The sequence below is a fragment of the Ascaphus truei genome, chromosome 19 (assembly GCF_040206685.1).
Source record: "Ascaphus truei isolate aAscTru1 chromosome 19, aAscTru1.hap1, whole genome shotgun sequence".
NCBI lineage: Eukaryota > Metazoa > Chordata > Amphibia > Anura > Ascaphidae > Ascaphus > Ascaphus truei.
Window position 1 is genome coordinate 14,882,990 of NC_134501.1, and position 144,179 is coordinate 15,027,168.

The 144,179-nt window shown below is 45.3% G+C and overlaps 2 protein-coding genes and 1 long non-coding RNA gene across 4 annotated transcripts; 2 read left to right on the forward strand and 1 right to left on the reverse strand.

Moving 5' to 3' along the window:
- The first annotated feature begins 5,014 nt into the window (after positions 1-5,014).
- Positions 5,015-42,118, forward strand: LOC142470277 (uncharacterized). The gene is made up of 3 exons (XM_075577217.1): positions 5,015-5,081; positions 5,447-6,327; positions 42,056-42,118. The coding sequence occupies exons 1-3, from the start codon at positions 5,033-5,035 to the stop codon at positions 42,116-42,118; spliced, it is 993 nt and encodes a 330-aa protein (XP_075433332.1). The 5' UTR covers positions 5,015-5,032.
- Positions 42,119-59,996: 17,878 nt separating this feature from the next.
- LOC142469927 (uncharacterized) lies at positions 59,997-103,440 on the reverse strand. Of its 2 annotated transcripts, XR_012789126.1 has the most exons (4): positions 102,857-103,440; positions 70,792-72,272; positions 70,602-70,687; positions 59,997-60,501 (listed from the first exon to the last, which is right to left on the reverse strand). It is a non-coding gene; the product is annotated as an uncharacterized LOC142469927 (long non-coding RNA). The 2 variants fall into 2 exon arrangements; XR_012789125.1 differs by having other exon boundaries at positions 70,602-72,272.
- Positions 102,908-110,768, forward strand: MPHOSPH6 (M-phase phosphoprotein 6). The gene is made up of 5 exons (XM_075576711.1): positions 102,908-103,415; positions 106,780-106,892; positions 108,876-108,966; positions 109,379-109,476; positions 110,359-110,768. The coding sequence occupies exons 1-5, from the start codon at positions 103,368-103,370 to the stop codon at positions 110,489-110,491; spliced, it is 483 nt and encodes a 160-aa protein (XP_075432826.1). The 5' UTR covers positions 102,908-103,367; the 3' UTR covers positions 110,492-110,768.
- The last annotated feature ends 33,411 nt before the right edge of the window (positions 110,769-144,179 follow it).

Below are 144,179 nucleotides of genomic sequence, written 5' to 3' on the forward strand. Positions count from 1 at the left end.
ACCGTTTATTGCAGATTCAAATGGCTTAAGTCGGAAATAAAGAAATTCATATGTCTCCAGCAGTGGGAAACCTCTTAGTGTCACATTGCTTAATAGATGTGTATTTCGTACATACGTCTGTATACTGTACATTCCCTCACTAATTCTTTCGTGTTCTGCTTCCCCTACGACAGCCCAAACTGTCCCTTTTTCACTGAAGAAGCAGAATAAAAATGAAATAAAGAGGATTCTCAATAGGGTGCAGCCTCTGTCATTTTGCGTGAGACCACTTAGATCAAACCAGACTCTTTTATATTTCACTTTGTATTGTTTTAGGTATATATTTGCATTCTATTTAATAGACCTTATGAAAGGTTGTTTTTAAAGAGTTAAAGATAATTGTAGGAAAAACATGACAACTTTAGAACATTCTTGATTTGCTCTAGATATTTTAATAACATTACAGTATTAGTGTGTTTTTATGGGTTCTGCTGAAGGTCTGTTACTTTTTTTTAATTATAATTAAACATTTTATTGAGATCTGACATAAATTAACGTACTATAACATAATAATATATGGGGGGGGGGGAGGGTATACAGAAATAAATAGCCAAAGGTAACTGTGTCACCTCTACGTTTCATACATATCAAATCCATTGGTAACAACATATTTTTACCTTTACACATACAATAGAAATTTGTATTGGTCAATTTAGAACTTAGTATAAGAATTTCTATATTTTCTATTTTATTATATTCTTATGGCAGCAAGCAAATTGTAGTAACATCAGCACGGTCAGGTGCGTGAATGGAGGAACATCAGCACGGTCAGGTGCGTCAAAGGAGGATGATCAGCACGGTCAGGTGTGCGTCAAAGGAGGATAATCAGCACGGTCAGGTGTGCGTCAAAGGAGGATGATCCGCACGGTCAGGTGTGCGTCAAAGGAGGATAATCAGCACGGTCAGGTGTACGTCAAAGGAGGATAATCAGCACGGTCAGGTGTGCGTCAAAGGAGGATGATCAGCACGGTCAGGTGTGCGGCAAAGGAGGATAATCAGCACGGTCAGGTGTGCGTCAAAGGAGGATAATCAGCACGGTCAGTTGCGTCAAAGGAGGAACATCAGCACGGTCAGGTGCGTGAAAGGAGGAACATCAGCACGGTCAGGTGCGTCAAAGGAGGAACATCAGCACGGTCAGGTGCGTCAAAGGAGGAACATCAGCACGGTCAGGTGCGTTAAAGGAGGAACATCAGCACGGTCAGGTGCGTCAAAGGAGGATGATCAGCACGGTCAGGTGTGCGTCAAAGGAGGATGATCAGCACGGTCAGGTGTGCGTCAAAGGAGGATAATCAGCACGGTCGGGTGTGCATCAAAGGAGGATAATCAGCACGGTCAGGTGCGTCAAAGGAGGAGCATCAGCACGGTCAGGTGTGCGTCAAAGGAGGAACATCAGCACGGTCAGGTGCGTCAAAGATACAGTACAGAGCATCTGATGTTGGGTAGAAGACAACTAATAGGTCTCAAAGCCTTAGCACCTCCTCTTAGCACCTGGGTTCACAGGACACATCTGCTAACCTACACTCAAGACCTCGTGAGAGTTAAGATTAGGGCTTCCTTCTATATGTAGGATTACCTCATAATCTTTCATCTAAAAAAAAATTTTTACGTTTACTTTATTAGTATGTCAGTGGAAGAAATAAAGGACTATGTTTTGGGCCCAAGGGGACCGACTACAAGACTGGGCAAAGGGCTCCCTAGGCCTGAAATGGTGTTCGTTATTTCTTCATTCTTGGACATTGATGTAATAATAGAGTAAATTGTTAATTATTCTTGTAAATTGCATTACGTTGATAGAGAAGTTTGGCAGAGAAGGTTTTAAGGTGTTCACAGCCAGAATGAGATTAAAGATTATGGGCCTCATGCAGTAAGCGACGATTATGTGAAATCGGCAAGCTTATCGATTAGTCATGTTATTGGCGTTTTTCCCTCTCCGTATGCAGTAAGTGCCGAATACATTCAAAATCAAGCCGAAAACAAATCCGACCACTCTCACGATGATGAGCCGATCACACACAGGTGTATCGGCGTGCGTGGCGGGGTGCTGTTAGGTTGCACAATCACAAATCTTGCTGAATCAGGCAAAACAAGCATGTTTTTGATTGCGCGCCATATTTAAAGGCAACGTGTACTGCTAATCATTCTCTGTGTTGTTGGGAGTGAGAGAGAGAGAGACGCACAGAGCTGGACGATTGAAGATTTGCATATTGACTGAGAGACTTGTTGTGTATTGGGTGAGCTTTGTCCTTTGTTGTTTTGTTTACATCTTTGTCTTGTTTTATATGTGGAAGTGGTTCGTGTGATTGCCTGTACATTTCTTGTCTGTTTTTTGTGAGTGCTGGAAGTATGCCCGCAAAGCGTGGGAAGAGTGATGCTGGTGGGAGTGGGACTGCTACTCGTGCGAGTACGCGTCGGAGTGAACGTTCTGTTCAGGGGAGTGATGTTGCTGGTGCACCGAGTGGTGTTGCTGAGAGTGGGAGTGCTGTTGCTGGGAGTGGGAGTGCTGGTGCTGGGAGTGGGAGTGCTGTTGTTGGGAGTGGGAGTGCTGGTGCTGCGAGTGGTGTTGCTGGGAGTGGGAGTGCTGTTGTTGGGAGTGGGAGTGCTGTTGCTGTGAGTGGGAGTGCTGGTGCTGGGAGTGCTGGTGCTAGGAGTGGGAGTGCTGGTGCTGGGAGTGCTGCTGGTGGCGCAGTTGCTGATGGGGTGGATGGTGGTGGCGTGCTTGCTGGTGGCCAGCTTTTGGAGGCTCTTCCATTGGAAGAAGGAGAGTCCAGTCAGCACCAGCCAAGCTCTGACCCTAAACCTGCTCGGAAGAAACGTGTGGAGAAGCCACGTAATCCTCGCTTCAATGACCAGGAAAATACAGCTCTTGTCACTGGCATTCTGGAGCACTATGACAGTATCTATGGACATTTAGTAGGTAAGTGTACCTTTACATTTATTATTCAAATACATGTGATCCTAGGTCATCTGAGTTTTGTTCATATGCAAATATGGGTACACAATATCTTTCTATGTTCATTAGTGTGGAAACACAGCTTTTTATCATGCCTTACAAGGACAAATAAACACAGCCGGTCAATTTGCCAGAACTGCATACAATATGAATGCAACCTTGCTTACATGTATAGGTTTAGTAGTGAATGCTCATGTGCTTCACATATTACACATAAAACAGCATGTTTGCTATCTCTTGGAACAGCTAGCAGTGTAGGAAACTGGTGCTTATATTATTATTAATTCACCTCATATCTTTTATATGTTTTTCAAGGGCGGACAAGTGCAGCAAGCAAAAAAGAAATGTGGGACACAATAGTCATTGGTGTCAATGCCTGTGGGAATCGTGTCAGGGACAAGTATCATTGTCGGAAAAGATTTGATGATATTAGGTCCAAATTGAAAAAGAAAATACAAGACCAACGCGTGCATGCTACTGGCACTGGAGGTGGGCCCACACCACAACGTCTCATATTGACTCCATTGGAGGAGCTGCTTCGGCCAAAATTACTTACCGTCGTCGTGGAAGGCTTGGCTGGTGACCGTGACATTGGAATTTATCCGTCACAATTTCCAGCAGGTGATAAATATTACTGTACTAGGCGTGTCGTTGCTTACACTTATTTTGCATATTTACACTGCTTTTTATACTGTCTTCACAATATAAGCATACCTGCATCTATATATGTATATGTCTGATTCTGTATATATATATATCTCAAAATAGACATATATGTAGTAGTCCTACTAAAAGCAGTAACTAATATAGCACGTGCCATTGCGTGCTCATTTACATGTGAATTCCCAAAATGCATAGCTGCAGTGGAAGCAATTGATGGTGGGCGAAGATGGGGAACAACAGGGTAGTACACATGTGTAACACATGTTAATCAGAAATTATTACTAGCTACAGGTACAGAACAGAAATATGTAGAATATTATTGTGTATTTTATTTATTTTACTCCGACAAACATGACATTACTGCCTATTTTAAGCATGCATCAAATATATTGCATGCAACGGCCTACAAACATCACTTGCACTAACACATCTATAGTTGTTTATGAAAAGGTCCATTTTTGCTTTAACTCATATACAGACAGCATAATGAGGCACACGTATCATATTTTATGTCATTGTTTTCATAACTTAAAAACTGCACACGACTATTTAGCTCATCTACCATTGTGTTAAAGCAGCTGCAATTAATATCTCATCACAGCATACACTTCAACAGAGGGGGTGGGGTTCAGCACACACACTAATTGCAGCCTCATTTTAGGGTCAACTTAGTTCACACCATTTTCACCTGTTTCAAGTAATTGAAAGGTGTGGCTGATCAGGCTTTTTGGGGAAGGGAATACCGTTATTACAACCTGACTAGCACAACTGAAGTTAATCACACTCATTTGAAAGCTTCACTTTAGCTACTAAATGCCCCAACAACTCATTACTTATCAAAGCGTACGTCACACATTAGTTCACTCATATCTATAGTTGAACTACTATCAAAGACACATTATCACACACTGCATGTGTTGTCTTGTTGAGTCACAGCCACATTCAGGTGTGCCACATCTTCGATTAATGTACCACACATATCCTCTACCAAAAACAACACTTTTTGCAATATGACCACCTTCATGATAACCATTGTGAATGGTCATCTCATGATAGTTATGTACATTATGATACTGATATCACTACACAACATATGATTTTAAGGTACAAATTTAATCTATTTATCCTCACGCATTACTGCAGAAACATAGTATGTTGTATGTTAGGGAACTCAAAACTTCTAAGTACACAGGCATGTACAGTGTTATTACAACTATTTATGTTCACTTTCACACACATTTTCGGTTAAGCAACTGATGTTGTTAGTTAATCATAAATACAGAACATACAATAAGTGTTTGTTCAATATTTACACATGTAAATGTCAAACTTATGTTATTGTTATATATAGTTGCCCCTGGAGGACATGTGTCACCTGAGATGGAACAAGTGTCTTCACCTGGGTCAGCCAGCTCAACACAACTACAAGGTGAGTGTATCAGTTGGTGGCCATATAATATGTGCTCTTCTATATGTTATGTTGTCATGTTCATTATTTGTTTTGCACATCTTCTTTAAATAGGATTACTTAGTGTCAGTGAAAATTAAGTGTAAGGCAACATGTATTGTGTTAGTGATGTGAACTATCATGTAGGACTTCTGAGTTTAGAGCAACTTTTCATTCATTCATATTTCATACTGAGTCCAAACATTATTCGTAAGTCAAGGTAGTTTTTAATGTGAGGTTATAAAACGTATGCTAACATGTTAGGTGTTACTTAGGACACAGTACAATTACATAGTAACACAGCATACATTAACATGCCATTTAATAATGTGTACATTTCTTTTTAGAACATCATGGTGATGAGGATGATGAGGATGATGAGGATGACGCCGCAGAAGAGACTGAAATACAATCAAGTGACCATGAAGAGGTGCCAATAGAAACTGTTGTACCGCCAAATCGTCCATCAACTTCCACATACGATGCAATTGTAGCTTCAGAGGGAAAAATAGTGGACGCAGAAAATCGTCGCCATTCAGACATGATGACAGTGCTGGAAAGGATGATTGGACTGCAGGAAGAAACAGTATCACAATTGGCACATCTCCACAGAGTCTTCATTGAAGTGCCTAAACAGTTGCAAAAAATCAACACCTCATTCGAAGCATTAGTTGTTCAGCAAACCCAAGCTAATTACTGGAGAATGACTAATGTACCCCAATTCAACACCTCACAGGCTGGATCATTACATGCTGGCCACTTCTCACCACATTCATCTGATCTTCAGTCACCAGGTCCCAATGTTACCGGTCAAGTAGCACACATTGGTGTGCAGGTTCCTGACGACATCCTACCGCTGCCATCTGTACTACATCACCAGCTGACACCTACAAAGGAGGCCACAAAAACACAACAGCACAAGCAGTTAGTACTGACCAGGAAAGATGAAACGGACCAACCATGTGTTGTGCACGGTGTACCAACTTGCTCACATGTGTCACTGCCCACAAGCCCTGTTGGTGAACAGTCACTGCCCAAAAGCCCTGTAGGTGAGTCACTGCCCAAAAGCCCTGTAGGTGAGTCACTGCCCACAAGCCCTGTAGGTGAGTCACTGCCCAAAAGCCCTGTAGGTGAGTCACTGCCCACAAGCCCTGTAGGTGAGTCACTGCCCATAAGCCCTGCCCGTGAAGTGCCAGAGGCCACTCAAAGTGGCTCTGTTGTTGCGAAAGTTGGTGGCAAACGAAAAAAAAAATGCAAGAGACAACAAGCAGGCCTGTTACTCGCTCACAAAAGGAACAAAAAAAATAAATGTTATAATTCACTCAATATGTCTCTGCCCTTGTTTTGTTGACTTCACATTATCTAATTAATATTGTATGTATGCTGAAGACTGTGTTGTTTCCAAACTTTCAACTATGTTCTTGTACACGTGAAGTTTTGGAAATGTTAACACTCAATTAATGAATAGTGTTATAAATATTTATGTATTAATCGTCTGTTCAGTAATGGTCCACCTGGAACCAGTTGCAAAGTTTAGAGAAGCTGCCATTGACTTTGCAGCAAAACATTGCATTTGGGTGTGTTAATTGATGTAAGAATTGCATATGCATATTAGTCACATGCATTTATAAAAACACCTAAGTAACTGCAAACATCTTTCTTGTACGTGTACAGCAGGATTATGTGTAAATTATTACTTACCTTTGCCTTGCTTGGCCATTCTAATTTTGTCCTTTAATCATTTGTGTGTTCTTGTTTCAATAACATCTCAGAATGTATAATAATATATATACACACACACACACACACACACACACACACACTGAGTGTGTGTGTGTGTGTGTGTGTGTGTGTGTGTGTGTGTGTGTGTGTGTGTGTGTGTGTGTGTGTGTGTGTGTGTGTGTGTGTGTGTGTGTGTGTGTGTGTGTGTGTGTGTGTGTGTGTGTGTGTGTGTGTGTGTATGTATATATATATATATATATATATATATAGTACTATATAAACTGGTATACATGTATTTTACAAACTAATACACTTCATGCTTCCTTGTGAAAGCACACTATTTTAATAATACAGGCCTAATGTTTGAGAAATATCCTAAGTATGAGACTCTATGTGTGTGTGTGTGTGTGTGTGTGTGTGTGTGTGTGTGTGTGTGTGTGTGTGTGTGTGTGTGTGTGTGTGTGTGTGTGTGTGTGTGTGTGTGTGTGTGTGTGTGTGTGTGTGTATATATATATATATATATATATATATATATATATATATAGTACTATATAAACTGGTATACATGTATTTTACAAACTAATACACTTCATGCTTCCTTGTGAAAGCACACTATTTTAATAATACAGGCATAATGTTTGAGAAATATCCTAAGTATGAGACTCTAACAGTATTGTGCTTAAACAAATGTTTATTACTTCATTCAATCATGTTTCTCACCATTTAAATAGGTTTCATACAAGGTATACTTACTGCCATCAATGTTGTGTGTACTCCTGCAATATTAAAAAAAATAAAATATAATATATAAATATATATATATTTTTATAAGAGAGATATATTTATATATATATATATACACACGTATTTAAACTCATGCAGACAGGGAGTTAACCAGACTTTCACATACACACAGAAATGTAAGCGGGGAAAAAACATTTCTTTTTGCAGGTGTGTGTTTTTACTGATATGCCTGGCTAAGAACTATTTTCACACAGTGGTCTTTGTTAGTTTTCAAAAAAACACTATGTGAACGAATTCAAAGTCTAGGGATGTTTTTCAGAAACGAGATAAAAGAAGGAGAAATGTTTCTCCCACAGTCCCATATCACTAACCACAACTGTTAACCCAATTAGATTTACAAAGCCAATTGGCGTTTGAAATAAGGAGTCAAAGTAGTTAGTTTTGATGACCTTGAGAAGGAAAAACAGGAGTTTGTTAGCCATTCAGCACATTCATTTTGATGAGCAAATAACACAGACCTGCACACAGCTTTTGTGCTACTCAGACATGGCTGATGAATTCGTTACCAATATTAATCCCCTTTTAGGGTATAAGTACATGATCTGTGAAGCCATCTTGAACAGTCGCGGACAGAAAGCAAGCACACGCCAAATCGATGATTTCATTCGAGCAAAATATCCTTATTACCAAGACCGTAAGCATGCACGGAATTTTAATTCCTCAATAAGATTCACTTTATCAAGTAATGACTTTTTTGAACGTGACCAGGATAAGCTACAACACACCTATGGTTTCTGGAAGATTGCCCAGGAAAAACAATTTCTCCTGAAAGACGGCACTTATATTGTCGTGAAAGGCATATTTATTCCTAATGGCAATAGCAATGTATCCGCTACTACTGATCCGTTTGAATCGATACGTGCTGCAATATCTGCAGCCTCCATTCCTGAAACCCACATTGTACAAGAACAAAAGTACTATGATTATGTACCAAGCCTTTCAGCTGAAAATGCATTGGAATGGGAACCCGAAGAAATGAACCTACCTCCCGACCAATTATTTGAAGAAAGCAGTGGCGATTCCTATGAGCGCTTCCTGGAGGAGATATGTGTCATACTGGATTCAGCGGTTGGGTCAAGCGTGGATGAAAATGCCTTGCATTTCTGGAGCGACCAGTTGCAGCCAGGCGAAGAGTTAATTCTAGAAGAATGGTAAATATAACAATCGTTATGCGTTGACTCTGCGTTTAATTTTTTTTTTTTTTTGTAACCACCATTTTCACTTTCAATGCGTGGATACAGCGTAACATTGCAGACTGCATAACATGTAGCGATCACAAACAAATTGTTTCCTAATACAATATAGTAGAACCTGAAAGAGTAGTACACATTGCTGACGGTATACATATACGTACTTTCCTATCCCTTTAAACATATTAGCAACATTTTTCCATAACTCTAACACATACCTGTTTTGTTATCATGCAACATCTACAACATTGAAAACCGGGTCCACCACGTATGACGTGGGACCCTTGTCATGGGCTAAGGCGTCCTTAAAAAGGATTACGGATGTAAGTCCCGCCCCCAAGCGACGTGCGCGCCTCAAAGCCTATTGGCTGTCATGTTTTGTTATAGTAACGGTAACTGCAGTGTGTGATGCGTGCGGCTCAGTGTTTGTAGGCGTACCCTGGGCGTTAGCCGAATGTTAATTGAGTGGGAGGAGTGTTAGCGTGCGTTTCACGCTGGCTTAACATGACGTCACACGTATTGCATTTGCGCATTGTGTTATCGGCCGTCCTTTCTGTCCAAACACGTCTGGTTTAAAAGAATACAGATGTACTCGTTTAGAATGATTTTAGTTTCATCTTCATTGTATTTGAAATAAAGATGTGATGTTTACTGGTATTTTCTACATGTATTGAACGCAAAACGTTCGCTTTGTTTTGCGCATGCGCTAACAGTTAGTGGAGCCAAGCGTGAAGTGCGTGCGTGCGCACACTAAGATGTGCGCGCACATTTTTCAGTATACAGGCAACGTTCACTTCATATACATAGTTATGGCTGCTACAAATGATAATAAAAATTACATACTGATGTACACTTGTAGTTGTAACATATAAATGAGTGACGTGTGTATGTACACAATCATATAGAGCTGTGTAACGCGTTGTCACGGATACATATATAGTAAGGTGCCATATTTGACCATCATGTGTTTGCTGTATTTCAGAGATGTCGGGGAAGATACAATCGGATCAATGTATGATTTCAGAAGAGTCTACCTTTATATGAGATGATTGTGAGGAGGAGCCACCGACTACTATACTACATATGGAACTAATTTTATATTGCTTGCAGCGCTTATTAACAAACAATTAAAAAAGTGATACCCTTATGCCTATATTGCATAAGCACTTAATTAACATAATGATGTTGCAAAATAGTGCCTCTTGAATTTTTCTTGAGTGTTCTTTAATGACTACTAACATTTTATGACATGGTGTGTTTTTTATATAACAACCATTCCCACTCTGCTAACACATTTGTGTATTCTATTGTGTAATGGAACGTATGACTGTCGAAACTATGTAACAATAATAATAATAATAATATGAGCATGTTCATGTATAGGGCTGCTAGTTGTACGCAGCGATTTACAGACACATGTTTCAGCCTGAGGTCCCTGGCCCGTGGAACGTACAAATGTTTTTTTGCCGCATGAGGCACAGGGAGATAAAGTGACTTGGCCAAGGTCACAAGGAGCCCACACCGGGAATTGAACCAGACTCCCCTGCTTCAAACTATCAGTGCCAGTGTGTGTCTTTACTCACTGAGCCACTCCTTCTCCCAATGTAAAGGACACTTACAACCAAGTAGCCATTTAAATTTAAAATCTCTTGTTACATGGGTATGTAGATAAAATGGTTTGGGACTGTAGCAAATAATGTTACTGGCCAGATGTTATGGTCCCCTCCAATGCATGATGTTCTGAATATGACATCACCATCATGTTATGAAGTACGTTTCTGTGTATATTTCATTAACCTAACTAACTATAGTTTACGGTGTTTATTAATCGTTTAAAAATACATAGTATAGTCAATATGATGATATAAGCTACCATAATAAAGCTGGTGTTATCATTTGTCGGTGTTATACATGGATCCTACACCAATTGATAGAGACACAAACAGTTGTCTTAAAAAGTGTGTCTATGCTAGTGATGAATGTGCTCCCGTAAGTAAACAAATAAGTACAGTTATCCCCTTTTCTCCAAACACCTCTATATTACATTAATGGAAATTATAAGGAAACATACATAAAATGTGATGAAATGTGAGTAATCATTTTGTAATACAATGCACATGAAACCTCAAGAGTAGCTACATGCATATACATGATACAGAAAGTACATATATGTAACATTTGTGTTTAAACCAATATGTTGTGTTTTTAGTTCAAATAATTATAGGAAGATTGAGGTAGCCACATCTTATGAGAGATGTCAGCAAATATACATACCATGATCAGTCATACTGCAAATATACCTATAATGCAAAGGAACAATATATAAATTGCAAACATTGACATGCCATCTTCAGTACCGTAAACAACACATCAAAGTGTGTATTTGGTGTTAAATGTGCAACACCATGTATATTTAATGACATTCAAAATGTAAATCAGCCTGGTGTACACATCATCTGGATGTACATGTTACACTGCACCAATAACATTGTATGTAAGCATACTAGAAGCATGAATGAGTATGGGCATAATATGTGTTTTGTCTTAGCATAAGGAATAACACAATGCTAAAATATTATTGCTTTGTTACCCAAGTTGTATTGACATACACACAACTAAAGTACAATTGAAGAGGGATTCTATAACCTGTGCAACAATAACATACCGGTGCAAAATCCCTTTGTGCACACAGCAGAGAAAAGAAAGGTGTGCAACCCATATTCATCTGTGTCCTACCAGAAGGGTATATAAAAAAACATTGTTGTTAAGATAACATAATGTAAGTATAAAAGTATAACTTGGAACATATCTGTTTGTACTTACAAGAAAAAAATGAATTGATGAGATTCTGGCGTGTCTGGCCACCACTGGCTGTTTGTTCATTTTCAGCAGCTACATGGGTGGGATGCTCGTCTACCAAAGCCTCAGCTAGGTCTGACTGTACATTGTGCCTGAGTGCAACATTGTGCAAAATGCAACAGGCAAGGATAATATCAGACACTTTTTGAGGCTTGTATAGAAGAGCCCCACCAGTTCTGTCCAGACACCTAAACCTGGTCTTGAGTAGGCCAAATGTCCTCTCTATAACAGATCTTGTAGATATATGGGCTGCATTGTACCTCTCCTCTGCTTCAGTTTGAGGGTTTAGCACCGGAGTCAAGAGCCACGGCCTAATTCCGTATCCTGAGTCACCTATAATGAATGGAGCACACATAAGCTGACATTAGTGATGAAATTGTACAATGCCAACATTCCTAAATACAAATGTGTTTTGTGTTAGAACATGTAAATGTGTACTCACCCAGCAGCCAACCAGGTTCAAAATGTCCCTCTTCGAACGCATGGAAGACTGAAGAGCTCCTCAGGATAGAGGAATCGTGACTGGAACCAGGGAACTTGGGTACCACATGCATAATCCTCATCGTGGCATCACATACCACCTGTACATTGAGTGAATGGTAGTGCTTACAATTGCGGTACACATGCTCACTCTGACTAGGTGCAATCAAAGCAACATGTGTGCAATCGATTGCACCCAGCACACATGGTATCCCTGCTATATTATAAAAGCCAGTCCTGACTTCCAGCCACTCTGTTGCCTCTGTAGGAAAATGAATATAATTCCTAGCGCGTCTATTGAGTGCATAGAGAAACTGGGTTAAGGCCCGCGAGAATGTAGATTGCGAGACCCCGCCCACTATGCCCACAGTTGTCTGGTATGACGCGGAAGCAAGATAATGTAATGAGCACAGCATTTTAACAAGCCCAGGGACTGCACGACCTCTGGCTGTGAAAAAATCTAAATCTCCCCTTATCTCCTGATAAAGAGATAAGATTGCTGCTGAACTCAAACGATAGCGACTAACAATCTCCTCCTCACTCATCCCATCTAACAGGGTTCTCTCCCTGTACAGACGCGGACGAGGCACAACTTGTCTCCTCTGTCTTCTCCTCTGATCTCCTGTCCCTCTACCTGTCCCTCGGCCTGTCCCTCTCCCTGTCCCTGTCGTATCCGCGTCACTGTCCCTGTCACTGTCCCTCGGTGTGTCCCTTCCTTGCCCTATATCATTCTCTTGATCATCAAGCATGTCATAGAAAAGAATGTTCCTGCGTCTCCTAAACATTCGCAACATTTTGAAATGAGTAGCTGTGAATGAGCAGGTAATGGGCGTCCTTTAAATAGGTATGTGATGATGTCAGGTGACATAGTAAAATGCAAGGTGTTACATTAACATAATAAAGTACTTGTGTGGCAAGCTGTGTGTAGTTGTTGTTATAAGTATTTGTTGTGTGTATTCTGCAGGGAATGATGATATTTGGCAATGATGTGACGTGAAGCTTTGTACAAAGATTGCTTGCAAATAAATAGTTGCATGTGCAATGCATGTTAAACTTCTGAACGCAAGAGTCAGTCATGTAATGAGACAAAAAGGCTGAGATTGACATGGGAAAAGTTTTGTGTAACATGTGTAATTATCCATGTTATTGTCACATGTTGGCAACAATGAATAGTCGTGTGCATATGCATGCATTTCTGTAATGAGGATAGTTGGTATAGAATGAGTTTACAAGGTGTCCAAATGATGAATTACTGTACATGTGTGTATAAGTTAGGTTGAAGTGCTTGTAATGCTACGGTTACAATGTAAACATGCAATGTGATTGAGCATCCAATAAGTGACGTCATGAAAATAGGGAGGACCCAAACCTAGATGTAAACATGAGAAGACAGATGTACATGAAGGTTTAAAGATGCGTGACACATTACAAGCATTGTGTAATGTAAAGGAACATGAATATACGGTGAATGTGTGACATCTGTGACATGTGTAACATCATGTAAATAATTGTCGCTCAGTTCAGTAAAATGTGTGATATGATGTGAGGTTCTCCTTTAAGAGTGTAGTATAGTATTTTCCCTTGACACATCATCACATGATGAGTAATGTGAGCCGCAAATGCTGAAAACATGTAAAAGTCGAATGTTATGCAAATAAGACACGTCAGCTGTGACACAATGCAGGGAATGCCCCCACACTGTAATGCAAATCCCCTTTGTATTGTGAGCAATGAAACGTAAACAGTACTATAATGTTATACGTCCCCGCTCCATTGACTTCCATTGATGTACAGAAGATGTTTTTTTTCTAAGTGCCGTTCCGGCAGCCTTAGCGATCGTTCTCCCGTCCAAACTGCCAACTTTAGTTGGCGGGAGAAATCGGCCATAACATCTCAATTTCGTAGTGCCGATCAGCCCCGATAAGCTGTTTTTTTTTGTTGAATCCAGCCGATTTAAAAAAGTGGCGATCAGTGTCGAAAACAGGCTTATCGGCAGCCGACTGGCCATAACCAAATTATCGGCTCCGAAACCTGGCGATATGAAACACTTATCGGCGCTTACTGAATCTCAAACCCAATTTTGGCTATAAAATGGCCATATTTCCCTTATCAACGCTTACTGCATGAGGCCCTATGAGATAATCCTACATATAAACGGAAACCAAGGGTGTTATTGGGTTTCAAAGCAGACAGGATCATTATCATATTAGATGGACAAATTGGTCCTTACATGCCGTCCATTTCTGATTTCTATGCAGTCCAGTTTAGTTCTGCTAGTTTCTATTTTCCATGTGTATGGGGGTCCCCTCACTTTCCTGTTAGTGTCCCTTTACCAGCAGACATAACGGCAAAACATATTATGCATGGAGATCCAATTTCCGATTAAATCGTAATGAAAGGGTTAACTGTCCGAACTCATGCAGATTAACGCCACCAGCAGATGAAACAAGACGCACTGGCGACAAATCGGTACTCTCCCTGTTGGCATGGAGATATGATGTCACCACTGAAGGAGTTAGTCTGCAGACGTTTTCTAGGGGAGACAGATCTCCCTTCAGTTGGAGAAAGCTGTTGGCAAAGTAAGGTAAGAGTCTCTCTGAGAGCTGTTAGAGAAACAAGCTGCACTGTTTGCCATGTTTGCCACGTGTCCATGGTGGGTGCGCGCGCCCGGGCACCTCTAGCTGGAGCGATTTGTGCCCTCTATGTGGATGCGATGGGGGGGAACATGTCGGAGGTGTGGCTGTGACATCACGGAGCTGGTCTGCTCTCATTGGGCAAACCGCTCACGTGACCCGGCCGTCGGGCGACAGAAACAAATATATGTATTTGTTTCCTCGCGCATCGCGAGCGTCGGCGCTCTGCTTCGTGCGCTTTATGGCCGGCCTCATAGTGGCACGGCATTTTGATCACGCCACCTGCGGCGTCGCGCTCACCATGGACGCGGCCTAAGATTACCATTCACACCAATTTTAAAAAGCCGCGGTACATAGAAGAATGGGACAATTGAAAACCAGTATGCATTGGGAACAAATCTGATAACTACAGAGCGTTAACATTGCATTAGATTGAGAGTACTGAAAACATTCCTAAAACACCACGGGACATGTGCTTCAGGAAGGAACCTAAATGGCTCTGCCACAAACCCATGGATTATATATTTGCCCGAGATGTATTACATTTTCCAGAGTCCGTGAAGAGCGACCCCTCTTTGCTTGAGCCCTTGCGCTGTCTGCAATGTATGGAGCTGTGTGACCGTGAGGAGGGTGGCTGATCGAGTTTGGGGAGAGGCAAAGCTGGCGAAGATCAGAGCAAAACAGGGCTGTGCGATATATTTAGTAAGCTATCTGCGCTCGCGTGTTGGCCGCAGAGCCAAGCACTGGCTCATCTTACACACCTAAAGAGTTCCGCCTTGCCCGGTTCTAGTATTATTTATATGTAGACACACGTGTCCCCACCCTTTGCTAGCAGATGCCTTTCTTAAATTCTGCCGACATTTTCCAAACTATTCCACAGACATTACAACAGCTGAGAACTGTTGCTGGCCTCTCACGTGTGTAGTTGGAGAGCTTGGCCTTAGGACTGTACAGTGAATATTAAAATAGAATGGTCAGATTGCAAACCGGGATATCTGTTGATTGATTCTCATCTGACAGCTCCTACTCTGCACTGCAAGTCGTTGTGCTGGGGACTGAGTTAATAGGTTTCTCATGTGTAATTGCTGCCGAATTATACCAATATATGGCTCTGTATGTGGTCCAAATGTGCTCCAGAAACAATGCAAGAAAATAATAGGAAGCTCAGATTTGCTGTTCAGTTACACATTTAGCTTCTTCTCAAACACTAATAAATCAGGACACTGCCCCATGTAACCAATTCAATGCAAACAGAGCATGCAACCGGGGCACAGGAGCGGAGCAGGAATTGTCTTTTCTGCTCGGGTAAAGTGCTTGAAATGTATTTATTCACTTTCTAACATCTGATGCTGATCTCATAGGTGGAGAATTAGTGATGTTAATGTGTTCCCCAGACTGATGCAGTGATGAGCCAGATACATATATTGGTACATTTTATGCTATGATTGTGCTGAATAACTCCCCCCCTAATTAATAGCACAAAGCTGACGCAAAGCACAATGTGATACAGGCATACCCCGCATTAACGCACGCAATGGGTCCAGACCATGTATGTAAAGCGAAAATGTACTTAAAGTGAAGCACTACCTTTTTCCCACTTATCGAAGCATTTACTGTACTGCAATCATCATATACGTGCATAACTGATGTAAATAACGCATGTGTAACAGGCTCTATAGTCTCCCGCTTGCGCACAGCTTCGGTGCAGGTAGGGAGCCGGTATTGCTGTTCAGGACGTGCTGACAGGCGCATGCGTGAGCTGCCGTTTGCCCATTGGGTGATATGTCCTTACTTGCAAGTGTACTTAAAGTGAGTGTCCGTAAACCGGGGTATGCCTGTACACCGCACACAGATGAGCCTCCTGCAGCAGCAGGATCCTGCAGCACTGAGAAGTTCCACATGGAAAGCGCATCCCAGAACCATATCCATAATGCTAAATAAATCTCCTACGTCCCTCCTTATTTTACATTTCTAGTTACTTCAACATATTTGTTTTTGCTACATTGCAAGACAAATAATGTTATTTTAATTGCATATTACTGTTTACTACAAGCTGCTTGTCCTTTTTCTTTTGTTTCTGTATTTACCATATGAAATAAATAACAAGCTCGGTAATCAATAGCTACATTTCTCCTACATTCAGTTTATTATTAATATGCATTCGCTAAATGAGACAGTAATGGAGACCTAGATACCAAATCAATTCCTCTGTTCGGATTGTTTATGCTCTTCCATCTGATTCTGATGAGACATGTGCTATGAATAAACCTTCGCCAGTGCTTCAAGGTCTTAACAGAGCTCTACTGAGCGAAATAAATTGCTTGTTAATATTTCTGTCATTAGTGGCAAAGTGCACCATGCAAAGGATGTTTCAAATGTAAAAGGCTATTTTGAAAAAGGTGACAAAAGAAAAAGGCCATTGGAAAAGCACATATAGAAATGCATTTAGGACATGGACTTTCAAGCACAAATTAAACACATACACTATTTGCTACTGTACGTTTATCAAGTTAAAGTATTCCAATATAAAGGAGTTTTGTGTCATCCTCTAAATATTATTGCAAAGTGCTTATTTTGTCACAAATCGCGCCGCAGTGTATCTGTCACCGGAAGTGTCTGTATTATTCTTCTGTGCGCCATTTTTTTTTTATTTATTTATTTTTTTTTTAAATATATATACAGTGTATATATGTACTTCAGTATTAGGTGATACCTTTTTTTTTTGGACTAAGAATTTATGTCAAAGGACAAGCTTTCGAGAGTTCTCCTCTCTTCCTCAGGTCAGCAATACTGATTAACACAGGAATCTATGGCTAGAACAGAGGGTTGGAAAGCAGATAAAAAAAGAAAACAAAACTGAGATGTAGATAAGGTAGGGTGAGATAGGGATGTCTGTAGACATTGGAAGGGTAATAAAACAGTGACAAGAACAGCATGGAGGGGGAAGGGGATTCTGTGGGGGGGAGGAAGGTGTGGATTAGGCCTCGGGCATGGTCAGCGCTTAGGCGCTGACCCGTGCTGAGGCGCGCTGCTGCTCGGCAGTGAGCAGCTTTAGCAGGAGCTCGCACACGCTTCCGCAAGCGTGCGTAAGCGTGTGTCTTATTAAATTTTTAGATTTGGCGCTCACGGGAGTGCAGGGCCGTTCACGTGAGCGGTTCACCCAATGAGGGTGAACCAGCTCCGTGACGTCACAGCCCCCCCCCACCCCCCGACATGCCCCCGGACGGCGCGCGGACCAAGACCAGGGAAAGCACCCTTTCCCTCAGCCTCCACGCGCCTCCGCGCGGCTGCAGTCCTATGGACGCAGCCTAAGAAGAGAGGCAGAGAGGAAGACAGGATAATTGCAAACAATTGTGATAGGGTGTGAGAAACCCCATATCCGCATTAAGTCCTCTTGTTTTGGTGTCCAAGTCTTATCATTCTGAGATCAAATGTTTTCCGTTATTGGGGGCGTTTAAACATTCCATTGAGGATTTTGATTTTTAAATAATTTATGGAATGCTCTGGTTGTGAGAAATCGTGTCCCACTGGTGAGCAGTATCTTCCTTCTTCGTGGTGGAGTATAGAGCGTCTGTGCATATTCATTCTGCCTTGAAGTTTTTGACTGGTTTCCCCAATGTAGCATCCTTGGTCACATTTGTTACATTGAATCATATAAACCACATTCCTGGATGTGCAGCAGTATGATCCTTTAACATTGAGTGTTCCATGGTTGTGACTGGCTGTGGGATCTTGGCATATATTTTTGCAGAGTTTGCAGCGTTTGTTGTTGCACGGTTTTGTGCCATTATCAGTGTCTTTAAGTTCGTTTGGAAGTTTTCAGACTAATTTCTGTTTAAGGTTTGGTGTTTGCGCAAGAATGGGAGGTTTAGGAAAGATTTATTTTAGTGTCGCATCCTCTGCCAGCATTAGTTGCAGATCTTTGATTATTTTTCATATTACCTCTAAGGTAGGGTTTTTTTACACAATTGTAGCGCTAAAATGTGCCAAATTCTACAACAATACTAACACATACTGTACATACTGTATGACAAGAGTCACGCAAAGAAAATGCTAACATTTTAGATACAAACGCTTCAGCGCAGAAACACTGCTACATACACAGCTCCTGAAATTTTCAGTGCAGTTAAAACATTAACATGAGTGTATTATGTTTCAGAGAGTCTGCAATGTACAGTATTTGCAGTAGAAAACAATTAATGAAAGCGATAAAGTGATAGTGTGGGTCCCCCGAAAATACTCTATTCCCTGGCTAATTAAGAGAACAATGGGACTAGTAATTATGCTGTTAATCTTGTAAAGTCAACAAACACACATTAGTTTAATGACCTTTAAATCACCTTCAACTGTGGTGTCTGCTAAAAACAGGGAAGCTACAAAATAGAGTTCAGCACATTATTTGCAGAAGTTTGCAAATCCAAAAAAGGAAAACTTGCCATTTTTGGGGGGTGGGGGGAGGGGTTGAAAAATGTAGAAAATACTGCACGATTTGCCTTTAATTCGCCCGGCACTGGAAGTCAATGTGTAAGGATTAATAACATGAGTATTTACATAACGCAATTTCTGGCAAAAGTGGCAACATTTGGAGCAATGCAAACTTTCACAGAAAACATGACATTTGAGTGAAAACCACATTAGGAAAATTTTAAGACATTCCTCTTATCTTTAGTATAAAATATTTCAGTTTTTGCTTAACAAAAAATTGTTGTTCAGTAATAACTTACTGATGTTCTAAGTGTGCGTGGAGGTTTCACATTGAAATTAAAAAAGAGAAAAATGTAAGGTAAAGATGATACATTTTAGTTGCTATCTTATTTACATGAATTGTATGATTTTGAGGATCACTAACATCCCCCAGGTGTTCTATACAAATTCTGAACAGAACAAATACTTAATAAAAAAGTGTGTGTGTGTGTGTGTGTGTGTGTGTGTGTGTGTGTGTGTGTGTGTGTGTGTGTGTGTGTGTGTGTGTGTGTGTGTGTGTGTGTGTGTGTGTGTGTGTGTGTGTGTGTGTGTGTGTTAATGAGCTACTCTGGGTTAAAAAAAAATCTAATTTTGTTATTTTGAATCCGAGAAATTGATTTTCCTCTGTACTTGTTGTACAGCTGAAGTACCCTTATAACATGGCACAGATGCAATTATAATCACTGATTCAATACACATCTGCAGAAACCTACATGGCCTTGAAGTCACATGAAATACAACGTTTGTGTATTTTCATGTGTGCCCAATAAATAGTGCTAGAAAAGAGTGAAAAAACAGGCGCTACTTCGTGAATGAAATTATTGTAGAATGTAATAGAAAAGTGGTACAGATAGGATTAATAATCCAACCCCTTGCTCAAACCTCACTGGTGGGACCTGTGTCACGGGTTCCAAGGGTTAAGTATTGCTCAAAACATCCAGGGGGAGCATGTGGGGAGATAAGAGAACAATATATACAATTTAAGTGCAGACGTCAGGTGTTATATGGTTATAAAAGCTATGTCTTGGCTCTTATGGTTGATCTACTCACAGGAGCAAGGTGATATAATGAGCAGTTGGCAAAAGTTAAAAGCATATATCACAATATGTGAATGGAGTACTCCTGACGAAGCCGAGACACAGTTTGGTAACTGAGGCGAAACGCGTAGAGTTATACCAGTGGACCAATTTTGGTCTTGGAGACGATCCGTAGAAGCAGCTCTGAATGCAGTGACGTCACATCTTGCAGACGGGCGCGCAGAAGGAAGCTCCGGTCCAGGACGCAGAGCAGTAGAAGCCAGCAGACTGACCTGAAGGAGGCGGTGAGCTGTTTCGGGAGATCCTCCATTCACATATTGTGATATATGCTTTTAACTTTTGTTCAAATTGTAAGTGCGCATTTTTATTGTGTTTTTCAAATATAAAATATCATTTTGATCGCACTATGTAGTCTTTTCCCTCTCTCTATATATACTCTGCTGACGGAGAATCGTTAGGGGGGTACCATCCACAGATATCTTCAAGGGTGGCAACCCAATTTGCCAACTGCTCATTATATCACCTTGCTCCTGTGAGTAGATCAACCATAAGAGCCAAGACATAGCTTTTATAACCATATAACACCTGACGTCTGCACTTAAATTGTATATATTGTTCTCTTATCTCCCCACATGCTCCCCCTGGATGTTTTGAGCAATGCCCAATAAATAGTGTCATATCCTGCAAAGATTTGTAGTGACCTGGGACGGGCGAATCCGTCCAAATCCGTTTCCCGGATTTTCTCGCATTTACCCCCCCCCCCCCTACCCCCCAATCCGTTTCACGGTGTAAAATCCGCACACGGATTTGGTCGGTTTTAATCCGCGCGGATGCATCAAAAACTGCCATTGGATACAACCCATTGCCGGATTTGTAGAATCCAATCCGCGGGTTCAGAAACTCGTTGGCGGATTCTTAAAAATCCGCCAACGGATCGCTGAATCTACGGATTGGATCCAACAAATCCGTCAACGGATTGCGGAACCCACAGAGTATACTGGCAATAATAACTTCAAAATACGCCAATCGTCCTTTTTGAGATTGATCCGCTGAAACTCGCGGACCAAAGGAACGGCCGATCCGCCGCGGACTGAAATCCGCCCCCCAAAAATCGCCCATCTATACGTGAAACATTTTGCCTTTATCACGTTAAAGGGACTTTTCGCGATAAAGTACTATTATTTGCCTTAGGAAAAAACTAGGGGGTTTATGGGGTCTACTTTCAAGCCAATTTTGGAGCAAAATCGAGGCATTTTCACCCTGTCCCTATGTATGAAATTTAAAACCAGAGACAGAACATAAAAGACAGACAGGGCTCAGTTTTAGCACATCCAGTGAAACTCATACACGGTACAGTGCCTAAATATATATGTATAAATATCTAATAAGTAAAATGGTCTTTTAGTTTGACATTTTTGGCCAAAATTGTTGTAAGCCCCTGAGCCAACGGCACGGCAGACCACATTTCAGGGGTCCCTAACGCTAATATAAATTCTTAATAACCTGTGTAATAACAGGAAGATGATTTATAGTAAATCTGTCAATATTAGTTGCAAAGTTCTAAGTCTGATTGAAGCTTTTATTAACCTGTACATTACCAGGAAAAGCACTCTGTATTAGAGTTGTCACAACCATCCTGCAAGCAAGCAAGTTCCCCTGAGTGGAAGATGCTATGGAGTGAGCCCTTAACCATTTAAATGTGGGAGGGGGTGAGCTTCAAATAGGTAGGAGGTTGCCACCCTCCAAACAGCCAAGACTAGCTGAACAAGAATTGTAAAACATACTGGACACCTAACAAGCTCATATTGAACCCCCAAAATAACCACAACATATATATAAGCATATGAGTGTCACAGAGGAGTGCTACTGAGCATGGCAATATATATTTAAAACCAGAGACAGAACATAAAACACAGACAGGGCTCAGTTTTAGCACATCCAGTGAAACTCATACACGGTACAGTGCCTAAATATATATGTATAAATATCTAATAAGTAAAATGGTCTTTTAGTTTGACATTTTTGGCCAAAATTGTTGTAAGCCCCTGAGCCAACGGCACGGCAGACCACATTTCAGGGGTCCCTAACGCTAATATAAATTCTTAATAACCTGTGTAATAACAGGAAGAATGATTTATAGTAAATCTGTCAATATTAGTTGCAAAGTTCTAAGTCTGCCCCAGCTTGCACCTTGGGGAGAGTCCATAGGAGCATTTGGGGAGGAGCAACATGGTGCACAGATTATAATGTATATCTTTATTTATATAGCACCATCTATGTACATAGCGCTTCACAGCAGTCATACACATACCGTAGTTACATAGTAGACGAGTATGAAAAACGACATACAACCATCAAGTTCAGCCTATGCTAAATTTAGGCGACAGATACTTTATCCTATATCCGTACTTATTGATCCACAGGAAGGCAAACAAAAAAACCCCAGTGAAATATCATCCAATGATATCTCATAAGGGGGGAAATAAATTCCTTTACAACGCCACAGCAAATCTAACATAGCTTTCATTGAAAGGTTGTATTTCTTCCACTGGGCTTACAAAATATGATTGTTTCCGGTGGATCTTGGCTTTTCTTGAAGGAATATATATGGAAACTGTCAGAAGCCGGCGTCGAGTGTTGAAAGAGAAAATATGTGTCTGAAGGCACTCAGGGGGCCCTGCCAATGATCGAGAGGACCCAATAACACGTTGCCAAGGATGCTGCCAGGGAAAGAATTGGAAAGTGTGTGCCTGGAGATATCTCCAGATGGAATATCTTGGCCTCCTATAACTCACGAGCGTTGATGAAAGGAGGACGACTGGATATACAATGTAAATTTTAGACCTTTGGCGAGTCATTTTCAGCACACACCAAACAGAGAGTTTGCCCAGAAATCCCCCAAGCGTTCCACATTGGCACCAGATTTCTCGGGTGGCGGGTGGTTTGATTTTTTGCTCAATAGTTTTCATGCTGTGCACATTCAACAGCTGAATCTCGTTTTATGCTTACATAAAATATGCCACTCTATTCTATCATCGTGGATTAAACAATCCCAAATAATTCTAATTGTCCATTCACGTCTCTATGTGGGTGATTCGTAAAACTGTGATAGTGCTGACTGGTGTATAATGAAGTCAATGGGAGTTTTCATTCTGCACTTACGCAATTTATTGAATATTGTCCTTTGTCTAGAACGGGGGTTCTAAAGCTATCACCCAAACATTATGCTGTGCATTGTTTAACCCGCAGGTATTATGGGCCTACCGTTGTTTCCCATTTTTAGCTTCCTCCGTTTATGGAGAGTGTCCAAACCCCTTTATCGGCACTAGGCCGTTTTTACAGCCAAACCATGAGGGGGGGGGAAAAAACAACCTTATAGTGCTCACCAAACGTGCTCGGGGGTTTCATATATTACATTCCTAAAGCAGCTGCAATGTTCTTCAGGATGTGAAAATGTTTGTTCCACATTTACTGAATTATTTGAAGGACGAAGACCAAAAAAAAGACACAAAAACTCACTTGCAGCTTAGCCTGAACTAATATATGAAGCTTATTTTGACGTGTGCCTGGATTTTATCAGCTGGAAACAAAGTCTGATAATCTCTTTCTGTTTAATTAGAGCAATCCTCTTAGAAGTGAAATCCACACATTAAATAATTCTTTGAATCTCATGACGTTCTCAGTATTAATATCACATTGTTGCTGCTAAGATAACTGCTCGTGCATTTCAGATATTGTTGGTTTTCCTTTGCAACCTCATCCTTTTTACTGATGATAATAATAAGACTTTTTTCTGATACAGGCATACCCCGCATTAACGCACGCAATGGGTCCAGAGCATGTATGTAAAGCGAAAATGTACTTAAAGTGAAGCACTACCTTTTCCCACTTATCGATGCATGTACTGTACTGCAATCGTCATATACGTGCATAACTGATGTAAATAACACATTTGTAACAGGTTCTATAGTCTCCCGCTTGCGCACAGCTTCGGTACAGGTAGGGAGCCGGTATTGCTGTTCAGGAAGTGCTGACAGGCGCATGCGTGAGCTGCCGTTTGCCTATTGGGCGATATGTCCTTACTCGCGAGTGTACTTAAAGTGAGTGTCCTTAAACCGGGGTATGCCTGTACTGCATTACTGGTAAATGTAACCTGGACGTGGTGGAATAACACACTGCGCAGAAGCTCACGTGGCATATATGGACAAAGACCCACAAAAGGGTGCTAAGATTTAGCACGCTTCAGCATCCGTGCATATGAATAGGAGTAAAGGCGTACTAAAGCTTAGCACCATATTGCGAGCCGTAATGCTTTTACATTTTACATGTCACACGTCCCATGTTACTGACTTTCTTCTTATGAGCAGAAAACATATATAAATCAACTAAATTATTAATGACTGAGTTAACACACCTGTCCAGGCTTAAGTGTTGTGGTGCCTGGAAGGCGTTGCAGATTGCAGGTCCTCCTGGCAAGTGAAGGGGTTTCCTTTAAATAATAGCAGCATGTTCTTGTATATCGCTGCTAGTTTTACGTAGCGCTTTACAGGGACATTTTGCAGGCACAGGTCCCTGCCCCGTGGAGCTTACAATCTATGTTTTTTTTGGTGCCTGAGGCACAGGGAGACAAAGTGACTTACCCAAGGTCACAAGGAACCGACACTGAGAATTGAACCAGGCTCCCCTGCTTCAAACTCAGTGCCACTCAGTGTCTTTACTCACTGAGCCGCCCTTCTCCCTTTCAAGTCACATTCTAACCAGTTGTTACGTTACCTTTTATATAAGAGCTGCTGGGTGTTTGGCTCTGCTACCTAATTGATAGTCTGGTCTGCAGTGCCCTGTAATCCCCTCTGTCTCGCTACAGGTTAAATGCCATTGTGAAGTTATTGTAAAAGTGACTTGATATCATCATCATAATTTTTTTTGGAGTAAAAACACGCCTGCTTTTGCTTCTGTCCTGTACCTTCCTAGATACCCTTGATATATTTGAACATATCCCCCTTTTCCCTATCAATGATTGCAGTGGGATTCAGTTCAGAGGTGCGCAATCTTTCTCCCCTGCCCCTCGCCAGCTCACCCCACCTGTTCGCGCCCCCCCCCCACTCCTTACTTTGGCTCCGAAGTTCTAACGTGACATTGCAATGGCAACGCAGCATCACGTGATGCCGCGTAGCCATGGCGACACGTCGCCAGAAGCCGTCTGAGCCAAGGTAAGGGACCTTACAGAGGCCTTTGCCACTCCCCCGGCATTTCATTTAAATGCCTTTGGGAAGAGCCTCTGGATGTGCTGCACCAACCCCCCCCCCCCCCCCCCAAAAAAAATCTCGCGCCCCACCATTATGCGCACCTCTGGTCTAGTTCAATATGGTCTCTAAATTTTTATTTTATTTATAAAAATGTGTTACCAAGAGTAATACATTGAGAGTTACCTCTCGTTTTCAAGTATGTCCTGGGCACAGAGTTATAAATCTCAGGGCCCTCCTCGACTTTGTCTCTTAAATGCCTTTTCGGGTCGGGTCCTGGGACACTCCCGGCTTGTGTTAAAAACGCGCTGCTGGAAATGGATGTTCTTCAGTATTTTCCAGGCAAAAGCAAGAGGTCCAGAACCATTAGCAGGCCACACTCGTTACTATTTTACAACACATACAAATTATTACGCACTCAATTTCCTAAATCCCCCCTCCCCCCATCCCTCACGTCCCGTCCCGTCCCCCCCCACCCCCCGTCGGATTTGCAGCACCGGTGACATGTTTCCATAAAGCAACCTGCACAAAGTCCTGGGGAAACGGTGAGCTAACTGCAGTAAGATAAAGGTTAGCAAACTCCACATCAACTCCTTTTAATCATTTAAAACATCGTACATGTTAAATGCCAACTGTGTACTGCCCAGTGACGTGGAAACAAACTGAAAGCACAATTAGGAAGGACTTCTGCTTTATTATTTATTTCAATGCCCTAAATAGTATTTGCTGGGAGCTGGAATGGAACGTGGGGTGACCTTGCGTCTGTAGCGAATATAAACATGTACTGAAATTGCACTAACAAAGCAGATATTTGCTGTTTGTAGAGACTAACGTCTGTATGTATTGTGGGCGGAATGAGTCCTTGTTAGAACATAAACCAGATTCCCTGCAGAAGATTCTGTGAGTTAAAACGCTGATCCCCCTACTGGGTTTTTTTTTTTGTTGCCACGTTCATTTCAGCAACGGGAAGCCTATGCTTCCTGAGATACTTGCTAGGGAAGGTGCCACTGTAGAGGGAGAGGGGGTTGGCCCGGTATTAAAGGGGTTGCACCCCATATGGCCACCCCCTGACCTCACCAGGGAGGCAAGGGGTTAACTGGACTGCGGTCCAGGAATGTGGTTTACACCTTGTCATGTCATGAAAATGTATGTTCCCCTGTTCCCATTATAATCCTGTATTTTAATGTTTTAAAGTGCATTTCTGTATCTCCAGTTCTGGAGGTCGCAGAGAGTTGATATTTGGCCAATGTGTTTAGTCACTGTAGGCATTAAGAACTGGCAAATTTCGACCCACTGAGCCCACCAGAATGGAACTTATTAATATGTGTAGATATTAAAGTACAGGTAAACCCCGTTATAGCGCGGTCCTCGGGGTCCACCCCGAGACCACCGCGTTAGTAACGGGGTTGCGCTAATTTTAAAAAAAATGGCCGCCGCGCGCCTGTTCGGGAGGGAGTGAGGAGGGAAGGAAGGAAGAGGCCTGCACAACATGTGGCCCGTCTGGCCACTCTGTGGGGCCCGCGATGACTCTGGCCGAGCACCAGTTAATTAAATAAATTAAAAAAAAAAACGTTTAAAAAAACGGCAGCGATTCATCCCTCCTCCCAGCCCCCTCCAAGCCCCCTCCCTCTCCCTCTCCCAGCCCCCTCCCTCTCCCTCCCTCTCCCTCCCAGCCCCCTCCCTCTCCCTCCCAGCCCCCGGCAGCCATGTGTTTTTTTTCTTCCGGAGAGGTCAGAGCATGAGGGGCGGGGCTTAGGCTGATCTAAGGTAGGGTGTGTGTGTGTGTGTGTGTGTGTGTGTGTGTGTGTGTGTGTGTGTGTGTGTGTGTGTGTGTGTGTGTGTGTGTGTGTGTGTGTGTGTGTGTGTGTGTGTGTGTGTGTGTGTGTGTGTGTGTGTGTGTGTGTAAAACGGGCTGGTTGGGGGGGGGGGTGAAAAACGGGCTGGTGGGGTGTGTGTGTGTGTGTGTGTGTGTGAAAAACGGGCTGGTGGGGGGTGGGCTGCTGACATGTGAGGGGGGTGGGCTGCTGACGTGAGGGGGGGTGGGCTGCTGACATGTGAGGGGGGTGGGCTGCTGACATGTGAGGGGGTGGGCTGCTGACATGTGAGGGGGGTGGGCTGCTGACATGTGAGGGGGGGTGGGCTGCTGACATGTGAGGGGGGGTGGGCTGCTGACATGTGAGGGGGGGCTGCTGACATGTGAGGGGGGGTGGGCTGCTGACATGTGAGGGGGTGTGGGCTGCTGACATGTGAGGGGGGGGTGGGCTGCTGACGTGTGAGGGGGGTGGGCTGCTGACGTGTGAGGGGGGGTGGGCTGCTGACATGTGAGGGGGGTGGGCTGCTGACGTGTGAGGGGGGGTGGGCTGCTGACATGTGAGGGGGGGTGGGCTGCTGACATGTGAGGGGCGGTGGGCTGCTGACATGTGAGGGGAGGGGTGGGCTGCTGACATGTGAGGGGAGGGGTGGGCTGCTGACATGTGAGTGTATTGTGAGAGCTGAGTGCTGTGAGAGCTGTGTGCTGTGAGAGTGTGCAGTGAGAGTGTGTGCAGTGAGTGTGTGTGCAGTGAGTGCTGGGAGTGTCTGGTGTGTGCAGTGTGCAGTGGGAGTGTGCAGTGGGAGTGTGCAGTGGGAGTGTGCAGTGGGACTGTGTGCGTGCAGTGGGAGTGTGTGCGTGCAGTGTAGAGTGTGTGCAGTGTATGCAGTGTAGAGTGTGTGCAGTGTAGAGTGTGTGCAGTGTGTGTTTTTTTTCTTCCAGAGAGGTCAGAGCATGAGGGGCGGGGCTTAGGCTGATCTAAGGTAGGGTGTGTGTGTGTGTGTGTGTGTGTGTGTGTGTGTGTGTGTGTGTGTGTGTGTGTGTGTGTGTGTGTGTGTGTGTGTGTGTGTGTGTGTGTGTGTGTGTGTGTGTGTGTGTGTGTGTGTGTGTGTGTGTGTGTGTAAAACGGGCTGGTTGGGGGGGGGGTGAAAAACGGGCTGGTGGGGTGTGTGTGTGAAAAACAGACTGGTGGGGGGTGGGCTGCTGACATGTGAGGGGGGTGGGCTGCTGACATGTGAGGGGGGTGGGCTGCTTACATGTGAGGGGGGTGGGCTGCTGACATGTGAGGGGGTGGGCTGCTGACATGTGAGGGGGGTGGGCTGCTGACATGTGAGGGGGGGTGGGCTGCTGACATGTGAGGGGGGGGTGGGCTGCTGACATGTGAGGGGGCTGGGCTGCTGACATGTGAGGGGGGGGGCTGCTGACATGTGAGGGGGGGTGGGCTGCTGACATGTGAGGGGGTGTGGGCTGCTGACATGTGAGGGGGGGGTGGGCTGCTGACGTGTGAGGGGGGTGGGCTGCTGACATGTGAGGGGGGGTGGGCTGCTGACATGTGAGGGGGGGTGGGCTGCTGACATGTGAGGTGAGGGGTGGGCTGCTGACATGTGAGGGGAGGGGTGGGCTGCTGACATGTGAGGGGAGGGGTGGGCTGCTGACATGTGAGTGTATTGTGAGAGCTGAGTGCTGTGAGAGCTGTGTGCTGTGAGAGTGTGCTGTGAGCCGTGTGCAGTGAGAGTGTGTGCAGTGAGTGCTGGGAGTGTCTGGTGTGTGCAGTGTGCAGTGGGAGTGTGCAGTGGGAGTGTGCAGTGGGACTGTGTGCGTGCAGTGGGAGTGTGTGCGTGCAGTGGGAGTGTGTGCGTGCAGTGGGAGTGTGTGCGTGCAGTGTAGAGTGTGTGTGTGTGCAGTGTAGAGTGTGTGCAGTGTGTGCAGTGTAGAGTGTGTGCAGTGTGTGCAGTGTAGAGTGTGTGCTGGCAGTGTGTGCAGTGAGTGCTGGGAGTGTGTGCAGTGTGCTGTGAGCAGTGTGTGTGCAGTGAGCAGTGTGTGTGCAGTGTGTATTGTGTGCAGTGAGAGTGTGTGCAGTGAGAGTGTGTGCAGTGAGAGTGTGTGCAGTGAGAGTGTGTGCAGTGAGAGTGTGTGCAGTGTGCAGTGAGCAGTATGAGCAGTGTGTGCAGTGAGCAGTGTGTGCAGTGTAGAGTGTGTGCAGTGTGTGCAGTGTAGAGTGTGTGCTGGGAGTGTGTGCAGTGAGTGCTGGGAGTGTGTGCAGTGTGCTGTGAGCAGTGTGTGTGCAGTGAGCAGTGTGTGCAGTGTGTAGTGTGTGCAGTGTGTAGTGTGTGCAGTGAGAGTGTGTGCAGTGAGAGTGTGTGCAGTGAGAGTGTGTGCAGTGAGAGTGTGTGCAGTGAGTGTGTGCAGTGAGTGTGTGTGCAGTGAGTGTGTGCAGTGAGTGTGTGCAGTGTGCAGTGAGCAGTGTGTGCAGTGTGTGCAGTGTGTGCAGTGAGCAATTTTTTTAAAAACGGGAGCCACGTGAAAACCGCGTTATAACCGATTCGCGTTATAACGGGTCGCGTTATAACGGGGTTTACCTGTATATATGTATGGTATTTTGGATCTGCTCTGAAAATGCAGACCATCTGCTATGCTAATAGGTCATGAAGGGCAGCCGGCTGATTGAGCCTAATCACTGTGATCAAAAGTTAACTGCCCGGATTGTTTACACTAAGTACTAATCAACAGACCAGTATTAATCAACAGACTCTGCCACTCTAATTGTTACCTGAGGGTGGAGAATCATCAAACTGGAGTGGTTTGTAAGTGTTATGTCTACACCTACAAACAATGCAGATACTTCATTTGATAGACTGGTCGTCGCCCCTGATTTAATTATGGGGCTACCCATAGAGTCCCAGTACACGTGGGCTAATTAGCTGGGGGGCATGGGTTAATCTGTGTCTCCACGTTAGGGATTGGATACAGATAATTGTTCACCAATAGTCTGTATTCAATGTTAAGAATAGGGTTACACAGGTATATAAACTGTGTCAACCCTACAGTTTTGAGTTCTTCTTCTGATACCATCTTGAATGTCACCAGATTGCTGGAGAATTGCTAGCTGATACTTCTCCATCCCCCAACCCTAAGTAAGTGTTACCTTCTTGTCTGTTAATTGTACTATATTGCTGTGTTCACCTTTTTAAGGAATAAATTATATTTTATTATATCTAAGCCTCGTTCAGTTCAACCCAGATATTTGGTGTTCATTATATCTTGTCATAAGCTACCGTGACAGCCACCCATACAGTCCCCTCCAGGGGAAACAAAATGGAGGTCGAAATCTCCCGCATCACACGCCTAATAGGAATCCTTGACATCATCCGTCGCAGCTTCCTATTGGTCCACGTGACACGGAGGGTTTAAACGTCCCATGCAGTATCTATTTCCTAATTACAAACCAGTTTCTACGAAGAAGCTGAAAGGTCAAATCAGTTCCTCCCTATGACCAGTTTATTAAGAGCATTGTTAAATGTGATCATGTGTCACTTTCTGTGTTAAAGGATTATCCATTTCTTTGCCTCTTTGGTTAAATCGTTCACTATAGAAAGGAGTTTCTGTAGAGGAACCGGGTAAGAAAAACCTTATTGTCGGTGCTGCTGCCATATCAAATTATTGAAACATTTCTCCCCCTGCAATTCAGCCGGAAACATTCTGCAGGCGCTCGTGTAAACCTGATCTGCAATGTTTCGGGTATATTCATAGTAGAGATTGTGATACTTACAGTATCTTACAGTCCTGTTGCATTGGTCGCTTGAAGAAGCTCTTCATTAAGTCACTGTTATGAGAACTGCAATAGGACACCATACTGTACGTAGCTGAGGAAAACTATATCCTATAGGAAGCCATAAAAGATCTCATAAATCGGGTAGATATATATCGTAATAAAAAAAAACATTTATTTACGCATATTAAAAAACAAACACAGCCTTAAGAAACCCAGTCAATTTCGGCGGGTGCCAGTCCCGTATAATCTTACACTAGACAGTAGGCAGATGGCAAATCGCATGGTTAGAAGGGTAATTCAGTGGGGGGATATTCATTAAACTATGATAGTGCCGATCGGGCACTATCACATGAAAACTCCCATAAACTGCAATGTGAATTTCCGTGTGATAGTGCGTCGATTGCCAATATATTAAAGAGGCTAATGTTTAGGCTTAAATAGCAATTTAAAGGCTCATAGGAGAACAAAGTACAGTATGCAAAAAATACGTCCCATTCCCGGGTCCAAAAAGCATGGCTGTAAATGTCCAAGGTCACGCAAAGCTATCACTGTCTCAAATCCAGTGTAGCATTAGGCTGAGTCCCCGGTGGTCACGGCGGAGCGCGCTACGCATGCGCACCGCACACCAGGCACCTCTATCAGGCAGGCCCCAGGGGTTAATGTTCTGGGCACTCACGAAGCGCGATGGCGCGTCAGCCAGCAGGGAAGATGGCAGCGAAGGGAAGGGGGGGGGGGTGGTAGGAGACACAATTGTATCAAAAAAAGCCTGAGTGTTTGTATCTGCTGCTAGCTGCAGTTTTTACCCAGTCACATGTCCACGGCAGCGCCTCGCATGGAAAGGAATAGGCCGGGTGCCCACACCCCTCCCATTACACCGTACAGACCGTGGCTTTAAGCTGTGCACGCGATGCCAGGCGCACGTGCAGCAGCTACTGTAACACTGGGGCCGTATCCTTAGCATGGAGTGGAAGGAGCAGTCTTACAAATGCACATCACATCCAGACATCGTGGCAGGAAACAGAGGTTTGTCACAATTCAGCACACAAATATTTCGCCCTTTTTTGGTAATATTCGATGGTGGACAGGAGAGGGGGAGAGAAAAAGAGAGGGAGGGAAGAGAGAGAAAGGGAGAGAGGGAGGGAACAACACGTGGAGAGACACCTGTGCACAAAATTAGGCACCCCTGAGATACCTGGGAAAAATGCTGGCCGGATATGCAAACGACTCGTATTAGCATATTTCCCAGGTATCTCAGCAGTTGGGCATTTTTTTGTGCCCAGGTGTCTGTATATTGCTTGAAGGGATATGTTACATGGCCGCTTGTAAAATATAACTCCGCTGCATTAGAGGAGACAGATCGAGGCAGGTTATGCAGTGAAGGAGTTAATACAAATATATATTTTTAGGCTTTTTTTAAATGTTGTCTCTTCTTTTTACACAATTGTATTATCACAGAAGAAGAGTTTCAGAATAAATATTGATTGAAAGGGAGGTTATTACTTGCGCTTAGAAACATGGCGTGTTTGTCTGTTTGGTAATACATTATATGTCTGATTTCTTTAGTTCAACAAAGTTCCCAAACAATCTTTAATGATCGCAGAGCTATAAATAAGTAGCCTGTGCCCCGGCCCATGCTGACCCCAGGCAAGTAATATTGATGCCCTTTGATAAAATAATATCAACAATGTGGTTCCAATGGCCCCGAGAATCAATACTGTGTAATGAACTATTTACTAATTGATCTGTTGACAAAGAAAGGGTTAATATGGAGGGTCAATGTGGAATTCATTACCCATGGAGACTGTGATGGCAGATACAATAGATTTGTTAAAAAAAAAAAGGTTGGACATCTTTTTAGAAAGGAAAGGTATACAGGGATATACCAAATAAGTAAACATGGGAAGGATGTTGATCTAGGGAGTAATCTGGTTGCCAATATTTGGAGTCAGGAAGGAATTTATTTTTCCCTTTATGAGATATAATTGGATGATATGTCATTTGGAGTTTTGTTTGCCTTCCTCTGGATCAATATGCTGTATATACGGATATAGGATAACGTATCTGTTGTCTAAATTTAGCATAGGTTGAACTTGATTGATTGTACAGTATGTCTTTTTTCAACCTCAGTCTATGATGTAAATATGTAACTCTATAGAGTAACATCTTGTCACAGAAAGGCTGTCTACAACCCAACAACTTTCACACACAATATCTTTGCTAAAGCTACTGTGTGTATCAAGGCAAACGCTGACCCATGTAACATGCTGTGACGCCATCTTTTCATTGGTTGTGGTAGATTTAAGCTCCATTTAATGGAATATTAGCAAAATCTTCCAGGACACGGGGAAGATTCCTTCACAACGTATTGAATGGAAGCTCCAGAGACACATTGGCACACATTTACCAAGTGGTGCTATTCCATCAGACACCTTCAGATGCCAGATGACACCTTACAGCTAACTCAAGTGAACCGGCCATAAGGTATCTTCCAGTCCCAGAAGGTGTCTTACCGAAAATACCACTTTAGCCCAATATGCACACGTTTCTTAGCTATATGTTAAACCTCTCTGCCAATTTGCAGTTTTTAGCGTGAATATATATTATAATGGGATATACTGTATCAAATGTTGTAAGTTTTATCTGTGACAAAACTTCGGGTTGGTGGAAACCTCGTTGCCCACACAGATCTGCGACACAGGTAAGAACCTTGCTAACAAATTATTAAATACACATTAAATAGTGGAAGCTTCCTTTTCTATCCCTGCTTTCTTCTGAAAGCTGTCATGCACAGAAGTTTTCACCCCAGACCCAGAGGTGGCTTCATGGTTCCTCTTTTGTATTAATGTGAAGCAGTTGCATATCCCGTTCTAGGATATATGTACAACATCATAATGATCACATTCCAGGTCTACATGTCTATAATGTTGCCTCTATTGTCCACTAGTCATTGTTTTCAAAACAGCTAAGGTTCTTACAATGTCATTTAATTTTCCAATATTAGTCATCCTGGAGGTTCACGCATATTCTAGTATTGAAGCTTGTTGACATTTGTGTGTCTAATTAGAGTAACCTCACCTTGGGATTCCTTTCTACCAATACCTGCGCTCCGAACTCACAAAGTAGGTGCTTGGTTCATTAAATCTAAAGAGGACCCTTTTTACAATATTCTTTTTTTTGTTTTTTTCTCCGAAGTTAAAAGAACAAAATAAATAAAATTCCCTCTCCAATTTTCAAGCACTAACTGCACATGGAACATACTCCATTTAGATGGCGTTGTAGAAAGGACGCCATTTTGTCTTTTGACACCTCTAAGCTACACTTGGTGCCCTGCCAATATAGAGCTAAAGCTTTGAATAGTTTATTCGCAGTGCTCCATTTACTTCTATTACGACTAGAAATGGCAAAGCACTACAAATCTCATCAGGTTTATGTTTGATAAGATATATTCTACACACTAATCTAGTGGACACAAAGAAAATAAAATAATCTAACGTCACTGGTTGAGGTCAAGCTGGCGACTACAAGTGACATTTGAATTATATTGGGTTTATTGCAGGACAGATGTCATAATATTATGTATTTATACATTTCCGAAAAATAGAGAATATTAGCGAGTGAAAATAAAATGACTGATATTTCAAATAGCCCATTAGGAATAGCAGTGATTCTCCGGCAAAGAAGGTGTTAAATTCTGAACTTTGTCACGGAATAAAAGGATTTATTACAGTTTCAGCACAGTTTAACTAGTCGTATAATTGTGTCTAATGCTCATTTTAACCCCTTATGAGCCCTTGAAGGAAAAAAAAGTTAAATGCAAGATGTATGTTTATCTATTTGTCAGGCATCTCTAAAGATGACATCCTCAAACTGCAATAAAACAGCATAATGTGTAGCTGTGGGTTTGTGTGTACAAATAGGGAAGATTCATGAAATGTAGCATAAGACATCCGAAATAGTATGCTTTCTAGAGCCACCATGACTGGACGAGAAAGAGAGGGGGGTGGAGGGGAGGGGGGGAGGGAGAGAAGGAGAGGGGGTGGAGGGGAGAGGGGGGAGAGAAGGAGAGGGGAGGGAGAGAAGGAGAGGGGAGGGAGAGAAGGAGAGGGGAGGGAGAGAATGAGGAGGGAGGGGAGGGAGAGATGGGAGGGGGGAGGGAGGGGGAGAGATGGGAGATGGGAGGGGGGAGAGATGGGAGATGGGAGGGGGGAGAGGGGAGGGAGTGGGAGGTGTGAGAGGGGGGGCGGGGGGGAGAGATGAGAGGGGGCGGAGGGAGGGAGAGAAGGGGAGAGGGGAGGGAGTGGGAGGTGTGAGAGGGGGGTGGTGGGGGAGAGATGAGAGGGGGCGGGAGGAGGGAGAGAAGGGGAGGGAGGGGAGGAGAGGGCAGGAAGAGAAGGGGAGGGAGGGAGAGATGAGAGGGGGAGGAGAAAGAGGGGAGGGGGGAGAGATGGGAGGGGGGGAGAAATGTAATGCAATCTGTATTTTTGATAATCTCCTGGCCCTTCAGACGGAAAAAAAATTATTTTCCAGACACTTTGAGCATGCTGCTACAGGAATAAAACTAACAGCACACAAATTATTTTTTTTACAATCTCCTGTTAAGGAAGTTTCTGTGTCACAAGAGGTGATGAGTCAATGCATAGAACATCAAGCCAGCTGTCTCCTGCCTGCTACTCATGTGATTTTGGTCTCCGGCAGTGCATTGCTGCCCCCTTTTGTGCAACCGCATTAACCACGAACTAAATGATTTTGATAATTACCTCGTGGTTCTGAATTTTTGGTCATTTGAAATGTATGAATGTATGGCTTTATTTATATAGGACCATTAATGAATAACAAATAATACAAATAGCACATAATGGGGAGAAGTGCTTCAGGCATAAAAGTAGCATTGAGGAAAATTAGTCCCTGTCCTGAAGAGCTTACAATCTAATTGCATGTTAACACTGAATTGTATAAACAGGTATTTTGGGTTCTGCATGAGAAACAGTATACTGTGAATCTTGCACTCAATTAAAACCAAGTAGTAAATAGAAGCCGTCACAAGAGTGGTTTCACATAAAAATTATTGTTATTATTCCTAGAATTTAATGCAGAAGCATCTTCTAATCTATAAAACAAAAGCAGCATTTTATGGCCCAATTACATCAACATAAATAAGCTATGAAATAAAGCTGAGTTGTTTGGAAAAAACCCTACCACGTGTTGCAAAGAGACGGCAAAGATTGTAGTGACAAATAATTCCCATATGTACTATGCTAGGCGGTGGAAAACTGATTGAATACTGCAAGATTTCCATGATATTTGTATTTTATTTAGCAGAATTTTGAGTTTTTGTAAAGAATCACAAAATGGCCCCCAATTCACTACAGGGTTCCACGGTTTAGCATGTCTGAACTCCCATTTTAATTGAATGGGAGTTAAGGAGGGCGAAAGTTTAACACTCTTTAGTGAATCTGGGCCAATGTTTTGTGACACAAAGATTTAGGAATTGATATGTTTAGAGCGAAGGGGTTTTATACATGGTGTAAGGTACCAGCTTATGGACCTCAAGACGAGAACCTGACCATTGCTGAGGATCAAGGCGGGTTATGCCAAGGATCGATGCGGGTTATGGCGAGAATCGAGGCGGGTTATGGCGAGGATTGAGGCGGGTTATGCCAAGGATCGATGCGGGATATGCCGAGGATTGAGATGGGTTATGCCGAGGATCGATGCGGGTTATGGCGAGAATCGAGGCGGGTTATGGCGAGGATTGAGGCGGGTTATGCCAAGGATCGATGCGGGATATGCCGAGGATTGAGGCGGGTTATGCCGAGGATCGAGGCGGGTTATGCCGAGGATCGAGGCAGGTTATGGCGAGGATCGAGGTGGGTTATGGCGAGGATCGAGGCGGGTTATGGGGAGGATCGAGGTGGGTTATGGCGAGAATCGAGGCGGGTTATGGCGAGGATCGAGGCGGGTTATGCCGAGGATCGAGGCGGGTTATGAGGATCGAGGTGGGTTATGGCGAGGATCGAGGCGGGTTATGGTGAGGATCGAGGTGGGTTATGGTAAGGATCGAGGCGGGTTATGCCGAGGATATGAAGCGGGTTATGCCGAGGATATGAAGCGGGTTATGCATTCCTAGAAATTCTGGATCTGCATGTGACAGACAGGATATAATACTGTACAACGCCTGACTTAATGATCACAGTTAGTATGGATGGCTCGAATGGCAGAAATGTATATACAGGGGATACGTTTTAACAAGAAAAAGGAAATAGTGGCGTCTTTCTAATGCCATTGTCTTTGAACCAGGACATCCCAATGTCAGCTCCTTGTGACCTCAGACATTATGAACCTTAATTACGAAGTGGTGCTATTCCATAAGAGACCTTCTAGCGCCCGCAGACACCCTCTGGCTCATTCACTTCAATGGTGTGAAATGTGTCTTGTCCGTGATGCAAAATATCCTATGAAATAACACCACATAGTTAGTATAGGCTTAAGTGTCATATTTACTAAGCAGTTTTCTGGAAGCCCTATCAAGTCAATGGGCTGTATGGATTAGTACAACTCTAGAAGGCAGAAAATGGCTTGGTAAATATGGTCCTACTGAATGGGGTTGTGGGGCAAGTGGCATTTCCTCCCTTACAAAGGGGCTGGAATGGTAACAAAATTCAAGCCATACATGTGTGGAGCACAAGGGGAACCACCACCGAGACAAGGAAAGATAATCACGTCTTTATTCTAAGTAATACAAGACTAGTGGAAATACTACTGTGAAATGAGTCTTCCCTTGAGAGTGAAGACAGTTGTTATACTTAGCAAAGCACATCATAGAGAACCAGTTTCTTTTGATGCATACATAGGATACAGTAGCATGTTCAGAGAAATATAAATGTGTGGATAAGAGGTGGTGCTGTACTGAACCTGGGGTATGAAAGACTCAGGCAAGTGGGAAGTAATCCAATAAAAAGGCAGTCGGACATTCAAGTACAGAAGTGAGACATATTTGGCAACCCTAGAAAGTACAAAACATAAAACAGATCAAATTTGGTGCAAAGTTGTACAGTGGATATGGAATATGGGCTAATGGTCTCAATTTGCATAAGAAGTGTGCTCTCTGTACTATTACCAAGGGGTGTTAAAATGAAAATCATATATTCCGTTTCTTCATTAAATCTATTCTTGCAACACTTAAAAGCATTTCTGGGTAAAATAGGAACACCCTAAATTCAAGTGTTGGCTTGTCACACCAACAGCCCTTTTTCCCATGGATCTGTGGGCTAGAAACAGTCCCACAATTTCATGTCCGTATAACAGAAAAGTAATCCTGAAGATCTGGGGTAAATCATTTAGCAATAGAAATGAAATCGTTGGCAGCACAAACTGAAAATATGTAGGGTTCGGAAAACATTATTGTGCAGAAACAAAGTTGCAAAGTCGTCCTTCAAATCCACAAAGCTTCTTCCAGGCTCATTCCATCTGCTCCTCGGATAACTTACAGAAGCAGTGCCTTCTAGGGCAAACCTGAACCAACGACAGGGGGATGTTTAATAGGTTATATGCAGCTCACTGACACCTCACTAATGTAGTTTGAAGATAAGACTGTTTGTCAGTCCTCAAACCGTGAGGAGGATTGTTGGTTATACTGTAGTAATTATGAAGCTATCAGTTTACAAACAGATAAACATTAGTAGCTGATGAAGCAGGGAAAAGAGAAACATATAAAAACTATTTTACCAGGACGCAATGAAATAAAACTGCTACTTCAAACTTTGTAAAAAAATAAATTAAAAAAAAAAGAGGATTACTATGAGTTGTTCTTATATTTCTTTCATTCTTTTTTTTTTATTTTAAGAGCTGAAGGAGTGGCTCAGTGAATAAAGGCTAGGCAAGTAAGGGCTCAGTGAGTAAGGGCTCAGTGAGTAAGGGCTCAGTGAATAAAGGCTAGGCAAGTAGGGGCTCAGTGAGTAAGGGCTCAGTGAGTAAGGGCTCAGTGAATAAAGGCTAGGCAAGTAGGGGCTCAGTGAGTAAGGGCTCAGTGAGTAAGGGTTCAGTGAGTAAGGGCTAGGCAAGTAAGAGCTTAGTGAGTAAGGGCTAGGCAAGTAAGGGCTCAGTGAGTAAGGGCTAGGCAAGTAAGGGCTCAGTAAGTAAGGGCTAGGCAAGTAAGGGCACAGTGAGTAAGGGCTAGGCAAGTAAGGGCTCAGTGAGTAAAGACACTTACTGAAACATGACACTGTTTGTTTGAATCAGGGACCGTGGTTCAATTCCCGGTGTCGGCTCCTTGTGACCTTGGGCAAGTAATTTTATCTCCCTTTGCCATATAAAGCCAACACTCCCTGTGCAGGGTTTTATTCTTACTTTGTATGCCTGGCAAACGGCAATCTTTCTTTTTGTTTATTAGATTTAATTAGGCAAATTAAAATAAAAAAATGTAGCCCATGCAATTAAACTAAAAAGTGTCCATTCAAAGCATCTAAAAGCATTGGGGGGTCATAGAAAACATTTACTCACTGAGCAGGCGTGGCAGTGAGACATGATGCCCTGCGTGGCAGTGTGACATTATGCGTTGCGTGGCAGTGTGACATTATGCTCTGCGTGGCAGTGTGACATTATGCACTGCGTGGCAGTGTGACATTATGCACTGCATGGTAGTGAGACATGATGCCCTGCGTGGCAGTGTGACATTATGCGCTGCGTGGTAGTGTGACATTATGCGCTGCGTGGCAGTGTGACATTATGCGCTGCGTGGTAGTGAGACATGATGCCCTGCGTGGCAGTGTGACATTATGCGCTGCGTGGTAGTGTGACATTATGCGTTGCGTGGCAGTGTGACATTATGCGTTGCGTGGCAGTGTGACATTATGCGCTGCGTGGTAGTGAGACATGATGCCCTGCGTGGCAGTGTGACATTATGCGCTGCGTGGCAGTGTGACATTATGCGCTGCGTGGTAGTGTGACGTGATGCCCTGCGTGGTAGTGTGACGTGATGCCCTGCGTGGTAGTGTGACATTATGCGTTGCGTGGCAGTGTGACATTATGCGCTGCGTGGCAGTGTGACATTATGCGCTGCGTGGTAGTGTGACGTGATGCCCTGCGTGGTAGTGTGACGTGATGCCCTGCGTGGCAGTGTGACATTATGCGCTGCGTGGTAGTGTGATGCGATGCCCTGCGTGGCAGTGTGACATTATGCGCTGCGTGGTAGTGTGACATTATGCGCTGCGTGGCAGTGTGACATTATGCGCTGCGTGGCAGTGTGACATTATGCGCTGCGTGGCAGTGTGACATTATGCGCTGCGTGGTAGTTTGACGTGATGCCCTGCGTGGCAGTGTGACATTATGCGCTGCGTGGTAGTGTGACATTATGCGTTGCGTGGCAGTGTGACATTATGCGCTGCGTGGTAGTGTGACATTATGCGCTGCGTGGCAGTGTGACATTATGCGCTGCGTGGTAGTGTGACGTGATGCCCTGCGTGGTAGTGTGACGTGATGCCCTGCGTGGCAGTGTGACATTATGCGCTGCGTGGTAGTGTGATGCGATGCCCTGCGTGGCAGTGTGACATTATGCGCTGCGTGGTAGTGTGACGTGATGCCCTGCGTGGCAGTGTGACTTTATGCACTGCGTGGCAGTGTGACATGATGCCCTGCGTGGCAGTGTGACATTATGCGCTCCATGGCAGTGACATGATGCCCTGCGTGGCAGTGTGACATTATGCGCTGCGTGGTAGTGTGACGTAATGCCCTGCATGGCAATGTGACTTTATGCACTGCGTGGCAGTGTGACATGATGCTCTGCACACAGGGTGACATGCCCTACGTGGCAGTGTGACATGATGCCCTGCATGGCAGTGTGACATTATGCGCTGCGTGGTAGTGTGACATTATGCGTTGCGTGGCAGTGTGACATTATGCGCTGCGTGGCAGTGTGACATTATGCGCTGCGTGGTAGTGTGACATTATGCGCTGCGTGGCAGTGTGACATTATGCGCTGCGTGGTAGTGTGACGTGATGCCCTGCGTGGCAGTGTGACATTATGCGCTGCGTGGTAGTGTGACGTGATGCCCTGCGTGGTAGTGTGACGTGTTGCCCTGCGTGGCAGTGTGACATTATGCGCTGCGTGGTAGTGTGATGCGATGCCCTGCGTGGCAGTGTGACATTATGCGCTGCGTGGTAGTGTGACGTGATGCCCTGCGTGGCAGTGTGACTTTATGCACTGCGTGGCAGTGTGACATGATGCCCTGCGTGGCAGTGTGACATTATGCGCTCCATGGCAGTGACATGATGCCCTGCGTGGCAGTGTGACATTATGCGCTGCGTGGTAGTGTGACGTAATGCCCTGCATGGCAATGTGACTTTATGCACTGCGTGGCAGTGTGACATGATTCTCTGCACACAGGGTGACATGCCCTACGTGGCAGTGTGACCATTCAAAGCATCTAAAAGCATTGGGGGGTCATAGAAAACATTTACTCACTGAGCAGGTGTGGCAGTGAGACATGATGCCCTGCGTGGCAGTGTGACATTATGCGCTGCGTGGTAGTGTGACGTGATGCCCTGCATGGCAGTGTGACTTTATGCACTGCGTGGCAGTGTGACATGGTGCGCTCCATGGCAGTGACATGATGCCCTGCGTGGCAGTGTGACATTATGCGCTGCGTGGTAGTGTGACGTAATGCCCTGCATGGCAATGTGACTTTATGCACTGCGTGGCAGTGTGACATGATTCTCTGTACACAGGGTGACATACCCTACGTAGCAGTGTGACATGATGCCCTGCATGGCAGTGTGACTTTATGCACTGCGTGGCAGTGTGACATGATTCTCTGCACACAGGGTGACATGCCCTACGTGGCAGTGTGACATTATGCGCTCCGTTACAGTGTGACATGGCTACGTGGCAGATGGGAGTTTCTACCATCATCTGCACAATCGTAGTTTAACCCCTTTGGTTTTGTAGTGCCTTGGGTTCAGCCGCACCAGGGTACCACCGGACCCGCTTGACTTCCACTTCACGTGGTGAATCCAGGAGCGATCACGTGACTGGTCCCTGGATACAGGAAGCACGTGGGAGCTTCTCTTCCGAGCAGCCAGACTGATCACCTCCCCAAAATACCCCATTTGCCCAGGTATGTTATAAGGGCAGTGACACCTTGAATGGTCCCTCACTCAGCCCCTCATCCTGCAGGTCCCTTCAGCACTAAGAAAAGAAACCTCTGGCCTATAACAAACAGCTCATGTGAAGCCAACTACTTCATAGAAAAACAGGAAACCAGCATAAGCAAATTCCCATTAAGATGGTGATTTGGGCCACTGCTTTGTCCTGGGAGAAGCAATGTTTAGATATGCATTCCAGTCCTGCTAGGGAGTCAGACATTAATAAGAGTGAATTATATTTGTTCATGCTAAATTATACGTTATGCTCATGCAATTCCGGTTAGTGCGGCCACAACTCCCAGGGACACACTGTACAAATGCATTCGCCGAGGATAGGCATCTCATTACAGGCAGAGAAATGGACTTCTGTAAATGGTTCATCCACGATTATGATGAGATCAGATGCTAGCCGGTGAATACTGGGAGGTCAGTGTAAATGGGAAATGGAATTACTGCCATACTTCAAGTAGACTTTGTGATCACTGCTTTTGTAATATTTAATAACATATTGTACTACTAATGTCGGAGTGTAAAGAATGTAGAAAAGGTATTTATAACCCTGTTTCAAATCGGTCCTTGAAAGAATGTGAAAGGAAATTGCTACCTTATTCTACGTAACATCGAAAGGTGGCTTATACTGTATGTAATGACCACGGGTTGGATTCTTTTTGGCTTGGCCACTGGGAGAGTCTGCTTAGAAAAGCAACACAATGTCAGTTCTTCTTTCTTCTGCGCCTCCCTCCTCTTTCATCAATGTATTCTTACTTGAAGGCAGATAAGGGCTGTTATATAGTGGCCGCGTGCGCTACGCCGTGTGCGCGCGCGGCACTTATAGTTGGCTGAGGTTAGTCAGCCCTTCTATACAAGGGCCTCGCGCGCGCACGGCAGTGAGCGTGCATCCGGCCGACAGCGGGGAATAGAATGATTTTGCGCCACTACCGACGCTGAAATGTATGTATGTATATGTGTGTGTATATATAAATATGTATGCGTGTGTGTGTGTGTGTGTGTGTGTGTGTGTGTGTGTGTGTGTGTGTGTGTGTGTGTGTGTGTGTGTGTGTGTGTGTGTGTGTGTGTGTGTGTGTGTGTGTGTGTGTGTGTGTGTGTGTGTGTGTGTGTCTGCACAATGTAAATATTTTATTTTTACCAATGTGTTTTTTTTTTTTAAATAAATAATAAATTACACATAAACACACACACACATATACATACACACATACAGCACCTCACTCCCCCACAGTATACATACTAAACGTGTGCGGCACGTGCACGCACCTTCGCACAGGCACGCGCGCGCACGGCCGCACACAGTATATAACAGCCCTAAGAAAACAATAGTAACAGACATTTTCAGGTTGACTCCCTCTACTATTCTATCCCTTGTAAAGCATTAACATTTTTGCGCCAGCACAAAAACAGCATAAAACTCTAGATACTGTAAATGTTCACTTGTAAATGACTTCTACATTACAACGCTACTAATTAGGCTGCCTCCTGTCAAGTGGGTGTAATGCCAACACTTTGTGTTATTAGAACTTTCATAAGACACTTGAGTGCAGATGCCAAGTTGATGGCAGAATAGATGCCCAATGGAAAAATAACGTCCTGATATCTAGTACTTAAAAAGGGTCAAGAATCAGCCACTATAAACCCCATATAGTCCGTTAAAGACCTTGAATGACCAGAAAATACGGACGTCTGACCTGGGAATTACCTTCCCACTATGCAGCGGCTGAGAGCACAAAGACTGACTTCTAAACAATAAAGTGTGTCACTTGCTGTGACTTAAGAGTCACAGAACAAATTGACTTAGCAACATGGAGACATTTAAAGGAGCATTATCATAAGGTTTTATTTGGGGTGGGGTAAACATATTTTTTTATTGAGTTTCATTTTGTTTCATGAGAAGGCAGAGGGGGATTTGGGGGGAGTAGGGGGTACAGAAAATAAAATTGGGTCGGGAAGGGTGAGTAAACTGTAAGCATTTACTCAGGTAAATACAGTACGCTCACAGTCAGGGCTTCAAACATTATCACATGGGGTTTTAATGTCTACGAAAACAATATGATACTATTATGGATGATTGTCTGAAAATTATCATAATGTCCCCAAAGCAGTTTCCAAAACAATGGCTCTCCTTACTGCCAGATACTTTTCATCATACGCTGGACAATGTGCAATCAGAATTAACTGCTCGCCTAAAATCACACGTAGCCTAAAAAAAAAAAATCACTTTTAGAAGTTCTTCCCTTTTTATAAATACTTCATCTTTCCCATCACTTAACTGTCTAAAAATAAATAAAGCAGTTTGCTCCTTTCTAACTTTTTAGGTCCCTTTATATGCAGGCAATCCCCACTCTTTCGAACCTTGTTTTCCATTTCTAATATGTCAGAATTTTTTTTATTTTGGTCATTGTCACGGAAGTTACAGATGAAAAGCAAAACAGAAGATATTAATAACTAATTTCCCTTTTGGAAAAGGCAAAAAAACAATGCTCATTATCTTAGGGAGCCGACAGTATTGCACTGGTTAACATGGCGGTCTGTGTGAAAGCTGGCATCTCCTGGCTTACGTTCCCACGTGGCTGGAGACTGCCGGGAACATCTGACCGTGGCCACGAAGAAGTGTGGTTTACTAACTGGCTTACAACTCCCATCTTCCTTAGAGCCACAGGGAAATGTTTCTCCCGCAGCTCTGGGGAACCTGGCAGCTTCTACACCATGTAACTCTATCATCTACGGGTAGCAGCATACAGGCATACCCCGGGGTAAGGACACTCACTTTAAGTACACTCGTGAGTAAGGACGTATCGCCCAATAGGCAAACGGCAGCTCACGCATGCGCCTGTCTGCACGTCCTGAACAGTAATACCGGCTCCCTACCTGTACCAAAGCTGTGCGCAAGCGGGGAGACTATAGAGCCTGTTACACATGCGTTATTTACATCAGTTATGCACGTATGTGACGATTGCCGTACAGTACATGCATCGATAAGTGGGGGAAAGGTAGTGCTTCACTTTAAGTACATTTTCGCTTTACATACATGCTCCGGTCCTATTGCGTACGTTAATGCGGGGTATGCCTGTGTTACATACATGCTCCGGTCCCATTGCGTACGTTAATGTGGGGTATGCCTGTGTTACATACATGCTCCGGTCCTATTGCGTACGTTAATGCGGGGTATGCCTGTGTTACATACATGCTCCGGTCCCATTGCGTACGTTAATGCTGGGTATGCCTGTGTTACATACATGCTCCGGTCCCATTGCGTACGTTAATGCGGGGTATGCCTGTAGATCATTTTTACGCTTGTAACGGTGTTTCTCCCCACCCAATCGCAGATAGGGGCCATTACAGGGTGTGTGGTGCATATACCTGCTGGCAACAGGGGGGCTGAGTCGCCCGCAGATGGTAGTGGGGACACAGGAACAGGCTTCTGGGGTTTATACCCCTCTGCTGTCACTCAAGTGCAGTACCAAAGGTGAAGGGAAAACCCCCATACCAAATGCTGGCAACCTGATAGTACCAGAGTTTACTGCCAGCCCATTGGGTAGAATAGTAGCCAGGGGTGGCCCTGCTACACACTATTGATACCTCATTATTAAAATTAACTCAGCCATACTTAATATTAAAATCCCCCCTTTTCAAACACCCCTCCTGCTCTTACAAATAGTCCCTGCACGATTAAGGCATTAATTGTAATGTTTTCCAGTCTAACCCCATTCCTTTCTGCGTGTCCCACCTTGAGTCGGTCTTGTAACTTATGACAGGTACACATACACAAGACACAGTTTTGAAGGTTTGCATTGCTTTTTAGCGCAGAAATTTAGACACCCAAAGAAATGAAAATCAAATCGTAGTACATAGGACTTTAAGTCTTTGGAGACAGCCATTGCTTTCTACAACAGCTTGGGGTTATTAACAGCATCACACTTATTAATATCAACATATAACACGATCTTCTAACTGTGCAGCTGTTTGACTGACATGATCGCAGATAATGCTGGCGTTCTCAGCACGCAAACGCATCAAGCAGCATCTGCATCACATCGCGCTTCTTCTGTGTTTGCAACTTTTACATGTTTCTGGTCAATTTCCTCCCCCCATCAACACACACTGGCAGCTTATCGCAGACAAGATGCACTGTAGTTTTAGTTCATGCATATAGGGTGATTGAAGCAAAACACATATTAGACTAAGCATAAAAAAACATTTGCTGGAAATACAAGGTACATTGTTAGAGCTATACAGTAACATTATTTTGCTGCTCATAACATGCTTATGAGAAGGAACATTCTTTGTGGATGTTATGCTTTGAAAGCTTTCCATGTGTTGCGGGCACCTGTGGCACGGTAGGTGTTAACAGACCTGTTGGAATCCATGGACCTTAACCCCTCCAGTGTTCTAATGGCGTAGTTGGTACAGCGCAGCCCTGGCATGTCAGAGGCAAATCATTCGTTTCCTCGGGGGCAATCGAGCGCAGCGGCTAACCAGATCCAAACACAAATTGAGAGATGTGTTTCCAGTTGTACTTGGATACCGTACTGACATTGGAAAAGCAAAAACAAGGGATGCTAATAATAAACCCACGTTATAGTTACCCGGTGCATTGCATAGAACCTTTTCAATTTACTTATTTTGTGTCTTCCTAAAATCCCTTCTTTGGAATATACATATATATATTTAAAAAATAAATTAAAAAAAACACACACTTTTAGTCAGTTGGGAATGCATTTGCAGTTTAAAGAAAATGATCAAGTATGTGAATAATTGGTGCTCTCCAGGGACTTCCTAGATAAGCCTATTTCACAGTGCCATAGATTTCCGTGCTGGAGGAGCAGGGGGAGAATAGGTCTGTGATGGTGGTAATTGTAACTTGACTTTCATTTTACAGAAATGAGCAGGAAATGTCAAGAAAATCATCCATAGAAGCATAAGGCACTACTCCCCAGAGAGAAAGTGTCTTGAGCTGTGAGGGGCTTCTAGGAGCCTTTGAGGTTGGGATGTCATGGTAATAAGGCACTTAAGAATGTGGAATGCCAACAAATTAATTACATTTAAAGCACAAGGGGAAGAATCTAATGGTAACTCGGCTCCTGAAGTGTAGAAAGGTTTGTAAGGATTGTTATGAAGAGCTGCTTTACTCTTTTGTCAATAAGAACAAATCATCAAATGTATTACACAGTCTAATATTATACAGTCTAATATTACATAGTAGGATAGAAGAAAAAAACACAGCAAAAAGGTTGGGGAACTGGAGACAAATGAAAAAATAACAAAAAACTTTATTGAAACATAACCTAATTAAAAAGAGAAATCCTGCTTGCTTACCTGTGGATGCACGCTGCTGTATACCGGATGTCTTCAAGTCACCTGAAAATGAATTTGTGAGTACCACATTCATTGAACTGTTTGCTGCTACATTGTTCATCACTAGGGGATTTGTCCGGCATTTCGGGGGGTCTGCTGGTTCCCGTCAGGGCACAAAACACAGAACCCCAGCAAGCTCTTTTTGGGAACCCCTGAGCCCCCACAAAATATATATATGTATTTAAGAGTCAAAATGGAGTGCTATTGAGCGTGGCATATGTATACGACAGAGAAGCCCAATGCTACATCTAACATGACAGAAATACACAGTAAAATACTTATATATTCTCTTGAAATAGGGTCATTTAGTTTAACCCTTTGGCCAAAGCGTCCCGTCAGGGGACCTCATGATCGCCGTGGTCAGCCTATCCCTGTTCTATGTGATTGCCTTAGGGACATTACTCATTACAGCTACAGCTTGCTTGGTGCTTAAGGTTCTGGACTCCGGTATGGATAGGGTTAATATCGACGCCTCTGCGTGATGCACGCGTGTCTATTAGGCTACCAGCGCTGAACATTGAGGTTCATTCTGCTATCTGCTACTGTAGTATTACATAGTATTTGTTATGTGTATCTATATTTTCCAACTGATATGGTGTGGACCCAGTTCACAATAACTATCTAATTCAAATGATCTTACTTAAACTTATGCAGAGGAATTCTGATACATTTCAAAAAGTGCGTCCTGATTCGTCATTTATTCAATTATATTATTCTGTCATGCCAAAATGGATATAAAATAGTTTAACATTGTAATTTTTCTTCCATGGCCCACATCTGCTTAACTTGTTTCTTCTTATTTTTGTTTATAATAAAGTCTTCTCCTTTTTTTCGCACTATAGCGGGTATGGGGGGGTGAGGTTAAATGTTCAAACTCATCCACTCTGGATTGTTTATTTTTGTGTCTTGACAAGGCTCTCCAAAGTAACAGGTTAGAAGAATATATACCCTAGTACAGGCATACCCTGCATTAACGTACACAATGGGTCCAGAGCATGTATGTAAAGCGAAAATGTACTTAATGCACTACCTTTTTCCACTTACCGATGCAAGTACTGTACGGCAATCGTCATATACGTGTATAACTGATGTAAATAACGCATGTGTAACAGGCTCTATAGTCTCCCCGCTTGTGCACAGCTTCGGTACAGGTAGGGAGCCGGTATTGCTATTCAGGACGTGCTGACAGGCGCATGCGTGAGCTGCCGTTTGCCTACCGGGCGATATGTCCTTACTCACGAGTGTACTTAAAGTGAGTGTCCTTAAACTGGGGTATGCCTGTACTGGACATGTGTAAAGTTTCCATGAACCCGTCATCGTTTTCCATTAGAACAAGTTTGCGTTTGGTAAATGATACTGCCGTAGGATTGATTATGGTTTCCTTTATCAAAATATATTAAGTCGATCAGATCCAGAATAGACAGAATCATACCTTTTTAAATTAATCTGCTTCTGGTATCAGTTTGTGTTGACAGAAGGTTCATTTAAATTTGAATCTGTGATAACTTTTACATGCACCATACAACCGCAAGTACAAAAAGGTAATTGACGATTCCAACCGCTTTTGAGTATAATTGTGTTTGCAGCACTGTCAGACATTATAAAATTAAGAGTGAAATAAGATCCCTCAGCTCTGTTCATCAGCATCAGGGTATACATAACAAAAAATGATTAACATTCATTGTCACAGAATATCTTTTGATGGGACCAGTGTGTATCCTTGTGTTCCCGGCTTCTGAATTACTGTACAAAGGGGGGAGGGGGGGAGGCATACACAGTGACATACAAAAAAGAGACATGTGTTGTAAATCACTTGAAATATATCTCTGCTACTAATTAATTTGTACAAATAGACGACTGTCTCGCTGTTAAGTATTCGCCGGGGGCATTGGCCAACGAGTTAAAACTTCCCAAAGGCAAAATATCTGACTTGGCAAAATGTAATGCAGCAAAACCAAATAGGATGTTGAATGCTAAATGTAGGACATGTTATTAACCCCATCTTAGTTAGTGTCTCGCAGTAAAGTCAAGTCTGTCATAGTGATGTTCATGGAAATGTATAACCTGATGTAGAGTTATGTCATGTGATACATATTACAATGCATTTTCATTATATAACTTCTTTGTTTGTGGTTATGTGTTACATTCTTCACCAAGCGGGGTCGTTGGTCTTTCACCAGGGGGAGAGTATAGCCTATATCCCCGGTTCCTCCCCGGTTCCCCGCTTACCTCCGCTACAGCGGGGGAATCAACGGAGCGATGCGGTAGTGTCAGGGAGGCGACTGAGTTGCCGGAGGCTCCCTTTGCAGGGCTCCGCCATCTTGAGAGTGCATGCGCATGCGCAGTGGATTGCGCATGCGCAGAGGACCTCCTAGAGGTCGCAAATACATAATAGGCTCTGCGGGGACTACAAACCCCATCATGCACCGGGGCTGATAGATCACATGCAGCCAGACAACTAATAGGGCTGCAGAGATTATGGAGCAGCTGGATTGATACATTTGGTATGCTGAGGAGACCACGCCAGTAGGAGCTGGGACAAGGAAAGGGTATAGGGTGTGTGTGCAGGGAGTCTGTGGCCCCTGCACTAGACCAGAGACCCCCATAGGCCCCAGCTAGGTCCCGACTCCCCGAAGCTTGTGGTTGCTGCAGGGACAGGCCCATTAGATAGGGATACTACCCCTGTAGTGCCAAGTGTGAGGGACACAGCGGCAAACAGGCAATCCGGTGGTCTGGGACCAGATCACCCCACAGATAAGAGTCTCTCTTCAGGGTGGGACCCTCCAGCTGGACACCACCCCATGTGGAGGAGGACTCATCGCTGATCACGACGGCGTGGGACCGGACAGCCCTTTATCTTCAGTCGCGCTACCGGGTGCTGGAGTACCCGGCAGGTATCCTTTAACACAGGTTGTGGGCAGCGCTGTCGCACACATTGGGTGTTGACTCTTGTGGACACCAGGGTGATTGGGTTCCCAGGGGCACATCAGGACTTTGGCGGGATATCCCATCCGAGTGTGGACTTTGTGTTGGAGGACACTGTGGGGTTACGGCCGTGCGTGGCCTATTTGGTGGGGGTGTTATATTGTTGTTCCTTTTTTACATACATGCAGTAAACCGTTATCTTTTTCAGTGTGTGTATTATTGCATTGGGTCCTGTGACGGGGTTATCCAACATAGTACGATCCCACACAGGTGGAGGCGCTGTCACCAGATGGATCAGGTACACCCCAGACTCCAAGCAGCGGAGGCTCAGGCCTCCTGTGAGCCACAGGTAAACCACTACACACACAGTAGCCGCCATATCTCCCATAGGGTGGGGGAGACTGTGCTACATTAGGATTACCCAAAGAGTTTCCAAGCACACACATTGTCAGGCCCTGAAGAATCTGAGCCCACGACCTCAGCATTCCAAGTCAGTGGCTCCTGCCTTGAGCTAAATCAGCTGCTGGACAGCACCACTGCTGCTCCAGTATATTCCTGAGCTCGCAGTCTGCTACAGCTGCACCTGCTACCAATGAGCCTATTTGATATTCCCCTTGGGTTCCTTTAAAAGCTGGGCGTTTCCTGCTCCCTGTTGCCAGATCAAGTTGGTTGTACCATCTTGTTCCAGCCTTGCTACCTTGTTTGTGACCTGCAACCTACTGACCACGGCTTGTCGGACATTGCTCTTGTTCGCAGCCTGTCCTGCTCTGACCTTGCACCTCCCTCATCCTACTACGCTCTGCCTGTTTCCTGATCCAGGCCTATGTTGCACAGCTCATCTCAACTGCTACGCCCTGTGCTTGGCAAAGACTCCAGCCACCGGGATCCGCTCTCCCACTCAGAGCCTACTGTGTTCCTGTGCCTAACACACATTAATGCACGTGTGGGACTGAGCTTCAATCTCCTACAATTGCAAGCAGTATATTGAATAAGGGGCATTGAGATTAATAGCCTTGATAACTAAGGGCTGCTAAGAAAATGGGCAATAAGGTGCCTTTCGGCTCAGCACCATTTAGGAAATATGGCACTTAATGTTTAACGGAATGGCACCAATGTTTCATATTATGAACCCAATGCAAAATGTACACATGTATATCTACAGGAGCTCACGTTATATCTGGGAAGAATGTTGATTTGGATACAGTATCATAGAAATGGAGTTCTCCTAGACCGGTGTCTTCTAAAACTAAAATGGCCAGATGACTTCCCATCAGAGGGAGAAGAAAGTCCTGTTCTAGCTTTTCAGACTTTTTGCTAAACCTCTGACATGCCAAGGCCCTCTGATGTACAGGACCAAGTACTCCATGGGCAAATACTCATTTTTGGGGGAGGAGCGGGATGAACACTCCGACGGAGCAGCAAGCACGATCAAACAGAGGTGCAGTGGGTTCGGGTGGCACTCAGTACATCAGTATGCTTAGCGTGAAGACTCAAGAACCATTTCTCCTATACATGGAATGATTGTGCACGGCAACATAAGCAAGATTTCTAGCTGCCTCCAGTGATTACACCTACAGTATTGACATATTGTGGAACATCTGTCACCCTAGGGCAGGGGCGGGCTACTCCAGTCCTCAAGGAGCCAGCAACAGGTCTTCAGGATATCGCTGCTTCAGCACAGGTGAAATTGAAGACTGAGCTAGATAGATATAGTTTAAAGTAATCTGTAGATGTAAAACCCTTTGCTGCTTGAGAGGCCAGTAACCTGCAACTTTTACAGTCAAGATCCACAATCCAAATACATCCTGTACTTATACAGTAAGAATAATACATATATTTCATAGTGTTTTTCTCCCCTTGATACTCACATGGTACAGCAGCACTGTACAGCACCTACAATGTTACAGATACAGCCCCTGTTCTGCTGAGCTTGCAATCTGTTTGGTGTCTGGATAATAAGTGTCTTGCCCAAGTTCACAAAGAGCTGATGCAGGATTTGAACCAGGCTCCATTTGGTTTTCAGAGTCAGCGCCTTTACTCACTGAGCCGCTCGTTCAGTAGAAACGGTGTAATGTAGGAGAGACTGCAGCCTTCAATTATATAGCAAAGGCACTATGCAGAAGCAATTAATGGAGCTACCTTTCGCTTGGAAATTCAATTGCATTGCAACTGCTGCTCTGGGAAACATGTAATGCAAAGTGTGCAGAAGTAAATCAGGCTGTGCTAATGATCCTGTTAATGAAAGTTTTATTCCACTAAATCTGGAGAGAAGTGACAGAGTATGCTGTCAGAATGAAATCTTCACTAAACTAATCATCAAATATTAGGCAATCACTTGTCTTTATGGATTTGATGGCGGCGCAAGAGAAAGTGGAAAAAATGTATCTCTTCGTCGCCAACCGTGAGCAAATGTTGCTGCGTTGCTGGCCTCTTAGATTGTAAGCTCTTCAGGGCAGGGACTTCTTTTTATAATGTTTATTTGTATGTCTGAAGCACATATTCCTATTATTATGTCACGTGTATTACTGCTGTAACATGGGTGCCTTATATAAATAAAGATATACATAGAAACGCAAGAGGATACGGTTTAGTCAGAGAAAGAGGGAGAGTTTTTGCTAAGAGTTTGTGATAAATGCAAATTCAGTAACCTGATGGTTCCTTGTAGCAAGTACAACGGGCTTGGGAGCTGTTTAATGCAGCGTCTCTCAACTTGGATCTTCAAGGGCTACACACAGGCCCATTTCCTAGAACATGCAAATCATATGCAAAGTGTCTCCTCTCCAATTAAAAGTAATTACGGCTGTGCATATGCAAATTGGGATATGCTGGAAGGCTGACCTATTTGCAGCCCTTGGGTACTTGAAAGATACTGATAAAGGGCACAGTGAGGAGAGGGTTAGCACAATCCAATACAGGATAAAGACTTGGGAATCTTAACCCCTGTGCAGCCAAAGAGCGGAGTAATGCATTGCTGGCCTCTCAGGCAGCATAGGGGTTAATCCCTTTCTGACGAATGGGGACACGTGGGAGGAAATTCTCATTAGATTACAGTCATTGGATGGCAACTCCGATAACACGGCGATGTTACACACCGCTGGCTTTATGTCTCCCATTGTAATAGATTCTTCCCTAATTAGCTACACTGAGCTACACATATTGCGTTTGACGGATTCTGACTCAGTGGGTTTGTTTTAAGACAACAGTTTTCAGTATAGGGGTTTTTTCTAAAGTGAATTCTGACAATTGGGATAAACCCTACAATTATATGATAGCTACCTCTTATTCTATACATCAGCAGTGCACAAACTGGGGGGCGCGAGACTGAGTGCGGGGGAGTGCATGGTTTACAGAGGCCCCACACGCTAACCCGAAGGCACTTAAATTAAGTGTCGGGGGAGCTGCAGGGCCTCTGTAAACCTAACTTACCTTGCCTCCGGCGGCTTCATGGCAACGCGGCATCAAATGACGCCGCGAGATCATGTGACGTCACGTTGCTATGGAAACGTGATGACATGACGCCATAGCGGGGGAGAGGGAGGGTGCAGAGGTGAGGGGACCGCCGGCAGGGGAGCGCAGGGAAGAAAGTTTGCGCCCCCCTGCTATACATATTCCTCCTCCCTCTCTATGTGGTCTGCGTATCAAGAAAGAGATCTGTGTATCAAGAGAGGTCTATGTCAGAAAAGTCGATTTTTTTTCTGTCTGAAATGAAACATATTTATTAAGCGTATTCCCACTGTTGCAGAATTTGGTGCGCGCTGCGCTAGTATCTTGCGCTAAACAAAAGATGACCTATGCCACAAAGAGAATCAAGAAAAGTAACGCAAACCGCACATTTCATAATACATAGACCTGCACCAATCAACATCCGCCCCATTGGATTATAACTAAAAAAGACAGAAGGAAAGCTGAAAAGAATGAAGAACTCACCAGGGAGACGTCTCTTCAATAAAGATTTGATCACAAACTTCTGTGCATCGGCTGTTGAGGAGCATTGCGTTGAGGGTCAAGAGTTGGTGCTCGCGTAGGAGGGGGTGAAGACATCAGTGGTAAGATTGATTGTATGTTATTTAATTGTGCATTTTTTTTAGGGTGCCCATTGACTGCCAATGTGCTTATCTATGCCCCTTTAGGGCTGTAGATAAGCACAGTGACAAGCAACACATTTTTTGGCAAATGCTTCTTTTTATTTAATTGGTATGTATTGTATTTTGTGTTATTTTTTTTTGTAGGTTGCTGTAAGAGATGTGTGCAGAGGTATGCAATGGAGACCGTTTTTAAGGTGAAATTAAAATAAGGCTTTATTGCGCCTGTCCCTTTTAACACAGCAAAACATATGAAAACAACAAACGCCTATCCCTGTTTAAGGGCTAACTTACTTCCCCGGTCCCTTTCTCCAGGGCTGGAGGGATAATCCCATTACCACCCTATTCCCCAAAGTCTCAAGAGATACCTTAAAGCAGGTGTCCCTTCATGTTAGTCTCTGGTAGGTTCCTGGGTCCCCTGTGTCCAGGAATTTAGGTCTTTGGGTGTCTTGATTTCAGCAGAGCCTTTCTGCTCAAGACCTCTTTCCTCTTGTCAGCACCCTTGTGTACTGAGGAAAATCTCCTTCCTGTTTCTGGGAACACGTTTTTTCACAGAGCTGTGATTAGGCAGGTGAAGTGGTTGATTGCACACCTGCAATCAACCAGCACACTGCTGGATTAGAGGCAAGATTCTTCATAGGATAAGTCCCTGTTACAGTTGCCCATTCATTGTCAGTGTGGCAATCCATGCCCATATAGTGTGGGCATGGTTTACCACAGTCGCAATCAATGGCTTTATTGTGAAATGCTTGTTTTATTTAAATGGCATGTGTTTTATTTTGTGCCTGGTTTTTTTTGCTTGCCTATTCATTGCCATTGTGGCAAACCATGCCCATATTATATGGGCATGGTGTACCACTGTGCCAATCAATTTGTTTATCTGCATTTTTTTGTAATGCAATGTAATTAATTTTATTGAGTGCATTTTTTTTTATTGGTAGATTGCCCATTCATTGCTATCGTGGCAAACTATGGCCATGGTTTAACATTGCACCAATAAATGGGTAGCGGTGGGCAGGGATAGTTGCCCCGGGAATGGTGGTTAGGCGTCCCAGGTGGGTAGCGGGGCAGGGTGGTTAACCCCTTAATTACTATAGCGGTTACTAACCGCTAATGTGATTAAGGGGTTAGTGGCCATTAGTTAGTTTTTTTATTGTAATGTTGTGCCCACGGAGGACAATGACGTGGAGGACGGCGATGAGGACGGCCTTCATCCTAGCAGGGGTAAGTAGCGCTTTTATTTACTTTATGCTGGCTGAATAATGTTTTATTTTTAATGGGTAAATGCGCTATTATCTATATCTGAATAATAGTTATTTTGTCCATTACTGTACTGTATGTGTTGGGGAGGGGTATGGGGGGTTGGAGTAGAGAGGGTGGGTAGTAGGGTGCCCATTCACTGCTATTGGGGTTATCTTTGTTCCCATTGAGGGCATAGGTAGCCGCACTGGCAATCAATGGGTATATTGGCTAATATTGTGTTTTAATGTTTATTGTGGGTAGCGGGGGTGGGTTAAGGTGGTATTTGGCTCGCGGTGGGTGTTTACGCCTACCGGGTGGGTAGCGGGAGGGGTTAACCCCTTCATTACTATAGCGGTAGTAACCACCAAAGCAATGAAGGTGTTAACTCCTCCCGCAAGGCCTAGACACTCACCACGAGCCAAATACCACTTTCACCCACCCCCGCTACCTACAATAAACCGGGCACTGGTATTTAACCCCTTCATTACTTTAGCGGTTAGCCGCTATGGTAATGAAGCTGCCTGTACATGTATTTTTATTGCATTGGCTTGAAGCAGGGGGTCTCCAGATCTGGTTTTAATGTGTATCAGCTCCGGAGTCTCCCGGCATCTATCCGATGCAAGAAAAATACTTTTTTTTTCTATGTCCTACCGCAAATCCCATCTCGCCAACCTTGGGGTGGCTAGATGAAACTGGTGAGCAGCTCACTAGGTGAGAACCTCGATGTTCTCATCAAAAATGCGAGTAGGACCTGTTTTTGAGCTCCAGCTCGGTGTGTTTGAGCCGCAGCGCTGCTGCTCGGGGAGATGCACTTCCCGTACGAGTTTGGCAGGTCATCTGAGCTTTCTGAATAGCAACCTTGCCAAGTCGTATGGGAAGTGCTCAAAGAGCTCGATGAGTTAGTTATCAAAGCTACTAGAATAGGCTCCATAGAATGCTATGTGCACTGCTGGCCTTTCAGTCGCCTCCCCTCCTCTTTGTGTGACACTTTCCTTTGTATGGGCTTTCATTATAAAGAGGCTGTAAGCAACAAACAGGGATGAGAAGGGCAAAACGCTCTTTCCAAATAAATGTGATCCCCTGTCCCATTGTTTTATGCTGTTTGAGCATCAGTGACAATTAATCACAGCTCATATCTCCACTGGAGCCCATGAAGGCTACGCACTTTGTCCTTCTTTGAGTGGCCGTGTGAGCACCACTAAATACAGCGTTTGGGTAGATTTGTTCTGCATGGTCTGTCTAACTTTCCCTATTCCTTGCAGGCTGCTACATTAGTTCTCGAACATGAATAAAAAATGACTTCTACATCTTCACTCAGAAAAGAAGAACATTATGATAAATACAGAGTGGGGAGTTTCAAAGAGCAGGGCTCTGAATATTTAAGGATGATTTTATGCATTCTAATGTTCACTAACTCTGATACGATTCTGTTTGAATAGATGTAAGACTGTATTTATCGGTTTGCATTGTCACAAAACTACTCGGCAAAATACATTATGAATATTATTAATTTATAGAGTACCAACATAATCTGCAGAGCAGTACAATATGGTGGTAAAATGATAACATTAGCATACACTGGCATATTCGGTACGCAGGGCTCTGCTCCAAGGAGCTTACAATCTATAAGGAAGGAGAGAGTGGAAACGTAGAATGTAGTGGAAGAGGTTGGTGTGTTTCGTGGGGCTATTCTACTGCATTAATAACAAATCCTAGAGGTGGACAATGTGCAAAATGTGTCTGTAAATAAGGGGTAAATATCTCTGGGTAATTAGTGAATGATCGGCCGTTACGCTGGATATAGAATAAACCTCTAAGTGACAGCATTAGTCTTCCATCTTTCATTTCCTAACCTTGTGACTTCTACAGGGACATTGGTCTGGATCCCATCTTCATAATATTTCTCTCTTTTTCCAGGGATTGATCTTTTCCAGGAATTGTCCTAATCACGTATGGTCATGGACATGTCAGAAGCCACTTCATACCGATAGTCATGCAAGGTTGGTTGGAACTGCGGAGAGGTATCCACCAATGATCTTTCAGTGGACTATGTTTGTCTACAGTTAAGTTCTCGCTGAAAGAAAATACTAAGAAGCAACAACACAGCTGTTACACAACTAAAAACGCCACTATCTAAAGTCTCTAATGAATAAGATTGTAGCAAATGACATCAGCGAAAACTTGGCTTCACTATAGAGTAAACTGATGGTCCCCAAGGTGACATTTCAGCTGTTCAACAGATGTTTCCCATTCTTAACCTAGTGTTCTACATTCAACAAAAAACATTCTGCAGCGGAAGCTGGTCTTATTGTTTAGTAGGGAAGAGCTACAAGCATTCATGTGGTAATGAACAACTCAAAAAGTGTCTGAGATAATGCCAACAAGAACAACAATGCAGGCAGCTGGGAAATACTATATATGTACACTGTAGAAACCAGCTGGATTGAAGGGCCACTTTTGGGTTCCTAGAATGCATGAGAAATGCTGCAAAAACCCATGGATACAATTGATAAGTTGTTAGATAATTGCACATGAAGTTCTTCACTCTCTGTGACATTGAAACACTTTGCTAAATATTTCCCTTTCTAATTATCACCCTTGTCTGCCAGAGTCTTCAGTTTTCTGGTGTCAAACTAAAAGCCACGTCTCCTGGCCAACAAAGGTGACTTCTGAAACCCTTGAACCCAATGGCTTATATGTGTTAAGTCATGTCGGTACTGCCGGTTACCCTAATTTTAGCATCATTTCAATCATCGGAATAAACTTTCTGGGTATTCATTGGAAGAAAATAAAATGTTTGCACGAGGATAATAAAACGTGTGATTTGCTAAAACCTGTGTTGTACTGAAACACAGCCCTGATCTCTAACTATAAAAATGCTTTGCTTTGATCAGCCTCTAACTAGCATCTAAACACAATAACAATGTTAGGTGTATTTCATTATATCTGTTATTATGGTTTTATGCTGTTGGGAGAATCTTAGACCTAAATTTGCTTTACATATCTTATATTACGCAGGAACCATTCAAATGACAGAACGTCTGTTGCATGGCGGACTGCTTTTATTTTATTCCAACTACAGTACATGTTGCAGAATAGAATTTCAGGTTGTACACAGCTGGGGAGTGAAAGAGTCCGGTATTGATAATTAACAGCCTCACTGGTCCTATGGCAAGTTTCCCAGTGTGACTTTTCTTACTCATACACAAAATGTCAACGCATTGTCTGCAGGAAAACTCCAAATGTAGCTGAAGAATGTGAATGTGCTTTGCATGGTTAATTCCCCTGCATTGTTGCATGGAATCTCATGGCTTCATACCAGCTGATGTTGTGTTTTATAAACAGGAACAGGCCAACTCCCTTTGTATGAAATCACCGAACCAAACTAATTCCAAAGCGATGTTTGGTGCTGGTCTCGACTAAACATAACAGAATGAAATCCAGCATCTTTTCTGTACGGATATGTTGGCAGTTACGGAATAGTTTTCTCTGGACTCAGCCTTTCATTCCCACATTGGAATTAATCTCCCCTGATGCTAATCACAAACAAGACTGGACAAGATGAGATGGCCAACAGATCACCTTTGTTTGGCTGATGCCACAGATAATTTATTCACGGTCTGTCTGCGCCAAGTATTAACATCCAAACAGGTTCTAAATATAAAGCAATGGTTCCCAACGCCTATCCGCACAGCGCCACCGCAGCCATTATAGAGAAGGAATAATTAGTTAACGTCACCAAAATGGCAAATCACTAATACAGTACAACATTAACTTCTATTGTAGTGAATGGGAGTCAATGATCATTAAATATGCATTAGCAAATTGACAGTTTACTGTATAAAAGACCGAATTGTAAAGTCCCCTATAGCATCACAATTAACAAAAGGCATTAACTAAATAAAGAGGTTACATATTGGTGAATGTTTAAGTCAGATACAAAATACACATTATAATAGTCTACACACGGTTACATTTTGTAAATTAAATTGCTTCTATGGTAAAGGTGTTTTACTTCATTTAGCGCCTCAGTTTTAGATAAATAAGATTTCCCCTCCACATTCACAGGCATGGTGCCCAATCCCCCTCAACCCTCCCCCCCCCCCCCCCCACCCCCCACCACCACTTCTCCTGTCCTTTGTCAGAGACACACATATAATTATAATGATGCCGGAACAGCCACGTCAAGATTGGAGGACATAGAAGTCTCACAAGCGTCTGAATCTCAGACTCTCCCCCCTCCTAGCCTGGAAAGATAAGACATGTAATTTCCAAGGAAATACAAAAAAAAGTCAAACTCTTGCTTAAAGGAGGTAATGTTTACAACATGTTTTTTTTTGAGATGCTAAGAGTGACTCCCCCCTTTCATCAGCAATAAGTGGAATATTTATTTATTACCCCAACCATGGACTGACCAGAGTATTAGAGGGGTAGAAACATTGTTATAATATCAATGAAGGCAAGTGAAAGTGAAAACATCAGGACATTCAAGTGTTGCGTTTTCGTTTCCATATATATCATGTATTCTTTTTCTTTTAGTTCCTTATATTCTTCTTGATTGGTTTGGTTTTCTCCCAATGGATCTCGGTGATATAGAAAATGTTGAGTCCCAAACCTTCCTAAGAGAACGCTGAGAAATAAACAGCACTTAGGGGAGAGGCACATGGATTTATACATAAAAGATGCCACATCTGTGAGAATGCAACGGCCATCATAACCATATGCTACTGTAAAATATACTGTTTTCATGATTTAAAGGAATAATCCACGACATAAAAAATGAGTCTAGAAAGCACAAAGTGCACAAAGTATTCCTCTCATACCGTGCCCTGTTCTCACAATATCCCAAATGATTCATGTACTTAATTTTAGTGGAAAATGAGATTAAATATTTCAAACTTCCAACAATTTTAATGCTTCATCTTCCATTTTCGGGTGGAATTAATCTTGGCTTAGTCAAACTTGATCTATTGTAATAGGACTTCTTCGTACAGCTCTATACAATTAAGATTGTTTTGGCTGGGAATAAGAGTTTCTATTACCACTCACATCACTCATGCCCCAAAATAGCCCTGTACTGATTCCATTTTAGCAGTCCCATTAATCTGGGGCAGATTTGTCACGCTATCTCATAATAAAATGGGTTCATATCTCTCGGTTTTATGAAGTATGGTGGTACAGTACTAGTAGTTACAACGCATACAGTGTGTTACAGAGTGATGTTAACTCCTTCATTGCTGGAGTGTTCCCTGTCTACCCAGCAGAGAAGAGTTTAACTAACGCTGAGCTCCCCTCCCCCATTGAACCCCCTCTCATTAAACCCCATAATTTGCCACAAAGGCCACAAACACATTGTGGTATAAAAGGGGTTAAAATGGTTCCTGTAAATAAATCTCTCAATTTGTCCGATTTCATTTAAAAAAAATATTAATAAGTGAGAAAATATTCGATACCAACGAACAATAGAACAGCTTTCAGATTTGACTCTTAATTATGTAAACCCAACAATTTCCACGTATATATTCATTTTTGTGAACATGAATGTGTTTCTTTAGCACAATACCATGTGAATCATATTCTGCAAATGAATTAAAAGCCAAATATGAAGCCATTTCTGATAACAAAACTAAGACATACAATAATTGCCTGGATAGCTTGCATTATAAAGATAGTAATTACATGTAATTATATATTCTTTAGACCATTTAACACTGATGTGCCCGTCTTACCGTTTTATAAATTAGATCACCGTTTTTAAATGCATAATATATTAATAATATCAAGTGTATTGGTATTTATCCAATGGAAATGTAGTGGTTGATTTAACGTTACATTTGCCCATTGCATAACTGTAGCAGTAATGCACAATAGAGAAGATATCCACAGGGAACAAAGCGGAGCACAGCTATAAAAAAAAAGTGGGGCTAGACACCAGCAAAAATGATGTTAAAAATAATCTTTAATCCATGGCAGGCACTGTGGGGAACAATCAGGCAAAAAACTCTGACGCGTTTCGGGCTTCTTTGCTGACCGTTCAGCGTGATGCACCCAATTGGATGAACTGCCTACTGACCGAGTACTCTTTTCTTCCTACTTATGCGGATTTGAGGATATTGACCACTACATGAGTGCTACTCCAGGGTGACTTTTTTCCTAGTGGTATATCATACAGGACTGTCCTTCTACCAGACGGCAGTCTGATACCCAATCATGGAACGCTACATTTCATGTCCCCATATAGGAGATTACATTGCACACTAGGTCCATGAGTCTCACTAGGCTTTATTATAGTCCATCTACTATCTAACTCAGTGTATCGTTCAGGACTCTATTGAGATATATGTACCCTCTGTATACTGAGCACCGATTTTTGGAACGTGTTCCTGTTTGCTTATTGTTATGCACAATAGCATTAACAAGCCGTGGCATTGGGGACCAATAAAGCTTATAAACGCAGCTACATTGTTCCACGTTCATGTCTGGCTTCTATATGGCCTATGTACAAAGCGTTGCAAACAAAATCGGCCCATGTCAAACTCTATTTCAGTGTCTCATGTGCACCTATGTATCAAGCTCACATTTCTCCAGGTACACCCATTTATTTTGGTGCGCAGAAATAAACTGCGCTTGGCGTACAGAGGTTATTGCTACTTACTAAAAAAAGAGTATTTCTGTGCGCCCCCAAAACAATTACAAGTGTGTCAGAAACGGCTGCTAAGATCATCTTGGCGTAAACCTGAGAAAGAGTTAATAGTGTTACTGCTGAATGAAGTTACGTTTTTAACGCAACACGGATGTTTCATTATATAGGTTAAAATTGTTATTATTTTCACATTATGGCTATTATAAATCATATTACACTAATGAAACCCCCCTTTGGGATTACAAGGGCCTTAAGGGGTTAACTGTGTGGGCTCACACAGAGTAACGCCCCTTTCCTATCACATGGTGCTCACGGTGAATCGATTATATATAGTTCCTATGTTTAGGATAGAGTAAGGATTCCCTTATATTGTTTTATAATTAGGGAATGTACCCTGTTTATATAGAGTCCCACCAACATGGTTTTATACTAATACCAAGGTATACAGAGAGACAGACTATGCCCAGAGGGGGCTCCACACACCGCAACCCATAGGCATAGACAAGCCCCACCAGAGAGTCCTTCGCTGGTTCTCACCCAGAAGGCCACATAGTGGCAGGCCGCCCTGAAGTGAGGAGGCTGATCACAGAGGGAGTAGTACTAGGCCCGTCAGGGGCCCTGTGGATATGGAGCGCTGCTGAGCAGAGAGACTCTGTAGAGGTTGCCGAGCAGACTCTACTCTATAGAGTAGTTACAAAGCCTCAGCAGCTTCCTAGCGGGCCGAGATGGGAGCTGCTAGGGAAGCCAAGCACAGAGTATAGGCCAAGGACACTCAACTGGAAATACAAGATGGCCTCTGTATACTAAATGTGAGACTGTACCAACAAGATAATAAAGCTGCTGCTTACCAACGCCCATCCTGCACTCAGCCTGCACACTGAATAAGGTAATGTATCCTGAGTAGCTTTACCACAGACACTGATGTAACCCCACTAAGGGCCGAGCAGGGAAGGGTACACTAATAATTCATATTTACCAATAATAGTTCTGAATAAAAAATACACATAAATCTGTTTCAATTTAAATGGTATAAATCAGGCATTCAGCACAAGATATACATCAAAACTGCCTTTTTATGCATATTATGACAATTACATGGGACGCACGTTTTTTAATGTTCGTGTTCCTTTTCATCACTGAAATTTTGATGCACAAATGTAAAAAAAAAAAAAAAGAGTAGTACATGGAAAAAACGTAGTACATGTTCTTTTCGTGTCTGATGCGTGGATTGCATCAGTTGTATGTTATATGCTATAGGCCAGGGGTGTGCAAACTGCTGATGGGCGTGACATTTTCTGGGGGGGGGAGTGCGGCGCTTACAGAGGAACAGTGCTATTCCCCACAACATTTAAATAAATTGACGGGGGAGCGCGCGACGCCTCTGTATGTCTCTTACCTTTTCTCCGGCGGCTTCTGGCGACGCGTCGCCACGACAACACGCAGTCAAACAGCAACACGTTGCCATGGCAACATGCCGTCAAATGACGCTGCCGATGCCAGAGAAAAGGTAACGGGCGGGGGGTTGGGGGCGAGCATGGGGGGATAAACAAAACAGTTTGTGCCCCCCTGCTTTAGAGCTTTCCAAGGGACTGACAATACATTTATACATCAGCTTAATAACACCCTTGCAATGCCAGAGTAATGTGTGAGCATTAAAAAGTGTCACACAATCCCTCAGACTGCTCGCCTTGTGCTGAAGTTTTCCCAGTAAGGCTCACTAATGAGATGAGTATAATTTCCGCCTCAATTAGTGTTCTCTGTGCTGGCAACTTCTTCATTGTATGAAAATGACCATGAAGGGAGTTTTATGCAGATTTGGAGGTGCAGCAATTAATAGCAATTTCTAGTACATTTTGGGCATGATCTTTTGCTTGTGCAGATAGCCGTGTGGGGTCCTTATAAGCGTCAGATAGTAGCTGGTTATAAAGCAGTACAGGGTAAGGAGATAGAGAAGCACACAAAGCCACTTCTACTGCAGACACCTGTAATAATTTAAGCAATAAAACAAATGTAAAGATAATGCACTCGCGCCTATAGTTATTTAAACTAAGCACATATAGAAGCGTCTCTCTCGGCAGAGATCGCTGACAGGTGCAGAGACAGCTTACCTCATGTTTGGGGAGACTCAGAGTACTCTCCAGTTGCTGGATTCGTCCCTACACGTTTCACAACCGTACAGACGTATTTCTTTTGCTGCTAATTGTGCTCCCTGTGTATCAGCTTGTGATTTGGAGATTGTTAATGAGAGGAGATAAGGATGATTTATATTGCACACATAATACCATGTGATGTATCTCTGCATTACCAAAATCTGCTAGTTTTGAGGTTTTGTAAACTTTCATGACAATCTGCATCAAAAGAAGAAAACGCTTACATTGGATGCATATGCAAAATTACAGAGCCTCAAAACAAATCTATAATTTTTTACATCACTACTTTTAATACTAAAACGTTCTCATACAGTATGTATGGGTCCCCTATAGGAGATGCTTAGTGCTGGGTAGGATTGCTTTTTAACACAGACAGACGTATGGACAGAAGTGTGCCTTTATTTATGCACTGACAGTCCTTAAAGCACGGTTTTTCCATATCAGCAGTATATCACAGTATGTGAGAATGTAGGAACAGATGTAACCAGCCTTAGGGTTCCAGCAGTCCGAATTTCTCTCCACTTCCCTCCCCCCACAGTGAGAAATTCTTTGTGGGGGGGGGGCAACCGATTCGGCAGAACGGTTTAACTGTCCCCGAAACCCCCCACGTTTACCTCTTATTCCCGAGTCCCCCCCGGGGACAGTAAGTCTCTCCATCTGGGAGAAGGAGCGGCTCAGTGAGTAAAGACACTGACCGCCACTGAGTTTGAAGGGGAACCTGGTTCAATTCCCGGTGACGGCTCCTTGTGACCGTGGGCAAGTCACTTTATCTCCCTGTGCCTCAGGCACCAAAAACATAGATTGTAAGCTCCACGGGGCAGGGACTGTCTGCCAAATGTCTCTGTAAAGCGTTGCATAAAACTAGCAGCGCTATACAAGAACATGCTATTGTTATTATTATCTGTATCTTTGTACGTTTGAGTGTGCATGTGCAAATCTGTGTGTATATATATATATATATATATATATATATATATATATATATATATATATATATAATGTATCAAAATATCAATGCATCTGTTTTCAGACTATAGGTCATATTTACTTAGCAGTACTAAGGCATATCACAGCCCATTCGGCAGAGCATCAGCAGCTGGCATTGGTGGTCAGCAGATTTAAATAGCAGAGACCACCATTAAAACATGTGGTTTGCCCTGTGTGGCTGTTCCATTATTTCAGAAAGACATTCTGCAGAATTCCAGCTTTACATTGATCTGAGCAGCACTGCATCAGTAATTTTCCATCTGTATTTCCCCCGAAACAAAAGAAACATCCAAGGTTTTTCACAATTAAATATATAACTACCGTGTATGATGAAAACAAGATAGTAAAGGAGATTGATAGAGATATTTGGATAACAAATATGTGAACAATAGACTGCACACGTGTAATCATCTGAGTTTCTAATTGCATTTTTCCTTCCAAATTTGATAGCTCCGGAAGGTTTCCGAATGTATAAATCTTTTTCCGCACACTACACGAAGTTCAGAAATGATTACAAAATCTTTAGCAGAGTGACTTCAACCAAGTAGATTAAAATCTATTAAATACAAGCAAGGTGCTAGGAGTACAGCTGGGCAGTGTCACTTTTTTAGACATTTGTTGTCGTTTTGTGCAGATTGGCCTTTCAAATCTCACACACAGCATCATGCCATCATTTTGGTCTGTTACCTTTCTGCACGCAGGTTCCCTCCGATGATCTCCTGTCACTTCCTATTGCCAAATGAAGAAATGTATTGGCTAGTTTGGGAAGTCATGACATCTGTAGGGATAATCAGCTTTCACGCTGAGTTCCCAGCAGAGTCCTCAATTTTCTAAATGGAGGGCACTGTTCTCGCTCCTGATAGATGGAATATATATGTTTCAACTCAGTGGTCACAGCTTCGGAGGTATAAAATATCCTGCTTCCAGAAGTTACCATAGAGACAAGATATTCATAACTCCATCCTGATGTATTGAATGGGCCCGCTAAGCCAGCGTCGGTGTATTATACAGTGTTTAAACCATGGCTACCAACCTCCTTCCGGTGGCCTGCCCCTTCCCGTTGACACAACACACCCGCCGGCTAACCCCCCCTCCCCTCGACAACTCTGCCGGCAAAACTGGAGTTAAAGAAAGCACCACCTGAATTAAAAGGATTGTTAGATTGTAAGTTCTCCGGGCAGGAATTTTACTTAGCAAGAAACCCGGTACATAGGGAGGACGCCCATCCCAGACCTACAGCCCGGGACATACCGAAAACATATAGGGGAACGACAAGGAAGACCAACAAATGGTGGGAAACATGAACGAGAGCAGGAAAGATGGCTGCCATGGTATTAGGGTCTGTTTGCCATAGTTTGTTTAAAAAGGGCGGATTTTAATTCATTTCTGAATGGAAGTAACGCTTCCTGATCTCTTAAAGCTGCAGGGAGTTTATTCCACAGTTGGGGCGGTTCTTGGTAACGCTCTCCCTCCCACCTGCTTTATTGACCTTAAACCGTGGCTCAAGCAGTTGAGGGGCGATGGCCGATCTGAGAGCCCGATTAGGGGTGTTACCGATTTAGGTAATTCTGAAGGTAAGGGGGGGGGGGATACTCCATGGATAGCCTTAAAAGGTAGGGGTCAAGGTCTTAAAATGAACCCTTTGCGCCACCGGAACCAGTGCAGATCATGTAATGCAGGTGAGATGTGGTCTCTCGTTGCCTCGCTTGCTATAAGGCGGGCAGTGGCATTTTGCACCAGCTGCACGGCTTTGATATTATATTTTTGGAGACCCATGGCAGAGAATTTGGTAAATTCAGTCTGGAGAGGACCAAACCCGGTGCTAATACCTGTAGATTATTGTTTTATATTGTTAGAGGAAGGAAGTACCAAATGTGCACAAGCTCATCAAAATGGGAAATATATAGAGAAAAAAAGGGAAGAAAAAAAAACACAATACAGGCATACCCCGGTTTAAGGACACTCACTTTAAGTACACTCGCGAGTAAGTACAAATCGCCCAATAGTCAAACGGCAGCTCACGCATGCGCCTGTCAGCACGTCCTGAACAGAAATACCAGCACCCTACCTGTACCGAAGCTGTGTGCAAGCGGGGAGTCTATAGAGCATGTTACACATGGGTTATTTACATCAGTTATGCACGTATATGACGATTGCAGTACAGTACATGCATCGATAAGTGGTGAAAAAGGGATTGCTTCAATTTAAGTACATTTTCGCTTTACATACATGCTCCGGTACCATTGCGTACGTTAATGCGGGGTATGCCTGTAGTATAATACTGTATAAAACAGTCAAGGTAAAAAAGTAATGCACTCACATTGGACGAGGTTAAGCGAGCATTTTGGTTGCTATGTATAACCACACTGATGTTCAGGAATCTCCGCTGGCAGGATATATCTGGTGGTGTAGACCTTCTCCAATGGCCGGACTCGCAGTGTTAGTGCAGGCTCCTCAGCAGCAGGAAATTCCCAATAAAGAGATATTACACAAGATAGTGTAATACTGTATATAAAAAAATATTCAAATGCTCAAAGCCAAATGAACACTCACATTATAGTGAAAATAAGAAGACTTATGGTTGTTAAAGTGACCAACTTATACAGGTTGTACTGGAATCGCAGGAAAATTCCAAAAAACAGTAAAGGACGCAGGAAAAAAGGAAATAAATCTTTATAATATAAAAACAAAAACCAGGAGGCCACAGAAGAAGTCTTTTCAAGACGAAATGCGTTGGGACTTTATTTCACCCCCCTACAGATAGCAGGAGACCCTTGGGAGCTGTCTGGAGCACTGTCACCTTCTCTTTCCTTAGTCCCTGGTGTATGGCCATCACTGGGGTTTATTGGGAGTTGGGATCCAGTTGTTTTCTGCACAGCTTTTGTGGCCTTCTGGTTTTTGTTTTTATATTCTAAAGATTTATTTCCTTTTTTCCCTGCGTCCTTTTCCTGTGTTTTGGCATTTTCCTGCGATTCCAGTACAACCTGTATAAGTTGGCCACTTTAACAACCATAAGTCTTCTTATTTTCACTATAATGTGAGTGTTCATTTGGCTTTGAGCATTTGAATATTTTTTTATATACAGTATTACACTATCTTGTGTAATATCTCTTTATTGGGAATTTCCTGCTGCTGAGGAGCCTGCACTAACGATGTGAGTCCTGCCATTGGAGAAGGTCTACACCACCAGATATATCCTGCCAGCGGAGATTCCCGAGTATCAGTGTGGTTATACATAGCAACCAAAATGCTCGCTTAACCTCGCCCAATGTGAGTGCATTACTTTTTTACCTTGACTGTTTTATACAGTATTATACTATTGTGTTTTTTTTTTCTCCCTTTTTTTCTCTATATATTTCCCATTTTGATGAGCTTGTGCATTTGGAACTTCCTTCCTCTAACAATACAAGTGGCTCAGAGCGAACCCATTTGCGGTCCGGTGCGGCACCCATCAAGGAAATCTACATAGTTGGACTAGTACGTATCCTTCCAGTTCACAGCTTTTTTTGCGCTTATTCTTTTCCCTTTACATTATTTTTTTATATTGTTTTATATTCCCTGTATTGTTCCCTTTGTAAAGTGCGGTGTAAATGTCGGCACAATAAAACTAAAATATACAAATACACCAACAAATGAAATCCAATTAAATAGGATATGTTCCTTCAATAGAACTGGTGCAGTTTTTGTTCACAGTTTTGCACCCAAGCCTCTTTCATAAATAGGCTCAGCCTTCCAGCATCAACAGCTAAGGAAAAATTGGTGCAATCAGTTTTATGAAAGAAAAAAAGATCCAGTGTAGGGTAACAGTCCTAAAAACGATGGGCGCCAGTCGACAAGGTAACATATATAAAAATATAATAGAAGATCAGGAACAGGTTCCAAATATCAGTGCTCAAAGTCCATAAGGCAAGTACAATAATGTAAATCACTTGAAGTATAATATAAACTTGCTTGAAGATAGATCATGGAAGCCTCTGTGAGTCCCTATGACTAAGGCCCCGTCCATGGATAGTGCTTGCAGGCGGAGGCGCGCTTACGCTCGACACTGAGCCCCTACAGCCGCAATGAGAGCGGCTTTAGTAGGGGCTCGCCTACGCTTCCGCAAGCGCGCAGAAGTGTAGGTCTTAGGAAAATTTTACATTTTCGCGCTTGCCGGAGCGCAGGGCCGGTCACGTGAGCAGTTCGCCCAATGAGGGCGAACCAGCTCCGTGACGTCAATGGCCCGCCCGCCGACACGCCCTCGGACGGCGCGCTGTCTAAGGCCAGGGAAAGCACCCGCTTTCCCTCAGCCTCAGCGCGCTTCCGCCCGCAAGCATTATCCACGGACGAAGCCTTAGTGTGCACATAAGCTTATATATGGGGACATATGTGGTCAGGATCCTATGGTGTGAAGATGGGGCCAACAGTCTATAAGCAGATGGTCCACTATGAACACCAGGGATTGCAGTTACCCTGGAGCAGCACCCATATAAATAGTCAAATCTCCTTGAATATAAAAGGAGAAAAAAGGAGTACTCACAGTATGCAGGCAGCCCATCTTGATGTGTGCATCACGCTTGAGGTTAGGCAGAGAGAATTTTCACAACGAAAAAACGTAGCACAGCTGCAGAACAGACTGGGGCTAAACACCCAAAAATCTATAATAAAATCACCTTTATTGCATGGTCGACACCGTGGAGCACAGGTACAAATACTCTAACGCGTTTCGCGCAGAGACTGACAAAACGCTATGCGCGAAACGCGTTAGAGTATTTCTACCTGTGCTCCACGGTGTCGACCTTGCAATAAAGGTGATTTCATTATAGATTTTTGGGTGTTTAGCCCCACTCTGTGCTGCAGCTGTGCTCCGTTTTTTCGCAGTGAAAATTCTCTCTGAGAAAAAATATAATGTTGTAAAGTAATTTTGCTGTATGGTGAAGGAATCCCAAATGGAAAATGGATTACACTTACAAGACTAAAACTTTCATTGCAAACACTTGGCAATGGATGGAGCCTTTGAATTGTCCCCGGGGTACTTCTTTCCTTCAGCAAATCCTCTGTAAACAAAAACACACACACAGGAGAGAACATAGTGCAGTATGTTCTTGGCACCATAACATGTTATGTTCTTAAAAATTGGCCACAAGAGTAATCCACTCACATAGTATAGATTCTTTATGACTTCTTAGAGGTTGAGATAGGGGTATTGTGGTAAATTTATTGTCTGTGTTATGCCGGCGTCCTGGCCGCTCGGAGAATGCGTTGTTACTTCCGGGTCCCCTTCTAGCCTCTGGAAATTTCAAATCTTCTGTCTGACGCATTTCGCAGCTGGAGGTTACTGCTTAATCAGTGACATTTTGATAAATGAGCACAAGAAACGCTTCTTACCTTTGAAGCATCGGTCTGCGTTACAGATATACGCTGGTGTGCACACGTGAGCGTGACACACGCAATAATAGTTACATACAGTAATACATTACATAGGGTCTGCTATGGTTTGCAACCCCTGGGGCAGAATGAGTTAAAAACTGGCTATGCAAACTACAAGATTTCAGAGACAGAGGTGAACTAATCTTGGGTATTTCCAACATGTCACAATCTGCAAATGCAGAATCTCTCCCTGAAAGCCTTCCCTCTACAAAAATGGGACAAAAACAAAACCACATTTATGAAAGGAAAAGATGGCTGCTTTGTGTGACCGCAGTACAGAATTCACTTGTTAGTGGTCAGCAGATGTATGTTAAAGGATTTCCCTATTGACGTCTTCACAATCAATATCAGTATACGAGTGAGCTCCATCTCCAAAAAGATAAACAAGCAACGTATTCCTTATTATTGATTGTGTTACAAACAATCAATACAACATCATCTGGAGTCACAACACCTTTCCCCACCTCATGTACAGTACCTCTAGTGTCTACTCTAGACTATAGCAAATAAAGATATCACTTGTGAGCACATTCACGTGTCTTGGACAGGTCTGCAACCCTGCCTTTCACCATTATCATCACCTAGCATATAGTGCTTCCACTCCCGCAAGGGATTCTGGGAAATGACATGCACACCGTGTCATATATAGATTATATAGAGAACTTCAGCCACCATTTTGGATGAGTGAATGTTTAAATGAAGGTTTCATCCTTTTTTTTTAAACTAAACCTCCTAATGTTAAAAAATGCACATGAATCAAACAAAAACGTGTGAGACCTTCTACTTCTGTGCGCAGGAATCATTAGGCAGCCTGATGGGGCTGTGGACGTCACTGGAGCTATCGGTTTATTGAGAGGACCTGCAGTGTGTTGCAACCCCCATTGACAGCAAATTCTTTAGGGATACAGGGTATGACTTTGAACCAGCTGTCTGTGAGAGCCGCAGCTGGTTCAAGTTACGTTTTTACCGTAGAGAATGGGTTTTGGTAACGGAGATGGAGAATGCACGCCATCATTATATACTGCAACATCTTCATTTCGTGAGGCGAAAGCTGCCGCTTTTTTCTGTGGGTTCCATCCGTCTGTAAAGACGAGCTGAGCTCAGCACTTCTCAGTGCCTTTCCCTTCAGATATTAGCCTTTAGCAGGACTCCCATGGCACCGGATCTCATCTTCCCTTTGATCGCAGCTCTGTGAACACCAAGGAAATTATCCTAAAGAAAAAAAGCATTTGAAAAGATTTCCCATTACTCATTTGTTTATCGCTTACAGTAAAAGGGAACGGGTTTCTGTTGGGATGTGGAGAACTTCTTGAGGTCTGCGTCAGCTGTTATCGCGGACCATTGATCCCTACCCACTCTTACGGGCTGATTTATTTCATTTCTTATTCCTTCGCTTCCCAGACACGTGTTTAGAGAGCGCTTTTAGGCTGTAACCCCTTCACTGCCAGAAAGACCTATAGTCTATATCAGGGTTGAGCAAACTATTCCCGCTGCGCCCCCACTGCCTACTCCCCCCCTCTACCATTCATTCCAGCGTGCGGGGGTCATGTGACGTGACGCCATGACCCTGTGGCATCATTTGAAGACCCGGCTGGCAGCAGGGAAGTAAGTTACAGAGGCCTCACGCCTCCCCCGGCATTTAATTTAAATGCAGTGGGGAAGAGCGCGGGGCCTCTGTAACCCCCCCCCCCCCCCCCCCACTGCCCAGCAATTCTCGCGCCCCCCAGTTTGCGGACAGCTGGTCTATATATTGCATTTCTGCTTCATCCTTGTTTTATGCCAAGACTCATACCCTTTTGGTTACAGTAAATATCAAACTACAGGTAAAATGAGATATATTGGCCTTTGTGCCATAATGTGAGTGCTACGAGGTTGAGTGCGTTCTCTGTACTTTGCCGTCCTGCTTTAAGCATAATAAATAAACCGTCGATTTCTTAGCTTGCACAAGACTAAAGCTTATTCCTGTAAAATCAGCGACTGTGAACAGGGTATATCTATTCTGTCAGAATAATTATTGGATGTAGTGTCTGGATACACACTGCACAAACGAGAGGCCGGAGCGGGAGTCTGCCGGCGTCAAAGTAATCTATAGGTGTTCGTTTACTGCAGGCGTTCAAAATGTTAATGCTCAATATCTTCCCATTTGTGACATCAGAAAATGTGAATCTGTAAGCTCTCCCTGCCTGCGGAACATTTTTTATTCAGCATGCAACTTCAGCGAGTTTAATGAGCACTAAATTCTAGCGACGCTTTGAAGAGGCGGGGAACTTTCCTCTCCCATCTGCAGTCCTTCAGACACTCGGAAGCAGCGGCGGCGGCGGCGGGATGATTTGCGAAAGTCATTGACTCTTTCAGCTCTGTGTATTATTGATAGAGGTAGAATTATTGGAACCGTCAGATACTTAGCACCTGCTGTATTGGGCAATAATGATAATTGTGTTGCATTCTCTCCTGGTACCTTCATCATCCATGTCGTGGAGGCAGGAGAACCAAGTCTGAGGTTTTAACTCCACCCCAGAGGTGGCTGCAGGGTTACCGCTGAATTGTACAGCATGTTGGAACCAAACTTATCATTACTTGGAACGGAAACTGAGAGAGGCCTGCAATGTGTCGCTCGTATGAAAGCAAAGGAGGCAAACTTATATAAAGTAGTGAACACTTTCCCTTTTTTTCTAGACTCGAGATACATACTGGTGAAGTTAAATCTCCCACAGGGGAAACAAAATGGCTGCCAATTCGCAGGCCAATAGGAGAAGTGCGACATAATCAGTTGTGGTTTTTCTATTAAATGAAATCCCCTTTCCTATTCCTATTAAATCCTCTTTTAATGCCAGGAAGTAATACCTGTAACTTCCCCGGTGAGTATCTCTGGGACCAGGCATCTTCAGAGTTGAAAATACTGTGGGTCAGTTCTGAAGAACCCCCAGGTCCAATCCGGTACAAAATAAAGGTTAGGGGGATTGCTTCTTTAATGGAGAAATTGCCTAACACCGTGAGAAATTCAAATAGGACAAAATAGGCAGTTTTATTACAAGCATCACATTGAATACAATTCTTATTTCTTGTTTACTGAGTGTAAGGCTGCGCTTATAGCCCTGGCCTCGGCGACACCGCGTCAAAACAAGTTAAAGCAATCCGTCGTGTGCGCGACCGCAACGGAGCGACACAGCGACCAAAATCGCCGAAGTCAATGAAAATTGATTTTTTTTCGGCCACTGCCGCGTGACGTCAGAGGGCACGTGAGCGGTTCAGCCAATGAGGGTGAACCGCTCACGGCCACGCCCCCTGGTCGCCGTCTCTTGTCTCCTACACTATAGGCAAAAATGGCAATGGCAACGGAGGACGTCACGCGGTCGCGTCGCGTTAGCCGGGACTATAAGCTTAGCCTAATTCAATGCATCATAACCATGGTAAGAGCCGAGCTGCGGCAGAGAGGCAGAAACCTGACCTGCTTCAACACAAATCTCATAGACAAGGTAAGGCTGTGTATGTAGGTACAGTATATATACAGATAATAATTACCAGAGGGATGTCCGATAATAAGAGACAGCACACTGAGGGTTAAATCCAAAACAAAGTATTGCAACCAACGTTTCGGTCACCGTAACGGGACCTTCCTCAGGGTCATGTATATATATATATCTGTATATGTAGGTATGTTTTGCTGTATATACCTATTGCCATTACACCCATACTGGGAGAGAAGTTAGCTCCATTTAAATGGGAATACAAGGGTTATACACAGCGCTGTAATATATATATATATACACTGTTAGTACAGCGCTGTGTATAACCCTTGAACTCCGTATTATTTTTTGCCTATGCTTATGTAACGGTGTTTCCTCCTCTCGTGGGAGATTTTGTCCATTACTACGGTGTATGGTGACTCCCAGTTGTGTGACCTGTCTTCCTCAAGTGGGGGTAGGACACTCCTAAATGTAGGGCGCTCCTACCTTTAAGTACGGCCAGGAGGAGGGCATCATGTGTGGCTCATGAATGGTCAAGCCCAGGCCTGATGTCACCACCTCCCGCAGTCACTCAAGTGCAGCTCCTTTGAGGGGGAAAACCCCATAGCAACTACTGGCAACCTGATTGTATCAGGATATACAGCCCGCCCAAGGGCAGAATAGTAGCCATCAGGTGACCTGGCTACACTTACAATACAATATAACTTGATTTTGTCATTTATGGTGCAAGATATTTTTTCCTTTGATCAGCATCTGACTCACTAACTGGCTGATTTATTTTATGTCTGTAACAGGAAGAAATTTAGGGAACAGAAACTGAGCCGAACAGGTGTCTATTTGCTGAGATGAGGAAAAGGCCTAGTTGCTATGTAGAAATAAGTTCTACAAGATAGGAATAGGAATTAGTGATTTACTTTTTATAAAACTCTCGAGGCAACACAAGTCAGAAAAAGATCCCAATGCCTGTACAAATTATGACACCCCTCTATAATTACAGCACCTTTCCACCTCAAAGCTCCAAATAAGATACAGGCGGTCCTCGGTTATCCAATGGAATCCGTTCTGGAAGTAGCGTTGGATAGTGAAACCGTTGTAAAGTGAGTCCCATGTTAATCAGGACGGTGAGTGTTGGATAACGCATTCCGGCGTAGAACAACGGCCCGTAGGGTTGCATTGTAAAGCGTTGGATATGCCATTCGTTGTAAAGTGAAACGTTGGATAACGAGGACTACCTGTACACAAGTTTCTTACTAATAACTAGTGAGGCAACATAATGCTAATTGATGTGTGCGTTTAATTACTCGGCGTCAATTTTATTATAATGTTTTGTGTAGGAACAAAAAAAAAACATTTGCTGAAACCCTAAGCAAAAAAAAAATATTTTATATTTAAATTATTATAATTAATTCAGCTTCAAAATCTGGAAAATTGTCACAAAAACAGTGAGACCATCTCGGTCAGTATAATAGCCCCCATCACAGCTAATTTAATATTCAGTATATGGACTTTTTTTTGTTTATTTAGAAGAAAAAAATAATAATAAAATAAAGGTGATGGACCTGGGATTCCTTGCGATCTTCTGCCCCAAGACGAACCCAGCCAGTAATGCCGTGTCCCTGCGCTGAAATGCATTGGACAAGCTTAAAGCTGCAGTTCAGTCTTTTTTTTTTTTTTTTTTTTTTTACTTCAATAGTTTCATGTGGGCAATCTCTAATTACCTAAAGAACTGTTTAGCTGCAGGTCAATTCGTTCTCCATGTATTCATAGGCGAAATTTGGTGACATAATTAGAGCTGGCATATGTTTTTATTTGCTTCTGTCAGTCAGTGGAAGCTCATGAATATTGATGAGCACTCCTGCACTGACATGTGCTAGAGGGAGGGCAGGGCTGACAAAGGGGTGTGCCAGGGCTTGTGACAGGACATGAAGGGGCAGTGCCTTAGCAAATGCTTGTTAAAATAGAATACAAGAAAATTGGTCTTTCAAAGTTGTTTTTTTTAAAACAGAAAATGCTAAAAGTATTTTTTCTTACTACAGAACTGATTTATTAAAAAAAAACACACATGCAGGATATTGACTGAACTGCAGCTTTAACGAGTTAAAAGTAAACCCATTTACTGTATTCCTATATGATAAAAACACGAGAGCGGGATATTCAAATCTATCAGCTACAAAACTGTAAATAATATTATACAAATGAAAACTATTGCGTTTTCAAGTTGAAAACTCCACAGGCGCTAATTTAAAAAATAAAAAAACGCTTTACTATCTTCCCCCCCCTTTCACAACCAAATACATATTTTCTTTGTAATTTAAACTTAATTGATTGTGGGTGTACTCCCTTAATTCCACCGACAGCATGTTTTGTTTAGCAAATGCTCCCTGCTGTAGAAAGGGTGCACAAAAGCAGGCTCAAACCTATAAAAGCAGAAATGACATTGAAATGAATGGGATTTTTGTCTTTGGTTAATCAGTGCAGCTTTTTCTACTGGAAATCTTGTTTTCTCCCCGTTGTGATGCCACATGCAGTACTGACACAATACTTTTGCCTTAGCAAGTGACACACTGCATGGAATCGTGCGGCCGATAATTTGGGTCACTGTCTGACACGATGTGCTATTTCATGCAATGACCAACTTTGTACAAGTATGTGCTGTACAAAAATAGGTGTATGACAGTAAAAACCATTAAAACAGTGATTGGAAAATGGACCTCATGCTAAATGAGTTATTTCTCCGCTGCCATTATCTTTAAATCACCATAGGTTATTCAGATAGAGGGCTTTCAGAATAATAAATGCTTGAGATCATTTTTCATCTCATCATCCCATTATCTGTAATGAGAAAATACTTTTAAATGTGAAGATTGCTCTTCTGTAAGTTCCTGTTGAATGATCCAGCGGAAAGAAGCTGAAAGCATAAAAAAAAACCCTTTCTATGCTGAAGGAACCTGCAGTGCAAAGGGCTGCAGAAAGCTGCACAATGTTCAGCTGTTACACACGAGACTTCCTTATCTTCCAGACCAGTAAATGCAGGCACGTGCATAGGAGCAGGGCGCGCTCTGTGCATGCAAAAACAGGAGAATCGGGTCCAGCAACTTGGGATGCCGCTGCAAGGGGTCTAAAGAAATTCAAATGAAAAAACAAATGGGTGCTAAGACAGACAAATTCAGGTCAAGAGGTAAAATGTCATGAAAAAGTTGTAGTTAAGCACACCAAACATTAAGGTAGTCAGGAGGTAACAAAAAGTGGCATTTAATGACTTAGAGAAGTCATGACAGCATCCAACGTTTCGGTGCAACAGGCAGCTTCATCAGGGCTTTCATTCAGTCCCTGATGAAGGTGCCTGTTGCACCGAAACGTTGGATGCTGTCATGACTTCTCTAAATCATTAAATGCCACTTTTTGTTACCTCCTGACTACCTTAATTTTTGGTGTGGTTGACTACATCTTTATCATGCACTATACAAGACATTTTATCACGCTGTGGGGTCCATGCTTCTGAAAGGGACTGCCCGCAGCGTTAATCTTCCGGTGCTATGACCACTGCGGATGCGTGACTGCGCATGGGAGAGGCACCGGAGAAAATACGTCTTTCTACATCTGTGTGAGCATTTTCAGCTAAGTAATCAGCAGAGAGTCTGCTTAGTTCACAAATGTTTTGCGAATGTTGCGGACATGTTGCCATTTTGGCCCAATGGTTTGCTCATTTTTATGGGGTGGGGAGGGGGGGGAAAGAACAAGGTCACATGACTAACGTGAGTGCCACATTGGTTACGATGTGAGCTTGCACATCAGGGTCATCTCACGTGGTAAAAATTGTTCTGCAAACTCATTTTTTGTGCAATTGTGTTTTCTCAAAATAAAAAAAATCTGCAAATGTTGGCACGTGCTTGGACTTTTGCAAACTGTTCGCACCTCTCTAGCAGACATCCACAGTCCTAGCGAGATCAAAGGTTCTCAGCACCTCTCTCCTGGAGGGAGAAATCTCTCCGTGACTACTACAGTTACCTGTATACTAAGAGGGGGATCACGGACCTCCCGACAATGTGCAATTAGACATACACATTGTTAGCAAGCTCAAACCCAGTCCCACAGTATTATATATGTATATATTTAATTGTGAAACACACACAATCCCTACAAGCTCTAACCCCAATACCCACCACTCCACCTCATATATTTGTGCAAAAGGAGTGCTATTTGTGTCAAAAGGGTGTGACCAAATGTACAGTATACAACAAAGGACAAAAATACCCAATGCTACATCCAACACGACAAAAATATATATAGTTAAATACTCTTTGGAAAAAAAAGCGTTTAAACCTGCAGCCACGTCACGGCATGACCAGTATGCAGCCACGTCACGGCATGACCAGTATGCAGCCACGTCACGGCATGACCAGTATGCAGCCACGTCACGGCATGACCAGTATGCAGCCACGTCACGGCATGACCAGTATGCAGCCACGTCACGGCATGACCAGTATGCAGCCACGTCACGGCATGACCAGTATGCAGCCACGTCACGGCATGACCAGTATGCAGCCACGTCACGGCATGACCAGTATGCAGCCACGTCACGGCATGACCAGTATGCAGCCACGTCACGGCATGACCAGTATGCAGCCACGTCACGGCATGACCAGTATGCAGCCACGTCACGGCATGACCAGTATGCAGCCACGTCACGGCATGACCAGTATGCAGCCACGTCACGGCATGACCAGTATGCAGCCACGTCACGGCATGACCACTTTGCCTTTCTGTCTTTTGTTATATTTAATTGTGCCAACTGGAATGCTACTGGCAAAGTGACCTCAAATATAGAACAGCAAACAGAGACCCCTGAAGCAATACGGAAGCTCAACTGTGTAACGAAGGGGGCCAAGATTCATATTCTGTAAGCACAAATTGTGATAGTACCCCTACCCACTGCCATTTGTAGCTGCTGACCCTATTAACGTCACATCTGATGCTCTGCAATGCTACTGCACACATTCACTATCACACACTAGTACACATACTGACACAATGATGCAGTTCAACACACAGCACTCCTGTTCTGAAATGGCAAGCATGTGCTTTTTTTGCTTATATGGGTGGGTGCTACGCGCCCAATGTAACCCAGTGCCCCTGCAAGGAAAGTCTCCCCGCCTCTATAGAGAGGAAGGGCACACAGTCCTGGTCAATGACAAGCAGCACGAAGGCAGAGGCTCTGTCCTATGTCATGCATTGTGTAAATAGCCCATTGTTTCCCAATAGAGCTATAAACACATCCGTCTGTAGCTCACATTCCGTTTTCCTCTGCATTAAGCGACTGCGCCAGGTGCGGGCTTTGTTTCTACTCTCCAAAGTCTTTGACCTTACTAGCAATTTTGAGATCATAATAAGGATGTAAATACTATAATTTATAATCAGCACAAAAACCTCAGTCTATTATTTTCATCCAGTTGGTAGCTGATTAATTGGCTGACAGAATAAAAAATTGCTTGATTTATTTCCAGGTGGTACCTTCATGCAATTCAGTTTAATGAAAAGGTTCAAACTTGTGTTTTATCGACGGCCACCAATTATTTAACTATGGCGTGTTTATTCTCTTGGTTCTTTAGTCTAGTATTTCTCTCCAGAAAGGGAATATGCAAAGCAGACTGTGGCAATTGGTAAACACGCTCTACAAGTCTGAATGTCACATTTCAAGTTCATGGCAGTAATCCAATTCAGCCATTTATGGGTCCGGTTTGGGTGTGGGCGTGTGGCTGGGTCAGGTTTGGGTGTGGGCGTGTGTGCCTGGGTCAGGTTTGGGTGTGGGCGTGTGTGGCTGGGTCAGGTTTGGGTGTGGGCGTGTGTGGCTGGGTCAGGTTTGGGTGTGGGCGTGTGTGCCTGGGTCAGGTTTGGGTGTGGGCGTGTGTGGCTGGATCAGGTTTGGGTGTGGGCGTATGTGGCTGGGTCAGGTTTGGGTGTGGGCGTGTGTGCCTGGGTCAGGTTTGGGTGTGGGCGTGTGTGGCTGGATCAGGTTTGGGTGTGGGCGTGTGTGGCTGGCTCAGGTTTGGGTGTGGGCGTGTGTGGCTGGGTCAGGTTTGGGTGTGGGCGTGTGTGGCTGGGTCAGGTTTGGGTGTGGGCGTGTGTGGCTGGGTCAGGTTTGGGTGTGGGCGTGTGTGCCTGGGTCAGGTTTGGGTGTGGGCGTGTGTGGCTGGATCAGGTTTGGGTGTGGGCGTGTGTGGCTGGCTCAGGTTTGGGTGTGGGCGTGTGTGGCTGGGTCAGGTTTGGGTGTGGGCTTGTGTGGCTGGGTCAGGTTTGGGTGTGGGCGTGTGTGGCTGGATCAGGTTTGGGTGTGGGCGTGTGTGGCTGGCTCAGGTTTGGGTGTGGGCGTGTGTGGCTGGGTCAGGTTTGGGTGTGGGCGTGTGTGGCTGGGTCAGGTTTGGGTGTGGGCGTGTGTGGCTGGGTCAGGTTTGGGTGGGGGTGTGTGGCTGGGTCAGGTTTGGGTGTGGGCGTGTGTGGCTGGGTCAGGTTTGGGTGGGGGTGTGTGGCTGGGTCAGGTTTGGGTGTGGGCGTGTGTGGCTGGGTCAGGTTTGGGTGGGGGTGTGTGGCTGGGTCAGGTTTGGGTGTGGGCGTGTGTGGCTGGGTCAGGTTTGGGTGTGGGCATGTGTGGCTGGGTCAGGTTTGGGTGTGGGCGTGTGTGGCTGTGTCAGGTTTGGGTGGGGGTGTGTGGCTGTGTCAGGTTTGGGTGTGGGTATGTGTGCCTGGTCAGGTTTGGGTGTGGGCATGTGTGGCTGGGTCAGGTTTGGGTGTGGGCATGTGTGGCTGGGTCAGGTTTGGGTGTGGAGTGCGTGGCTGGGTCAGGTTTGTAGTGCCATATTGCCACACAATCGGATAGTGGTAACTTAATAAAAAGCCCTTTGAGCAGGTATCACCGGTATTTGTTATTGGGTAACTAAAAAATTCTGCTTGACATATTTCCTTTGCTCCCTCTCTCAACGTCAGAATTTCTTCCAGTAATTTTTCCTTTGTGAAGAACAAATACCATCAAATAATCTTTAGGAGATTCTAGTAAACAGTGACTATTCTTAAATAGACAGGCCCCCAACTCCATATGCGGAGAATGCATGAATACAGTAGGAACTCACATTGATACAGGCTAACCGTTAATGGATTATCACTATAGTGCATGTGTTACTGCCTGTCAGGAATCCGCTCCGCGGGTTACTGGTTACCTTACCTTGCAGACCGGTGCAGTTCTGGAACAGCTCTCCTGATGTTTGCTGCAGCCTGGATTCACTCACCAAAGCTATACACACTCCCTCTGGTATCTACTGCAGCTGTGCAGCCTATTATGCAACCTAGACTTGCATTCATTCATTGGAGCAATACCTTCACACCCCCGCTGGGGATTGGCCTGCTGGCCTTTAAGTATTGCCTTCCCATAATGCTCCTTGCCGAGCATAGTCCTTACCGGATGTCACCAACTGTTCTGCCACAAGCTCTTGCTTGTACTCCTGTGCTGAAGCGGAGGTTTCCCTTGCGTCCTTCAGCTTCCTGTTCCCCTTGTGCTGAAGCGGAGCTTTCCCTTGCGTCCTTCAGCCTCCTGGATTCCTGCACTGAAGCGGAGGTTTCACCCCTGCGTCCTGCAGCCTCCTGGATTCCTGCACTGAAGCGGAGGTTTCACCCCTGCGTCCTTCAGTCTCCTGGATTCCTACACTGAAGCGGAGCTCTCCCTGTGTATCTACAGCTTCCTGGTTCCTGGGGCCTACTCTTTCCCTAATCTAGAGAGGCCGTGTCCTGGTTCCTGCGCTGCTACAGAGGATTCCCTAGCCCGCTCAGGACTCTCGCGCTGTAGCACTGGTTTAACCGTGCAGCTAGGCGGTGTGTAAATCTGGTCTATCTTCCACCTCCTGAGACCAGTACCATGGGCCATGGTCGCCGCACGCGCAGAGACCCCCCCCCCCCCCGCGCTCATAAGCCGAAGCGGGGTTCTCCTGACTCCCTGTTGCCGAACTCCTGCTTGGACAATGTTTATTCTGACGTCTCCTATCCTGACCCTGGCTTGTACAACGACGATGCTGTCTTCTCCAATCCAGACCCTGCTACGTACGACTATGAACTGCGCAATCCGGATCAGCCTGCGAGGTTTAAGGTCGGTGCTTTTACAACCCTACCTCAGCCACGCGGTCCGACCCGAGTTTGTGGCGAGCACAACCGTGACAGTATGCTCGGCCCCACAAACTCGGACCGTCCTGTGGTGAGGGTTGGTAAGTTTCTGTCTGAACTCCTGTCCCGGCCCGCAGACCAGTCCCAGTACCTATGCGAAATACTACCTCAAATGGGAGATCCGTTTATGTTTGAAGGTTTAACCCCTTTGCAAAAAAAATGCCGTAAAGATCTCTTTTTGAAGGCTTATCGCCTCAAGTACTTAAAACAGCTTCTGGCCGCTAGTATTCTCTTCCCTGATTCCCCTTTGTCCTGGGATAATGTGAATCCTGTGAAACTGGCCACCGCCTGTAATACACTCCATGCCCTGGCCTTATCATTGGACATTTACGTAGTACCAGAGGATCCTCTCCTCATGTTTGCTCACGTACAAGAGATACGCTGCATACTTTCCATAACATTGGACATTTGCATAAGAGAACAGGATTCCCTCCTCGCCAGCTGCGCTGACGCCTGGCGGTCCCGCTCTGCTGCCAGTCCTGTTGCTAAACCTGGGAGCATATCTTCCTCTCCAGGAGATGACAAAACTGTCCCACTAGCATTGCTCTCCAACGTAGTTACTACCACGGTCCCTAGCCCTGATTGTTTGCCCGGGTGTCCTGATTCCAATGATATGTCTACTGTAACCCTAACCAAACAGGCCTGTGCGCTTTCCCCGTCTGAGAAAGAATCCCTAAGTTCTGTTCCCAGGGTCATTTCTGTATTAACCCCTGTGGGGCAGTTCTCTGAGTTTCCTTTTGTAATTCCCTGTTCTCTGCCAGCTAAGGTCACGCCCCTAGCACCAGAAGAGAGATCCCTAGTCTTCCCCAATTCAGAGAGAAGTCTAGCTATGTTTTACTCTCAGGTATGGTCTGAATTAACCCCTGTAAATTCTTGCTGCCTCCAAGTTAATGCCTTTGTTTTAGCCTCAGAGAGTGAGTCCACAAGTCAGACAGCAGAGGTTGCATTGAAGGAGTCCCCTAACCTTAAGGATTCCTTAGAAATTCTTTGCTATAAATCCCCTGCTTCAGCTCAAGTTTCCGCAGTTTCACCTCCGGAGACTTCAGCTAAAGTTCTGGTTCCTGTAAAATGTATTCAGGAGTCAGGGTTTCCCCTAAGCTTAGCCACAGAGTTCCTCCTCCCGGGTATTTCACTGAACCAGTCTGTTGCCCAGAGAGCGGTGATCCCTGCTTCAGTGCATAGTTCCCACATTGTGGAATCTGCAGTTATTTTTGGTTTCCCAGACATTCCTTACCAAATACCTACTTCAGAGACCAGTACAGTTAGGTTTAAACCCCGTGTACTGTCTGGGTGCTCCTCTTCACTAAGCTTAGGATTAAACGCATACAGTAGTCTATATGTCTCTCCTGGGGTTCATGTTGTGTTTCCAGGAGGGTTTGCTGACACACGGCTTTCTCTCAAAAGTGACGCTTTTTCATTTATACTAGTAAGAAGCCTGCACACTGTTTCCCCTCTCCCTGAATTGTGTCTTACTGGCCCTGAGACTCTGAGAGGTAATGATTTTCCTTCAGATTCTGAATCTCTTTCTACAATGGTTAGCCTGACTGGGGGCCCCCCTGATTTCTCTGTCCAGGCTAATCCTTCAGGGTTCAGCATATCTGTAGTCACTCCCTTAGTACTGTCTGAGGTCACCATGCATATACAGCTAAACCCCGTTATAACGCGCCTCGTTATACCGCGATTCGGTTATAACGCGGTTTTCCCGTGGCTCCCGTTTTTAAAAAAAAAAATTTAAAAAAAAATTTTTTTTTTTACATTTTTTTTTTTACATTTTTTTTTTGCACACTGCACACACACTGCTCATTGCTCACACTGCACACACACTGCACACTGCACACACACTGCTCATTGCTCACACTGCACACACTGACACACTGCACACACACTGCACACACACTGCTCATTGCTCACACTGCACACACTGCACACACACTGCACACACACTGCACACACTGCACACACACTGACACTGCACACACACTGCTCATTGCTCACACTGACACACTGCACACACACTGCTCATTGCTCACACTGCACACACTGACACACTGCACACACACTGCACACTGCACACACTGACACTGCACACACACTGCTCATTGCTCACACTGCACACACTGACACACTGCACACACACTGCACACTGCACACACACTGCTCATTGCTCACACTGCACACACTGACACACTGCACACACACTGCTCATTGCTCACACTGCACACACTGACACACTGCACACACACTGCACACACACTGCTCATTGCTCACACTGCACACACTGACACACTGCACACACACTGCTCATTGCTCACACTGCACACACTGACACACTGCACACACACTGCACACTGCACACTGCACACACTGACACTGCACACACACTGCTCATTGCTCACACTGCACACACACTGCTCATTGCTCACACTGCACACACACTGCACACTGCACACACACTGCTCATTGCTCACACTGCACACACTGACACACTGCTCATTGCTCACACTGCACACACTGACACACTGCACACACACTGCTCATTGCTCACACTGCACACACTGCACACACACTGTACACTGCACACACACTCCTCATTGCTCACACTGCACACACTGACACACTGCTCATTGCTCACACTGACACACACTGCACACTGCTCACATACTGCTCACACTGACACACACTGCACAGACACTGCACACACTGATACACTGCTCATTGCTCACACTGACACACACTGCACACTGCTCACACTGACACACTGCACACACACTGCTCACACTGACACACACTGCACAGACACTGCTCATTGCTCACACTGCACACACTGACACACACTGCACAGACACTGCTCATTGCTCACACTGACACACACTGCACACTGCTCACACTGACACACACTGCTCACACTGACACACACTGCACACTGCACACACACTGCTCACACTGACACACACTGACACACACTGACACACACTGCACAGACACTGCTCATTGCTCACACTTACTGCACACAGCTCTCACAATACACTCACATGTCAGCAGCCCACCCCCCCCTCACATGTCAGCAGCCCACCCCCCCCTCTCACATGTCAGCAGCCCACCCCACCCCCCCTCTCACATGTCAGCAGCCCACCCCACCCCTCACATGTCAGCAGCCCACCAGCCCGTTTTTCACATGTCAGCAGCCCACCAGCCCGTTTTTCACATGTCAGCAGCCCACCAGCCCGGTGGAGGTTGGAATAATGACATCACCCGCAGGGGGCGGAGAGCGGACGGCTTGATTGACAAGAAGAGGGCTGTGGGCGGGGCGACTGAATGAGGCCAGGCAGTAAGAGTGCCTGGATGTGGGATGCTTGTTCTGCAGTCATTGGTGCCATATAGGAGGAGGTAAGTGGGCGTGGCTTGCATCCTTTACCCCCCCTTTGTCTCTATGGCAACTCCTCCTGCCCGGATGATTTGCAGTGCAGGGTGGGCGTAGGTGAGTCAGAGCCGGGCGTGGTGGACCCGGCCGGGGAGGGGGAGCCTCGCGCTCCGGGACCCTCTCCCAGCCTCTCCTCCCCACCCCTCTCCCTCCTTCCCGCCGCTCACCAGGACTCAGTGACCGGAGCTGCAGCTAACCCAAGTCCCGCAGGCTGTGCGAGGTGCTGGTATCTGTCACACCCTCCTTGACCCCACACAGCGGCTCTGATGCTGGGCGTAGCGGTGATGACGAACAGGTAGGGGACCCTGCATTAAAGCCTGAGAGAGATTAGTGTCTCCTCACCCTGCCCACCCCTTCTCACCATCACACACACACACACACTCTGTCTCTCTCTCTCTCACACACGCACGCACACACACACTCTGTCTTTCTCACACATGCACGCACACACACACACACGCTGGGAGGACACAGACACGTGCAAAACCAGGGGGCTGAGAGGGAGGACGGATGAATCGCCGCCATTTTAAAAAAAATTTTTTATTTATTTATTTAACTTCCTTCCCTCCTCACACCCGATCAGGAGCGCGGCGGCCATTTTTTTTTTTTAATTAGCGCGACCCCGTTACTAACGCGGTGGACTCGGGGTGGACCCCGAGCACCGCGTTATAACGGGGTTTAGCTGTATTACAAGTCTTAGGGTTTAAATCTGAGCTATTTAGCTGTCCTGCCTTTGCTGAGACCCAGTCCCTCAGTGCTGTGTCTAAAAATGCCCCAGCAAACATGGGCTTACTCTGGGAGGAGATTATAGCTCCTGTCTTAAAGGGTATTTTTTCTCACATGTCCAGCAAATCTAGAACCTCTGTAATTGTTTCTAAGTCACTTATCAATACATCTGATTTTTTCTCTAATCAAACCCAGACACCCTTACTATCTGTTAGGAGTCCTGGGATCAGAGATTTTGCACTAGAAAACACACCTATTCCTGTTTGTGTCAGGTTAGGCACCCCTGTGGTTAGGGCCATTGCAGTTTCAGAGAAAACTCCTTGTACTCCTAAGGTGCATGTCATTAAGAGTTTTCATAAGTCATACTTGCTGCTTGTTGATTCTCAGGTCTCTGTCACTGAGGTTCAGATTTCAGCTTCTGATGTTAGTTTCCCTCCCGCCACTACCCTGGCTCTGCCTTTTTCTCAAGTTCCTGATAGGAAAATTCCAAGGTCTATTCCTGATTCACTGACAATACTATCTTCCAATGAAGATTTCCCAGTATTGGAGAGCTCTACTGTTGTTTGCTTATCTGCTCCTGCTAAACCATGGTTTGGGGCCTCGGATTTTTCAGTTGCCCCTGTTATTTCCTCTCAGTTGGAAATACTCTGTACGTATCCCAAGATTTCGGTCCCTATGCCTGGTTTACTGCATGCCTTGTCACCTTACATACCAATACCGGGAGAAGCTTCCAACCAGCCTATACCCTTACTAACCATTACCTGGGAGCCTTCTAGAGGAAAAATTCCTTGCAAATTCCAACATGCAGTGGTCAGCCAAGACTTTTTCTGTTACAAAGTCCCTCCTGGTATATTCGATCAACTAGCAGGGCCGCTGATCCTAGATTCCGATTCCTTTATTAAGGACTGGGCTTTCAGTGGGGGTCCTTCTTCCGTTTCTGCTCTGGAGCCCTCTGATTCTTCACAGCCCTGGATTTCCAAGACATTTTGCGAGGCGAGCCATGTACCAAGGATGTTTCTTCCATCTATCTCATATCCTAGAACTGTACTCACCAAAGAACTGCTCGTTTACGGTTGTCCTTTCCACCTAAGGAATTTTAGGAACAACTCAATGTCCCCAAGACCCATGGATGACCCTGTCTGGCCGCAGTTCTCACCGGGGGGTGGGAGTACACTAAGGGTTAACCATGAGTCCCTGGACCACGACTCTAACCCCAATCCTAGACGGTTCAGCAACAATTCCCAGTCCTCCAACTCTATGAGTGTTCATGTTCGCCCGGAGGTCTCACGTGAAGGGGGGGGTACTGTCAGGAATCCGCTCCGCGGGTTACTGGTTACCTTACCTTGCAGACCGGTGCAGTTCTGGAACAGCTCTCCTGATGTTTGCTGCAGCCTGGATTCACTCACCAAAGCTATACACACTCCCTCTGGTATCTACTGCAGCTGTGCAGCCTATTATGCAACCTAGACTTGCATTCATTCATTGGAGCAATACCTTCACACCCCCGCTGGGGATTGGCCTGCTGGCCTTTAAGTATTGCCTTCCCATAATGCTCCTTGCCGAGCATAGTCCTTACCGGATGTCACCAACTGTTCTGCCACAAGCTCTTGCTTGTACTCCTGTGCTGAAGCGGAGGTTTCCCTTGCGTCCTTCAGCTTCCTGTTCCCCTTGTGCTGAAGCGGAGCTTTCCCTTGCGTCCTTCAGCCTCCTGGATTCCTGCACTGAAGCGGAGGTTTCACCCCTGCGTCCTGCAGCCTCCTGGATTCCTGCACTGAAGCGGAGGTTTCACCCCTGCGTCCTTCAGTCTCCTGGATTCCTACACTGAAGCGGAGCTCTCCCTGTGTATCTACAGCTTCCTGGTGCCTACTCTTTCCCTAATCTAGAGAGGCCGTGTCCTGGTTCCTGCGCTGCTACAGAGGATTCCCTAGCCCGCTCAGGACTCTCGCGCTGTAGCACTGGTTTAACCGTGCAGCTAGGCGGTGTGTAAATCTGGTCTATCTTCCACCTCCTGAGACCAGTACCATGGGCCATGGTCGCCGCACGCGCAGAGACCCCCCCCCCCCCTCCCCGCGCTCATAAGCCGAAGCGGGGTTCTCCTGACTCCCTGTTGCCGAACTCCTGCTTGGACAATGTTTATTCTGACGTCTCCTATCCTGACCCTGGCTTGTACAACGACGATGCTGTCTTCTCCAATCCAGACCCTGCTACGTACGACTATGAACTGCGCAATCCGGATCAGCCTGCGAGGTTTAAGGTCGGTGCTTTTACAACCCTACCTCAGCCACGCGGTCCGACCCGAGTTTGTGGCGAGCACAACCGTGACACTGCCTTCATTGTATCCCAGCATTCACTGCTGCAATCTATCTTTAGATAAGAGCCCTAATGTAAACAGCCTGTATTACCTTAGTGCTGTTTGAGACTAAACCCTAAACATCCTGTATGACAGTACTCTGAAACAATTATTGAAATGGCATCAAAGATATTATGTGGTTGAATGATTTTACCTTAATGCAAAACCTACATAGTAATGTATAACAGGAACCACTAGCGATCAGTGGTCTGAAGCTTTATTTTCTCACCTATCTTATCTTACTACATAGAACTTACCCCATTTGTAAGATAAAATATGTATATATCATGGTTTTGTTTTTGAGGTATCCTGCTTTTTTATTTATGTTCCATGTCTATGCCTGTCTATGTGTTTCACGATGTCTGTATACTTGTCTGTACTTTGTACTTAATAGGCCCCGATTCACAGCTTGGCTGTTGATTGGTGGACAGTTATGTAAATACGCGTGACTGACTCTGTGCGTAACCTCCTGACGAAGCACGTAGTGCGAAACGCGTAGAGGTTGCGACAGGTCACTCTGCGCGTATGGTGTGAGGCTGAGGCGGCGCTTGCAGGAAGTCCGTGCGGTGGTATCATCTCTGCGGTGGCCTGGTCCGGTCCCCTTAAGCTCACCTGCGGGACCCGTTCGGTACTTCAGTGTAAGTTTCCGCCTCCCCCTTTCAGACTCAGACCTTTGTTCAGCTATGCTACAAGCATCATCCTGGTATTTCACATCATGATTTTTGAGCATTTCGGTTTTTTATTTATTTGTATGTGTAGTGTTTAGATCTAGTTATTTAGTTAGTTCTACTCATGTTTTCATGTAGATATCATTGATTAAGTGTGTGTTTGTATACCGAGGTGGGGTTGGATCCCCTCAGTTAATGCTCCTTACTCATTATTTTTGTTTTTAATAAATATATATATATTCACTATTCTAATCCCTGGTGCGCATTTTGTGCATTCTTTTTCTTGTTACTACATTATCCCTGATTTGTCCCATTATTATTTCACTTCTGGGACAAAGATAATTCAGAATGCTAATATGTAGCAGTAATGCAGGAGTACAACCCATTCAGGGCAGGAACGGCCTGCCACATACAGCCCTGAAAGGGTTCATATGGTAAGCGTTATTATTGACGCTTTGATTAAAAGAACTTTTTCCGACAGAATATTTATATGTTATCAGTTAGGTTTCAACATGAGCTATTGTATCTATATGAAAGGAGGATATCATTTTCACAGAAACTAATTGGAAACTGTTCTAGAGCAAAGTATTTAATATTTCCATTATACTAAGCTGGAAGTACATGAAATTCACCTTTATCTTTTCCAGCTCAGTGTGCTACATTATTTATTATAAATGAAATTAAAACTTGACAAAATCCTGGCAAGGCGTTTCATGATAGTTATAGAATAAAGATTATTATTCTGGAAAATTAAGTTTTGCGCAAAATGTTCATTGTGTTGATCCAGTTGTATTTATTACAAAGACATATTACAGAAATCAAAACTGTCTGTTCTCATTTGAGATAAAGTGTGTGATTTGCATTGCTATGAATGCTTCACTTGCAAACCTTGCGCAGTAGACGTCAAGAAAACATGTGAATGATTGATGAACACGGTATTCTTAGCCTTTGCTGTTTGGGTACATTAGGTGTTTGTCCCAAATTCGATTCCCTGCGAAACGTTTCACTGAGCCTCAAAGGGCTCATAAAGTCGCCAACATTAGTGAGCTTCCACCGAAATATCGCCAGGCATTAAGTAAAACATGGCGGGGGACCAATTTATAGTGTCAGCGATTTTAGAGGTTTTAGCGCGGTAAACAGACCTGCAGGGCGCCTGGACTGCTGCCTGGCGAGTTGCTTGGAACCCCTGACTGGACCGCTGCTTTTTCGTGACTAAAAAAGGAAACATTGGGTGTGGGGGCGCGTGGCTAGGTCAGGTTTGGGTGTGCATGGCTGAGTCAGGTTTGGGTGTGCGTGGCTGGGTCAGGTTTGGGTGTGGGCGTGTGTGGCTGGGTCAGGTTTGGGTGTGGGTGGCTGGGTCAGGTTTGGGTGTGGGGGCGCGTGACTGGGTCAGGTTTGGGTGTGGGTGTGCGTAGCTGGGTCAGGTTTGGGTGTGGGCGTGTGTGGCTGTGTCAGGTTTGGGTGTGGGTGTGCGTGGCTGGGTCAGGTTTGGGTGTGGGTGTGCGTGGCTGGGTCAGGTTTGGGTGTGGGCGTGTGTGGCTGGGTCAGGTTTGGGTGTGCATGGCTGAGTCAGGTTTGGGTGTGGGTGTGCATGGCTGAGTCAGGTTTGGGTGTGGGTGTGGGTGGCTGGGTCAGGTTTGGGTGTGCATGGCTGAGTGGGGTGTGGGTGGCTGGGTCAGGTTTGGGTGTGCATGGCTGAGTCAGGTTTGGGTGTGGGCGTGTGTGGCTGGGTCAGGTTTGGGAGGGAACATTGGGTTTAGACAATTGGTCTTTCACTTATCTGAGAAGCGATCTGGAAATCCCCCTCCCCATGTTTTTGTTATTATATCTATATGATATATATTTTTATTTAAATGTGGTGTTATCTGTGACAGCACATGTTAAATACGCTGTGAGCCGGTTTGTTGAAGAATTGTAAAGTTGTTGGTTTTGGTTGTTATGTAATAGTTAGGTTCCTGGCTGGGGGCAGATCCATGGTATTTGTGTATTGTGTCTCTGGCTGGAAGGTTAATTTATCATTTGAATGCTTTGATGTTATATTTTTTCCTTTATATGTTTGTTTCTGATGGTTTCATAACATGTGCTGCGGCCTTACCACCACCGTACACGTGTGTGCCCTGTGTGCACACTTTCCATGTGGTCTTCCCCTTACACACGCATTCTATGCTGCGACCTTGCCTGCTCTTACCCTCACGAACCTGGGATATCGGGGAAAAAAGGCTTAGGCCTCGGGCATGGTCAGTGCTTAGGCGCTGACCCGTGCTGAGGCGCGCTCTCGCTTACCAGTGAGCCCCTGCAGCCGCAATGAGAGCGGCTTTAGCGTGCGGAAGCGTAGGTCTTAGCAAATTTTTAGTTTCAAGCGCTCACGGGAGCGCAGGGCCGGTCACGTGAGTGGTTCGCCCAATGAGGGCGAACCAGCTCCGTGACGTCACTGGCCCGCCCCCCCGACACGCCCCCAGACGGCGCGCGAACCATGGCCAGGGAAAGCACCCGCTTTCCCTCAGCCTCAGCGCGCCTCCGCACGGCTGCTGCAACCCTGGACGCAGCTAATTAAATTCACTCATGTTTGCAACAGTGCTTTAAAGACAGAACTATTTTACGCTCAGGAAGGGTTCCCTCGACACAAAGCAACTTTACACCAGGATATGAAGTAAAGTATGTGTTGTGATAAGTGGTTTAGTAATGGAATTCCAAGCTGCTGTGAACTCAAATGAATTATGTGTAGGACAGAAAGAGCTGAATAATGCACAGACTTCAAGTTTACTTCACATCAGCAGGGATAATATTAACACCAGTAAGCAGGTATATTGATGAAAAGCCCTGCAAGTGTAACAAACTCAAAGACAAAGCAATATTACAGTCATTTATCTGAACAATAACATGAGAACAAATATGGGTAAAACTGAATACAATATTTGAAGTGTGTATTTTGATTGAAATGGAGTTACCGTGTATAACCCAATTAAACATTCATCTTTCTGTATCTCTGCTTGTTCAATTGGATTCAGTCTCCTTTCTTACGTTGTTTTTCCGTGTTTCACATTGACAGAGTCGTTTTTCATTTGGCAAAATGGGACTTAAAAGCCTAAACCGCAGTATTGAGCAGTCGTGTGCGGGGAACGGCTGCAGGATTATTACTGACGACTGTCAGCACTTTGCATTCTGTTAACACATTATGATACCTCTTTATGAGGCTGCCAGCTTATCTGCACATCTATGTTATCTCTCTATGGGCTAGATCAGTGGGGAGAACATAATGTACTTCAAGGGGCACATGTGCGGCCTTTCAGTCCTAAAAAAGACCACGCATTACATACATATATATACAGTATATTGGTGCACAGGCAAAAGGGGCGTTGAAGTGGGTGGGAGCTTCTCCCCGCTCTAGTCATCTGCTTGATGCCGGCGCGCAGGTGAATTCTGTCCCGCTCCTCTTACTACACAGGGAACTAGTGATCAGTACAGGAGAGGAGCGGGCAGTACTGTATGTATCAGCGCAGGAGAGGAGCGGGCAGTACTGTATGTATCAGCGCAGGAGAGGAGCGGGCAGTACTGTATTTATCAGCACAGGAGGGGAGCGGGCAGTACTGTATTTATCAGCGCAGGAGAGGAGCGGGCAGTACTGTATCAGCGCAGTAGAGGAGCGGGCAGTACTGTATTTATCAGCGCAGGAGAGGAGCGGGCAATACTGTATTTATCAGCGCAGGAGAGGAGCGGGCAATACTGTATTTATCAGCGCAGGAGAGGAGCGGGCAGTACTGTATTTATCAGCACAGGAGAGGAGCGGGCAGTACTGTATTTATCAGCGCAGGAGAGGAGCGGGCAATACTGTATTTATCAGCGCAGGAGAGGAGCGGGCAGTACTGTATTTATCAGCACAGGAGAGGAGCGGGCAGTACTGTATTTATCAGCACAGGAGAGGAGCGGGCAGTACTGTATTTATCAGCACAGGAGAGGAGCGGGCAGTACTGTATTTATCAGCACAGGAGAGGAGCGGGCAGTACTGTATGTATCAGCACAGGAGAGGAGCGGGCAGTACTATATTTATCAGCACAGGAGAGGAGCGGGCAGTACTGTATTTATCAGCGCAGGAGAGGAGCGGGCAGTACTGTATATATCAGCGCAGGAGAGGAGCGGGCAGTACTGTATTTATCAGCACAGGAGAGGAGCGGGCAGTACTGTATTTATCAGCTCAGGAGAGGAGCGGGCAGTACTGTATTTATCAGCGCAGGAGAGGAGCGGGCAGTACTGTATTTATCAGCACAGGAGAGGAGCGGGCAGTACTGTATTTATCAGCGCAGGAGAGGAGCGGGCAGTACTGTATTTATCAGCACAGGAGAGGAGCGGGCAATACAGTATTTATCAGCACAGGAGAGGAGCGGGCAGTACTGTATTTATCAGCGCAGGAGAGGAGCGGGCAGTACTGTATTTATCAGCACAGGAGAGGAGCGGGCAGTACTGTATTTATCAGCACAGGAGAGGAGCGGGCAGTACTGTATGTATCAGCGCAGGAGAGGAGCGGGCAGTACTGTATTTATCAGCACAGGAGAGGAGCGGGCAGTACTGTATTTATCAGCACAGGAGAGGAGCGGGCAGTACTGTATTTATCAGCACAGGAGAGGAGCGGGCAGTACTGTATTTATCAGCACAGGAGAGGAGCGGGCAGTACTGTATTTATCAGCGCAGGAGAGGAGCGGGCAGTACTGTATTTATCAGCACAGGAGAGGAGCGGGCAGTACTGTATTTATCAGCACAGGAGAGGAGCGGGCAGTACTGTATTTATCAGCGCAGGAGAGGAGCGGGCAGTACTGTATTTATCAGCACAGGAGAGGAGCGGGCAGTACTGTATTTATCAGCGCAGGAGAGGAGCGGGCAGTACTGTATTTATCAGCGCAGGAGAGGAGCGGGCAGTACTGTATTTATCAGCACAGGAGAGGAGCGGGCAGTACTGTATTTATCAGCGCAGGAGAGGAGCGGGCAGTACTGTATTTATCAGCGCAGGAGAGGAGCGGGCAGTACTGTATGTATCAGCACAGGAGAGGAGCGGGCAGTACTGTATTTATCAGCGCAGGAGAGGAGCGGGGCAGTACTGTATCAGCGCAGGAGAGGAGCGGGCAGTACTGTATTTATCAGCGCAGGAGAGGAGCGGGCAGTACTGTATTTATCAGCGCAGGAGAGGAGCGGGGCAGTACTGTATGTATCAGCGCAGGAGAGGAGCGGGCAATACTGTATCAGCACAGGAGAGGAGCGGGCAGTACTGTATTTATCAGCACAGGAGGGGAGCGGGCAGTACTGTATCAGCGCAGGAGAGGAGCGGGCAGTACTGTATTTATCAGCGCAGGAGAGGAGCGGGCAGTACTGTATTTATCAGCGCGGGAGAGGAGCGGGCAGTACTGTATTTATCAGCGCAGGAGAGGAGCGGGCAATACTGTATTTATCAGCACAGGAGAGGAGCGGGCAGTACTGTATTTATCAGCGCAGGAGTGGAGCGGGCAATACTGTATTTATCAGCACAGGAGAGGAGCGGGCAATACTGTATTTATCAGCGCAGGAGAGGAGCGGGCAATACTGTATTTATCAGCGCAGGAGAGGAGCGGGCAATACTGTATTTATCAGCACAGGAGAGGAGCGGGCAGTACTGTATTTATCAGTGCAGGAGAGGAGCGGGCAGTACTGTATTTATCAGCGCAGGAGAGGAGCGGGGCAGTACTGTATGTATCAGCGCAGGAGAGGAGCGGGCAGTACTTTATGTATCCGCACAGGAGAGGAGCGGGCAGTACTGTATTTATCAGCGCAGGAGAGGAGCGGGCAGTACTGTATTTATCAGGAGAGGAGCGGGCAATACTGTATTTATCAGCACAGGAGAGGCGCGGGCAGTACTGTATTTATCAGCACAGGAGAAGCGCGGGCAGTACTGTATTTATCAGCACAGGAGAGGAGCGGGCAGTACTGTATCAGCGCAGGAGAGGAGCAGGCAGTACTGTATTTATCAGCGCAGGAGAGGAGCGGGCAGTACTGTATTTATCAGCACAGGAGAGGAGCGGGCAGTACTGTGTTTATCAGCGCAGGAGAGGAGCGGGCAGTACTGCATTTATCAGCACAGGAGAGGAGCGGGCAGTACTGTATTTATCAGCACAGGAGAGGAGCGGGCAGTACTGTATTTATCAGCGCAGGAGAGGAGCGGGCAGTACTGTATGTATCAGCGCAGGAGAGGTGCGGGCAGTACTGTATTTATCAGCCCAGGAGAGGAGCGGGCAGTACTGTATTTATCAGCGCAGGAGAGGAGCGAGCAGTACTGTATTTATCAGCGCAGGAGAGGAGCGGGCAGTACAGTATTTATCAGCACAGGAGAGGAGCGGGCAGTACTGTATTTATCAGCGCAGGAGAGGAGCAGGCAGTACTGTATTTATCAGCACAGGAGAGGAGCGGGCAGTACTGTATTTATCAGCGCAGGAGAGGAGCGGGCAGTACTGTATTTATCAGCGCAGGAGAGGAGCGGGCAGTACAGTATTTATCAGCACAGGAGAGGAGCGGGCAGTACTGTATTTATCAGCGCAGGAGAGGAGCGGGCAGTACTGCATTTATCAGCGCAGGAGAGGAGCGGGCAGTACTGTATTTATCAGCACAGGAGAGGAGCGGGCAGTACTGTATTTATCAGCGCAGGAGAGGAGCGAGCAGTACTGTATTTATCAGCGCAGGAGAGGAGCGGGCAGTACAGTATTTATCAGCACAGGAGAGGAGCGGGCAGTACTGTATTTATCAGCGCAGGAGAGGAGCAGGCAGTACTGTATTTATCAGCACAGGAGAGGAGCGGGCAGTACTGTATTTATCAGCGCAGGAGAGGAGCGGGCAGTACTGTATTTATCAGCGCAGGAGAGGAGCGGGCAGTATAGTATTTATCAGCACAGGAGAGGAGCGGGCAGTACTGTATTTATCAGCGCAGGAGAGGAGCGGGCAGTACTGTATTTATCAGCACAGGAGAGGAGCGGGCAGTACTGTATTTATCAGCACAGGAGAGGAGCGGGCAGTACTGTATTTATCCGCACAGGAGAGGAGCGGGCAGTACTGTATTTATCAGCGCAGGAGAGGAGCGGGCAGTACTGTATTTATCAGCGCAGGAGAGGAGCGGGCAGTACTGTATCAGCGCAGGAGAGGAGCGGGCAGTACTGTATGTATCAGCACAGGAGAGGAGCGGGCAGTACTGTATTTATCCGCACAGGAGAGGAGCGGGCAGAAGTGTATTTATCATCTGTTTTAGCCTACTTTACATGTAACAACTTATCATTGGTGATGTCTATTCATATATGGGTATTTAAGGACTTCAACCCATCGCCAATTTTTCCCCCTATTGGAGTTGCGGTTTATGCAACTAAATGCGTAGGGACGTCGCACGTCATCACACTAGCAAAGGAGCGCCGGGATGCACGTGATCGCGGCACCGGAGTTATTCGCAAGACGCCTGTACAAATCCCTTGGAGTCTACCCGAACCGGTGGTTCACACGAGGAAACCTACACCTGCTTGCATCTGACTGCTTCATCTGGCTGGTGACTGAGATTATTCTCAGAAATAGAGTGTATCTATTTTATCCTTGGCTTTTATTAAATTGTATATGCGGATTTACACTATGGATGGGGGCGCTTTTCTTTTTTGATAGATTGATACACATTTTTTGACAGTCACAGGCTGTCTATGTTAGAGAGCAAGCAGTATGCATGTGCTCCAGCATGCAGGAGGTTAAACTCCTTGCTGTGCAAGCAGCTTGGGTGTGTCAGTTGCCCACTGACTGCAAGGGCTTTAAAAAGCAGTCAGCATCCCGACAGAACCTTACCCCAACTTGCAAGGATGCTGGTTGGAACAGTTCCCATTTGGACGAGAGAGAGACAGAGAGACAGAGAGACAGAGAGACAGAGAGACAGAGAGACAGAGAGACAGAGAGACAGAGAGACAGAGAGACAGAGAGACAGAGAGACAGAGAGACAGACTTCGGGGGTTGTCGCTTACACTGGTGAAAGTGCTAAGTATTGGTAAAGAGCTTAGCTCTCCAATCTGTAGTTAAGGAACTTACAAGTATGTTAATTAATGCTTCAGAAGGAGCTAGGTATTTTGTTTTGTTCCTGTTCTGTTTTGTGGCCTTTTGTTAATAAACCCGATAAGTGAGAGAAAAGACCCTTCAAGGTCACTGAGTTGTCACAATTGGTGTAGAAGTTGGGCACTCTAAAAGGCATAGCACCTAAAGGTTGGTGGGTTTGAAAAAGCAAAAAAAAAACAACACATGGGTTTTTTAAATGGCTGCTCAGCGGGAGTAAGACTGCTACAGAGATACAAGAGGTACAAACTCTGCAAATAAAGCCTGCCACACCTGTGTGACTACCAGCTGTGATTGTAGCATATACAGAACAGTGCAATAGTGCCTCCCGTGGTCAGTGTGAAGAATACACCTGAAAGTGCCCCAAATGAGGAAAGAATGTGTTTATTGTGTAATGAGCCCAGCCACACGAGACAGTGTCCCTTCGGGAATGAGTGTTCCTATGTGGCCCCAGAAAGTGTCCCTTCAGGCCTTATGATGACGACAATGAGGAGGAGAAGGATGACTCCTATGTGGCTCCTGGAAAAGAGCAGCATCAGCAGCAAGAGGAATATTTGTTCCAGCGAGGCAAGCAACTGCAGCAGCAAGCAACTCGCTGGGGATGCAAGGAAGATGCAGACGCTTTTAACAATGAGCGTGTGTACTCAGTACCACTGATGCATCAGAGTCTTCCAAGGGCAAGAGCAAGAGGGAGAAACAGAAAAGAAGGTCTCAACTTGCAGAGGAAGTTGCAGAAACATTTTAAAGGCGATCCTGGGACATGAGGAAGGCGCGTGTTAGAAAGGAAGCGAGATGTGCTGCAGCTCAGGTTGGCTGGCAGGTTCATCAGGAGAATAGCGGAAATCTCCAGACGCTACTCGGGGGCTGTGCCGGAGCCACAGCAGGGGCCTAAAGGTACCAGAGGGTCCAATGCTGAAGTCGTGTAGCCAGATGGTGCGTCTATCTGGTTCTGACTGTAATAATAATCCCTGAACACACACTACAAGAAAAGTGGACCAGGAACCTAGGCAGGGCCGCAGACAGATTTCCCGGGACCCAGGACTAGAGGTATGACCGCCCCCCCCCCCATGTCATTGGTCTTGCAAGCCCCCCATTTCACACCTTGCGAGCCCCCTCTATTTATCTCCCTCTACCCATGTTTTTTTCTCCCCTCCGTCTCACCTCTCACTCTCCCCCCCCTTTCATACATGTACTGTATTTCTCTCCCCTGCATCTCACTCTTACTCCCTCCACATACAAAAAAATCCTCCCCCCCAAATATATACAAATCCCCCCCACCCCAAATACATACAACCCCCCCACCCCAAATACATATAAAAAAAATAATACAAACAACCCCCCCAAAAATCCATATAACTCCCTCCTCCCCCCCCCCCCAATACATTTAAAAAAAAGCTCCAATACATATTTAAAAAGCCCCAATAATAACCTCCCTGCTATCCTATTATAAGGCGGCACAAACAGGTCACTTGGTGGTTTGGCACGCTAATCCTATCCTGAGAAGGTGGGCAGCACTTGAGTCAGTACTGATACATCCAGTAGCGATTGCCAATATACTTTGGCTTCCGACAGATAATAGGCCACCTGTTCACAAACTTCCCCTGACAGTCACACACTCCCTGAAGATATGGAACAAACTCAAAATTAAATATAAATTGGCGTCCAAAAACTCTTAATTAACCCCTTTGTGGGGAAACACACATTCTCCCCCGGGTCAGGACATCCAATTGTTCTCCAATTGGGCAAAGGCGGGAATAAGTAGACTAAAAGGGTAGAATGGTGCAGTTTGATCAGCTGGTTTTGGAAAAGGGAATCCCATATAGAGAAATATTTTGCTTTCTCCAAATTACAGCTTTTTACGCCAAAACCAATCCGTCCGACTCTGAGCCAAGGTCCGAACTGATGTGCGTGGAAAAACAAAACAGGCAGAATGGTGCACTGAGAGACACAATATTTAATAACCCAACGGGGTGATGTGCATGGAAGCAGAGACGCAGAGAGGGCGCATCTCAAGATTATATGGGACTTTCTCTATCCCTAGTGCTCCGTCACAGGAGAAACGCAGCTATATTAGACAATGGAAAAGAGACCTGGGCAAGGAGCTGGAAGATGAGGTTTGGGAGGATATCTTCAATGGGGTGGCTAGCTGCTCCATCTTAATATATAAAATCGAAAGGTTGGTACTAGCTGCGGTGAATCTGATTGGTCCTCAGCCTCTGGCCAATCAGATTGGTGGCTCTATGACATCACCCGGCTCTATGACGTCACCCAACTCTCCCTCTCCCTCCCCCCCACCGGCTCCCGGACGGAGGGGAAGCGCGGCGCGGCCCTCCTGCCCCAGCCGCCAACGCTCACTTCCCTCCCCGGCGGGGGGACAGGCAGTGGGCAGGCAGCATCCGGAAGGACCCCCTTCCTCCTGCAGCTGCCCCCGGTAAGATGGCGGCGCACAGCAGACAGGCGGGGGGTGGTATTCAGTCAGGAGAGAGGGGGGGGGAGTTAGTCAGAAGAGAGGGGGGGAGGGAGTCAGGAGAGAGGGGGGAGAGGGAGTCAGGAGAGAGGGGGGGGAGAGGGAGTCGGGAGAGAGGGAGTCAGGAGAGAGGGGGGGAGTCAGGAGAGAAGGGGGGAAAAGCCTGAACAGCTGTGAAGAGGGGGGGAAGGGAGTTGAGAGGGAGGATGGGGGAGGCAGAACATTACATCACGGGCAACGCCGGGTATATCAGCTAGTCAGTAATAAATGCAGTTCCCAGGCTAATAGAGACCTATAGGAACCACAAAGGTGCGCCTGGCCATACATATCCAGTTATTGTGTGCCAGGGTGTAGTGGCATGTACACTACTAGTAAGTATATGTGAAGCCAAACTATCTGAATTATCCAATGTTACTAATACAGAACTGGACAAGTGCAGACGGTAGATGTATAGATGGCAGTCAAACAATGTGTGCGCCCTGAAAATGCCTAATAATAATTAGTGGGGGTCAGGCTGGAATTGCCACCAATCACCATGATGTCAACTTGAACATGTAAAATACACAACCCACACATTATAACGGCAAGGGTCAGGACTGATTGCTAAAGGATAAAAACAATCCAATATCAACAAAACGATATGTACTATCACAGAACAAAATGTTATACGCAGACCCACCGTTATGTCTGCGTATAACATTTTGTTCTGTGATAGTACATATCGTTTTGTTGATATTGGATTGTTTTTATCCTTTAGCAATCAGTCCTGACCCTTGCCGTTATAATGTGTGGGTTGTCTATATTACATATACTAATTGACATCATGGTGACTGGTGGCAATCCCAGATTGATCCCCACTATTTATTATTAGGGTTGCCAGGTGGCTTCTGCAAAAATACTGGACACAATGGTGAAATGTACGACGCGCTCGATGCACACACACACCTCTCTCCACACCATGCAGTTTCCTCCTCTCCTTGGCCCCACCCTCAGACTCCTGACACCTCCTCCTGATTGGATGCTGCAGCCAATAATAATGATGCAACCAATCAGGATGGAGGAAGCTGCAGTGTTCCTTAGCAGCAGCCCTGCTCAGGGAAATCCCGCGCCCCCCCTACCCCCCCCCCCCCCAAGCCGGTCAGGTCACTATGTCCAGAGAGGTGATACCGGTATACATATACATGTCCAATATTACCGCTATTTTTTTACTGGACAGTGTCCAAATACAGGACAGTCTGGTTCAATACTGGACACCTGGCAACCCTAAATATATATACATATATATACACACACACACAAACGAGACTCACGCTCCATAGTGTAATATGAAAAAATATGGGTGCTTTAATGTTAAATATCAGCTAAATGCCCACACACATGGTGCTTGATAAAAACTCTCATAGAATATTACAGGGGTGCGCAAACTTTTCCATCCGTGCCCCCTGCCTGCTCTCCCCCTCTGTTCGCGCCCCCCCTTACCTGTTCTCTGGCGTTTGCTGACGTCACAATGTGCGTTGCCATTGCAACTCGCTGTCATGTGACACCCCCCGTCACAGAACAAGTAAGGGACTTACAGAGGCCTCACTCGAGCTCTTTTGGCATTTCATTTAAATGCTTTGGGGATGAGCGCGGGGCCTCTGTAAGCGCCGTGCCCCCCCACCCCATGAATATAGAACATGTAGTGGTTACCGGACACGGCACAGATTCTGCAATCACAGGCAGCAGCGTGGTGCAGGAACGTAGAACGTCTCTGATGCTGCAAATGCAGCTGGTGGCTTGGTGCAGAAATGGGGACGTGTCTCAACACGCATGATGTGATGACGTCGCTAAAAGACCCTATGCATTTCGACTCTTGCGTGCCAAGACATACTGACTCTAACAGGCACGGCGTTAGCTCCTGCCGCTTTGGATAGCATTGGGACTTATTCCATTTTGCTTTGCGTTGCACTACAGTACCCAGGACGGTATGTTAAACGGTGCTCATTCCTGGACCGCGCAACCAACTGCATTAGCAGCATCAGAGAGGTTCTCTGTTCCTGCACCACACTGCTGCCTGTGATTGCAGAATCTGTGCTGCAGGTGAGCCCCTGACTGGATTAATTACAGAATCTTGCTTATTTCCTAATATACTTTTGTTTCTCTTACAAGTATAGGTATATACATTATTATGCACGTATGCTTTATTCATTTGAATCCTTGGTATTCACTTGATATATATATTGTATCATTATCTAGTATTCACTCATGTGGGTATTTTTTTGCATAATATTCAGTATTCACTGTGATTAGTACACAAGCACATAGCACATTATTCCACAGAATTAGAGGAGCACATATATATATATATATATATATATATATATATCACACGCACACTGATAGATGCATTCACAGCTGCACTTACAGACATGGACAGTTGCTGCTTCTGATCAGTGCGTCTGGCAGCGATTAATCGTCCTTGTGCTTCCAGCGACGTTCCACGTGGGTGCGCTCGATGACTGCGGGTGCGGATTAGCAGCGTCTGTTGCTTGGGTACCCGGTGCTGGGAGTGAGGAGCAGGCCGCAGCCGCCCCGGTGCTGGGTGTGAGGAGCAGGCCGCCCCGGTGCTGGGTGTGAGGAGCAGCCGTCCCGGTGCTGGGTGTGAGGAACAGGCCGCCCCGGTGCTGGGAGTGAGGAGCAGGCTGCCCCGGTGCTGGGAGTGAGGAGCAGGCCGCAGCCGCCTCGGTGCTGGTTGTGAGGAGCAGGCCGCAGCCGCCTCGGTGCTGGTTGTGAGGAGCATGCCGCCCCGGTGCTGGGTGTGAGGAGCAGGCCGCAGCCGCCCCGGTGCTGGGAGTGAGGAGCGGGCTGCCCCGGTGCTGGGAGTGAGGAGCAGGCCGGTGCCGGTAGTCCCCCCTCGGCCTCTCTCCGCTGATACGATGGCCGCTGAGGTGGGGAAGTTGTCCAAGAACCTGCTGCGCATGAAGGTAACTCTCTCTCCCTCTCTCTTCCCCATGGGATAACCCAGCATGGTGCGGGACACGCGGGGGGGCTCCTGTGTCCGACAAGCATTCATCAATAGTAATTAATGGTACAGGCATTTAATCTTATTTACCGACAGCAGGTACAACAAAAACCGTATTCAGCCGCACTCAAATATGCCTCCCTTACCTAACCCTGATATGCCAGCCTAACCTAACTGTAATATGCCCACCTTGCCCTGATATGCCAGCCTAACTTTACTATAATATGCCCACCTTGCCCTGATATGCCAGCCTAACCCCAATATGCCAGCCTAACCTTTACCCGAACCCTAACATGCCAGTTTAACTCTAACCAGCAGTCTCTAAATCCTAAACAATCTGGGAGAAAATCATTGCCGTGTTAGGCTTCGGACATGGTGTCATTAACAGCGCTGAGCCGCGCTGACGCCTGCTGAAATCTGCGCGGTTTCATGCCCAGGCAGGGAGCCAGCGGGCGCGATCGGAGGCGGGGGCAGACTGAGGCAGGCGGGGCAGTGACATCGCTGGGCCAATCGCCCGCGACACACCAACGACAACGTCACGGCGCAGACGTCACGGCGCCGTGACGACGCTGCTCCGCGCTGATTGGATGTTTTCAGCCAACAGCGCGCTGAAAAACAGCTTGGCTGTCGGCTGAAAAATCCAGCACCTCCACACGCCTGCGGACGCTCGCGTGAGCCTCCTCTCAAGGCATCCTCATTGAGGATGCAGGGGCTCAGCGCGGAGCGTCCGCACGGCTCAGCGCGGCCTGTCCTTCTATGGACTCGGCCTAAGCTTTGTGGGGGGTTGGGATCAGAATCATTCTTTAGCTGTGTTATTGTCCAGCAACATTTCTTTTATCTATTGAGAAATCAATGACACCATTTTATAACGTCAAAGTGCTAAACCCGGAATGAAACACTTGATACCGAATATTATTTTTCACTCACCAGTGTCTGTACTGTCCTCGTATTCACGTAGCTTCAACACATTGCTGTAAATACGTGAATTAATTCCTATTGCAAAGAAAATGGTCAGATTTGATCAATCTGAACCCAATATGTTTTAAAGCAGTATTGCCTTCAAAATCCTACGGGTGTTTTTTTTTTTTAAATTGTCTGTGTAGTATTGGATAATACTTACAGTACTGTATTTTTGTTCTCCCACTCTTTATGCCCTTTGTAATGGTTTTTAATATATTCAGCTTACCTTGGATTTCTATTGCAACCATTTAGAAAGCCACAGCACTCGCACTTTTGAAATAGGCGTCCATATTGTGTGCCCTGGGAAGCAGGATCTGCGCCGATCGATCACGGTAGAACGGATCGATCGGCAGCTTGAATAATTACATTCCCTTCAAGGCAAGGAACTGCTGCATCTATTAAAAAAATAGCAAGAAGCAAAGCCCATTTAAGTTAACTTATCCGTAAAGAGATTATAGTGAAGACATTCTACTCTTTAAACAATACAGTAAAATCATTCCTGATATATTGAATGTTAATACAGAGACACAATTATTGCTGCTGAATCCTTGTGTGGAAGAGCATACAATCGGCTTTTCTGATGGTCAGAAACATCGGAGGTTCAACAGCCTTAAATCAGCCCTGTCTAGAAATATATATGTAATGGCGTTTGCGCTCAGCTCTTTATATGAGGTCGCTGTTGGATATCGCCAAGCTTATTGCTGCAGATGGAGAAGGGAAAATATATTTGATGGCATTTATTTTTTAATAGTTTTTAATGGCACCTTTTGGCGTTGTCTGTTATGCAGAAACAGATGCGTATGACACTTTGCACACCCATGCATGCAGAATAAAAGCGGTGGGATACACTAATGTGTAAGTGCATGTAATGTTCATACCATCATGCAACAGGATAGATTTAAACAAGAATGGACTCATGAGTTGGGGACCCAGGTTATAGATCTACAGCTCCCTGAGCTACAATATCTAGTTCAGGATTCAAGCATTAACACAGCCACAACCTGCAACTAATGGAACACTGATAACACGCGAAAAGGTCTGTTTCTGTACCTTCCTATCTAGCCATTTACTAAAATGCATTCTGTGGGGGAATGTTATCAGGATAGCAGCAGTGTGTCATGCTCACATGAATCACTATACAGTACTTAAATCAATCCTGAATAATGGGACCATTTGGTTTAAAAAAATATATATCATCTTGGTTATTTAATATCCTAAGAATAATTGTTGCCATCCCCTGTGGTCTTTTGATGTCTTTACATTGGGGTATGTGTTTGTTTGGATAAGATAGCGTACCCCGTGTCCTGATAACGGTTCTGTAAGCACTCCGTACTCAGTCAGTATTAATAAATACACAAATTCAGCATTCTCAAGGCCTGTTGAACCTTTTATTCTTGCCACTTTGACAGGTCTCAGTAATGTTAGTTGGTGTGTTATGATGCATCAGGATAAGTAAGGCTTTGCCCAGTGCTGTGTCCGTTTTTATGTGGACAAACTGACATAGTATTTCGCTGCTGCCAGCAAATTAAAGTGGTGAATGGTACAAGCAGCGCCTCCGAGGACCAACACCAGATCTGAGGTTTTACAAAGATAGGAACTAATAGGCCGACTTAGTCTATTTTCCTATCCTCCGTCACATTCTGTTTGTGTGCCTTTTGGAGCGTGGTATTTGAGCTAAATTGGAATGAATATAAAAATTGATGAAACAAACTATACAATGGTATGTGACAGTCTGGATAAGTGCTTTGACAGTGACATATTAGTGCGGTTTTCATTGACATCCAATAGAGAAGATGGGTAGTCAGTCTGCTTAATAATTGATTTTTGTATTGAGCTAGTAGTGTTGTGGACATTTTGTGTACATAGAACTGCACCCTGGATACAACAAGTTTGTTGTTGGTTGTGTGTTTTTTGTGTTGTTGTTCACACAGTTTCCACTGTTGGTAGCATCAACCATCGTTTTGTGTGATGTCAGAGAAACCTTTTGTTATACCTCTGTATTGTGCAGTATTTTGCACAAATCCAAAATAATGACACCCCATTCCCTATAACATCAGTCTGATCACTACTTACTGACAATATAAACTCCATAATCTTTGTCTATAGTTTTGAAATATGAATTCTATGTCGGCATAAAGTTGCATTTATTCATAGAAAATGGTTGGTGCCGATCAGAACTTAATTGTGGGTCCTCTATGCACAAATCTGGCTAAACGGGGTCCTGCGTGTTGGGGGAGGGGACCTGCATGTTGGGGGAGAGGGGCTGCGTGTTGGGGGAGGGGGGCTGCATGTTGATTAAGGGGGGCTGCGTATCAATGGGGCTGCTGACTAGAAGCTCTTTTTTATATTTCATTCTCTTTGTTTAGTTTATGCAGCGGAGCATTGATGCGGAAACTAGGAAACAGCTGGAAGAGGATGAGAAGAAAATTATCAGCGATGAGCATTGGTACTTGGATTTGCCAGAGTTGAAAGAGCGAGAGTAAGGACACCCACCACACACACACACACACACACTGCAGTACACACACACACACTGCAGTGCACATCTTCTATCTAAATCATTCACCCGATAGTTGGAATGGGACATTTGGTCGCGGCCATTTCGCCACCACCAAATGACCACCGGCATTTGGCCATAGCTGGACACTGAGCCACCGCCCGCTTCCAAAAAGGTAAGTTTTTTTTTAGTGTTTAGGTTAGGGGGTTAATTTAAGGGGTTTTAAGGTAAGGGTTTAGGTGGTCATTGGGGTAGAGGGTAGCGTTCGTATTAGGGGTTGACAGGGGGTTTTAGGGTGAAGGTTCGGGACTTGCCTTAGCATCCTGCGTCGCATTGTCCTGAAGGTGAATGTGCTAGACCAGGGGTGCGCAAACTTTCCCCCGTGCGTTGTTCTCCTCGGCGCCTCGCATCCCTTGCTAGACACGGCGTCAAATGACGCGTGGGGTCATGTGATGTCACGTTTCCATGGTAACGTGACGTCACATCGCCCCTGGCGCCGGGTTACCAGGACGACGCGTCGCTGGAAGAGAAGGTAAGTGTGTTTTATAGAGGCCTCGTGGGTTCGTCCGGCATTTAATTTGAATGCCTGGAGGCGGGGGAGCCCGGGACCTCTGTAACTGCCACGCCCCCCAGTTTGCGCTCCACTGTGCTAGACTGTACGGTAGTTGATTTTGGAGAAATATGTTCAAGGCACCACTGGTATCTGTCCACTACAGGCATACCCCGCATTAACGTACGCAATGGGACCGGAGCATGTATGTAAAGCGAAAATGTATTTAAAGTGAAGCACTACCTTTTCCCCACTTATCGATGCACGTACTGTACTGCAATCGTCCTATACGTGCATAACTGATGTAAATAACGCATTTGTAACAGGCTCTATAGTCTCCCCGCTTGTGCACAGCTTCAGTACAGGTAGGGAGCCGGTATTGCTGTTCAGGACATGCTGACAGGCGCATGCGTGAGCTGCTGTGTGCCTATTGGGCGACATGTCCTTACTCACGCGTGTACTTAAAGTGAGTGTCCTTAAACTGGGGTATGCCTGTACAAAAGGCTTTCTGAACGCCTTCAATTTATAGTCAGGCTAAGTGACGGCAAAATGTTACACTCAAAAAAAAAAACCCCCACCCCCATAGTTAGAAGTTGTTTAATATTTTGAATGCCCAAATAGTCTTACTATTGGGGCTAATTCTGTATAAGCCACATTGGGACCGGGAGAACAATCGCAGCAGCCTGCCTGGCATTAATGTGAAAGGTTTATTAATGCTGAGCGATGTAATTGTGTCACTGTGTTTTGGGACAACTCTTCGTCAGGTGCAGAAACCGAAGCGCCTCCCAGGTACTTTAATATACGCAGAAGCGTTTGGGACGTTATCGGACGGAAAACAACCCAAATTCATTGAAGATTTTCATGCCAAAACGGCAGCTTTAGGGTTTATAGAATTGCCCCGTAGGTGCTTCGGGAATTTAACATTTAACTGCTTCATTGCCACAAGAGCCGGTAATGCATTGTAAGCCCCTCTGGCAGGGATGAAGGGGTTCATTGTTTTTGTGCTGTCTTGCTGTTCTACTGCAGTGCACACTTACATGATACTTCAGCAGAAAATTGGTCATTAAAACAGGGTTATTTCTGTCTCGCTGTATTGGCTGCGTAGTTACTTTGGGTCAGCGTGTATAAACACACCGTATATTGTGCTGTATATTAGCCTTTACACCCATTTCCTTTCTTTGCTCTGAAAAAATGATTTAATAACATCTATGAATAATTTTAACCTTGAATTTTGAATTATATCACAACCTGCTTGTATACACTAGATCCATGCCAATGAGATGACTATTTCCCAGTTAGTATTGTTTTGTATTTTGGTTATATAAAAGCTTTGTGTAATCGACCTCCTTTAAAATGAGGTGCAAATAAAGTACAGTGATTTTTGTAGCTGAAGTTACCTGTTCCCAAATCTCCAGGAGTTTTATCATCGAAGAAAGAAGTTTACTCCCGTGTGAAGACTTTGTGTACGGCAGAATGTCCTTCAAAGGTTTCAACCCCGAGGTGGAGGTAAAGTTTCTATAATAAGTCCTACGACTTCCCACTGGGAGCTTAATCTTACAGTACAACAACATGTACAAATAGACTCCGTCCATTAAACATTATCACAACCAGCAATACATTTACATAAATAAAAAAAAACAAAAACCTCTTAAGTTACTGATTCTCGTGCATGGGTACGTGGTTTTCCTTACCGGGCACCTCAAATTTCACAACCTGTCGGGAGGCTGTCCCATTTTGTTGACTTTATATCTAAATTTATTAGAACGTCGATATTCTTTTCCATCCATGTCTGTCCCAAATAATTCCAGCCATCATGAACGTTTATATTTTTTGGACCAGGGCCTTCTCCCACTAAATCGGCGAGTGCTGTGGAACGTGGCAGAGCCCACCGCTGATTTTTCCAATTTTTAATTTTCAGAAGCTAATGATCCAAATGAATTCGAAAACGGAAACCGAGGAAGTCATTGAAGAAGGAAACATGGAAGTGGATGTGTCTGACGATGAAATGGCTCGGAGGTGAGATTTGCTCCAGCTTCTTGTTCAGTAACAGTTTGAGGCTCTTTTACATTAGAAAAGATCATTTAGAAATGGGCATTTAAGGAAACCTAAACAATTGACCTATCGTTTATTTGTTTTAAGAGGCGTAATAAGTCACAAGAGCAAGTCTTGTTACAAAACATTGCATGCTCCTCCTGTCTTCTTGCAGAAATGAATTATTGCATTAAACTTGAATTCGGGGGAAAAAATCATATAATGTTTGGTTTTAAGGATTGATGAAAATCTGTACTTAACCAAGACTGGAGCTGAAGTTTAATTTGAAGTTATACCTCCCAAAACAGCATCTGATTTTTTGTTTTTTATTAAAAATGTCAACACCAGTTCTCACAGGCCAGGTATATGGTATATCCCAGCTTCAGCACAGGTGGTGTCTTTGACTGAGCCACCTGTGCTGAAGCAGGGATAGCCTTAAAACATGGCCTGTTGGGGGGTGGGATCTTGAGGACTGGAGTTGGCCGCACGTGGTTTAAACATTTTATTTTAAAATGCCTATATTTGTTTTTGTATTTGTGCCAATCATCAACATTTAATGTATTAAGCTGCCACGGGTTCATTTTGTAGCTAGAAGGCATGTGCTTTAAAACTAAGAGGTGAACGTTTAAAGGAGCCCATGCAAAAAAACATGTAACAGCCATATTTCTGCAGGATAGAAACTACTGCAGCAGGAATGTGATCCAAATAAAATGTAGAGAAAAAGCAATTTGTACAAAGTGACTTGATGGGCCATGTAACTGGTTGTGTTCTGTTTGTAATGTGTGTCTGTCCTCGGTGGGGAAGCTTTTACATGCACTGGGAAATGGGGACCGAGAATAAAAGGATGTTCCTTTTTTTTTTTTGCAGATACGAGTCATTAGTGGGAACCATCAAAAATAAATTTACGAAAAAAAGGGAGCGAAAAGTACAAAATGATGAGGATGAGAACAGTAACACCAGGAGCAAACCAAAGAGGGCCTTTCTAAAGCCACAGGATTAAATGTTTACAAATGTAATAAGACTAAAGACGGACGTTTTTGAAATATTCTGGAAGATCGAGTGCTTTGGATTTTTAACATTTTTGCTGCTTTTCTGCTTCTTCGCATAGAATATTTTCATCCTCGCTTTTGTTTTTGAATTTTTTTGTTTTTAAATCCCAATTGTAATGGAAAAGACCATTTTCATTTACTTTTGTTTTTTCCATATGTTGTATATCACTAAAACAGTAAAAAATACATGCATCTGGTTTGCTTTTAAAATGCCACATTTTGGTTTAATAGATTTGTATTTATGTTACGGTCGTGATTCATACATTGTTTCTAGTCCTTTGTCATATAATATCACACGTACCATCCCAAGATAGGGTCAACAAAGTATTTGTAGTTTCTTGTTTAAATCTTCTGGCGCTAAAATGCAGGCGAGTCGCTGCAATGTATTGTAAGTAAATCCATCCAGGCACAAAACCGGGTACGTGCCACGCTTTAAATGTGACCCGTGACCCAGTACCTAACTCAAACTGGAAAAAGGTAGAGATGCTCGTTCCTAAAGTAGTCCTTCTTTTCTCATTCTTATTGCACCCGCAGCACAACCTGAAGTGGACCAGGAACATTTTTATTTAACAAACCTGTACGTGATGCAAAGTTACAGAATTCAGAATATTTCTATGTTTGGACATCTGGCCACGTCTGAAATTGGCAGCCCGGGGTTTCACTCTGCCGAATATGCGACGGTCGCTCTTGCAGAGTTACAGGGGGTGTGACTGGTCTTTAACCCCTTAAATGCTTTGCAGGCACCTGTGGCAATGCATTTGAAAAGGGGTGCTCCTGCAGTGAAGGGGTTACATTTGTGGATTATGGTTTTCGGAGCAAAAATACAGTTTTTGTACATTTTCGTGTGTGTGTGTCGATGAGGGGACTTTAAGTATATTACTGTCCATACATTGTGGGTCCTTCCAACAGTAAGTGGCACAAAATGCACCAAAACATTTCTTGACATGAGATGTCGTTTTAATCTTTCTAAGATTTACAAATTCTTGGAGTGAGATTTATTCTGGTTTTCCACAAGTGCTGTTTGTACCCTGGTATTTATCAAGCTGCCTGTACACATTCTGTAGTAGACCTTTTTATCCAATAGTGAGTAAGGATTATAAGGCGGAAGGGGTCAAAAATAAAGGTTCTGATTGTGTTTTTACCTCGGTGACAAATGCATATGAACATCAAGTGAACAAAAGTAGCCACTTTAAAATAAAAATAGATGCATTGTAATTTAATGAGGTCTCCAACTAGCTTTTTGTAGAAAGAAATTGAAATGTCTGTACTGGAGTTCATATAATGTGAATTATACACTTAAAGATGAGCTACATTTAGCAATGCATATTCTCCATTGTATCATAAAACGGTGCGTCGTCGTTTTTAAGGGCAGCCCTGATTGTCAGCTGGATATCTGGCACAGCTCTGTGTAATTAGGTTTTGATTTGTATTCCAAATTGTATCATGCATATAATGCGAACAAACGATTTAGTCTTTGTAGTGTTACACACAAATCATACTTCTTTTTATTTTTTAAATCTTGGGGGTTAAGTAATTTCTGACGCCTTTTAGGTTTAGTTTTCTAAGATCCAGTCAGTTGAAACTGAAAATCAACAGTAAAATGAAACCTTTGCTAATTCAGCACTAGAGATACCCGTGGTCAGTCCCGCATGGCATTTCTTTAAAAATGCCATTAGGATTGTTCCTGTGTGATAAGGAGACGCAGGTCTGCAATGTGTCCAAGGTACATGCACCAAGCAGCATTGTCCTGCTGTATATACAGATACTATATTGGTTTGAACCATTATTGCCATGGTTGTGACCTTTGCAGAAGTGGATGCTGATTAATATCCCTTTTATTTTCCTTGTTTCAGGCACTGTTTAGCAATGCGTATCTAATCCTCTATCGGATAGCCTGTACTTGAGTAATACAGTACGTAATAATCTGCAATATTATGTTTACAGTTGGATGGAACAGTGAAGATACAAAAAAAGTGTCTGGGCCGAGCACGTGCATTTTAAGTGAAATTTCTTTGTGTTTTGTTTCAGAAATTGTATTTGTGATGTTTTTAATTAAACATCAAAACAGAATTTCAGTGCCAAAACGCAAAGAAGTTTGACTTAGAACACGCGTGTGTGGCACACACCCCAGGTTTTACTTATTTGTACTTCTATATTTATAGGATCTGTGAATTCCTCGTCTGTGTGTACATGTGTGCATCGCTGTGTGTCCTGCGCAGGCGTGCCTTCTGCGCAGGCACGTTGAGCGTGGGAGGCCTCCGCATGAGCGGCAGCTGCTATAACGGCCTCTTCTGCCTGCAGTGACGCCACCTCCGGGACTGCACTTCCGTCTCCAAAAAGGCGATTTACTCCAAGGAAAAAAAAATTATTTGGTAGGTGCCAACATAGAAGTTTTACTTCACAAAAATGCAATTTCCTGTAGTGGGACTTGTTCTTGTATCACCCTCTTCCAGTTCCTGTTACTGACTCGAGTACCCAAAACGGTGGTTTTTGTTGTTTAATTTAGCAGGAGAGACTGTTGTGTGTATCCTGTTTACAGCAATGTGTATGTAAGAATTCCTTTTAGCGAATGCTTCATGGATAAACACTTGTTCTAACACGATATGTTATTACATACCCTACATTGTACTGATAGGGCAAAGTCGTTGTGCTGTTAGTGGAGCAATAAAGTTAATATAGGTCCATAGATGCTAAATGGTGCTACTTCAGAAGACCCCTTCCTGGCGCCAGAAGATATCTTGTAACCCATTTACGTGCACACAGATACCCAGCGAGCTCTCAGAAACTCCCCCAAATATTATATATATATATATATATATATAATGTGTGTACAGTGGTCGACAAATCACCAAAACATCTACTCGCCACCTAGTACCACACGTGTGCTGCTTGGGCCAATAGGAGCTCGCCACGCTGTTAAATCCACTCGCCAGGGGCGTGCAAATGTATAGGTTTGTCGAACACTGTATATGTAATATATATATATATATATATATATATATATATATATATATATATATATATATATATATATATATAATTTGTGGTGATCAAAAGGAGTGCTACTGGGTGTGGCTTATTGTATAAAACAAGAAATAAAGAAGTTCAGAGCAACATCCAATGTGAAAAATACACAGGGATTTTAATCAGTTAGTGTTGGGACCTGCGATATTATGGTCATGCCTTGAAAGTGGCTCGCAGGCTTATACGCTTTGGCCAAAGGGTTAACTACATGACCCCTTTTCAAGAGATTATATAGGTATGTATTTTTGTCACATTGGATGTTGCTCTGGACTACTTTTGTTTCTTGTTTTATAGTTTCAGCAAAATCTTGCAATTGCTTTACTGGAAAAAAACACCCAGAACATTTCAACGGCGAAAGTTTCACACTATGTACTTTTCTGCTCAAATGTCCCATATTAAACATAGGCTTTTGTTTACGTGCTCGGGAAATACTTCTTTTTCTGCGATTAAAAAAAAAAACAATCCTTTTTAACGCCTTTTGCTTTTGGAAAGTGCTACAAGGAATTTGTAGAGATAATTGTGTGCCATGTTTGTTCTGTGTAATGCGAACATTCCACCTTAAAACACACACCCATGTCTTTATCAGGACGGCAGTAACTATATTTCGGGTCAATATACTGTGTAAGGGCCAATTTCTTCGATAACCAATTAACCAATAACAGTATTTTGATGCTGTTCCCCTAATAACCTATGAAGTATATAGGAGGAACATTTAGGAATACATCTTAGTACTGTGTATCTAGGCCAATGGGAAATAAAACATCAATGCAATAATGTGGTTTATTCAGTATTTATAAACAGAGCAAACAAACTGTATTCTAATGTAACTCTGCATGCACAGTTTATTAATACTTTATGAATAGGACTCAATTTGATGAAAACTGCATGACCAAAGGTTTTGCCTTTGATGGTGCTATTGATGCAAGTTTTGTACCCTCTAGTAAGCCTAGCCCACTATTTTACAAGGTCTGGGTAGTAAAATCACATCTCTGGTTTTATTTATTTAATCCCCTTAAAGGATACTGTCTTCTTAGCTCCCGGATTAAGGTGTCCAGCACGGATAAGCCGTTCTCATTGCTTTCGTGTGTCAATCCTCTTATCCTTCTCCTGACCCAGTACTGCACCATTTCTACTGCTCTAAGGTATTGGGGGCTATTCCGTAAACTGCCGTAGTGATGAATTCTCAACATTTGTCTGCAGTCATCACTGTGCTCCAGGGATCTGAAAATCAACCCAGAATGATACCTCGACAGAACCACAGAGCAGCCTTATCAACTGTCCAGTAATACCAACCCGTCGTGACAACTTACAGTATAATTGAGGTGAAAAGCTGAAATATGTTATTTTGAATCTTATACCTCCTACTATTGTATTCAACAAGACCAAACTTTTCTCTCAATACTTATTCCAGCGGATCATCCTGGATAGTGGTAAATGCCTCTTGACCCACACCTTCCCTAATATTGTGTTTGGTCTCGCTGTACGTAGAACTAATCTCCACCTGCAGAATGCAAATAGATTTGTTTAGTGAAAACAGACGCAGAAGTCCTGTAATAATTCTAAGCTCTTCTCTAAAGGTAACCAACTAGAACCAAACGCCATTGTCTTCAATGAGACCCTAAATTCCAGGGATCTTATGCTGTTCCTTTACATAAATACGTTCCAAGGGCTGCCAGATTTGGGAAGAACCGCCAAAGCCACCATCAACTATGTAGGTTTAGGCCCAAAGACCCCTTTTAACAGAGGGCGTTGAGCACAAGGATGGTATATGCCCTGTAGGGGCTGGGAAATGCTACATCCATTGTCACATTATTGAGGTTTGTGCACTATCCCCAACGTTTCTTCACCACTTTCTGGAAGATACTCTTTATGGCTACGGCCAGATGGTTTCCCGGCAGTGGACACTGAGATTTTTAAACAGAAGCGCTCTGATATTATGTTGACCTTTTTCTGACATTGTCGCTAGGTTTAAATGTAAGAACCTTTAAAACTGACTTGAAAAACATCCATTGATGTTCATATTGTGTTCTGCTAAAGATTTAAATGCTAACATTTAATAAAAGACCAAATGGGTATCTAACATTTCTTTTAACTATTTTATTCGCCTCAAATTGTTTCCTTTCTGAGTCGCCTGTTCCTTTCCAACACTTAGAGGAACTGGGCTAGCGAAAATCAAAGTCTCGTCTCCATTATGGATAGATAGCGGTCAGTTTTAAATCTGGGAATGGGGACACTTTTCTGTATTTACCTTCATCACTTTGCCTATGTAACAAAAAGGTTTTAATGCTGTAAAAAATAGTTAGTTTATTCTAAAACACAAAAAATAGTTAATTCATTCTAAAGCACAATTTGTTTGAGAGATGAATGAAACTGTGCGCCTAAATGCTATAATACTTATTTGTTCTTCGGTACATTATTTAAGCAGGTGTATTTTTGACATGCTAATATTACATCTTCCAGTGCATTTATTTATTTATAAAATGTTTTAGCAGGAAGTAATACATTGAATTACCTCTCGTTTTCAAGTATGTCCTGGGCACAGAGTTATGATGACAAAGACACGGTTACAAATACATAGTTACATTAAGTGAACAGGGTTATACATTATATGCAAGACATTGCATGCACAGTTAAAGATAATATATGTTATGGGTGTTGTGAGACAGCTTTAGTTTTTAAAGAACTTAGACTGATGGCGGCTGTGAGCGTATCAAGTAGATTGTTCCAGTTGGGGGGTGCGCGGTGAAAGGAGGAGCGGATGGATACTGTGTTGAACCTTGGGACCATGAACAGTCTTTTGGAGTCAGATCTCAGATGATAAGTGCTGCATGTGGTACAGGTGAGGAGCTTGTTCAGGTAGGCGGATATATGTACAATGCTAAGCAGGTTCCTTGGGTAGTAATACAATTATTATTGTTTACTTAATGCCAATTATTGTGCAGTGTTACAGTACAGAGTACTTAAATCTATCATTAGAAGTAAGATGAAGCACCAAATGCCAGGAAAGTCTCAGTAATGTGCACTGGTTATCATCGCCTTAATAATCCAGGTCACATATTCACGTTTTTGTGGAGACACGCAGCACAGACATACATATGTATCTGCCGTTATTGCACCCGCTCCCTGTCGCCTCACACGCGGCTAATTCAAAACAATGGCAGCTTCTCCCGCTGGCGCCGTGAGTACATTCCGCTGCAGCGCGCCACGACGTGCAATAAGGCCGCGGTCCCAGTCTGCACTGTAGCACGCTCGCCCGGCGGGGTGGCTGCGCATGCACAGCGCTTCACTGTGCTCTGCGGCAAGTGCAGGAGATTGCGCTCTGTCAGCTCGACCACCACCTCGAAAACGAGCACGTGCCGATGGTGTACATGGTACTGTACAGGTTAATGAGAAGAATCACAGGATAAAAACACCTCCCAGCAGCAATGTAACCCCATCATTGCCTGTTACAGAGACCCTATTGGACTTTCACCCCCCGTGGGAAAGAATAAAAGCTGTCCTTTTTATTTAATTTTTTTGGCAGGGTTAGAAATTGATTGCAATACGCAACATACAGAAAAAACTAATAACGCTAATAAATGAAATCCTCACCTTTTGGAATGTGTACGGTATGTTCTTCCCAGCTGCAATAACAGACTGGAACTGTAGTAAAGAGTATTCTTTATTAGCTGTTAAATGCCTCACTGATCCCAGTGTGCTACGACTTTCTCACACCAACAGTGCCTGGTGTTAGCAGGCGATTGCTCCAGTAAGCGCATTGCATCATTTCCCTTCTGCACAAGGCAATCTCAAGACCTTAATTATTCATTCCTAGATGGTAACAGCAAAGATGACCAGGTGGGGGGTATTTTTTTTGTATTTTTTACATAAACAGAAAGTTGTTTTTAGTAGATTTGGAGGTTTTTTTTTTGGGATGCTGGAGCAGTGAAAATGTTCTAATCCCTTTGCGAGTACATTGTGTTTGGGTCCCCGTCAGATGTATCCGAGATTTCCTTGCTTACAGCTGGTGATATAAATCGCACCATATTAACACATTCCCAGCTCTTGGCGTAGAAAGGTGTGATAAATAATGAAGTACCTCCCTTTTAAAATAAGTAAACGATGAGGTAAGTGACCCCGTTACATTCTCCTCTAAGGTTTGTGAAAGCTAAGGTCTTGATTATACCGAGTGCTGCAGGGCGGGCGCGCTATTCTGTGACGTCACCTGCGCTGCCGCCGAGCAGCATCTTGATTATACCAGGGAGAGAAAGCAGGGGAGGCGTGGCCGTGTGCGCTGAGCCCTCATTGGCTGAACCGCTCACGTAACAAGGCCGTCGCAAGAAAAAAAAACCACATTTCTCAGTCTCTTCCCCAGCCGTCCGCTTTGCCGTAGGGCGCGCGGCGACCGTCGCCAGCGGTATGAACAGTTTCATCGGATTTATGCAACTGGTTTTGGCGCTGCGCGCGTTTTTGGGTATAATCACGGCCTAAGGAGAAAAATCAAACTACGCTGTGAAAATATATACCGTTTCTGGGTTCCCTACTGTACAGATATATATTTAGAACACAATGTACTTGTCTTCCCATGACACACGCTGCGAACCTCCATTCACAAAGGGGGAATGTTTTTTTTTACGTTATATTTAACTAGCGGAGAGACCCGGCGCTGCCCGGGACCAAAACCTCCTGCTCCCTCCACGTCCCGCTCCGCCTCCCCCCCCCCTGCGCAGCTCCACTCCCCCCCCCCTGCGCAGCTCCACTCCTCCCCCCCTGCGCAGCGCCGGCCATTCCTCCCCCCCCCCTACACAGCTCCGGCCGTGCCCCCCCCCTGCGCCGCTCCGGTCACCGTTCCCCCCCCCTTGCACAGCAGTGAGACACACACACATACACACAGTGAGACACACGCACACACATACAGTGACACACACACAGTGACACATACTGTGACACACACACACATACTGTGACACACAAACACACACATACTGTGACACACACACATACTGTGACACACACACACACACATACTGTGACACATATACACACACACACACTGTGACACACACACATACTGTGACACACACACACTGTGACACACACACACACACTGTGACACAAACACACATACTGTGACACACACACACACACACTGTGACACACACACACACTGTGACACACACACACACACTGTGACACACACACATACTGTGACACACACACACACACACTGTGACACACACACACACACACACACATATACTGTGACACACACACACACACACACATACTGTGACACACACACACACACTGTGACACACACACACACACTGTGACACACACACATACTGTGACACACACACTGTGACACACACACACACTGACACACACACACATACTGTGACACACACACACACACATACTGTGACACACACACACATACTGTGACACACACACATACTGTGACACACACACACATACTGTGACACACACACACATACTGTGACACACACACATACTGTGACACACACACACACACATACTGTGACACACACACATACTGTGACACACACACACACATACTGTGACACACACACACACACATACTGTGACACACACACACATACTGGGACACACACACACACATACTGTGACACACACATACTGTGACACACACACACACTGACACACACACATACTGTGACACACACACACACACACACATACTGTGACACACACACACACATACTGTGACACACACACACACACAAATACTATGACACACACACACTTACCGCAGCCTCGCCCCCCCCCAACCCCCCCACCGGGGTCACCAGTCCCCTCCGTCCGTTCTCCGAGCTCCCACCGGTCCAGAAGGCGCCTCTCTCCAATCCGGGCGCTCCGCCCGGTCAGTCCCGGGCATGGTGGGCGGTGCAGGCTGCCGTGCGACCCGGAGCGTGCGCAAGTCGGCGTCGGGAGGACGGTGAGCCGCCTGAGGAGCGTGAGCAGCCACGCATGCGTACACCGCCAGGCCGCTGGACGGCTCGGAACACGCAGGTGACGGGGGCACCGGGGAAAGGGAGGGGGGACCGACACAGGGGGCAGTGGGGGGGAGTGACACCCGGGGGCAGTGGGGGGGGGAGTGACACCCGGGGGCAGGGGGGGCAATACCCGGTGGGGGTGATACCCGGGGGCAGGGGGACTCAGCGGGAGACAGAACAGGAGGGAGAGGGAGAAGAAGAGAGTAGCGGGGCGGCGGTGCGAGGAGGAGAAGCAAGCCAATTAGAGGGGGGCGGCCACGGAGCAATCTGATTAGCCAGAGGCTGTGTGACAGACCAATCAGATTGCCCCTAGAGACGGACATACAACGGTTTCAATAATATAGATATATAGAAGAAGATAGAAGATAGATAGATGAAGACCAATGAAGTTTACGGTTACATGAAGTCAACTCCTTCTTCGAAAATCACAAGGTAACCATTTCGCTGCCTGCGTTAGGCCTGGAAGGTAAACAAGCGCTTAACCTGAAGTATATGAATATTTTGGACAAACAACATATTGGTTGGGTTCAGAAAAGATGGCCACTGTTCTGACTTTTATCTTAGTAATGTTTCGGCAGTGCCGGGATATGTCACGTCACATGTAAGGGAAGGAAGATAATTCGAACATAAAGTAGCATTGTCTTTATTAAACGTAGCTGTAGGGTATACGGATAGCTAATAAGGCATGTGACACGCAGAGACGGGGTATACGGATAGATAATAAGGCATGTGACACGCAGAGACAGGGTATACAGATAGATAATAAGGCATGTGACACGCAGAGACGGGGTATACGGATAGATAATAAGGCATGTGACACGCAGAGACGGGGTATACGGATAGATAATAAGGCATGTGACACGCAGAGACGGGGTATACGGATAGATAATAAGGCATGTGACACGCAGAGACGGGTATACGGATAGATAATAAGGCATGTGACACGCAGAGACGGGGTATACGGATAGATAATAAGGCATGTGACACGCAGAGACGGGGTATACGGATAGATAATAAGGCATGTGACACGCAGAGACGGGGTATACAGATAGATAAGGTGTGTGACACGCAGAGACAGGATATACGGATAGATAAGACACGTAGAGACGGGGTATACGGATTGATAATAAGGCACGTGACACGCAGAGACGGGATATACAGATATTCTTCTATCAATTTAACCCCAATTGCAGCAGAATTTATACCTAATTAGCAACTACTTGGTGTGTATCTGAGTTGAATCGGCAAACCCCTTCCTTAATTATTAGTCATGTGAATGTGTTTAGTGTATTTTAGTCAGCCATATGGCAAAGCCAAGATAGACTATGTAACATCTTAAGTGTAACATATGAAGTGTCTATGGAGTTAATATCGGAGGTGAAGAATACAAGAACAACTGGACTCTGCACTTCGACAGCAACAACAACCCTGCAACTGTGAGAACTTGTCTTTGTAAACGCTCTGACAATTTGTACATCTATAGACTCAGTTTCTAAGCTGCTACTTAATCTTCAGTGCTACACTGTTCTCCCAGGCCTGATATATACACCTTCGCCTACTCTTATCCTCCAATACCTGGGAACTCTCTCCTCCTACCTCTCCCTGCCTCTCATTATCCCCTCCCTATTTCCTGTTTCCTCACTTCTTTTTAAACTTTTCTCACCAACTTCCACTCTCCCCTTCTGTCCATATTTCTTCTTCGCTCCTCCCCTCCACCTATGCATGTGTCCATACACTGCACCACTATTTACACACCTCCTTCCAAACAAACTCGACACCCCTCAATAAAGAGCACCCCCACAAATCCTCTATTCGCCTTCTTTCTCTCTCTTTACTCCTCTTTCCTGCTGCTAGGGATATCTCTCCTAATCCTGGAACCAGCCATATACACACCTGCTCTCACCCACGCCTCCACACCACCCCTTCCCACCCGCACCTCCACACCACCCCTTCCCACCCACGCCTCCACACCACCCCTTCCCACCCGCGCCTCCACACCACCTCTTCCCACCCATGCCTCCATGCCACCTCTTCCCACCCACGCCTCCACGCCACCTCTTCCCACCCACGCCTCCACACCACCCCTTCCCACCCACGCCTCCACGCCACCTCTTCCCACCCACGCCTCCACACCACCCCTTCCCACCCACGCCTCCACGCCACCTCTTCCCACCCACGCCTCCACGCCACCTCTTCCCACCCACGCCTCCATGCCACCTCTTCCCACCCACGCCTCCACGCCACCTCTTCCCACCCACGCCTCCACGCCACCTCTTCCCACCCACGCCTCCACGCCACCTCTTCCCACCCACGCCTCCACGCCACCTCTTCCCACCCACGCCTCCACGCCACCTCTTCCCACCCACGCCTCCCTGCCACCTCTTCCCACCCACGCCTCCCTGCCACCTCTTCCCACCCACGCCTCCACGCCACCTCTTCCCACCCACGTCTCCACGCCACCTCTTCCCACCCACGCCTCCACGCCACCTCTTCCCACCCACGCCTCCACGCCACCTCTTCCCACCCACGCCTCCATGCCACCTCTTCCCACCCACGCCTCCACGCCACCTCTTCCCACCCACGCCTCCATGCCACCTCTTCCCCTGCTAATGGTGTTAACCTATCTAATGTAATACCGACCAACCTTAAAACTCACATCGCAAAAGAAGCCTCCCAATAACCTGGACACGTGGCTACTGTCCCACACTCAGTCGCTCCTACCAACCATTGTGGCCAAGCACTGCCATCTACTGCACTTATTCCCTCACCTGCTGCCTCTGTACATCTCCCATCATACCACTTAGATTGTAAGCTCTGTGGGGCAGGGATTTCCTTTACTATTGTCTGACTTTGATGCGCTTACTGTATTTTTATAATTAATAGACTGAATTGTCTTTGTGAAGCGCCGAGTACACTTTTGGCGCTATATAACGAAAGATATACATACATATACAATAAGACGTGTGACACGCAGAGAAGGGGTGTACGGATAAGATAATAAGACGTGTGACAGGAAAAGTGTAGTTTGTAGTTAAATTCAGTGGAACCTGCAAACCACTTCCCAGGCAGACAGCCTTCGCTTTGCATAACAGGCGCATCTGGAATTGGTTCATATTTTCTGTGCCGGAGGGACCTGCAGGAATTATTGGCGCATTTATCATCAAGGTGTGAAATGTTAGACTTTAACATTGTAAACCAAGGCAGATACAACTTATGGGCTGGATCCAACCCCTAAAATAAACATGCGCTTATACAGACTAATACTGTGTATCACATAGTGATGTGCAAAACCTTTGCCCTCAAATTTGTGAGGTGCAATTTGCCCTTTTCCAGGAACATTTTTGCGCCAGGCCTTTTAATCCAGGCCCCTTAATAGGGCTTTTGCTCTCTTCTCCAGTAAAAAAAAAATCCTATTTTGGGGTCTGGAATGCCTATAAAACACGAAACTGCACATTCTTGGTGGAAATGTTTTTGGACACATTCACACATCTATAATGATTGTTTAACAATAACATTGCATCTCCTGCCCTTCATGCAGCAGTGGAAAGCACTTAGGCTGAGCTCGGACAGAAGGCGATGCGGCGCGCGCGCACGTCCGTTGCAAATTTGGGTTGTGCGGCGGCAAAGTGCAGCGTTGTCGCTGCGACATTTTGCCGGCACAACCCAAATTGACATTTGGGGCTACAGTCGCGTGACGGACGCGAGCTGGTTCAGCCAATAAAGGCGAACCAGCTCCGTGACGCGTTCGTTACATCCCCCCGCCATGCCCCCAAACGTTGCGATCTGCCTCTTGCAGTTTGAGCACAGATCGCTGGGCTGCAGGAGCGAGCAGCGGGGGCGCGAACGCTAGCAAGTAGGCGTAGCGCCCTGTCTGAGCGAGCCCTTACTGAGGGATATTTCTGTGGATTTGAAGGCAAAGTGGTAAACACAAAGAAATAACCTATGAACCTAGCACACCTCTAAGGGCCTCTGTTGAACTTCTAATTTCTGTAAGAAGAAGAATCCTTGGCAGGTCAGTTTTGTATAGTGATACACATTACCATTATAAAGGGTGTATAGTGATACACATTACCATTATAAAGGGTGTATAGTGATACACATTACCATTATAAAGGGTGTATAGTGATACACATTACCATTATAAAGTGTTGCGCACTCATTTTTATTTATTTTTTGGTGGATGCAGAAAACGTTCTTGTAAATACGAACTGAAACCTCAAATAAAACTTTTAAGCTATTGGGTTACAGCCGTTACGTCAAAGAAAACCGCTCACCCATTTAACACCCAACATGTGTCGCTGTATTTACAGCACAGATATATTTCTGTGGCCTTGTGCTGTAGTGAAACGCGGAGTTTGAAATCAACGGCAAAGGAATATTCCCCTTATTTGTTACATTTTATTTTCCATTTTATAGTTGGATGGCTCTTCAGCCCTAACCTGCAACGGGTGTGTGTTGTAGGATCCTGTCCACATTCAACATTTGGCGGAGAATAAAATTATTATTCAATTAATTTTGCAGAGAGCAAACGCGTGTTCCTACATTTCTGACAAGCAGCCGCACATTTTAAGGTGATGTATAATAGTTTTCCAAGGTTATCTCCTTGCAGTTACTCCATAAAGAACGTTGGATTTTATTCGCTGTATCGCACACTCTTTCCGTTGCAGAATCTTAGCTTTTATCACGCAGACAAAGCGGCTGTCACTATGTTAAATGCATTAACCCCCCTTCGGTGCTACAGGGTCCTCTCCAGCACTGACAAGGTTAATAAGAATTGTCATAAACCGTTTGTGTCTCGTCTGATTAAAGGAGTCGGGAACGCGCTGTAAACCATCCGTACCGCAGAAATAGCCTTCTCCTAGCTACAGAAAATGTGCTTGTGGCAGGTCTTATATAACGATGCCTAAACGTGCCCCGCATGGCAACATCCCGGCTGCTGTCGGGTAAATAAACTTCCAGCTTTATTGCGAAAGGGTCAGATGAGAGCTGCTAGAAAGCAGTAACCGTGTTTTATTTTACCCGTGTTAGTAAAACCTGCCCGGGAGAAGAGACGTGGTGCTTTTTCCTCCTGCCGGGCGTTGCCCATTCTCCATGGTTGGGTTTCGTGGTAGAGAATGGTACTAAGTCTTGTAGCTTTCCGGCTTCCAGACCTGCAGATCGTGTGCTGAAGAATATTATTTTTTGCAAAAGACATTTTAAGATCTCGCTCTTATTACTTGGAAATTAGAGAACGCATTAATAAGGCGCATGCAATGTTTTATTAAAGCGCTGAGCTGCCGAAGCTGCTTCCTGTAGGGCTTCCTGCACTGCTTCCTGTACGGCTTCCTGCACCTCTTCATGAGCTGCTGCTGGCACTACTTCCTGCACTGCTTCCTGCATGGATTCCTGTGCTGCTTCCTGAATGGATTCCTGTGCTGCTTCCTGTATGGCTTCCCGTGCTGCTTCTTGCATGGCTTCCTGCATGGCTTCCTGCACTGCTGCTGACATTACTTCCTGCACTAATTCCTGCGATGTTTCCTGCAATACTGCCGGCACTGCTTCATGCGCTTTTTCCTGTGCCACTTCCTGCACTGCTGCCAGCACTGCTTCCTGTGACACTTCCTGTGCTGCTTCAGGCACTGCTTCCTGTGACAATTCCTACACTGCTTCCTGCACAGCTCCTGCGACACTTCATACACTGCTTCCTGTGACACTTCCTGTGCTGCTTCAGGCACTGCTTCCTGCGACATTTCTTGCACTGCTGCTGGCACTACTTCTTGTGACACTGTCTGCACAGCTTCCTGCGCTGCTACTGGGACTGCTTCCTGTGACATATCCTGCACTGCTTCCTGCGCTGTTGGCAACACGGCTTCCTGTTGTACTTCCTGCGCTGCTGCCCCTGCCATTGAGCGGAGACAGCGCCGGCCGGGCGAACATTCCCCGCAGCAGAGAGCGGAGACAGCAATGACGGAAGAACGGTCCCCGCGGCAGAGAGCGGAGACAGCGATGACAGGAGAACGTTCCCCATGGCAGAGTGCGGAGACAGCGATGCCGAAAGAACATTCCCTGCGGCAGAGAGCGGAGATGGCGATGTTGAGAGAACGATCCCCATTGCAGAGAGTGGAGGTGGCAATGACGGAAGAACGTTCCCTGCAGCAGAGAGCGGAGACAGCGATGACAGGAGAACGTTTCGCACGGCAGAGAGCGGAGACAGCGATGACTGGAGAACGTTCCGCACGGCAGAGAGCGGAAACAGCCATGACAGGAGAACGTTCCCCGTGGCAGAGAGCGGAGACAGCCATGACAGGAGAACGTTCCCCGTGGCAGAGAGCGGAGACAGCGATGACAGGAGAACGTTCCCCGCGGCAGAGAGCGGAGACAGCGATGACAGGAGAACGTTCCCCGCGGCAGAGAGCGGAGACAGCGATGACAGGAGAACGTTCCCCGTGGCAGAGAGCGGAGACAGCGATGACAGGAGAACGTTCCCCGTGGCAGAGAGCAGAGACAGCGATGACAGGAGAATGTTCCCCGTGGCAGAGAGCGGAGACAGCGATGACAGGAGAACGTTCCCCGTGGCAGAGAGCGGAGACAGCGATGACAGGAGAACGTTCCCCATGGCAGAGAGCGGAGACTGCGATGACAGGAGAACGTTCCCCGTAGCAGAGAGCGGAAACAGCCATGACAGGAGAACGTTCCCCGTGGCAGAGAGCGGAGACAGCCATGACAGGAGAACGTTCCCCGTGGCAGAGAGCGGAGACAGCGATGACAGGAGAACGTTCCCCGTGGCAGAGAGCGGAGACAGCGATGACAGGAGAACGTTCCCCGTGGCAGAGAGCGGAGACAGCGATGACAGGAGAACGTTCCCCGTGGCAGAGAGTGGAAACAGCCATGACAGGAGAACGTTCCCCGTGGCAGAGAGCGGAGACAGCGATGACAGGAGAACGTTCCCCGCGGCAGAGAGTGGAGACAGCGATGACAGGAGAACGTTCCCCGTGGCAGAGAGCGGAGACAGCGATGACAGGAGAACGTTCCCCGTGGCAGAGAGTGGAGACAGCGATGACAGGAGAACGTTCCTCGTGGCAGAGAGCGGAGACAGCGATGACAGGAGAACGTTCCCCGTGGCAGAGAGCGGAAACTGCCATGACAGGAGAACGTTCCCCGTGGCAGAGAGCGGAGACAGCGATGACAGGAGAACGTTCCCCGTGGCAGAGAGCGGAGACAGCGATGACAGGAGAACGTTCCCTGTGGCAGAGAACGGAAACAGCGATGACAGGAGAACGTTCCCCGTGGCAGAGAGCGGAGACAGCGATGACAGGAGAACGTTCCCTGTGGCAGAGAACGGAAACAGCGATGACAGGAGAACGTTCCCCGTGGCAGAGAGCGGAGACAGCGATGACAGGAGAACGTTCCCCGTGGCAGAGAGCGGAGACAGTGATGATGGGAGATCCGTCCCCGCGGCAGAGAGCGGAGACAGCGATGACGGGAGAACGTTCCCTGCGGCAGAGAGCGGAGACAGCGATGATGGGAGAACGTTCCCCGCGGCAGAGAGCAGAGGAGCTTACATTTTGAATGTGTTACATGTTGCTTTGCGTGAGACTCTGGCTGCCTCCCCTTATGTATCACCCTTAGTGGCAATAATGGATTTGTGCATCATAGTTACATAGTAGATAAGGTTCTCTTTTCTAATGTCAATAAATCTAATTTAGCTAGCCTCTCCTCATAAGTTAGATTGTCCATCCCATTTATTAATTTGGTGGCTCTTCTCTAGTTCCATAATGACTTTTCTAAGGAGTGGAGCCCACAATTGTTCTCCATATTCAAGGTGTGGTTTTACTAATGCTTTATAAAGGTGCATAATTATGTTTACTTCCCTTCCATCCATTGCCCGTTTAATGCAAGATAAGATCTTGTTTGCCTTTGCAGCTACTGCATGACATTGGGCACTATTGCTAAGCCTGCTGTCTACAAGCACTCCTAAATCCTTCTCCATCAGGATTCCCCCAATGTATCTCCATTTAATTTGTAAGTTGTATGTTTATTCTTGCTTCCCAAATGCATAACCTTACATTTATCTGTATTAAACCTCATCTGCAATTTACCTGCACGTTTCCAGTTTATCCAAGTCCTTCAGGAGAGAAATTACATCCTGCTCTGATTCTACTACCTTACACAATTTAGTGTCATCAGCAAAGATGGAGACTTTGCTTTCGATGCCAACCTCAAGGTCATTAATAAACAAGTTAAAAAGCAGGGGTCCCAGTACCGATCCCTGAGGTACTCCACTCATTACTTTAGCCCAACCTGAAAAAGCTCCATTTATGATAACCCTCTATCTTTCAACCAGTTTTCAATCCAGGTGCATATATTTTTACTGAGTCCAATTTGCTTTATTTTGTACACCAACCTCTTGTGTGGAACCGTTTCAAAAGCCTTTGCAAAATCTAAGTAGACCACATGAACTGCATTACCCTGGTCTAATTTCCTACTTACCTCCTCAAAGAAACAAATAAGGTTAGTTTCGCATGATCTAACCTTCATAAATCCGTGCTGACTATTACTAATAATTTTGTTTTCCTTTAGGTATTCCTGAATATTATCCCGTATTAAACCTTCAGTAGCTTCCCCACTATTGAAGTCAGGCTTACAGGTCTGTCATTCGCCGGTTGTGATCTAGCTCCCTTTTTAAATATAGGCACCACATCTGCTTTACGCCAATCTTGTGTTTCTGAGCCTGTGAAAATGGAGTCCTTGAATATTAAATGTAATGGTTTGGCTATTACTGAACTTAACTCCTTGAGAACTCTTTGATGTATGCCATCGGGGCCAGGTGCCTTATTTACTTTAATTTTATCAAGCCGCCTATGAACTTCTTCCTCAGTTAACCAATTGCTTTAGGGCCTCAAAAATAGGACAAAATTAATGCATTTTACATTTTAAAATGGGAACAGAAATAAAGAAGATTTGGGGAAACGATTCTCTATAAATATGGACATTTTTCGTTCAAATATGACCTACCATTTGAAGACATCATCAATGACTTTGCTCTCCAAAATCATGAAAGAAAATGTTTTCATATTAAAATGAATGTGATGTGCAAACTGTTTAATTTAGCTTTACACCGTCCTCTCTGTATATAATAACACCAGTATAATGCTTTCATTCATTTCACTTTCAAGTTTATACTTTCAAAGGTCCCTTCAGTCAGAATAATAAATCTCTTTCACATTTTTGGGGCCTCATAAAGTTGACATCACTTAGGGCCTCAGGGGGACAAAGTCCGGCGCTGCTTAGGGACAGGCTGTTCCAAAGACAGTTGTTATTTGATGTTACTGTAACTAATCTTCTGCCACAGCTAATTTGGCCCATGTTCCATCATTTAAACTCTGTTAGAGAAGCACAGTGTGAGCCGTGGAGTATCTGTATAACATTACTGATATGCTATGATTGGATGCTCACAGGGTCACCCACTCACTGATGCATTTTTATCATCACTCATAAATCACGTCTCCAGAGCAGCGCATGTCCGGGGCGGTGATTTCCCAACCTATCCCAATGGGTCGAATGGATTTTAAGAGAATGGGTTCTTGGCTGTTCTGCTAATCCCCCCTCTGCTGGTTTACAATGAACTGCCTCTTCCCTTTACATCATTAGAAGGCCCTCTCCTTTTTTTTAAATCAGTGAAACCATATTACTATATTTGTTTTCCGTATTATATTTTTCTGTCTCTGCTTATATTTTTAGATCCTTTACCCCCGTATTCTTTTAGCTGGTAAATAAACCTAATTATTCCAAATCCCAAATAGTAGTAGCCATAATGTAAGAAATACAGCTGGGGTATTTCACATTCTTTTGGGGGAAGCGAGACATAGAAACCTAAACACGCGTAAATATAAAAAAAATGTTGTATTGATTTAGAAAAATCGCCCTTCTGTTACAATATAGAGTTAGAATAAGATGACAGGTGACGTGTTACAATATAGTTATTATAAAATGATGTTACATATTACCCTCATCGCCTCCTGTGCATATCTTGTGTGTTCTTTAAATGTTCCTTCACTGCGTTATTCAGATTTTCTCTCTGGAGACACCTCCTCTGGACAGTCCTCCTCTGGACAGTCCTCCTCTGGAGACTCCTCCCCTGGAGACTCCTCCCCTGGAGACTCCTCCTCTGGAGACACCTCCTCTGGAGACTCCACCTCTGGAGACACCTCCTCTGGAGACTCCTCCTCTGGAGACTCCTCCTCTGGAGACTCCTCCTCTGGAGATTCCATTGGGAACCTGCTGCTGTCTTCGCACACTGCGGCGTCCCCCGAGTTATACTGTAGTTATTGCTTTTCCTAGGGCGTCTCTCCCTTGTAGCTTCTTGTCACAGCTTCTTTTCCTTTGCTATTGAGCGGCCTTTTCATTTTATATTATTTGCCTCTATTTAGTAACATGGGCTTAAACTGATTGGTTTGAGGTTTGGTATTTTGTATGTAGACTTATTTGGTGATATCTGCGTGGGAACTAAAACTGACAAAGCTGAATTGTTTCTTAAGACTATTTGTGCTTCCCGGGGGTTGTAAATAGATTCCCTCTGTTACAGTAAAGTACCGGCTGTGTCCTTCTATCCTGTATGACATTTGCAAACAGATTTGTGATCAGATTTAAAGAAACATCATTTATACAGTGTAATATACAGAATATACTGTATTTCTTAAATCAAGTGTAACACCTTTTGCCCCCCCCCCCTATCGCAGATGGGGACCATGTGGGGAAATCTACACTTGTGTTACCGGGTGTGGTGCATCACCTGATAGGCTCACAGAAGGCCTGAACCTCCGCCACTGGGAGCCTGGGGTTACCTGATCCGTCGTCGAACACAGCGCCTCCACCTGTAAGGGTTCCCACCTGAGTGGGATGGTCCTCTTACAGGAACCACAATAATAAAACACGCACACAGTGTATGCTAATAACTGTTTACTATTGTAACTACTAATAATAACTCCGGTACCTGTACCACACAGAATAATGTGTATACAAACACACATGGACGTGCACTGGGTGCACACATCAACATAGGTATTCCCCAAAGTACCTTATGTCCAAACCCCACCCACGTGGGTTGGCGATAGCGCTATCCCTGGATGTGTTGGTGCACTCTTTATGGATACCTTCCCGGGCTCCAGCCACGGGTGCCGCTATACACTGAAGTGGATCCGCCTGATCCGACGTGATGTCCTCCTACGCGTGGGGTGACTTCCAGCGTGGATAATATCACCGCAGCTCCGCACCGTCTGTACTTTGACGGGGATCCGTCTGCAACCGGCCGGCCGCAGTCACTGCTTGGCAGGGCCTCCGAGAAGATAGTCTCTATATAACTCTGGGGGGTCTGAGCCCAGACCCAGTAATCAGGCTGCGCACTACTGATTGGCTTCTAACTTAACCAAATAGCTAAAGGGGCAGAACTCCTCAAGTAGGGCCTGTCCCTGAAGCAACCACAAACTGGGGCAATGGTAACTTATCTGGGGCCTCTGGGGGTAACTAGGCCTAGTGCCAGGGGCTACTGCTCCCTGCACACACACCCTAACTCACCCAGCTCCCAGCTCCAACTGACACTCTTTTTAAAAGCTGTCTAAACTGTCATCTCTCACAGCTTCACTGGTTGCCTAGCAACATGTAACTGCAGCCTCTCTTAACTGTCTCTATTCAGAACTGCCAGCGCAGGCTCCCTTGCACTGAAAAGGCCTTAATTGCAAATGCAGCCGCCCTATTGACTAAGCCGCAGCATGTGACAATCCCCTGAGGGATACGGGGGCTATACAAGATTATATATATATATATATATATATATATATATATATATAGAATTTTTGTGTCTGTTAGAATACAATTCTTTGTACACTTACCTCTGAGTGCTGCCTCTCTTTTCTGTTCTGCTACCCTGCTGGATGGTAACGTACTCTAAGTCAGGAAGTGCATTTAATGAGTTTTACCTGTACAATGTCGATAGATACTGTATATATATACACAGTGGTTAACAAATCACCAAAAAATCTACTCGCCACACAAAAAAATCTACTCGCCACCTAGTACCAAACGTGTGCTGCTTGGGCCAATATTTACTCGCCCGGGGGTTAAATCCACTCGCCCGGGGCGAGCAAATGTATAGGTTTGTCGAACATATATATAGTGTACAATAAATGAGTTCTTCAGTATTAGGTGATACAGCTAAACCCCGTTATAACGCGGTCCTCGGGGTCCACCCCGAGACCACCGCGTTACTAACGGGGTCGCGCTAATTTTTTTAAAAAATGGCCGCCGCATCAGTGCATATTTACCCCGCGGTCCCGGCTTCCCCCTGTCACCGCGTGACAGGAGATGGGAGGGGGGATTCCCCTCCGGCTTCAGCTTCCCCTGTCACCGCGGGACAGGAGATGGGAGGGGGGATGCCCCTCCGGCTTCGGCTTCAGCTTCCCCCTGTCACCGCGTGACAGGAGATGGGAGGGGGGATGCCCCTCCGGTTCCGGCTTCCCCTGTCACCGCGGGACAGGAGATGGGAGGGGGGATTCCCCTCCGGTTCCGGCTTCCCCTGTCACCGCGGGACAGGAGATGGGAGGGGGGATGCCCCTCCGGCTTCGGCTTCAGCTTCCCCTGTCACCGCGTGACAGGAGATGGGAGGGGGGATGCCCCTCCGGTTCCGGCTTCCCCTGTCACTGCGGGACAGGAGGGGGGATTCCCCTCCGGCTTCAGCTTCCCCTGTCACCGCGGGACAGGAGGGGGGATTCCCCTCCGGCTTCAGCTTCCCCTGTCACCGCGGGACAGGAGATGGGAGGGGGGATGCCCCTCCGGCTTCCGCTTCCCCTGTCACCGCGTGACAGGAGATGGGAGGGGGGATTCCCCTCCGGTCCGGCTCCCCCCCGCCACAGCACAGGGCCCTCGCGCCGCAATACAGGGCCCCCTAGCGCAGGGTCGTCCTGCCCCCCCCCCCCCCCCCATGCCCCCCCGCGCTGCACCGGGCCATCCCACCATTCCCCGCAGCATCATCCCCCTCCACCGCAGCACCACCCCCACCGGCACGCCCCCCCCCCCTGCAGCCACATGCCTCACCAATCATCCCCAAGGTAAGGCTGATTTATGTATATGTGTAGTGTGTGTGTGTGTGTAGTGTGTGTGCAGTGTGAGCAATGAGCAGTGTGTCAGTGTGTGCAGTGTGAGCAATGAGCAGTGTGTCAGTGTGTGCAGTGTGAGCAATGAGCAGTGTGTGTGCAGTGTGCGGTGTGTGTCAGTGTGAGCAGTGTGTGTGCAGTGTGAGCAATGAGCAGTGTGTCAGTGTGTGCAGTGTGAGCAATGAGCAGTGTGTGTGCAGTGTGCAGTGTGTGTCATTGTGAGCAGTGTGTGTGCAGTGTGAGCAATGAGCAGTGTGTCAGTGTGTGCAGTGTGAGCAATGAGCAGTGTGTGTGCAGTGTGCAGTGTGTGTGCAGTGTGAGCAATGAGCAGTGTGTGTGCAGTGTGCAGTGTGTGTGCAGTGTGTCAGTGTGAGCAATGAGCAGTGTGTGTGCAGTGTGTGTGCAGTGTTTCAGTGTGTGCAATGAGAAGTGTGTGTGCAGTGTGCAGTGTGTGTGCAGTGTGAGCAATGAGCAGTGTGTGTGCAGTGAGTGTGTGCAGTGTGTGCAGTGTGCAAAAAATTTTTTTTTTTTTAAAAACGGGAGCCACGGGAAAACCGCGTTATAACCGAATCGCGGTATAGCGAGGCGCGTTATAACGGGGTTTAGCTGTACCTTTTTTATTGGACTAACAATTTATGTCATAGGACAAGCTTTCGAGAGTTATCCTCTCTTCTTCAGGTCAAGCAATACTGATATACAAAAGATTCAATGGCTAAAACAGTGTAGATTTAAAAAAAACAAAAAAAAAACAGATATGGACTGTAGATAAGGTAGGGTGTTAAAAGTGTTTGAAGCCAGGGGACGGTGACAAGGAAAGGTGGGGAGGGGGAGGGATGCTGGGGGGGGGAGCATCCCTCCCCCTCCCCACCTTTCCTTGTCACCGTACCCTGGCTTCAAACACTTTTAACACCCTACCTTATCTACAGTCCATATTTGTTGTTTTTTTCTTTTCTCTACACTGTTTTAGCCATTGAATCCTTTGTATATCAGTATTGCTTGACCTGAAGAAGAGAGGATAACTCTCGAAAGCTGGCCCCGCCCCCTCAGCAAGCAGGGAAAAAAACCTGCAGCAGTGAAAACAGAGGTGCTGGTACTGAGTACCGGGCACTACCGTCACAAAAATAGCCCTGTGTGTGTATGTATATATTCTGATGGAATAGTACACCCTCCCGCATCCACCTACCGACCCCCTCCCGCATCCACCTACCGACCCCCTCCCGCATCCACCTACCGACCCCCTCCCGCATCCGCCCACCGACCCCCTCCCGCAACCACCTACCGACCCCCTCCCTCATCCACCTACCGACCCCCTCCCGCATCCACCCACCGGCCCTCTCCCGCAACCACCCACCGACCCCCTCCCGCAACCACCTACCGACCCCCTCCCTCATCCACCTACCGACCCCCTCCCGCAACCACCTACCGACCCCCTCCCTCATCCACCTACCGACCCCCTCCCGCAACCACCTACCGACCCCCTCCCTCATCCACCTACCGACCCCCTCCCTCATCCACCTACCGACCCCCTCCCGCAACCACCTACCGACCCCCTCCCTCATCCACCTACCGACCCCCTCCCGCATCCACCTACCAACCCCCTCCCGCATCCACCCACCGGCCCTCTCCCGCATCCACCTACCGACCCCCTCCCGCAGCTGCCCACCATCTCCCCCCCCCCAAGATCTGAGACCATCCCCAAGGTTATACATGTACGTACATACATACATACATACATGCACACACCAGCCTCGTTTTCTTACAGAGTAAATATGCGGGTTCGGGCTACTAGATGCAGTTAATATACCTTATTTCTTTTCACCGTGTCCCATTCAGCGAATCTCTTCATCATCACAATTACTGTGAAACAAAGAAAAGTGGGAAATGACCATTTACCTGAATATCTCAGCAGAGGAGGGGTTAGATAAAGATCGTAAATAATCTCCTCCAGTTTGGTTACCATGGAAATGTTAAGTGGAAACACACTTATACTTACTTGTCAGGCATGTCTCTACATTTAACCCATTAAACCACCACTGCTATCTCTATGCCTGTAATTCCTTCCTTTCCATAACTAAGGGTGTGGGGGGGGGGGGTGAGCAATGGATGCTCGCAGCTGTAATTATTGAGGGAGTGAGGGCATCTTATTTTCCCCAAAATGGAAATCCTGTATCTGTGAAGGGAAGGAAAAGTGTGTTAATTGTGCAAGGATAAAGGATCCAGATACACGTAGAGTTGCACTGTACATACAGCATCCTCTGACGAATTCTGCAAGGAGCCAGAGAAGCTGGTGCTCACAGTTAATGTGTCTTTGTATTGTGACGTGTTAGTAGTTACATGTTTTTCTGGCCATGTAAGTCCTGGGTTGGGACGGGTGAAACATTCCCACAAGTTTGCGAATCCGGCAATATCGGCTTTTTTTTTCCTGTTAGGTTGGATGATCAAAATATGCAATGTCACGACACCTTGTAAAAACGTTAAGCTAACCTGAAAACCAGGTAAAAAAATGGTGATATTTTACAAGATTTTCATGAACCTTTAGTCAAGATGACGATCTTTCGCCCATTTAAAAAGTACCTTTTGATAAAATGTTGCGATAAAATTGCAATTGCCGACATTGGCAGATCTCTGCTCCTGGAGAAGTTTCGTTCTGTGCATGTTTTGATACCTTTAAAGGAGCAAACATCTCATAGATGAGATTATTATAGTGTAAAGAGCTTTCCAAATCTCGCGGGTCTCGCCGTTAAGTGTTCTGTCGTCTTCATATGTGCACAGACCCGAGAGGGTTTGCCAGCTTCTTACACCATCAGTTTGTCTTTATAATGCACTCTCGTGTTGAAACATTAAAAAGGTATTACACCCTCCAACAGATTGCTATTCAGAGACTGGAACATGAAATGTTAACTCCTTCCCTGCCTTACACAAGCTAAGGAATAAACGGTGCACCCCCCTCCCCCCCCCCCGAGTTTTGCCGCCACTCCTTCCCAAATCAGTGCCTAGCTAGCAGTGACGGGGTTAACATACGGAGTCATTGGTAATATAAGTGTTTCGATGATGTTCATGCATCATTGATGGGATTATTATTGGTCAGCGATCAGGCAGCGAGAGCATTAAGTCAGTTATCTGCTGATTCATAGATATGGTATGGAAATGAGGTTCTGGAACCTGCATTAAGAAACGGGTTCGGTGCGGCCCGGATCCCTCCGGTAGCCCAGAGAACGAGGATCATTACATGGCCTGTGTTCTTTAGTGATTCTCTCCTTGTATGTTCGCAGGGCGGCAAAGGGCTCGTATTCCTACAGGAAACCAGTCGTTATAAACGGTCGGGCCACCTAACTGTGCCAGTCTGGTGTTGGTGTAGACTTTGTGCTTGTGTCTGGATACCGAGGAACGGTACAATTTTCATTGGCACATTTGAAAACGAGAGGTAACGCTCAATGTATTACTTCCTGGTAACACATTTTTATAAATAAATAAATTCAATTAATACTTCTCCCGTTTTTTTTTATATACTTCTATTGTATTCCTCTTTGCTTCCCGAGAGGATAATAGTGCATTGCTTTACAATGAATGTACCATATAGGACCCTCTTGGTCACTGAAGTGGGTCATCCATATTTCAGCCAGCGGTCCAAATAAAAAAAAAATTACAAAAATACTCACCACAGTCAATGACTCCTACGGGTAACTAAGTCAGAATCCTTGCCATGACCTATGCCAAAGGATTCCAGGCCCGTGCTGACAGTGAAGGGGTTAATGAGGTGTTATTACCTTGCAGCTTTAGGTGAAAATTCGAATTTGGTGGGCCCCTTGTTCAAGAGCCTTAGGGTGCAGTATCAGGACGTGCACTAGAGGGTGCTGCTTTGTCTTCAAATCCAAGCTGCATATTAATTAGGGTGACAGATTGGGATATCAGAGAGATTGCAATGTATTGCCAGGTGGGAGTGTGTCTGACTGACTCCCATCAGTTTTCAATTCACAAACCAGAAAGGCCATTGACACATTTTCAAATAAAAAAAAGTGACTTGTTCTAAAATTGACCTCTAGCTTACTATGTATGTATATCTTTATTTATATAGCGCCCACAATGTACTCATCACTTTACAAAAGGTAAAGTACAGGGAATTATAATACAGCAAGTGCAACAAACAAAATCAGACAATAAGGTAAGAAAAACGAGGTGAGGGGGTGCGAGCAGGTGCTACACTATACATTTCTATGGCTGCGCTCTCCCATTGGATGGCAAATGTAAATCTATTTCCACTGCAACAGGCTTTAACATTGACGTGAATGGGAGGTAACGCCGAATTGAACGTGTTAACCCCTAACAAAGGTTAGTGAGTACCTCCATTAATTCGGTTTATTCACCAAAGTGCAATAGCCATCATTGATTATTAACAGCCATTCATTTGAATGATCAATAATCATCATTGTTAATGGTTAAGAGATCACATGTTTAGAGGCCAAAATCCAAGTAATAAACAGCTGTGTTTAAACTTGCTGAGCCTTATTTTCCATAATGTGAGCACGCGCTTATTCAAGGTGAAAATTAGCTAGAGATTTATTTCCTTCTTATTGTTTCTGTCCCACTGGAACATTCATCAGAAGTACAGACAGACATGTGGTTTCTTGTGCAAGCTTCTGCAGTAAACAATGCTAGCACGCGCTGGGATTAAAACTAGGGTTGCCAGGTGGCTTGTCCAAAAATACTGGGCACAATGGTAAAAGATGCGAGACCCCCCCAATACATATAAAACATACACCCCACCCCCAATACATATAAAAAAAATACCCCCACCCCCAATACATATAAAAATCAGACTTACTTTGGGGACGGTCTCAGATCGGGCCCCCTGGCTTCGGGGAGGGAGGCGGGTGGCTGCGGGGAGGGGGGCCGGTGGCGGCTGGAAGACCGGTGGCTGTGGAATGGAGGGGGGGAGGCAGTGGCTGTGGGATGGGGGGGCGGTGGTTGCTGGAGGCTGCGGGTGTGCCAGTGGCTGCAGGATGGGGGGGGGAGCAGTGACTGCGGGGGGGGAGGGGCCGGCGGCCGGTCAGAGCAGTTGCCGCCGGCCCCGGCTTTCCCCTGCTGCAGGCTTTCCCCTCACTGTGTCCCACGCCGAGGTGTCTAATGCTGACGCGTGCCGGGCCGCCCTCTCACACCGGTGAGCCCAGCTGACGTCAGAGACCCAGCGTGTGTCAGCAGCAGACACCTCGGCGTGGGACAGACAGTGAGGGAGAAGCCTGCAGCGGGGGAGAGCCGGGGCCGGCGGCAACTGCTGTTACCGGCCGCCCCCCCCCCACCCCCCCTGCATTTGCCCTGCATTCGGAGAGAGGTAATACAGCCATATATACATGTCCGATATTACCTTTCATTTTATGCCGGGCGCAGGGGCAACATTCCGGGCTGTCCGGTTCAAAACCGGACACCTGGCAACCCTAATTAAAACCCCTATAAATTTTTCTACATAGGTAAGTGTCACAACTCGAACCACAGGACACACAGGAGCCAATGGAATCCAACCACAGCTAACTCGGAGCAACCTCCTCCAATGATATACAAGGAGGTGAAAGGCGACACCCAGCGGCCACGGTGGAAACTAATAAAGAGAAAACGGTACCAGTAAAGAAAAGAGGCCCATCTGAGGGGAAGAGTCCAGGGAGACAAAAGGGTCCAGGTAAACAGTGAGGGTCTAGGTAAGGAGTGAGTGTCCATGTAAGGGGCAGGGGTCCAGGTAAGGAGCAAGGGGAAATAAAACATGTGAATAAAACAAGAACAGATTCCAGCAACAAGAAATGGTCCAGACAGAAAGGAGGTTCCAGCAGCAAAAATAACCCATTGCAGTAGCAAAGGCCACCAGAGACTCAAAGCCACAACCAGTCTAAGTTCTCTCAAGACTTCAGATTTTCCCACATTTTAATCTTGTCTGCTACTGTTAAATACGCCCATATCATATATTATCTCTGACTGTCCATGAAATGTCTGTAAATATAGCGTTTAACGATGTTTTGTTATTACGTCTGTGCCAAGGACATACTTGAAAACGGGAGGTAACTCTCAATGTATTACTTCCTGGTAAAAACATTTTTATAAATAAAATAAGGTATCTGGCATTTCCTGGTTTATATAGGGCTGAACCAGGAAGTCCCTCTGCTGGACAACAGTGATAAACCTTGGGAAACAGAGCGGGCCTAAAGATATTAATACTGGGAAACTGGGTTAGTAACGAGGCGTTACCAGAACGTAGGTGCAGTTGGGACATGGGCACGGGAGTACAGCCACCCCTCCCAAACCTGATGGTCCGGTTACGTTTGTAGATAAAATAAACGCACGCATGATATGCACACTCCGAGCTAGAATGGCATGGAATGAAAAACATAAAAAAATAGAATGAACTAGCACTCACCCTGTGTTACGATCATTCAGATGGAGGTGCTAGGATCCTGCATCTATACCGCTACATGCAAACAACTATAATAAAAAAACAGACTGGATCAGCGTTCAAAAAGTAAATCAAAGAAAATGATAGACTTACAGAAAAAATATATCAGCACACACAAGGAAAGAAACGTTAGCGGGCACGCACTGTTATATGTGCACAATAGAGCAACGTTTCACGGCTCCCCGGCCCCTTCGTCAGGCTTAGCTTTTTATTTAATTTTTTATGATATATTAAAGAAGAAACTTGGTGAGACCAAAAGGAAAACGTACAGTACAGGTAGTCCTCGTTATCCTACGTCTCACTTTACAACGAATGGCATATCCAACGCTTTACAATGCAACCCTAAGAGCCGTTATTCGACGCCTGAATGCGATATCCAACGCTCACCGCCACTGATTAACATGGGGACTCACTTTACAACGGTTTCACTATCCAACGCTACTTCCAGAACGGATTCCGTTGGATAACCGAGGACCGCCTGTAAGTCTATCATTTTCTTTGGTTTACTTTTTGGGTGCTGATCCAGTATGTTTTTTTTATATGGAATGAAAAACAACCAAAAATATTATGTCATCTTCATTTATTTTTTAAGTAAAAACACGCGTCCGCTTAAGGGGATCGGAATACTTTACAGTCAGTTTAAGAACAAACTAAAATTATGTACAATTCATTTTGTTAGACAGGAAAAGCCAGAAGGCAGAAATAAGTCTTACACCGAGCCCGAAACAGTGGTAAGGTAGATATACACCTGAGCTCTGGTGGTTGCGAGTTGTAGACCTCTGAAGCAGCACACGAGAAGGTCCACCCACCCAGTGTAGGGTGCAGTACCCTTTGCACCCCTGAGGACCTGAGATCTTAACCAGTATCCCTCCGCGGCTTCAAATGAGACTGCAGATAGGTAGGCCCATGACCTTGCCAGGTTTAAAAAGCCATAACAGCCATTTTGAACCAAACACAGAAGATCACTGGAAGACAGTGCAGATCGCGTAGGATGGGAGTGATATGCTCAGAGTGAGAAACACGGAGCTGCGGCATCATGCACAAGCTGGAACCTCCGCATCGGGCACACCGGTAGTCTTGCATATAAGGCATTCCCGTAGTCCAATCTCGTCGACACAAAGGCATGGACCAGTGACTCAAGGTTTATAGACAACAGGAATGGACGCAAACTCCGAACCAGCCTGAGATTTAAAAAAAAAAACAGTCTTAACAACTGAGGCCACTTGGGTTCACAAGTTGAAACTCTGGTCAAAGAGGTTTCTGAGGTTACGTACCCGAGACATAGGTAGCACACCATTGATTAGGAGCAGCTCGCAAACCCCCCATCCCATACTCGGGTATCTTGCCAAACCCATAATCATTACTTCCGTCTTCTCAGGATTAAGCTTCAGCCAATTCATCTACATCCATGCCGCCACCTCGTCTAGACATGCCATCAACGTAACATTCGTTCCTGGGCAGCCCTGAAAAGAAACATAGATCTGGGTGTCATCAGCATACTGGTGCCACTTCAGACCATGCTTCCGTATGATATCGCCCAGCAGTCTAAGATACACGTTGAACAGGAGCAGTGACAGCATCGACCCTGGAGGGACCCCAAAGGGGACCGGACCCACCGGTGACACTTAGGACCCCATAGCCACCTACTGGGTCTGGCACTGCAGGAACAAGGCAGCCCATTGTAATGCAGTTCCACAGCTACCAGCTAGGTCTCTCAGCCGGTGCAGCAGAAACCCATGATCAGTTGTGTCGCAGGCCGCTGAGAGGTCCGACATGACAAAGGCAGAAATACAGCCGCTGTCCATGGCCATCGACAAATCATCCGCCACACAGACTAGGGCCAGCTCAGCTCCATGACCGGCTATAAAGTCAGACTATGTGGGATCGAAGAATCCGGCCCTTTTCTATATGTAGCTATCACATTTTAGAATATCTGCTTTATAAATATTAGACTTTTAAATAGATCTGCTGACTCTGCAATGAATTTCCAGCAGTTATGATGTTAAAATTCAAGCTGGCATATCATATTCCCCTCCATTTGTTGCTGTAGGAGCAGAGGTCTCCATTCCTTCCTCCTCTCCCGCAGCACGATGTGAGATTCTTTTTAAGCTGCGCCCATTGTTAAACATAAATTCCTTTGTAAAACCCTTTCCTGTTATAAAAACAAACAAACAAATGACTTGCTAGTCCAAACTATGCTCTCCTACCGAGGAACTGCTGGAGACAGGCACACGTTTATTTAAATAACCCTCTGGATCACAATGTCCCAATGCTGGTGTCAAGACAAGTATTATTCCAGAGCGACTTTGCATTTGTAGAAATGTAATATGTACATCCATTCTAAATGTGCACGCATGTGATTGCTTTAAAACAAAGTTTGCTTTTGAAATACAAGTCTTGGATCATTTATTCCCATTTACACTATAATGTTATGGTCGGATAAATAACCCATAAACAATTAATATCAACCAGCCACTGAATTGAATGCCAGAGCTCCTACGATGCAGGGGTGTGTGGTAGGCGCACTAGGGGTGGGGAGTATGGAGGAAGACTACCCTGGGGTATCTATACGTGATTATTAGTCAGCTCATTATTCTATTACCCTTGCATTACTGCAAGTTACTACCCAAATCATCAGGTGACAAGCTCTGTATCTGTGCTCAGAGAAAATGCATGTATCACTTAGTCCAGTAATCAATCCAATAATTCATATCACTTTCCTCATCAACACAGGCAATAATCCAATAATGACTTGCTAGCAATACTCCTATATGCACCTCAAGCAGTGCACTGCCTGCACGTACGTCCCCTTCCAGGGATACACCCAAATCATACTGTGTGGGTTACAGAGTGCATGCAATTTGGGGAATTTCTGATACGTTGCTTCCCTCTTTAGCAGAGATCATCAGCTTTCTTCCTTCTTAAGCAATTAATAGCAGCATTTCTAAAGGGTTGTTATTTTCTGCATGCAGTACAATCAGTGTCACTTGTGTGTTTGTGTTAATACCACACATTCATGGTTTGTTACACTCTACTCTTCTGCTGTGATATAGTGAAAAGTGCACAGGTAACAATATATCCACTTCTTTTCCAGTTTTCGTAGCCACCTCTATTTCCACCCCTCTTCCCATGTATTTCTCTCCCCTCTGTCTCATTCCCTCTCTTCCTCACTCACCCCCTCTCTCCCCTCTCCAATAATCCCCCTCTCACTCAGTTCTCCCCCCCCCCCCTGCATGTATTTCTCTCCCCTCCGAGGGTCAGGGTTCTTTACAGTGCAATACTATCTAAAGTGGGCTCTACAATGTACCGCTGAAAAAATCTTGCCACTACCTTGGAATAAACTCAAACCATCTCTTACTGCAAGTCTATAGGTGTAAATGTGCAACGTTGTGACTGCTTGATGAGGTCATCAATGACCTCACAATGGTGTGGTCAGCTGCCTATTAGAGAGCCTTGGGGTTACTTACAATGCATCTGATCTCAGTTACGTTATTAGAGAGGGTTGGAGTTCCTTACAATGCATCTGATCTCAGACATGTTATTAGAGAGGGTTGGGGTTACTTACAATGCATCTGATCTCAGTTACATTATTAGAGAGTGTTGGGGTTCCGCAGATTTTCACAATATAATTATAGGAACCTTAACAACAACAACAAAAAGTTTGGAAACCGCTGTATTGAACACTGCTCAGAAAAGTGATTATTACGTTTTCTGCCTCCGGAGGTGATTATAGAGCTGTTGCCACCGCTGTACCGATATAATTCTTGCCCCTTCCCTAACCACCTTTTATGACTTTGTAGGCGAGATAAATGGGCTAGAACAGGGGTGGCCAACTTCAGTCCTCAAAAGCCACCAACAGGTCAGGTTTTCAGGATATCTCTTCTTCAACACCAAGCAGGAATATCCTGAAAACCTGACCTGTTGGTCACCCTGGAGAACTGTAGTTTGCCACTCCTGGGCTATATATAATGTCAGCGTTTACATGGCATGACCACACATGTTTGGATAAAAAAAACAGGACTGTCCCGGCTAACAACTTTGAAATAACTTTCAGTTTGTATATTAAAGTAAAATAGCCGATTACAGAACCCTGTTCTTAACTGACACAATAACGCGCTAAATAAGGGGTAGTAGGACAGGAAGATTTTTAACCATAGTTTGTTATAACCACCATGTTGGAATTGAACTCACGTTTGGTAGGTTTCAGCTCACAGCCAGAAGAATGATTACATAAAACAAGCTGATGTTTCCTAGTGCAGGAGCTGTGAGGCCAGGATGGATTAGGAGACACTGTCCGGGTGGGGGGTGCGCTGGTGCAGAGGCTGTGAGACCGGGATGGATTAGGAGACATTGTCCGGGTGGGGGGTGCGCTGGTGCAGAAGCAGTGAGACCGGGATGGATTAGGAGACATTGTCCGGGTGGGGGGTGCGCTGGTGCAGAAGCAGTGAGACCGGGATGGATTAGGAGACATTGTCCGGGTGGGGGGTGCGCTAGTGCAGAAGCTGTGAGACCGGGATGGATTAGGAGACACTGTCCGGGTGGGGGGTGCGCTGGTGCAGAGGCTGTGAGACCGGGATGGATTAGGAGACATTGTCCGGGTGGGGGGTGCGCTGGTGCAGAAGCTGTGAGACCGGGATGGATTAGGAGACATTGTCCGGGTGGGGGGTGCGCTAGTGCAGAAGCTGTGAGACCGGGATGGATTAGGAGACATTGTCCGGGTGAGGGGTGCGCTGGTGCAGAGGCTGTGAGGCCGGGATGGATTAGGAGACATTGTCCGGGTGAGGGGTGCGCTGGTGCAGAGGCTGTGAGGCCGGGATGGATTAGGAGACATTGTCCGGGTGGGGGGTGCGCTAGTGCAGAGGCTGTGAGGCCGGGATGGATTAGGAGACATTGTCCGGGTGGGGGGTGCGCTGGTGCAGAGGCTGTGAGACCGGGATGGATTAGGAGACATTGTCCGGGTGGGGGGTGCGCTGGTGCAGAAGCTCTGAGACCATGCTGGGTTAGGAGACATTGTCCGGGTGGGGGGTGCGCTGGT

Coding starts and splice junctions, on each gene's coding strand:
- MPHOSPH6 (XM_075576711.1), top strand. CDS start 103,368: ATGGCCGCTGAGGTGGGGAAGTTGTCCAAGAACCTGCTGCGCATGAAG. Junction 103,416..106,779: donor AGAACCTGCTGCGCATGAAG/GTAACTCTCTCT, acceptor CTCTTTGTTTAG/TTTATGCAGCGGAGCATTGA. Junction 109,477..110,358: donor GACGATGAAATGGCTCGGAG/GTGAGATTTGCT, acceptor TTTTTTTTGCAG/ATACGAGTCATTAGTGGGAA.
- LOC142470277 (XM_075577217.1), top strand. CDS start 5,033: ATGGAACAAGTGTCTTCACCTGGGTCAGCCAGCTCAACACAACTACAA. Junction 5,082..5,446: donor CAGCTCAACACAACTACAAG/GTGAGTGTATCA, acceptor ATTTCTTTTTAG/AACATCATGGTGATGAGGAT. Junction 6,328..42,055: donor GTGGCTCTGTTGTTGCGAAA/GTTGGTGGCAAA, acceptor TTGGTTTTGTAG/TGCCTTGGGTTCAGCCGCAC.